General features: G+C 39.0%; 10 protein-coding genes and 1 pseudogene across 16 annotated transcripts; 6 read left to right on the forward strand and 5 right to left on the reverse strand.

Moving 5' to 3' along the window:
* The first annotated feature begins 1,173 nt into the window (after positions 1 to 1,173).
* LOC148910649 (NACHT, LRR and PYD domains-containing protein 1b allele 1-like) lies at positions 1,174 to 16,218 on the forward strand. Of its 3 annotated transcripts, none has more exons than XM_089031101.1 (2): positions 1,174 to 3,548; positions 15,402 to 16,218. In XM_089031101.1, exons 1-2 carry the CDS (start codon positions 1,214 to 1,216, stop codon positions 15,425 to 15,427), a joined length of 2,361 nt encoding a protein of 786 aa, XP_088887227.1. In that variant the 5' UTR covers positions 1,174 to 1,213; the 3' UTR covers positions 15,428 to 16,218. The 3 variants fall into 3 exon arrangements, with proteins under 3 accessions (XP_088887227.1, XP_088887226.1, XP_088887225.1); XM_089031100.1 differs by lacking the exon at positions 15,402 to 16,218 and adding an exon at positions 3,661 to 3,845; XM_089031099.1 differs by lacking the exon at positions 15,402 to 16,218 and having other exon boundaries at positions 1,174 to 7,389.
* LOC116292264 (MAM domain-containing glycosylphosphatidylinositol anchor protein 1-like) lies at positions 9,078 to 18,160 on the reverse strand. Its single transcript, XM_031699544.2, has 5 exons — positions 17,769 to 18,160; positions 15,228 to 15,342; positions 13,432 to 13,581; positions 11,432 to 11,688; positions 9,078 to 10,613 (listed from the first exon to the last, which is right to left on the reverse strand). The coding sequence occupies exons 1-5, from the start codon at positions 18,114 to 18,116 to the stop codon at positions 10,524 to 10,526; spliced, it is 960 nt and encodes a 319-aa protein (XP_031555404.2). The 5' UTR covers positions 18,117 to 18,160; the 3' UTR covers positions 9,078 to 10,523.
* Positions 18,161 to 20,180: 2,020 nt separating this feature from the next.
* LOC116292265 (MAM domain-containing glycosylphosphatidylinositol anchor protein 2) lies at positions 20,181 to 28,598 on the forward strand. The gene is made up of 6 exons (XM_031699547.2): positions 20,181 to 20,320; positions 20,552 to 20,798; positions 21,992 to 22,106; positions 23,948 to 24,097; positions 24,493 to 24,746; positions 25,237 to 28,598. The coding sequence occupies exons 2-6, from the start codon at positions 20,631 to 20,633 to the stop codon at positions 25,324 to 25,326; spliced, it is 777 nt and encodes a 258-aa protein (XP_031555407.1). The 5' UTR covers positions 20,181 to 20,320; positions 20,552 to 20,630; the 3' UTR covers positions 25,327 to 28,598.
* A 4,397-nt stretch (positions 28,599 to 32,995) lies between these two features.
* Positions 32,996 to 45,244, forward strand: LOC116292262 (uncharacterized). 5 transcript variants are annotated; one of them, XM_031699541.2, is made up of 4 exons: positions 32,996 to 33,516; positions 43,545 to 43,934; positions 44,204 to 44,366; positions 44,934 to 45,244. In XM_031699541.2, exons 1-3 carry the CDS (start codon positions 33,105 to 33,107, stop codon positions 44,353 to 44,355), a joined length of 954 nt encoding a protein of 317 aa, XP_031555401.1. In that variant the 5' UTR covers positions 32,996 to 33,104; the 3' UTR covers positions 44,356 to 44,366; positions 44,934 to 45,244. The 5 variants fall into 5 exon arrangements, with proteins under 5 accessions (XP_031555401.1, XP_031555403.1, XP_088887436.1 ...); XM_031699543.2 differs by lacking the exons at positions 43,545 to 43,934; positions 44,204 to 44,366; positions 44,934 to 45,244 and adding exons at positions 41,276 to 41,638; positions 41,951 to 42,122; positions 42,837 to 42,994; XM_089031310.1 differs by lacking the exons at positions 43,545 to 43,934; positions 44,204 to 44,366; positions 44,934 to 45,244 and adding exons at positions 35,543 to 35,989; positions 38,781 to 39,013; positions 39,218 to 39,660.
* Positions 45,245 to 45,263: 19 nt separating this feature from the next.
* Positions 45,264 to 47,333, forward strand: LOC116292245 (uncharacterized). Its single transcript, XM_031699522.2, has 4 exons — positions 45,264 to 45,282; positions 45,962 to 46,453; positions 46,599 to 46,778; positions 47,065 to 47,333. Exons 1-3 carry the CDS (start codon positions 45,264 to 45,266, stop codon positions 46,760 to 46,762), a joined length of 675 nt encoding a protein of 224 aa, XP_031555382.2. The 3' UTR covers positions 46,763 to 46,778; positions 47,065 to 47,333.
* Positions 47,334 to 50,274: 2,941 nt separating this feature from the next.
* Positions 50,275 to 51,969, reverse strand: LOC148910650 (uncharacterized; annotated as a pseudogene).
* A 97-nt stretch (positions 51,970 to 52,066) lies between these two features.
* On the reverse strand, positions 52,067 to 60,062 carry LOC116292253 (uncharacterized). The gene is made up of 2 exons (XM_031699531.2): positions 59,958 to 60,062; positions 52,067 to 56,015 (listed from the first exon to the last, which is right to left on the reverse strand). The coding sequence occupies exon 2, from the start codon at positions 56,013 to 56,015 to the stop codon at positions 53,154 to 53,156; it is 2,862 nt and encodes a 953-aa protein (XP_031555391.2). The 5' UTR covers positions 59,958 to 60,062; the 3' UTR covers positions 52,067 to 53,153.
* Positions 60,063 to 62,557: 2,495 nt separating this feature from the next.
* LOC116292252 (uncharacterized) lies at positions 62,558 to 67,947 on the reverse strand. The gene is given in 5 exon segments (XM_031699528.2): positions 62,558 to 62,814; positions 63,588 to 63,724; positions 64,223 to 64,699; positions 65,041 to 67,837; positions 67,839 to 67,947. Coding segments are annotated over 4 exon segments (3,420 nt in total). The 5' UTR covers positions 67,878 to 67,947; the 3' UTR covers positions 62,558 to 62,814; positions 63,588 to 63,617.
* Positions 67,948 to 70,053: 2,106 nt separating this feature from the next.
* On the forward strand, positions 70,054 to 89,734 carry LOC116292248 (uncharacterized). Its single transcript, XM_089031052.1, has 6 exons — positions 70,054 to 71,270; positions 71,825 to 75,780; positions 76,670 to 78,427; positions 78,534 to 85,840; positions 86,773 to 87,773; positions 88,908 to 89,734. The coding sequence occupies exons 1-5, from the start codon at positions 70,072 to 70,074 to the stop codon at positions 87,769 to 87,771; spliced, it is 15,219 nt and encodes a 5,072-aa protein (XP_088887178.1). The 5' UTR covers positions 70,054 to 70,071; the 3' UTR covers positions 87,772 to 87,773; positions 88,908 to 89,734.
* Positions 89,735 to 91,660: 1,926 nt separating this feature from the next.
* On the forward strand, positions 91,661 to 94,533 carry LOC148910651 (uncharacterized). Its single transcript, XM_089031480.1, has 2 exons — positions 91,661 to 93,619; positions 94,086 to 94,533. Exon 1 carries the CDS (start codon positions 91,755 to 91,757, stop codon positions 93,603 to 93,605), a length of 1,851 nt encoding a protein of 616 aa, XP_088887606.1. The 5' UTR covers positions 91,661 to 91,754; the 3' UTR covers positions 93,606 to 93,619; positions 94,086 to 94,533.
* A 3,521-nt stretch (positions 94,534 to 98,054) lies between these two features.
* On the reverse strand, positions 98,055 to 107,761 carry LOC148910652 (uncharacterized). The gene is made up of 6 exons (XM_089031053.1): positions 107,741 to 107,761; positions 107,187 to 107,392; positions 106,191 to 106,666; positions 105,850 to 106,020; positions 104,847 to 104,903; positions 98,055 to 100,655 (listed from the first exon to the last, which is right to left on the reverse strand). Exons 1-6 carry the CDS (start codon positions 107,759 to 107,761, stop codon positions 100,417 to 100,419), a joined length of 1,170 nt encoding a protein of 389 aa, XP_088887179.1. The 3' UTR covers positions 98,055 to 100,416.
* Positions 107,762 to 115,997: the final 8,236 nt, after the last annotated feature.

Here is a 115,997-nt window from a genome sequence, read left to right on the forward strand (position 1 = left end):
CGATTACTTCTTTAAAGTTAACAAATGTACCTTCAGTGCCGAAAATACAGTAAAAATATTTTACTAGTACAGAGATAGTGCAGCGGTAAATACTCAGAGCGTACAGCTGATTCAAACCAGAAAGACCGTTGGTTGGAAAGAAGGTTTACTTCTAAAATAAGTGAGCCGTAATTAGTATCTATTCAGAAACAAACATACTGATCAGTGAATTATTTTAGTATCTACGAATAAGTGAAACAAAAAACACACCGATATATAACCCAATCCCGTCTATCCTAGCGCCCTTGGTTATTTTATGGTGAAATCATACGGATTTTGTCTTCAAATATATCAGAAACTATAGTACAAATGAATGTACTGTTGTAAAAACCTTGGCACGAGCCAGTACACATTACCCTACGCCTGGTTTCTGCATGTTGTTGCTATGCAGAGAAGGAAAAGTAAAACTTATTTTTCACCAAGGACTTGTAGACTATTTTACTATAAGTGTCTGTTTGCATGTTGATATACAAAGTATCTGTATGCATTTTAATGTTAGATTAAAAAAATATCCAGAGTCTTTCTACCCAACTGATTTGTAGAATATCCCCGCAAATCATATGCACATACTAATGACCATGACTTCTATTGCTATATATGCAGTCGTTCTTCAAAGAGTTCCGACAGCTGTGAATATGCTATACCACCCTGGAAAAGTTGGTAACTAATATAACTTCGTTTTCGCAATAGAAATACCCATCAATCAAATTATTTTACGACGTTTGAAAAACCGTACTTTGCCCACATCATCTAATCTTAAAACTCATTCAATTTTAAGATAGGCTTTTCTTCGTAATGTAATTGCGCGCTTAAAACAGACTTCTTTTAATTATCATTATTATTATATTATTCTGGCTTTACAAAAAACGTGACACTGTTGCGTGAGGAAAATCGACTCACGATTAATTTTAAGTTTTTTGATGTGAAAAACATCTAAGCTTCGAAAATACTTAAAACATTTCATGGAAGACTTTTCTTGGTGATACAAACAAAATATCCAACAAACAGTTTTGTGTGATGCTGCAATTTAGATTTTAGCTTTCTGATGACAAAATGTGAATAGATTTTTTTTTTTTTTTTGGTGTATTGGGCCCCCTGTGGAGAGGGTGTTCCCGCAATAACAAACAGCAGCTGCTTTGCAAGCAGACCGTAAAGGTCTCTTGCATCAGTTCAAATGGAGAGTTTGAAGGGACTTTTATCTCCTACCACATTCAGTTTTTACGGCTATATTGTAGCTGTATTTTGTGCTATTGGCGTAGCAGCATTCTCTACAAGTATAGGAATCTTGAGATCGAGTGAAAGACGAAATTTTCACTGTAATGTTGGGTCAAGGTGTCCTGCCCTTCAAGGTACTTGTTTCGATCAGTACGACCAACAGTACAACATGCCTTTACCTTTGTGGGGATTTGTACCCTCATCCTTCTTAATTCTGACATTGATTAGCATCGTTTATAGCACGTGCTGTGTTAAATCTCGAGTAGAAGAAGTAGAACGAGCCAGCAAGATAGATACGGAGAATCCTCACCCAAGACAAAGAATAACAACTCGAAGAGTCTTCAACTGTTATCTTACTCAGCTACTTGTACGACTCATTTTGGGCATTCTGTTCATTGTATTACAGAAAGTTGTGCTTTATCCTTCTGGTTTTCCTACTAGTTTCGTTTGTGAGAAGAAGTTAACGGAATCAAAAGTTCCAGAGGCCAACATGACGTTTAACAATTCATCTTTTATCGACTGTACGAATTCCGTGGGGTCAGACAAAGATGTCTATGCAATGACAGCGTGCATTGTTAATACGATATTTGCATGTTTTGTTGCTGGAGAAATAGCATATCTAATAAGAAAGGCATGTTTGGATAAGAACTTTATGAATGACGGTGAATTTTGTCAAAGGCATTTGTTTAATAGAAGAATAACTCCAAGCAGAATGAATGAATACACAATGAGACAACGCAGACGAATTATTAAAGATACACAAGTATTAGACCCAATAGTTCCTCCATCACCAGGTGAAAATGAAGGCTGCAAGAACCTAGATGACGTGTATGTGAACCTTATCATTCACACTGGAAGAGCAACTCCTGATTTAGACATGGAAAGAATGGACAAGCTTAGAATAATGGAAGAATATGTCAAATCTCCAAAAAATTCAATTAGACTTAACAAACTGGAGGATTTGTTCGTTCCCAATGAAGACAGCAATGATCCTCGTAAAATTCTTATTGTTGGCTGCCCTGGGATTGGAAAAACTTTGTTGTGCAAGAAACTCTTAAGAGAATTGAGTAAGAGAGAGGAGAAACAAGAAGAACCTAAAAAATTTCGTCTTTTGTTTTTATTTCATTTTAGAAATTTCAATTCTGAAGAAATGAAAAGCATGTCCCTTCAAACATTACTAAGTCATAGTGTTTATTCAGAGGGAGAGCTAGATGCAGAAATATTTCAGTGGATAATTGAACACCCTGACGAGATACTTCTGGTGTTTGATGGCTTGGATGAATTCAAAGACCATGAGAAGTGCATGGATGAGGAGAATAGACATCCTGGGAATGGTGTTACAGATGTTATGCCTTTTGCTGCTCTTTATGTGAAACTAGTTACAGGCAAAATCCTCCTTGGAGCTACAGTGCTCACAACTGCAAGACCTTTTGCAATAAATAGCGTTGGCGGTCTGAAATTTGACAGAGAAGTAGGAATATTGGGGTTTTCTACTGAAAAAGTGAAAGAATATTGTGCAAAGTTTTTCCAGGATGACGAAAGTGTAATAGAAAGAGTCTGGCAGCATGTTCAAAGCAATTTAAACCTGTTAAATTTATGCTACATTCCTGTTAACTGTTTCATAGTTTGTTCTCTTTTGAAAAAGATTATGGAACTTACAACCAGCTATTCACAAGGTGCTGTCTTGACAACCACACTTACAGATATCTATGAAGGAGCATTAAGATTGTTCATTTTCAAACATCACCCTGAATATCAGGGCAAAACTTTGAAACGGAGTGACCTTACATCTAATGGGACATTTTCTAGTTCAGTAGAACAAATGCTGTCAAAACTTGAGAAATTGGCCAAGAAAGGAATTGATGAGAAACGACTGGTATTTGAATTAGAAGAAGTGCAGGGAATGGAAAACTGTGGATTGCTGAACCGCTTGCAAGATGTAGAAAATGCCCCATTTACTTACAAGCCTCAATTTTGCTTTATCCATTTGACAATGCAAGAATTCGTTGCTGCAAGAGGAATTGCAAAAATGGATCCTCAAGATATCCAGCAGTTTATATCTTCAACAGCTAAAGATGAAAAATGGCATCTGGTAATCCAGTTTGTGGCAGGACTACTTAGAGGTAATGAAGCCGTTGTAAATGAAGTGTTTGTAAAGAATCTTCAAGATGGCTTGTTAGTCAATAGTCATGACAGAGACAATAGAAATATGGCTTTACTCATGATGAAATGTTTCTATGAAGCAAATGATATCAGTTCTGCAGAGAGAGCAGCTGCTGAGCTCAAGTCAAACAGTAAGTTCACCAATCAAATTGAATTTGAAAATCTCAGTCTTTCTCCAGTTGATTGCACTGCAATAGTGTATTTTGTCAAACACATTGATAATTTAGAATATCTTAATGTTAGTTGGAATCCATTGGGAGATCGTGGGTGTTCAGAACTCTCAAAGTTGATTAAGGCAGGGGGACCACAAGCATTATATCTCACATGTTGTGACATTAGTGATCAAGGCCTGATTACGATACTTGATGCAATGAAAACAGCTGAGACATGTAATCTGTCCCAGTTACATCTCGATGGAAATCCTGACATATCTCAAAAAGGTTATTCATACCTTTGTGATGCTCTCATGGATGAAAAATGTAAACTTACAGGGTTATCAATTGATGATATACCTGAAGGTGAATTAATGAAACTTATCAATGCATTGAAACACAAAAATTGTAATCTTACTAAGCTCCACTTAGATAAAGGAAGCAATGGAAATCAAGATGAAAGTATAAGTCAAAACTTATATAACGCTCTTGTGGATGACAACTGTAAGCTGACAGACCTGAAATTAAGCTTCTCTTATTCATCTTCATCTATATCACATTTATGTGAAGCAGTTAAACATAAAAATTGTAAACTTACTAATTTAACATTGATACATTCTATTCTGAGAGATGAAGACATATTATGTCTTTGTGAGGCATTGAAAAGTGTGAGTTGCAAATTTGAAGAATTACATATGGTTGGTAATGTTTGTGATATATATTATTTAAGCATAGTTAATGATCATGAAATTATATATGGATTACCTAAAAATACGAATAGTCAGATATTTATATCTGTCTTCAATGAAGGTCTTTGCATCACAGATGCAGATGTACCACACCTTTGTGATGCACTTATACACAAAGACTGTAAACTTACCAAGTTAAGTCTTGTTTGTCCAGCCTCTAATTCCCTAACAAAGCAGGGTATTGAGAATTTGCAAAGTGCCCTTACTCATATAAACTGTAAAATCAGAGAGCTGACTCTGTACTGCGGAGATGGCCCCTGCTTACGATTACACAGCTATACCACTCTTCCAATAACATTCGAATGTATTGATTTTTCGAGTGAGGTTCACGAAGTTACATGCAGTATAATTAGTGTTAATGGCCACCAAGTCTTAGCTAAAAAGGGTGACTCTGACAGTCAGTATGAGGAAATAGCACTTTCAAGTATGGCGTTTGAGGGAAACCCATACAAAATCAAAATAGAAAGATTCCCTGGTGCAAAACCTGACCAAGATCCTACAGGATCCTGTAGGATCCTATAGGATCCTATAGGATCCTGTTTAGGAATAAGATCTTATATAGGATCCTATTTAGGATTAGGATCCTAAATAAGATCCTGAATAAGATCCTGAATAGAAATAGGATCCTATAGAGTATCAAGATCCTAAGTAAGATCCTGGATAGGAAGCAGGATCCTAAGTAGGATCCTGGACAGGTATTGAGATCCTAAGTAGGATCCTGGGTAGGATCTTGAGCAGGATCCTAATAAAGTAATGAGCAGGATCCTAAGTAGGATCCTGGACAGGTATTGAGATCCTGAGTAGGATCCTGGGTAGGATCTTGAGCAGGATCCTAATAATTAATGAGCAGGGTCCTAAGTAGGATCCTGGATAGGAATTAAGATCCTGAGTAGGATCCTGGGTAGGATCTTGAGCAGGATCCTAATAATTAATGAGCAGGGTCCTAAGTAGGATCCTGGATAGGAATTAAGATCCTGAGTAGGATCCTGGGTAGGATCTTGAGCAGGATCCTAATAAAGTAATGAGCAGGATCCTAAGTAGGATCCTGGATAGGAATTAAGATCCTGAGTAGGATCCTGGGTAGGATCTTGAGCAGGATCCTAATAATTAATGAGCAGGGTCCTAAGTAGGATCCTGGATAGGAATTAATTTGCAAAGTGCCCTTACTCATATAAACTGTAAAATCAGAGAGCTGACTCTGTACTGCGGAGATGGCCCCTGCTTACGATTACACAGCTATACCACTCTTCCAATAACATTCGAATGTATTGATTTTTCGAGTGAGGTTCACGAAGTTACATGCAGTATAATTAGTGTTAATGGCCACCAAGTCTTAGCTAAAAAGGGTGACTCTGACAGTCAGTATGAGGAAATAGCACTTTCAAGTATGGCGTTTGATGGAAACCCATACAAAATCAAAATAGAAAGATAATTATAGATTATAGAAGTTATATTTCTAAGAATCAGAAATCCAACCTAACTTTTTAAAGCTTGTAATAGGCCATTTCACGGATCCCGTTACTCAACCTCAGCCTCGTCAGCGTGTAATTATTCTTTAGAATTTGACTACAGTCTGCAGCAATGAAAGGAATTTACACATCAACGAACAATTGAATAGGCAATTTCTAAAGAATATATTAGTTATATGATGCTCTTGTGGATGAAAACTGTAAGCTGACAGACCTGTTGTTGAGACATGAAGTTAGCATATCACATGCATGTTCACAAATTTGTAAAGCACTCAAACATAAAAATTGTAAACTTACCAAACTGACACTCTTACAAAGAGATAAGGGAACAACAAGTATCCTTAAGGACTTGGAAAAGGCTATCCTGCATGAAAACTGTAAAATTGAAGAGCTTACTCTGGAACCTCCAAACAACACAAAATTAACATTTGCTGAAAACGTGCAGTATTTTGAATCATGATAACAACAGGGTCTTGGCTATTAAGGATGAATCTGGCCAGGTTGAGGAAATAAGACTTTCAAGTATGTTACTTTTTAGACAGCCTTCAATAATCAAAATAGAACGATAGCTTTGTTTCTAGGGATAAGAAAATCAACATAACTTTTAAAAGCTTGTAATAGACCTAATCCACTGTTTTCCCATTTCAAACCACATGTCATTCCCTAGAGTATCATCTCTTTGTTTACTGGTTATGCATGACAAGACACATGAATATGATCTGAAATGGAAAAATATTATGCCTAGGTGCATTGGGTTCATTTGAGCACTTGTAAAGTCGATTACCACTTACCATGCGATATTACCACATTGCACTTAAAAATAAAAATTGCAAACTTATGAAGCTCGACGTTCATACAAGATATAGCAGATAAAGAAATATTATGTGTTTGTAAGGTATTGAAGCATGTGAACTGCAAATTAACAGAATAACTTGTTATTCCCATGTCTTAACAATTAAATTCTTTAAGTCATCAGATAAAACTTAAAATACAAATGCAATATTTATACTTCAATTGTATGAAAATGATGAAAACTTTAAGCTTACTGATCTAGGTATATCATACTTCTGTGATGTACTGAAAAACAAGGATTGTAAACTGCAGGCCCGTTGCTAGGATCTTGAAACGGGAGGTTCGTTTTTCTACCTATCTTTGTTATGCCATTTCTTGAATAACTAGGATAGCGCTAAACATTATTTCATACTCCTACAAAGGTGGAGAGGGAGAGGGTGGGGGTTTGTTCATTCGAAACACCGAACTACTCCTAGCGGCTGGCCTGAACTTACTAGATTAAGCGTAGTAATTCCTTAACCTAAAAGCCTTATCAAGAAAGGTATTGAAAATTTGCAAAATGTTATCCTGCATGACAACTATAAACTGCACTAAAGATTAGATTTTGTTAAATTTGCTTGCTGCATACTCAATAATAATGGAGGAAATATCACTTTCAAGTATAGTACATGTACCTGATAAACCCTCAATTAAAATAAAAATAAAAAGATAGTTTTATTTTCAATAGAATCAGAAAACCAACATAACTTTTAAGTTTGTACATGTAATTGTAGCACTTGTCAAGTTCAATAAAATATAAGATAAATGTAATTTGCAGTCTCTATTTTCATGTCATTTGAAGTAATATAATCGAAGTAGGTATTAGCAAGGTATGTTTTATGTAGGTGAAGAGGGAGGGTGGGGGGGGGGGGGGATGAAAACATTTTAATTAAACATTTTTCAGAAAATAGCTGAAAACATGAATGGACATTCAAAAACACAGGATTGATCCTCCACTGAAGGTCAAAGTTTCACTGATGACCCTACTCTCTAAAGCACCTCAGTAAAAATGTACCTTCCTGTCCCTCACTCTATGCAAATAAGCTAGGGACCAATCATTATCATAGCCTGGGTGATTAGAAGATTTAGGGGCCGGGGGAGGGGGCAATGTTTTTAGGCAACTGGAGGGGAGATGTAACATGGTGGTAATAACACAAAAATAATTGCAACCCCTAATAATGAAGGAGGGTCAAAAAATAGTTCCTTATGGGGAATGGGGGGGTGGGGCAGTTAATATTCATGAATGAACATTTAAAATATTGATCTTTTACTGAAGGTCAAACTTTCACTGATGACCCACTCGTCTCTAAAGCACCTCAGTAAAAATGTGCCTTCCTGTCCCTCACTCTATGCAAATAAGCTAGGGACCAATCATTATTACAATATACAATACAATACAATTTTATTTGGCACCTTATACTAATAGTACATGAGTGTTTGATTCCAAATATATTATAGGTATATATATATATACTATGTATTAGATAATTTTCTTAATTCATTTTCACGTATCAGCATACATTGATGAATGTATGCTGATATGGCTCTTTGTAGAGACGCTGATTTTGAATTGATTAAGAACATAAAACGACTGTCAGCGCTCATATTTTTGAAATTAATGCTGGTGTTTTTTTCTATGAACTCTCTTAAGTCGTTTCTATGAGAGTTATATAGTGGACACCAAACTAGAAAGTGTTTTTCGTTTTCTACTTCCGACTTACACACTGGGCAAATCCTTTCATCGTAAATGAGATAAGGCCTCTTATACCTCCCCGTTTCTACTTCAAGCTTATGGTTACTAATTCTTAATTTTGTAAGCGCCACTCTGTGCTTAATATTGGTGACTTGACTTAAATATTCTTCAAAGTTATAATCCGTTTTGAACTGACGAAAGACTCTGAGTTTATTTTTATGTCTGTCGTCTTTCCTTTCATCATTGTGGAGATTACTCCATAAAATTTGCCCTTATAGCCTGGGTGATTAGAAGATTTAGGGGGCGGGGGGGGGGGCAATGTTTTTAGGCAACTGGAGGCTAGGGGAGATGTCACATGGTGGTAATAACGCAAAAATAATTGCAACCCCTAATAATTAAGGAGGGTCAAAAAATAGTTCTTTATGGTGTATGGGGGGGGGGGGGGGGTGGGGCAGTTAATATTCATGAATGGACATTAAAAATATTGATCTTTTACTGAAGGTCAAACTTTCACTGATGACCCACTCGTCTCTGAAGCACCTCAGTAAAAATGTACCTTCCTGTCCCTTACTCTATGCAAATAAGCTAGGGACCAATCATTATTATAGCCTGGGGGATTAGAAGATTGTAGGTCATTGTAGGTCATTGTAGCTCATTGCGCCTTTTAGTAAGTACGGGTTCCCAAAGTGTTTCTTGCTATGTATTAACATGTGTTTTTAAGAGAGAAAGAAAAGATTTGCATAAAAACAATAATAGTAATAATAATGACAATAATTAAGCTTTATTTATTGAAGGTCGTTATCTCAGCTATCTGACCGTAGTTACTAAAACTAAGAATGACCTACAATGACCCACAATGACCTACAATGACCTACAATAATGACCTACAATGACCTACAATGACCCACAATGACCCACAATGACCTACAATGACCTACAATGAACCCTCTGATCAGCCAAGAGACTCTTTCAAAGTACCGATGAATTTGAAGGTTCATTGATGGTGTTCAAAACTAAGGCATCCAGAAATTTGACATTTAACAGAAGTACTGAATGTTGGAAAGAGGAATTGATCTGAGCACTCTTTTATGCTATTTTTAGAATCTGAATATTAATGATTCTATTTTTCCAAAAGGTCTCATTAATAGCAAACTTGCTATAAGTTTAATAGACAACGCTATTCAACCGATACTTCCTACCGCTTTATTTAAACATGTTCCAAGACTGCAATAGACCTATCCCGAATTCGCTTGTCTGGTCACGAAACAATGGTTTCAAGTCGAGGTTGAACTTGATGAATAAAAGAATCAAGTTCAGTCTCAAGTTCAAACCATTGTTTCCTGGTCAGTCAAGCGAATTCGGGATAGGTCTATTCAACTCTCGTCGTCAGCAATACTGATTACAAGCACTGATCTATATACACCTAACAGCAAGAACGTTGTTATACGAAAATACAACATTTGTATTTTAGTGGGACAGGAAGTAATCAAAAGGCAAAGAAAATCACTAAAGCTGAACTCCTCCTTTTGTCTTTTAGTTAATTCCTTTCCCACTAAAGTACAAAGGTTCTTGCAATTAGGTGTAGGTACAATCGTTAAGAATAGGAATAAAAAAGCAAGAAAAGGCTAATGATAAAGTTTAAGACAAAACATTCTATTTTTAGAATCCTTCATTTCATCGGTTTTGTTGACGTTGTTGTTGTTTTTTGCACGCGCATACTGCGCGCAACCAAAAGTCTGCCAAATAATTAATATTAGTGCTCACACTGTACACTATGATTACATTTTAACAAAAACATTATATTTAACCTTTATTAAAGCAATTTTTGATTTGAAAATTACCCATAATGCACCCGATATATCAATATATAGATATTCATTTTATTTTCACTAATAGACTACTAGTTCCTCAGCCAATCAGAGCACAGGATTCTTGATATACCATTAGTAGGTTTAATGATGATAATCACCTTGGCCCAGTTGTACGAAGCCTTGGTAGCGCTATCCGGCGTATAAATCCTTATCCAGTGTATAAGTCGATGCTGTTATGCAATAAATTTATCCACTGAGTAAGATTTATTTATCGGATAGCGCTATCCAGGCTTCGTACAACCGGGCCCTGATGTGAGTAAGATCACGTGTAATACGGTTTATGAAGTAAAGTTGTAGGGCCAGCCGTTCAAGAATGTGCATGCGGTAGTACTCGTTGGGCCTTAGGCAGTGCACCCACCATCTTCAAGTAACATATCATCCAAGGCTACGTCACTAGCATAGTCGCTTCCCTTGATGACTTCGAACACGACCTGTTTGTAAGATGTTAAGAATACATGATGTTGAATCTGGTTAGTGGTTTTGACAAGCAGGACATATCATATACGGGTGGGGCGCAGCAGTAGATGAGTACAGATGAAGGGAAGCGCAATGCTTGAAGCAGACATCCTCTTTATTAAACGCCCTGATCGAGACAACTGTCGTGACGTGAAAATTCGGTAATACACTGCCGTCAATCAAATAAATCATTAGCATACATAAAGGTACATGTGGACCGTGAGAAGGTACATGGAAAACTACGTACTCTGCTAACGATCTATATTTTTTTTGATTAAAGAATCTATTCCGATAATTATACGTTAGCACAGTTGCTTCGAGCGACTAACTAGCAAACACTGAAAATGTCACGGGTTTGAATCCAGCCTGGATTTTTTCCCTAGTATTTGCTTGTTGAAGTATTATTATATAGTTAGGATAGTACGTGCGCGCCGATTGGTCGAAAACTGTGCTTTATTAGTGAACGGAGCACAGTGCTGACGCCATCCGCGCGCGCGAAGTGCTGCTAGATCCTGCGACCGTCTTTCTTTTTGCGCAAATAAATTCAATACCAAAACAAATTTAGTATGTATTTAATAAAACGAATAAAACGGCTTTTTCCGTGCTCCGTTCAGTAATAAAGTGCTTAGGAAGCGCCGCAAGCACTCAAGAAGTTCGAGAAGCATTTCCCTTCGACTCGTGCTTCTCCTTACACTTCTTTTGTGCTTACGTTACTTCCTGCGTGCTTTATCACTGAACGGAGCACGGAAAATGCTGTTTCATTTGTTCAATATACAATTCACATATATGATACCTTATAATCATTAGGGCTTGTAACAGTTACACTTTTCCTATACCACTGCTGTCCCTGGTTACCGCTCTTCGTAAAAATCATATTCTTTGTTCCTGTGTGGATATCTATTACATAGACTTTCAATGACCCCATGGTTGATCCATACATGTGGTATGCAAACTGGAGACATCGTCCAGAATTAGCGGTAAATACCGGACTTCGAAGCTCTGTTGCCTTTCTTGGCGCTGGACCTGAAGCCTCAGCGTAGACGTAAAAACCTTAAACAATAATAAATTTTTGCCTTTCATGAACTGTGTTGGCAAAAAAATGAGTCATACAACAGAAGGTGTGCAGCTTTATAGACCTTTTCGGATTGGGACTAAAGCTCTCATTTAAGACCAAGCGCCGGACATTCTTTAGTGTATTATGCATTTCTAATTTTTTTCATCGGTTGTACATGAGAAGAGACATGAATATGGACACTCAAGCAAAGAAATCTTATTCTACAATGGTCTGAAATGGGAAAACATTACGCCCTAAGGAGCGTGTCTTCTATCGCCAAGAAGCGGAAAACTTGGATCTAATAAAAGTTGAAAACGTACTGGTTTGTTGGTTTATTTAGCGGCCACATTGTTTGAAATACATAATGATGATGTCATCAATATTTCTGCTCTTTCACTCAGTCTCACGGTCTTAGGTACCAGGACACCTAAAGTGGCTGGATCATTCTATCCCCCCTCTTACTATTTGAAATTTTTAAAATAAAATTGAAGACTAGTATACTCAACGTTTCGACGCCCTCCGGCGTCATTTTCAAGAGTAAAAGTAAAGCAAAGTATTAAGTTGAATACATAAAATTCTGTAAATCCTCATGGGAGTCTTCGTACATGTTCAACTAAATGAATACCTTCGCTTTAAGTGAGTCTAATTGGACATTTAAAGAAGGTCTTATTTCTTATATGAAGAGCATTTCATTAACTAGACAATCGAACTTGGCTTTACATTGTTTGAGGACGGTGAATCAAAGAAACGGTCGTTAAGCTTGTTCCGCGTTATTGTTCCTTTGCTGCTAAAATGTTTTTTCCCTCCAGTGGTCAAAAGGTCATTGCACGTACTTATTTCAGAAACGGCCGTTTCGGTGCGTTGTAATGTAGTTCATCAAATTCGCCTTCAGTAACTTAAATGAGGGCCGTTACTGGAATACGTACAAAATAGTTATTTAAACTCTTTGAACTTTGGAGGAAAACATTTTACCCTCTGTTTCATTTAAATTCTCGTAGTTAGCCAAAATCCTTTATTATTTTTTACATCGTTCGAGATGAGAAAATGGCGCATTGCATAACATTGAATTGTTTCCGGTGCGTAGTGCATTTTGGTTAACTAGGATTCTTTAAAGAGATATGGAAGCTTCAGTATTTAACAATTATTGGGTGTGAGGTCGAGTGTGATATCGTAAAGGCAATAAGGCCGTCTTATCTTCCAAAGCCGTCATGTCATGCGAAAACCATATTCAAAAATCAGGGTTTTATCCATACATTTCGTAAACTAAGAATAAATGTTTACTTGACCTATAACATGACGGCACAGCTTGTTTACATGGGCAACAATGATAGGAATTAAGGAGAAATTTTCTTTCGTTCGGGATATTTAGTACAACATTTATCTGTTATCACCTTTCCCCGTCTAATTAACCATTTTTTATTGTGATTTAATTCGTTTTGCTGCTATTTTGCCCTCTCTGGCGACCATGATCCTTAGCGTTAAAACAATAGATTGTTTTGATGTGACGTCATAGTGTTACAGGGCAATTTTGCTTTTAAAGAAATAGCAAACGAATTTTAACGTACTTCCGATGTGAATGTGAATGAACTTGACATGATAAATGTAACTGATATCTGAAGCAAAACCTACAGATATTACATTTATCATGTCCAGTTAACACGATATCTTGAATTGGCTGAGGACTCTCGGCTCTCGGCCAATAAGAAGCGAGTTGGTGAGTAAAATCAAACAGTTCTAACCTGTCTCGCTCAAATCTTTTGTTATATCACCAGAAGGACCAGTTTTTACGCTGGGTGTGGATCCTTTTTTACGTCTCCACCTGTAAGTGTTTTGTGGGTCGGTTGTCCACAGGCATCTGTCGATTTCAAAGTCACAATATGCAGGATTACCTAAAGAGAGAGATAAAAGGGGGAGGCTGTTTATCATTATTTGTCGTTGTTTTTATCAATTGATAAGTGCAAGAACGTTGTTATATAAAATAATAATAAAAACCACATTCAGAAAAATCAGGATTCAAGATTTGAATGAGTCGTTCTTTTAAATCCGATCCCGAGTTTCTGTTTTATAATTTCGTATTCTCAGAACCACAGGTAGCCCAAGCGCAGAATAAGTGAAGATCATAATTATAACGTTACTGAATTTATAATGAGATGACGGTTACACGGCTTCAAAGATCAGGGGCGGATCCAGGGGAGGGTTGCAGGGGGTGCGCACCCCTCCCTGGTTCGACTTTGTCAGATAATCAATATTGTTTTTTCCCTTTGATTCTAAGGGGTGCACCCTTCCCTGGGTTAACTTTGTGCGCAGCACCCCTCCCTGAACAAATTCCTGGATCCGCACCTGAAGATATGCTAACATGTAGATCGTTACGGAGGGAGGAAACCGGAGAACCCGGAGAAAACTCTCGTAGCATAGGAGAGAACAACACATCAAACAAACTCAATTCACATGTGACGACCGTAGGGCTCGAACCAACGACTCGACCCGTTGGATATAAAAATATATAAAAAGAGATGTTGAAAAGGATTGTGGTAGTTTAGTTAATAATAATAATATAACGTTCTTAGAACGTGTTACGCAGAGTCTATATGCGTTTACAGAATAAGAAATGAAATGATTGTAAAATCAACTAAAACTTGTATGATTCATGATTCGTAGGATTTGCAGAAAAAAATATTATGGCATGTCATAGGGCTTTGAGTCTTTTGGAGCTTTCTAATTATTCTAGTGAACATTTTCTGAAGAAGATTTTTTAAGCCTTCAAAATGAACTAACAGTCATCTCATTCTATTAATTCAGTAACCTCATTTCACTAACTCTGCGCTTGCATGGGATACCTGCGCCAGAACATGTCTGAAGGAATAATAAAATGAATACTTGAATAATGAAATAAGTAATATAATGGACAACCGTTTTGATTGTAAAAAATCAAGAAAATTTGATCAAAAATATAACGTTTGCCAATATCAGTTTTTACAAACTAGAATAGCGTAAACATTTCCTATTGGCTCTTATCCACTCCAGCGCTGCAGATCGTTTGTGCCTCAAGTAAAAAAGTTTTCATTCAGGGGTGTTCATTACCATAGAGTTTTAAAAACATACATTTTCTAGTTCATTCTTTTTAGCCAGTTGTCATGAATTGCTTTAGAAATGAGATGAAAACATCAATTTGTACCTCACACTGTGTGAGAACCACACGCTTGGAGCAAATCAGTTCTATTTGTTGCGTTGAATTTTGGCTTAGAAGGTTTTTGAATTGTAACTCATAACACGAGTGTTGGTAATAAAACCGATCAAAGGTCCGATTTTATTCGATGTGCACCCTCCCTGTAAAAGTTCCGGTTACGGCCCTGAGTGCATTCATAAGAAAAATAAGAAAAATTTTGTTAAATTGTTCCAAATGAAGTCTATGATCTTCCAGCGCAAACGAAAAATAGTCGTGTAATATGCAATGTGTATCGGCACTTGATTGTAAAATATTGATCGGAATAATGATTGAATAACAATTTCAAAGTTTTGTTATATTAGGACTCACCATTTAGGCAATTTGTACCGCCGAAGCGTTTCGTACATTGACAGCGATATTCCTGTCTGTTGTTCTGAAGGATACAGGTGCCACCATTATGACAAGATTGTTGCTCACAAGGATTCTATTTTTAAAAAAGTATCCATAAATACTTAATAAATACTTATATTTTTGGTTCTGTAGGAATAAAAAGAGATAAATTCTCCTAGTAAAAGAAGAATGAAGAAAGAAGAAGAAAAGAAAAGGAAAGAAAGAAAGAAATGAGATAAAAAATTCTTCAAAATACGTTGTGATGCTGACCTCAGTGTTATTTAAATCTTCCCCGCTTTGTATAAAAAAATTATTGTCTTATTCATTAAAATTCACAGCAATAAAGATGTTTCCTTTTAAAACGAAAACACTAGCGCAAAAACAATGTAAACTTGTAGTATATATGTAAGGGGATTATGTATCATGTATATTGAGTGGAATGATATACTCTCAAAAAAATTAATTAACCTCTGCTTGGACTATGTTATGTTGTGGATACTAGTCCTCTGTTGAAGGTGATAATATCATCGAACTTCTTAACAATGTTTAGTTCAGTTTGGCATGCAGGGCAAGTCTTGTAGCTGCAGATATTATTGAACATTCAGAATCACCAACCGAAGTTTGAACTTGGTGACATATATCAGCAGTTGCCGAGATATTGGAATCTAATTCTTTTAAACCAAGAAATTTTTGGCGCCAAAACGTGAAGTTGACGAACGTAGTTTTCAAAAATCCAATAAGAGCATGGAGTCATCTGTTTTGGAACGAAATGAAAAGATCATGCCTCTTATATCCATTAAACCCGGACGGAATCTTTAAGTTTTCGATGGTTGTTATAGTAAAATAGGCAATATCTCAGAATGAAAAGCCATTTAAGAAACCTGAGATATAACGTTTTATAATCGTGCAGTGATTTATCAATATACAATGTTACAGTTCGATCGGATGTATTCTGAATAAGCCAGAACGTTTTTTTTTTTTTTTTACTTAAAATCTTCGTAGGAACCTTTTTTGTGTTTGTTCGGAGACAGACATATTCTGAATTGATATTTAAAACGAAGCGCGAAATTCGGCTATCTTGATATATATATCACAAACTATGTAACCAGTTTTCTGGGGAAAAGCATGACATTTCTTAGTGAGGTGAAGATGACAGAAATGTTTAGGAATTTCTGAGTGTTTTCTCGCGACACAATGAGTTGCATGGAGAATTGCAGCGTGTAACCTACAGCGCAGGTTGAAAAAATGTTGCGAGACAAGTTGCAGCTGTCGTTTGCGCCTCCATTGCACTGTGTAAACACTCATGTGCGGTCACTTTTGCCAGGCAAGTTGCAGAGAAAATTGCTCGGTGTTAACGCGCCTTTCGGCACAGAAAAAAACTTTTCTTCGCAGTAAAAAAGGGTAAATGGATTTAGGCTCAGATCAAACGTCGAGCTTCACATAAACCAAACTTATTAACATCAAAGAAGACCGCCTTGTTATCCATTGTTTCAATTTGGTTGGGCTCATGTGAAGTTCGACGTTTGACTTGACACTTAAAGCCTTTGTTCTAATTTGAAATGTTATGCTTCCTAAATGAAGACAAGAGCTCGTTCCCTGATATTATCTAAGTCTAGTTCGTGGATGGAAAGTTTCTTATAAACTATTATAATAAAGCTAATATATTATGTATTATTTATACCTTCATACGAATTAAATCGGGTTTTTTTCTTTTTTTCTTTTACTTTCTTTTTTTTTTTTTCTTTCTTTCTTTTTTTTATATATATATCTACATATTTGAATGAAATAAAGGCACTTCAGACCGACAAATATCTTTATAAACTCTCGGTAGTGCTATTGTGTTGCTTTGAAACATTAACAATAGATTTCAGCGCGAAAAACAACCCAAATATGGTAAAACTCTACTATGTAAAGACTGCTATTATTATTATCATTTTTTCTTATTTATTTACTTTTAGTAACATTGCACAGGCTGGGAAAAGACTCGAAGTTCACGCGAGCTCAGCCTGAGACAAGATACATGTACATACATATAAACTACATTTAGACAAAAAAAGAAAAAAAAAACCCTATCATAAGAGGAGTGATAGTGGTGCCCTAGTAACAAACACGCTGTGGAATAACACATCTGCACTGTACTAAACTACGGGGGGGAAATCAAATTTAAGTAATTTGAAAATGGAAACGTTTTTGGCACTGGAAAAGTAATCATGTATAATAAATAGAAGTTTTGAAAAGAAACTTTTTAGCGCCATTCAACTTCGTAAATACGGCAATAGTGCAGCTCAACTTGCGAAGTTAAACTGAAAGCCAACAGCTAATAAAAATACAGACATTAAAAATTTATATTGATACTAAAGGCAGCGAAAGATTCAGCTCCCCCATAAAGTGGTCTTGATCGTATCCTTATTCTATGAGGACACTTTTCATTGCTTTAAAATTCAATGTAAAATGAAAGCAGAGAGCCTACGTATCTCTTTTTTTATGTCGTCTTTCCGATAACTACAGAAGTGGGCTTACCTTCATGCTGAAATGAGTAAATGCGTTGTTTTGTATCATGTTCTTCGGGTGAGTATATTTATCGGTTGATAACAGCTCACATACGTGAAGTCCATTATTCTGGGCTGTGGTTTGAAAGTTCATCGATAGACACCAAGGAACCTCAAGGCACGTAAAGACACAATCCATTTTATTATGAACTTGAGCGGTTTGTTTCTGGATGTCTTTGTCGTTTATGGAAAAGGACAAAATGGAGCCAGGAAAAGCACTAAACAGGAATTCATCATGTTTGTTCATATGGTCGTTGTGTTCAATACATTTGCTGTGGTATATTGCACATATCAATAGTACTATAGTAATCCAAGTCATGGCAAAAGTGAGATAAGGATCCTTCTTACTCGAAGACAACGATCTAAAATGACTAAAACTGTTATAGGTAACCCGTTTTATCCCTAGTGATGATTAAACATTTATTAGTTATTCAGACATAAGCGGTATTGATCAACTCACCACGCTAATTAGATGCCATCAATTGTTTAAGTTAAAGAAGTAATAGATCAAATACGAGTGCGAGTGTTTCATCAGGGGATCCAAATACCGAGAAACTGATGAAAGCGCAAGGCCGCAGTACTTTCATCTGTTCGAGGTATTTGGAGTCCCCTGATGAAACACGAAGCACGAGTTTTGAATGATGAGTGATGAATGACTACAAAAAAATAACATTAGTTTTAGCTATAATTGATCCGCACAATGAAACATGGAAGTCTGAAAACAATGATTCATTAGACTTATTATGTCGATTTGAAAGTGGTATACCAAACACTTCATTTACTATATAAGCCCCCCGGATTACAGAGCACTACCTCAAGTACCTCTACTATCTCAAGTAGCAACGAAGGAGCAACGTGAAATTACAGAGCAATGACAAAGAATGCATTGACATCGATTTCGAATGAAACACTTTCAATTGCAAAAAACTGTAAAATTAACTTGTACTAAAATGCAAAGTAGTGTTCATTGACTACAAGTAATTGTTTGATCGTTTATTTGACAAATGGATATTTGTTATTGCCAATCTGAGGCCCCGTCCACACGTATCCGGAAATTTTTGTATCCGCAAATTACTTTTTGAGGATACTAAAATGTTTGCGTCCACACGCAGCGTATTCGAATCGTTTTCACCGTCCACACGTATCCGTTTTCGTAAAATTTGCGGATACGGACACAAAAATTTCCGTACACGTGTGGACGCAACCCGTATCCGCAAAAAAACAATTGCGGATACACAAATTTCTGGATACGTGTGGACGGGGCCTGACTAAAGATGATTTGAAAATGTGAAAAAATGAATCATTTATAGGATACTCATGCCGTTGATTGACTAGCTAATTGACTAGACTTAATTGTAGCTGAATTATAGAAAAGAACATTACTTTAACTACAAAAAAAGTAGAAGCCCATTTAGCAATGTTTAGATTTTGAACGTTTTCACAAATAATTATTGATCAAACTATAAGGAAAACACAATAAAATATGAAATCAACCCAAAACTATCGAGTTCATTATTAGCATAGTTGGTAATGCACTAGGTAATGCGCTGTCTGTCATGCATAACAGGCAATACTTAATGAATTGGTAACATCAGGTAAGTCGTTAACAAATAATAAGAATAGCAGCGGTCCAAGGATGGACCCTTGTGGCACTCCTGATGTTACTGGGAGTTCTTGCGAAGTAAAGCCGAGGATGGTACTTAGGTATGATCGGAACCAGTCGTGTAAACTGCCAGCTAATGTTAAGTGGCGTAACTTGTTAAGCAAAAGGGTGTGGTCAACTTTGTTGAACGCCTTACTCATGTCTAGGTAAATCATATCATATCATTGAAAGCTCACAGCAAAGGAACGGCTACCTTTCAAGATGGCGTAGGGAACTGGTGAAAGGGACTATGATTCAAGGCACTCACTACATTTTAAAAACATAACATAAAACGCATCGGACGATTGCGTAACATTCATATTCCATAAATTGAATGAACAAAGTTTATTTTGACATTCATTTTCGTATCTCGAAGCTACTGGAAATTACTCGATAATTCGAAATTATGGTATAGGACATCGACCGATCTCGAGTACAATTCGGAATTTATAGGTACGAGAGATGTTATCTAAGTTTTCAAAATTGGACGAGCTTTTAGGCAAGTTCAATTTGAAAACTTTCAGAAAACATCACGAGTATCTATAAATTCAAATTTGTATGAAAAGATTTTTTGTTTGTGATACACTCAACAAAATTGAGCAACTTAATTGGGACTCTACAGAGTACAATAACGATTTAATTGTACTCCTCTTGTCCAATCAGAATCGAGTAATAATGTCGAGTGTATTATAATAATATCATACATACTCCGCCACAGGAGTCCAACGATAACCCAGGAAACCCAACATGTGCCTGGTACGTCTGTCTAGAGACTTGTATAGCTAGTCGAAACATGGTAAAATCTCAATATTTTAGGGCCTTCGTTGCCACTAGATATTTGTTTCTATAACATGAACAACTGATGGCATCTTACTAGCGTGGTGAGTTGATCAATACCGCTTACGTCTGAATAGCTAATACTGTGCTTAATCATCACTAGGGACAAAACTGGTTACCTATCAGCTTTAGTCATTTTAGATCGTTCCTTCGAGTACGAAGGATTGCTTAGCCATGACATGGCTTACTGTAGTACTGTCGTTGTGTGCAATATACCACAGCAAATGTATTGAACACAACGGCCATATGAACAAACATGATGAATTCTTGTTTAGTGCTTTTCCTGGCTCCATTTTGTCCTTTTCCATAAACGACAAAGACATCCAGAAACAAACCTCTCAAGTTCATAATAAAATGGATTGTGTCTTTACGTGCCTTGAGGTTCCTTGGTGTCTATCGATGAACTTTCAAACCACAGCCCAGAATAATGGACTTCACGTATGTGAGCTGTTATCAACCGATAAATATACTCACCCGCAGAACATGGTACAAAACAACGCATTTACTCATTTCAGCATGAAGGTAAGCCCACTTCTAACCAAACTTACAAGTGAATTCTTCATAGTACGAAAAGATGAGTAATATTTTTGGTGAGGTGAAAATGTCATGCAATTTAGGAATTTCTGCAAGTGTTTTTCATTCTCGAAAACTAACATAACAAGGTACTAAAATACACCCTTTTTCTTCTGTTCACCTAACAACTTGAACTAATTTAGATGTAAGATGAGTTTGAGAACCTTACGGATCTTGTCGGAATGTCACGATTCCCAAATGAGAGGTCGTCATGAAAAGGAAAGCGTTGAAATTATACCTAGATTGTGGGTTCGAATTTTCGTAAAACCTGTTTGAAAGTCTTAGACATTAATATGTATCATTAATGAGAAAGAAAATTGTGAATAGAGAGAAAGTCAAGTCAAGTGAATACTTTATTCAATCTCTGTAAAAAAATATTTATCACAATCTAAATAAGGCAAACGATATTTCAACCAGACGGATCACAGATTCCGCAAGGAACGTTGGCGGTGTAGTTCAAACTCTAAGATTTTTTATTATTATAGCAAAATGTTATTTTCTTTGGTACTGCATAAGTCATCACTATCTTTTATTAACTGCATTATTCCAGTCAATTCTTCTTTTTCACGTTACGTCACCACAGTCATGTTGGTGTCATTTAACAAAATACTTCTCACTAGCTTCCATTGTTAACGGCATCACAATAGACGCCATGTTTCAGTCTTTTGACACTCTTGGGGATGCTTTGCACCATCAAATACAAAGTATAATCCCTTTTTTAAATATGCGACAAATTTTTCGCAACTATCAATGTTTTTCGGTTGAACTGTTTTCTATAGGAAAGGTGAAATCTTTATTGTTTAAAAGAATACAGATTTGAAGAATTAAATGTGATGTCAATGTCAATGTCACTAAAGTTCTTTCTTTCTTTCTTTCTTTCTTTCGTTCGCTCGCTCGCTCGTTCGTTCGTTCGTTCGTTCGTTCGTTCGTTCGTTCGTTCGTTCGTTCGTTCGTTCGTTCGTTCGTTCGTTCGTTCGTTCGTTCGTTCGTTCGTTCGTTCGTTCGTTCGTTCGTTCGTTCGTTCGTTCGTTCGTTCGTTCGTTCGTTCGTTCTTTAACTACAAGCATTTTTATATTTTTCTTCATGCAGAACTAAAAATATAAAATAGTTAAGTTATTTATCGGTAATTCTATTTTTCATAGAGTCCTTGTGAACCACAACCTTGCCTTAATGGAGGCACCTGTATCCTTCAGAACAACAAACAGGAATATCGCTGTCAATGTACGAAAAGCACTCTTGGTAAAAACTGTGAAACTGGTGAGTACTAATCAAATTTGAAATTAGTATTATTATTTTATCATTTAAAAGTCCATGCGTACAAATTACACGACTATTTTTCGTTTGCACATGACGTCATATCCGCCATTTTGGAAGTGAATTTGACTATTGGAAGATTTCTTTTTATGGAAGATTTCATATCATTTAATATGAATCACTCACTTGTGGCTCATGAAATCGAAATCAACACCTTCCGTAACACATGCTATTCTTAAATCAAACCTCATCCAAAACCTGTGTGGCGGAATTTCTCACACAGTGTGAGGTACAAATCGATGTTTTCATCTCATTTCTAAAGCAATTCATAACAACTGGCTAAAAAGAATTAACTAGAAAGATGCATGTTTTTAAAACTCTATGGTAATGAACACCCCTGAATAAAAACTTCTTTACTTGCTGGAAGTTGATAAGTGATTATATATGATAAAGGTTTTAGGCCTAGAGCAAAGGTCGAACTTTCCATGCACCGAACTTAATTACATCAAAGAATGCCGCCTCATTATCACCTGATATCCATTGTTCAATGAGTTCGGTGCATGGAAAGTTCGACGTTTGCCCTAGGCCTTACACATTTGGTAAATTGATCTTGCCATTGACATACAAACGTCAAACGCTATATTGTTTATTCACAGTCAAAACTGCTTTGGCTTACTCGTAATAACTGATTTTATTATTCAAATATCGACTTTATCATTCCTTCGGAAATGTTATGGGAACTCTTCACCTACGTCCTCGAAAATTTTCCCAAGACTTACATTATACTTAAATTTTCCATTCTCGACTTTCACATCCCCATAATCCATAATTGCGTCTTTGGCGGGTAACCAGAGGGTAAAAACCCACTTATTTTGCTGAAGGCTGATCAGACAATGTTGACAATACCTTGTTTGGTATCCAAATATAAAATGAAGAAGTAAAAAACAGAAAAAGATAGACGCCTGAAGACGTTTAAGGTAAATTTTTAAATATTTTTTCGTAAGTCAATACGTTTTCTGTAAGACCAAAACTCTTCATGATCTGTACACGCAAAATAACTTGAAATAGACTGATAATCAGTATTGTACAGATAAAAGCAGGTATAGTATAAATTCAATTAAGAAACCTTTCAATTTGGGACAGTTTTTTGATTGGTTACCCCCCAAAAACGCAAGGCATTATGGGGATGTGAAAGTCGAGAATAGACCGAAAGAGCAATACAAACTACATAACTCTGCCAATTTTCTAGCTAAAAGAAGTTATACTCATAATTTAGATAAAATGTATAGGTTCGCCATCTTTGTGTCCCATTGAGGTCCACAAAGATGGCGGCCAAATCACGAAGGTTGAAAATCATGTTTATGATATGTCCACTTCAAAATTAATAATATAGTCATCGAAATGAATTTACCAATCATCTACTACTAAGTTAAAAACTTATTATTTCAATCAAATTTCCCCGTTTCTAATGCTTTGAAAGTACGTGACAGAATTGCGTGACAGAATTTGACTCGTGATAAATCGAAAACCAAAAATCGATAATACAAAATTATTTTGGTAAAGCTTTCCTTATGTGGGAATAAACAACATATATACCAAAACGTTTCGTGGAGTGAATATTTTGAGTTTTATTTATTTGATGACGTCACGCAAAAGACAAGGATACATTAGACAAAACGAAGGCTAATTATTCAAAAGAACATCTTATCCAATATTCGAATTCTGATTATCCCTTATTATTTCTAATTTTTAGTATCACAACGTTTTTCGTAATTATCATTGAATTGGTAAAAAAACATCGACAAAAAATGATAAATAATCTCTCCCTTTATCTCTCTCTTTAGGTAATCCTGGATATTGTGACTTTGAAACCGATATGTGCATGTGGACAACCGACCCACTAAACGCCTACAAGTGGAACCGTAAGAAAGGATCCACAACCAGCGTAGATACTGGTCCTGATGGTGATACGACAAAAGATTTGAGCAAAGCAGGTTAGAAATGATACTTAAGCTTCCATATCTGTTAAAGAATCCTAGTAAACCAAAATGCACTGCGCGTCGGAGACAATACAACGTTGCTATGCCAGGCAAAATGGCGGTTTAGGAATCCAGTTCCATCGGTCTTGATATTCCAGCTGGATGTTTACGACCATCATGATATAATGATACATGTATTCACTTTATGCTTTCCGTAAGATTTTATAATTTTTGGCAATGAATGAACAGTAGATTCCGTAAAGTCAACGTCATGAAGACAATCTCGAACGTCGTGGTCTGAACTATTAGGCCCAAGCCGAAAAGGTTTATTAAGCTGCACACCTTCTGTTGTATGACTCATTTTTTTGCCAACACAGTTCATGAAAGGCAAATATTAATTATTGTTTAAGGTTTTTACGTCTACGCTGAGGCTACGGGTCCAGCGGCAAATGCGTCAACAGAGCTTCGAAGTCCGGCATTTACCGTTAATTCTGGATGTCTTCAGTTTGCATACCACATGTATGGATCAACCATGGGGTCTTTGAAAGTCTATGTAATAGATAACCACACAGGAACAAAGAATATGATTTTTACGAAGAGCGGTAACCAGGGACAGAAGTGGTATAGAGCAAGTGCAACTGTTACAAGCCCTAATGATTATAAGGTATTTAAGAAATTGTATTTCATCAGGCACATTTTCTCGGAAAGAATTCCGAGCCCCAGGCGGGATTCGAACCCATGTCCAACTGCGCTACCTGAACTCATTTTGGTGAGCGAGGTCTAGATAGCAACCTGGTCACTTAGAACAAACGCTGTTCGATAGCCTAACGTTTACATTGATTGTGAGAAGATAATTCAACAACTGATATGCACGTAAGATTATAAGGCACCATTAGGTATTCATGTTATAATTATAGGAATAGATCCTTCAACCAAATATATCGCTCAATATTAGAGTATTTATTCATATCAAGATTGTTGTTTTGATCAGGGCGCTTTATAAAGAATGCACTGTACTTTTGCTCCAAGCATTGCGCTTCCCTTCATCTGTACTCATCTACTGCTGCGCCCCACCCGTTTGCATACGATATGTCCTGCTCGTCAAAACCACTAACCAGATTCAACATCTTGTATTCTTAACATCTTACAAACAGGTTGTGTTCGAAGTCATCAGGGGAAGCGGCTTTTACAGTGACGTAGCCTTGGATGATATATTCCTTGAAGATGGCGAGTGCACTGCTTAAGGCCCACCACTTTACGCCCCCACCCCACGTGCACTTACTCGCATGAGGTGATTATCATTATTAGATATCTATGTACAGGGGTGTGTATACATGATATACCCTACTACACGTGACCTTACTCACACTACGTGGTTATCCTTATTAGATATCTACACGTGAACTTACTCACACTAGGTGATTATCATTATTAGATATCTATGTACAGGGGTGTGTATACATGATATACCCTACTACACGTGACCTTACTCACACTAGGTGATTATCATTATTAGATATCTATGTACAGGGGTGTATATACATGATATACCCTACTACACGTGACCTTACTCACACTAGGTGATTATCATTATTAGATATCTATGTACAGGGGTGTAAATACATGATATACCCTACTACACGTGACCTTACTCACACCAGTTGATTATCATTATTAGATATCTATACACAGGGGTGTATATACATGATATAATCTACTACACGTGACCTTACTCACACTACGTGATTATCATTATTAGATATCTATATACAGGGGTGTATATACATGATATAACCTACTACACGTGACCTTACTCGCATGAGGTGATTATCATTATTAGATATCTATGTACAGGGGTGTATATACATGATATACCCTACTACACGTGACCTTACTCACACCAGTTGATTATCATTATTAGATACCTATACACAGGGGTGTATATACATGATACAACCTACTACACGTGACCTTACTCACACTACGTGATTATCATTATTAGATATCTATATACAGGGGTGTATATACATGATATACCCTACTACGCGTGACCTTACTCACACTAGGTGATTATCATTATTAGATATCTATGTACAGGGGTGTATATACATGATATACCCTACTACACGTGACCTTACTCGCATGAGGTGATTATCATTATTAGATATCTATGTACAGGGGTGTATATACATGATATACCCTACTACACGTGACCTTACTCGCATGAGGTGATTATCATTATTAGATATCTATGCACAGGGGTGTGTGTACATGATATACCCTACTACACGTGACCTTACTCACACTAGGTGATTATCATTATTAGATATCTATGCACAGGGGTGTATATACATGATATACCCTACTACGCGTGACCTTTCTCACACTAGGTGATTATCATTATTAGATATATATCAACGATCGATGTTATGATATTTTCATATTGTAATGCACATTCTTCACGTGGTTGCCGTGGTTGCTAAAAGGGGCAAAAACAATTCTAATCAGGAGAGTTTAGCTGCTTGATTGCCTCCTATTTCAATATTTATTGCCCCCTGGAAGACCTCGATCATGGCTGATTTGCATTACGATATTTAAATCATTATGGCGCTAATATAGTCATCAGTTACGAGGTTGAGGGAAAAACTGGGTTGTAGTGCATTCTTGGGCTGTTTTATAGGGGACAAAATAAAGGTCATCAAAGAATGCACACCTTCAACAATACGAACCCTTAAAAGTTAGTGCAGTTAGCGGTCAGCGGTAAACGTAATGCTAAAAGTACAAACTTTAGCTTCGCATTCAAGGCATACCGCTGACTTTGAAGACCACAGACTCATTTGCATAGGCTTAGCCTCGTTTATAAGTCAGCTATTTAGAGATACCATCTATGTACTGCTTGAACATTGGTATTGCTCAATCTGCACTTCCTTTAATTTATGGTTGACTTGTGCAAATGATTTGATCTTAAGCGAGGCTATGCTTATGCAAATAGGTCTTTAGTCACAAAACACAGCAGTATTTAAATTACTGAATGAGAAAAGGGGCTTTTAGGTTCAGCACATGAGTAGAGCGACGTATAACCGACTTTCAAAGATGGCCGCCAAACTCGGTTGGGACTAGGGACAATTGAAAGGAAGCGAGGTAAGTAAGGCCTCATTAGTAAACAAAGTCAGTACGATATTTCGTGTCAAAGTCATTCACCCTTACTTCAAAAGACTCTTAAAAGAACTCGAATTGGTGAAATGAATGACCTTGACACAAAATATCGTATTGAGTAGACTTTGTTTACTAATGAGGCCTTACTTACCTCGCTTCCATTCAATTGTCCCTAGTCCCAACCGAGTTTGGCGGCCATTTTTGAAAGTCGTGCATGGAACGGCCCTTTTCTGCACAATACTGGATCTAAGACTTGTTCGCGACTTATTACAGTGCGACTACAAATGTTAATTGAAATTCTCAACTCTTATTTTCACGCTGAATATAATACGATGGTGACAAATTCTGGAGTTTAAACTAGCTCTTGTTCACCCCTGATCATACGCATGCAAAATTTAGAGAAATTTGTGAAAATTTGTGTAGATTCTGTTAATTAAATAGTTCACCATGATTGGTTAATACATGCAAATTTGTTTGGGTGGCCTAGTTGGCATAGTCGCACTGTACGTTGAGTAAAAAGACCAGTGTCAAAAGTACACGAGCTTGAAACTTATTTTAAGGAAAAAACAATGCATAATTGCTGCAACTTTATAATAGTTTGTTAAGTCTCTATATATGAAGTTTTCAATTCTGCCCCTCATAAGTCCTGCGACTAAACCGGGGTGCTTATCATTAAACCAGTCCTTGCGATTGAATTAAAAATTCTATTGCTAATGGTAAACAAGACGCACGTATAGGCGTTCACTGGGCTGCCCGTATCATGCACAGAGGCCTAGTACAGCTGAAGAAGTTTGCAATGTTAGTCAAAAGATAAAGGAATGTTTCATAGATAAGAATGATTTCCTTTAACTCGTCTCAGACGATTTGCTACCTTAAGGCGTTCTCTACATAAAATTAAAATAATTGCAGGTTCTGCCATTGGGCTATGAAATAAACAGTTTTGCGTTATGCATGTCACACTGACTACTTGTGAATTTGATCTTGCGGCATGACGCAGCAAGATCAAATACCCCAATTTTCTCAGTCAGAATTACCTATTAATATTCTTATCTTTTTACCATCCTTTGTTATTATATTATTTACTGGGGTAGCTGTTTATTTTCCTTGTCATAAAATGCAGAAATTGAGCAATAGTACACATAAGTCTTCACGGCACCATCCACTAGTCCTTTGCGGGCATATCCAAGTGCAGTAAATGTTCTTGTCAGCAGACTTTGCCAAGAAAGATAGGAAAGCATTGCTCTACTTTTCGCGGATCGATATTGCTTATATGACTAATAACGTGTGATCGAACTTATACAGGCTTATAACCAACCGACTAGGAATAAATCTTTCTTTTTTCACTAAAAAGATTGCATTAGCTTATTGTTGAAGATTTTAATATAATAAAAAATGGAATTAAAAAAAAAAAAAAAGAAAAATCTTATGTGGATGCGATGGGATTCGAACCACCCAAAAGAAATTCCAAAAATACGACTCCACTTTGCCATACCCCCGAGACATCCGCAGAGCTGGGGCGTCGTATGGACTTCGGACCTGACGGCGATTAAATCCTTCTGCCCTTGGGTGTACGAATTACGCAAGAAAATGTTCTAGCCGAAGCATCAGGGGAGAGACCAGCCGGCCCCCAGACCATATCGGCTAGTCCCTTGCATCTCTGCCACGCACGGAATCGGTTGAAAATAGATTGTTAAAAACTCTAGTCTATTCGGTGCATTGTTTTTAGGCTATTGTTATGCTGATTCACCTGGAACCGTGGTCCAGTGGATAAATCGTTGCGGTTCAAGATGCTGAGTCAAGCTCGTCTGAGGAGGGTTAGCACTTGGATGGGTGACCAAAACATTATACCTACTCACGCTTTTGCTTAATCTTTCCCGTTTTTGTTTTTTTGTTTTTTTTGTTTTTGTTTTTGTTTTTGTTTTTGTTTTTGTTTTTTTTTGTTTTTTGTTTTTTAGATTAATAGACTTTATACAATTTCTGGAAAAAACATTAGACTGCCGGCCATTGCCGTCCGGTGATTCGCAGCCCCACCCCCAATCAATCACTTTGATAAATTAGACATTGATTGGCAACTGTCACTTGAATATAAATTAGACTTCAAACGGGATCTCTGTATCATATGTCCGCAAAGTCTCTTGGGTAGTGCCGTGAAGACCCCTGGGTACTAATTGCGCAATTTTGGCATTTTCTGAACGCAACGCATTTTTAGACTGGGCTGCCACAGGCAACCCAGTAAAAATAGCGTGAAACTTTGATTTGTGACAATTGGTTCACGCGTCTACCTGTAGAACCGATAAGCGCGGGAAAAGTAGATTAGAGCGATTGTTATGGAACTTTTCAATCGGATAACATATAACTGGTTTTCAAACTGGAATTTCGGGTCTTTCGGGGCATAATTGTAAGCACCCTCGTAATACTATATGAACACTATAATGGTATCTATCGGTAATCAAAGAATCGTTGTATTTATGTACTGGATAAGTAGGAGCGGAAGAGAAGACGATGTTCTAAAATATTGAGGACGATTTAGTATCCCAAACGCCTTTGCTGGTGCAATTCTGCAAAGTACCTCTTTAGAAGACGTTCAATTTCGCTCGTATTTAAACGGTGTGATGAATATTCAATAATGAATTTGACTAATAAAACCTCACAAAAAATATGCCGGAATTACTTGTTTGTTTGTTTTTATGTTTACTTTATGTTTATTTGTTTGTCTTTATGAGGTTTGTTATTGTTGTATCTCGTCACAGCAGCGTCATATCACCGACACACGGGATAGTTTCGACAAAAATAAAGTTCATGTATGCAGGTAGCAAGAGAATATTAAGTAAGAGAGCATGTGCCCCATGAAGGTTTTTGAAAATCTATTTTTAGCTCCGCGCGCAAGCCTGAGCTATTTTTAGCATGCGATTCCTGATTGGTCAGAGTTGTAGTGACTTCAATGTAAGAGAAAAATGTTTACTTTCCGAAGAAAAAAATGTCTTCAAAAGGTAGTAAAAAGTTGAAATTAAATTATCATGTATTCTTCATAGACGAATTAAACATTAAACTTAACAATCGATGTAAAAGAACATCCAAAAAGATCAAATCAAGATGGTTTTCAGTATACGAACAAGCTAAAAACTGCGAAGACGCCAGGGAAAAAATGCGATGAAAATAGCAAAGACCCTACAGTGAAGACAGCGAAAAAGCATTTATCGTAGCGTTTTCCATAGTAAATAGAGTTCAAGTTCAAGTGATTATGAAGAGTATCCGGTGACCTAACTTTAGAAACTTCGAATAAACCCCGTTCGAATTACGCTGATTTTTAGCTAAAAAATTACCTTTAAGTTGGTTCCTTCGGCCTCCCAAATCCATGGTCAATGGAGAGTTCCACAGAGAAAGGATTCCGCCATTTCGAAGGAGAAAATGGCCAAATTTTACGAAAATTTCGACCAAAAACAACGAAAATATTCATGGCCTATCTGCCATGTTGTAAACAGACCGGGTATATTTGGTCCCATGCCCTCACAATCAAATTAAACACAGGGTTCTCATTATATTTTAGTACTATAACCCTCTGTAAGTTAACTTCGTTCACTTGAAAATTGATCAAAGTGACTGATGTTTTTACAGAATACGAGCGGAAAATTGTAAACCAAAAGCTCAAAGACGTTGATCCAAAGTTATGCCTTTGAGACCCTTGGGGAGTGAGCAATGGGAGGTACCGCCGCTCAATGTGCGCGGGCTTAAATGTCCCAGATTTCTGGTGACGGGGATGGGCTCTCCTACTTCATATTCTCTTGATGTTAGTTAAAGATATGTAAATGAGCCTAATGCCTGACAACCATGTTCTTTGGTAGTGGAATAAATTGCAGTTGTTTATTGTCACTTTTTGGGCTTACAACACTTACTACGCGTCGTGCTTCTCCTAACTCTTTACCCTTGTTCTGCCAACTCTCGCGTGCTTGAAGTGCACATATCAATCGCACGTGTTTTCTATGTTTTTTTATTATTGCACAAGATTCCACGGCCTTTAAAGACAAAAGACTACTACTTCTGGAGTAATTACTTACTAGCCATTTCAGTAATTCTGTCTCATCTTTTAAATACCTTAGCTTTTGCTCCCATCAATAAATAAATATTCCCTTTCACAGTCCCCTGCGCCATTTTGAAAGGTAGCCGAGACGCGAGGAGAGGATGTAATCATGATTGTTTTGTAGATATAAACACAACACACAAGACACATATATGAGTGACAAAAAGATCAAAATGTTTTTGATTTCAGTCAAGTGAGACTTGAAGTATATTTCTTTTGAAAGATTTACAAAAACAAGGACGTCAACCGGAAGTGTAAGTAACTTCACTTAAGGGTTTCATGTCTTTGAAGTCCGACTGCCTTACCTGTGGGTGAGTCGACTTTACTGACAATGTTTTGAAAGAAGTATCCAATGAACAGAAACCCAAAGAGAAATTATTTACACTTCCGATTGACGTCGCCATCGTAGATTTTACAAATCCTAAAGTTTCTATGGCTATCGAGAACTAAGGTACGGTACGACACACAGTAACAAACGAAGTTCCGACTCAATACCTAGCCAATCACCGTTGCAGCAGTTTTCACAGTTTAATTAAAATCTTGTCCCACAAACAACTGCACAGTATTTGTTTTAAAGAGCACTACAAGGATTACGGGGTAATTTTCTATTCTTTTCGCAGGACAGTAAAATATCGAAACAATTTATAAGCAATTTTCCGTTATCAGAGTTTTAAATTCTGAAAATATTTTAGATAATGTGTTAAGCTTGTGGGACATAGCAACGGTAACTAAGGGGAGTCGGAACTATGGATAGAAATGGTTTCTCGTTGTCTTTCAGTAATTCAACCAATCACAGCGCATAGTTAAGCTACAGTAATATAGGGTACGCCTACAATACGATTACGAATTTGACGTATCGTGCGCGTATCCCACTCATACGAAAAAATCTCTTTAAAATAGTCCTTTTATAGTCACATAATTATTGACGTTTTTTGACATTCATTTACTACCAATGACCGCTAAATAAACTCGTCAACCTATTCATGAATTTTTTAAGAAATAATTTGTGAACTTGAAACCTTAATTCTTTCGATAAATGCAATCTTGATCACCTTAAATAAACTAAATTCTATTTTAGTTAGAAAATAATACTAAAATAAAAGAAACAAAAAGTGCATCAAAAGACATTTCGGAAACTTTGTTTCTTTTCAGTTTGGAAATTGTTTATATGAAAATAAGGAAATAAGTGAATTTTTGAATGGTGGGTGTCAAAATGCATCGCTTGGACTGTCTTCAATTATGAGTTAAGAAAACAGTCACGTGTCACAGCAATGACTGAATCGACCAATTAAATCAACATCTATTCGACCATTGTAAAGTTTTCAAAAATAAATCTCGTCGATTACGTCATATAGTTCTTATACTATATCTCAACTTAGATTTTAAAATACTGTGTCCCACTTTTTTTTAAGAAGTTGGATAGGGTTTTGTTTATTATTCAACATGTTATGGCTAGGGTATTTTTGTTTTGCCTTCATGCAATTTTAATGTCGTATTTTTTAAACGTAAATGGTTGGTTTGTACGGTTGGGTGAGCGTTTTGATGGCAAGGTTCAAGTGGTTGTTGATGGTACCTGTAACAGGACACAAAAGTCACCAGGTTAAGACAATACGATAACATGTAAACTCAAGTTGACGTTGAATAACTGCTTGTTATGTATTCCAATGTCATAGAACTGGAATGCACTTAATGAGAGATCCATCACCGAAGACTAAACAACACTAGTTTCAGTTGTATGTCAAGACAGTAACTTCGTGTCTTTGTTGAGTTAGTCAGGATATAGACAAAATGAGAACTACCGCTTTGTGGGTAGTTTTCACACTATTCGTTGTGCTTTACCAAGTTTCTGCACACCCACTTGCCTCGCATAAACTAGCCGAGGAAAAAGATAAAGAAAACATCGAGAAACAAGAAGACAAAGATGTGAAGCAGGAGGAGAAGGAAGAGAGTGAAGACTCTGAAGAGAAAAAACAAGACGAAGTTAGTGAAGACGAAGATAATGAATCTTCTGCTGAAGAAGAAAAGGGAGAAGACGAAGAAGAAGAAAAAGAAGAAGTAGATTCAGATAATTCCGATAATGAAGCTAGTGGTAGTGCATCTGACGAGAAGAAAGAAAGAAACCGAAGATCGGATGAGGATTCTGGAGAAGAACCCGAAGAAGGATCCGCAGCACCAGAAAAGCGAAGCAAAGCTGTTGCAGGTAAAAATTTAAATATATTTTAACATAATCTCTCATACACCTTTCTTTTTCGTGCAAAGTAAAAGTGCATGCCAAAAAAGTAACTTTGCCATTGCAGGAATTTTACATATGAAGTTTTTAGGTGTCCATTGATATTTTTAATGATAAGATAACTAAACTTTCATGATCATTCATCACATTATGTTTAACAGGACAAAATACGGAAAATATTGAAAATATTTGGGTTTTTAGGTCATTATTTACGAACTCATAGCCAATTTTTTTTGAGTTTGTTTATGTGTTATCTATTAATAATATTAGTTTGTTGAGACTAAAATAGACTTAAACAACCTTTTCAAATAGTATTATTATTCTTTATTCTTTTTGGTGTTTGATATTTTGTTATAACAAAGATTTTTACATTGTTATTCAATGCTTATTTTCAATATCAATGGGTGTTTCAACAAACTCAAATTTCCTCCACAAAACAAAGGAAAAAATTAAAATGGTATTTCTTTTTTTCTTTTTTTTTTAATCTTTATTTTTATTTTTATTTAGATGTTTCCTCTTATGGAATAAGGAGAGTATCTATGGAAAAAACTGTTTTCTTATTTTTGGATTTAAATTTGTAGCAAAAATTTTTGCAGCTCACATAAATAATAAAAGAGCGAGAGAACAAAGAATTTTAACTAAACTTTGAGACTGTATTTGGATGAAAATCAAAAAAAATCAATGTAACAAATTGACTTTTCTGAAGCTGAATTTGCTAAGAGTAAAACATAAGACAATATTTCCATATCAGATTGGAAAATTTTTTGGATTTATATATGTATTTAGATATATATTTCTATAATATTTTTAGACCATAAAAAACCTGTTGTTGCTCAGTCATGGGTGAAGGAGGTGTTAATAATTGAGTTGGTGAAAATCACCTTTCTTAATCGCGAGGGCAAAAGACAGGTAATCACGTGATTGACAACTTCTTCTCAAAACGAAATCCCTAAAGAAACCACAAAAAAGCTAGCCAAGACAGATAATAAATATTGGGGAAATATTTTGCATGAAAAGGATTTAAGAACATTATTTTTAAAATATTTTTTTAAAGGAATTTTTTGACACATTAAATTGATAGTTTTTCGTTATTCTCATTAAAATAAGCAAGAGTGTTTTCCATTTTTATTATTTTATTTTATAACTTTCATCTAATGTTTTTGATTTAATATATACTAATTGCACGCCAGTATGTCAAATTTCTTGATTCATAGTTACTAAACTGTTAGTATTTTAGGCTTTTAAGTTAACAAGACCGTTAACGTTAAAGCACCGTGGAATATCAAATGTTAACTATAGGCCCTTTGCAGGACATAATAACAAGACTGTCACTGGTCGGAAAAAAATATTCGGACTTCCCTCATTTAAAGATTATTTGCTGGAATACTAATGTCATATTCCAAAACCTTTTTCAAAATTCTTTTCTTCCCTTATTATATACTTTCTATTTTAAGATACGAAGCATTTTAAAGTTTGTTTGCCATCCAGCAGAGCCTTCCCCAAGGCACGTGACTGTTTGTTGTAAAGGGCCCATTGTCATCTGTACATGTCATATATCTGTCTACCATTCCGGAACAAAATACCTCTCCAAAATCAGTAAAAGTGTGAGACATAAAATCCATATTAAAGTAAAAGACAATTTTCTTTACCTTAAAAAGAAGTATCCCACGCATTGTCCTGACAGTCGATTGGCTATCTATTTAGGAACGTATCTGCGAAAAGAGGTGTTGGAGATTAAGCAACTCCCCCTCCCCATCCCCTCTACTAGCCTCAACTAACTAATACATCCATTGTTTTTTCATACCCAATGGGTAAGGAAGGGCTAGAGACACACTAGAAGCCCATTTGTCCTTTCATTACGCTCCGATGAAAAAAAAAATAAAAATGCGCAGATAAGACCTTTGACATTCTACGGTGTTTGATATAAATATACTAATAATATCTTGTCATAAAACTAATTGCATGTTTGCATGGAATTCACCTAACATGCATGCAGTCTCTAAACGATGTGGAGGATTCGGTGGATTCGGTGGATTCGGTGGACTCGACGGATACGGGGTAGGCGGATTCGGCGGATATGGAGGATGTGGTGGCGACTGTGGAGGCTGTGAATGGGGAAAGCCTGGTGAGGGTTGCTGCTGTTCCAACTGCTGCGGTGGCTTCGGGTGTCCTCACTCCTGTGGAGGCTGCGGATGTGGTTGCTGCCCCAATCTTAACTTCCCTGTCACATTTGGCGCATGCGTGAACAATCCCTGCTGTGAGTGCTGTAAGAAGAAGCCACCAAAAGGCAAATGCCAATGGCCCTGCTACTGGCCTTGCTGCTGCAAGTGTACTCCACCAAAGTTTGAGTTCAAACCTCTGAAAGCCAAGCCTTTATGTCATTGCCCACACTGCTCCACCAGCCCATGTGGAGGATGCATGGGATGTGGACACAAGAAAGATGGTAAGTGATTCTTAATTACAATTTTTTTACAGGAACATTCAGGAACAAGTCTATAAAATGACCACTAAAAGATGGCCCACTTTAAGTACCAACTTGTGACAACTATGTTAGATTTAGGAAATTAAGTCAACAATTCATCATAGATGCAGTTATATCTCTTTTAACGCCAGGTGTTTCAAAGAGAAGCGATGTTGCAAAGAAATGTGGATTCGGCTTTGGAGGATGGGGTGGATACGGAGGCCTTGGCTTGGGCGGACACGGTCTTGGCTGGGGAGGATATGGCCTTGGATGGGGCGGATATGGTCCTGGATTTGGCTTCGGTTATGGATTCCCACACTTTGGCTTTGGATATGGCTACTAGATACACCTCAAGTAAGTTGACAACTGCAGCTCTTTTTTTCATTGTATTTTTAGGCCATGTTGGTCACAAGCTGAGTTGACTGCCTTTCCCGAAAGGGATTATGGGTCAACTATTTTTGGTTAGCATTTCCCTCGCAGAGGCTAAGTGCAATGTAGAATTCTCGTGTTGAATGAACTAGTTTTATACAATGAATTCCACTAGTAGCATTTATGAAGATAAATGAAAAGAATGAAAAACTCATGTTTCATTCATGGGAAATGCTAATCAAAATATGATGTTGAATCCTCATTCTGAATGGTTGACCTTGATATTATTCTGATGGTCAACTCAGCTGGATTTACGATTCACTTTTACTAAAGATTTACTCGTTGCACGAGGTTTTATTAAGTCATTTGCCTTATAGCGACATTTTTTCAAAAACATTTTGCAGACTCCTTTGAACACTTCAGTTCTTTTGTTTAAATCATTAGAACTAATATGACAACTTGCATTATAGCATCTTATACTACAATTACCATAATCCCTTGCGCAATTTCTTTTTTTCCGTTCATTAGCACGCTTAGAACACTTGCATTAATCTATCATTTACTACGACTTATAGAATCCCTTACACACCTTCTTTTGTTCAGTTAATTAGCACCAATCGTCTAACTGAACAAAATCGTATTAATGCTTGTTAATTAATGTTAGCAATGTCTTCTTATTCTTCAGATACCCACTAAAACCAGCATCGACTTGGACACCATCGTCATAACAAAACAACCGCCATAGCCTTGAATAATGTTATCATATCCACAAAACTCGAATCAAGAGACTTAACATAACCAATTAACCTAATATTACATTAATTTTGATTGTCGTTGTTTTGTTTTTGTGCTTTATTTATTTAAAACCAGAGAAGGTTATTTTTGCTATACCATTTTGGGTACGAAATTCAAGGTAGATCTGAACCGTGAATACATATATATTTATTTATTTAACGTATGTTAGAAATAGACATTTCAGAGACATTGAGAGTCGTTACAACTTTCTGTAAATGTTAGAGGTTGATAGAAATTGACGAATGGAATAAAATTTTTGAATCAATTTTTATCTTGCATGAATTATAGTTTTAATTTAGTATAAAGGCATGCTGCACTAATATGATTATGACATGTATCTATTTAATCACATTACTAGGACAAGAAACTATGATGTTGTTTTCAGGTTGCCGTTTCCCGATCTACCTACTCACGTCTTACAAAATGACTTCACATTTGTCAATGATGACATTAGTCTATGAGTTAGATATTGAACTAATAACCAGCATGAATTGCATGTCACCTAATTGCATGAAACTAATCTTATTTGCATGCAGTTAAGAAGCGATGCGGTGGATTCGGTGGCTGTGGCGGCTTCGGTGGAATCGGGGAATTCGGCGATGGATTCGGTCTCGGAGGCGGCGGTTGCGGAGGCGGCTGCGGCGGTTGCGGCGGTGGATGTGGTGGTGGCGACTGTGGCTGCTGTGAATGGGGAAAGCCCGGTGCTGGTTGCGGCTGTTCCAACTGCTGCGGTGGCTTCGGGTGTCCTCATTCCTGCGGAGGCTGTGGATGTGGCTGCTGCCCCAACCTCAACTTCCCATGCACGTTCGGCGCATGCGTGAACAATCCCTGCTGTGAGTGTTGCTCCAAGAAGCCACCAAAAGGCAAATGCCAATGGCCCTGCTACTGGCCTTGCTGCTGCAAGTGTACTCCACCAAAGTTTGAGTTTAAACCTCTGAAAGCCAAGCCTTTGTGTCACTGCCCACACTGCTCTACCAGCCCATGTGGAGGATGCATGGGATGTGGACACAAGAAAGATGGTAAGTATTTGACTTTATTTTTCTGACCTATTTTACTGGGGATTAATAACAGCACCAGAGAAGATACATTATCAATGAATACAAGCTGAAAGGCAGAGCTAACATATTTTCCCTTGATGAGTTTAATTCTCCAGTGAAAAATAAGATAAAATAAAAAAGAGTTTGTTTCTATCATCCTGTCTTACAAAGCCAAAATAGGGTTTCTATTCATGGACTTGGCACCACACGTGAATAGAGTCTTTTATGTCTTTCCTTTGATTCAGGTATTTTTTCTCCGGTTTCTCCAGTTTTCTTTCGTCCGGCAAACCTAACACACGAAATTGCAATTTCATCTGTGAGTTAGCCATGCCCTACCTCTGATCCGGCAGAGTTTGTTTCAGGGATCGATCTGTGAGTTAGCCGCGCCCTGACTTAGATAAGCCCAGAGTTCGTTTCAGGGTTCTATTTTTGAGTTATATTAGCGGTGCCATGACTCTGATCAGCCCAGACGTTGTTTCAGGGTTCAAAACATTTGAAGATTTGAAAACCTTATTTTGTTGTTAGAGGTAGAGAATGTTTTTCACTAAAAGTTATATTCTCTGTTTTTTAAGGAAAACCCAAGCCAGGCAAGAGAGACACAATACAGAAGCGTTGTGGTTGTGGTGGATTTGGAGGCTATGGAGGCTATGGAGGCTATGGTGGCTTTGGAGGCTATGGAGGTTATGGTGGATATGGTGGATATGGTTTTGGAGGAACTTTCTTCCCTGGTCTTGCACATGGATGGAGTTCTCTTCCTGGATATGGTTATGGATATGGACTCCCATACTTCTAAATAAAATGTTAAGTAAGTATATATAAGTAAGTATAGGGCAAAATCCCGAAGGATATTTCGGAAATTAATTACGATACCGAGTCCGGGAATCGAATCCGGGTCGCCTAGGTGAGATATTTGATTCCCTGAATACCAATAATTTCCAAGTGGAAAAGCCAGTGAAAACTCTTTTTTGTTTCAAATTTTCTAATAGGAAAATTGTTTCTTTGGTTGCAGTTGCTAACGAATGGAATAGAGCTTCAAGGAAGAGCTGGTCGAGTGTCTTACCGATCCCCAACAATTTTATTGTCTTTCCGTTCTTTGGAAACACCTTGCAATATAGTGTCTTTGATTTGATGGAGGCCATCTTGGAAATAGTAACCAGGCCTGTGCATGACAACGAGGTCATCGGTGACCTTAACCCACTAATGATAAAAATATATTTATTATTGAAGATGTAGCAACCAGTGGCTTTGCTTTAGGTAAAGAAAGCCTGTGTGGTAGTCCTTCTAAGTAGCTGCCATTCTCAGCTGTTAACTTTAGCTATTTTTACCTTTTACTAACCCACGATTGACTTATGAATTATTAACAGAACATATACAAATAATGATGATAATATATAGTAACAACGAAGTTTAATGTAGAGATTTGTTAGTAATGAAATAAAGATATTAATCCTTGTTGCATGTGGGGATTACTAATGCATGGGAATAATAAAGATTATTGCATGGAAGGAATGTCTATAAGGACGGGCAATAGACCTCTTCGGCTCTGACGTAATGTTTTCCCATTTCGGACCACATGTCATTCCCTAGAGTATCATTTCTTTGTTTAAGGTTTGCGCTCGGTTGCACATGAGAAGACACATGAATATGGATACAGTTCAAACAAAGAATCTTATTGTCAAGGGAATGACACGTGGTCTGAAATGGGAAAACATTACCCCAAGAGGTCTATTGCAGCACGCTTACAGTTATATTACTTGAAATATACATTTGATAGTGTTGGCAGCAGTTATAGTGGTATGTTTCAATCGAGAGTGTTTATCATAGAGTCGTTAGAATTTCAGTTGTTGCTGGACGGTTCCCGTAGGGGTCTAAAGATCGGATCCAATTGGAAACCGAATTCTTTAAATCGAATTGAGAATTTACATGTTCAGAATAATGCAACTACACATATTGGTTATATTATATGTTTTCGATCTTAAGATGATTGTATTCTTGTTGAAAAACCTGCCAAAAACCGAAGGATTCGCCATCTTTATCAACAACAAACTTCTTCACCATTTACTAAGAACAAGAGGAATGCATCACCGTTTTATGTTCTTCGTTGTCGCATCCGTACTATCCTTTTTATACATGACGATACATCTCAGCTTTTCTTTTAGTTGTCGTTTTTTTTTTCCGCCAAGCATTACGGGGTGTTTTATGTGTAAAAGAAGCTACCCTGTCTCTTACGAAGCGAAGGGACGGTTGCTAACAAGCTTCAAAAACCTTCAAAAAACATCATCAATATCATTTGTCCAAACTCTCTTTTATCGATATTTCGAACATCATTTAAACATGTCCAAGATGACTTTATCAACGCAGAAGAGGTTTTCAGAGGAATTTTTTAAGCAACGCCTCTTGGAGGGGAGGTGAGTACGTTGAGGTTTATCTGCATGCGTTGGTTTTCGCTTTGCTAAGAGCAGGGTAGTCTTCTTGTGCTAGATATTAGCGTCGTTTGTCTGTAATATTCGGTTGCATAAATTAAATAAGCCTAGAAATGAATGCCTTTAGGGTGCATGTTTTTTTTTTTACAGATTTAAGTCCCGTGTAGTTATTAAGGCTTTCTTCTCTTTCTGTTCACTCACACACCTCCATTCCAACCTACCTAATTGCATACCTACCTACCTACCTACCTACCTACCTACCTACCTACCTACCTACCTACCTACCTATCTACCTACCTACCAAACCTACCTACCTACCTACCTACCTACCTACCTACCTACCTACCTACCTACCTACCTTCCTACCTTCCTACCTTCCTACCTCCAACTTTCTACCTTTTTTTCCTTCCTTCCTTCCTTCTTTTTTCTCTTATCTTCCTTTGCTCGTTGCTTGCATTCTATCCTCTTTCCTTCCTACACTCCTAATAAAGCCATTTTTAAAGGTTCTATGAACTTTTAAATTCTTATTCCTAGTACATTTAATATGGCATGTTGTGCAGCTCCTGTATAGTAACTTAATCTTTCCATCTAGATCTTTACTGACATGTACTCAAAATTACTTACTCTATAAAAATCTCTTTCAGCCAAACGCTGTTTAAAAAAGCGTTGCTTAAAGAAACGATGTCTGAAGAAGCGCTGCTCCAAGAACATTCCTAAACGTAGCATGGGTTGCTGTGGTAATTGCTGTGGAGGATTTGGTTGCCCATGCACCAGTTGCTGCTGCAATGGCTGTGGATGTGGCGGCATGACTTTCCCAGTTACCTTCGGCGCATGCGTCAAAAATCCTTGTTGCGAGTGCTGCAAAGGGGAGCCTCCAAAGGGCAAGTGTAAATTCCCTTGTATGTGGCCCTGCTGTTGCGAGTGTACGCCCCCTAAGTTCAAGTTCAAACCTTTGAAGTCCAAGCCTTGTTGCAAGTGTCCTTGTTGTGGATGTGGCAAACGAGGAGGTAAGGAAATGAAATACTAACCTATCAAGACTTCGTTTTCTATAAAATGATTCAAACATTTAGTCCAGCGTTTTTGCTCGGATGTGCGAGTCTGTAAAGCTCTAGCCTCTCACCTCTGGGGTCTCAGGTTTGATTCATGGATTCGACATCACATGTGAATAAGTATCACGTTAGGTTTTATCATTGATTCGGGGCTTTTTCTCCGTGTATGCATCCTTAGTTGTTTTGCAGATTTGTCTTGATTCTCATTGGCTAATAGCTGTTCTCAGTTAAGCTGGATAAGTTCAAATGTTTTTCTGTTCGATTCTTCAGCCAAGAAAAGTGGTTCGTTGAAGAAGCGTTGCAAATGTCGATTCTTCTGTGGCGCAACACCGGTCATGATTATCCCACTGATGTCCCCCATGCCGGGCACCAAAGCAATGATGTCCCACATGCCACATCATAAACCACTGGCCTTTACCGCGCATGCGCCGAAAGAATAAAGGTAAAACAATCAAATTAAAGAGAATTTTATTCAGACTTTTGAGATAAGATTTTAGGTTCAATAGTCTGTTTAATGCTTTTAGGCATGAATGTGTCAGCCACATTGAATAGTAACCAAGCCTCCAAATGAAAGTTTATGAAAGTGAGGTTGAGTTAGACTCAAGAGAATGACACGTGGTTCGAAATGCAAACATTAGTCCCATTCTAGAGCGATTTTCATATGAGTGGGAAACAATACTTTGAATTCTTAACTGTTGACTACTGTACTGTAACGTGTCTTGCCGTAACCGTAACTACGCTTTGCAATTGGATGAATTCACGGGAAGACAATGAGAAGCCTTACCTGTCGTAACGTGCACGTGCCGTAAGTCAGTACTGTATGCTTTCCACTCATACGATAACCATTCTTATGGGAAGCCATTTCAGTGTTAGGGAATATTTCACCGAGTACATGCTGTAAGTCAGTACCGTATGCTTCCCACTCATACAATAACCATTCTTATGGGAAGCCATTTCAATGTTACGGAATATCGTACAGAGTACATGCTGTAAGTCAGTACTGTATGCTTCCCACTTAAACAATAACCATTCTTATGGGAAGCCGCCATTTCAGTGTGTAGCGTCTACGTGCCGTACGTCAGTACCGTGGCTTTCCCATTCACACGAAAACCGCTTTATTGAACATTTACTCATGCGATTTTTTTTCTCTTTTCAGCTTAAAACCCAAGGAATAATAATCGTTGAACAGAATATGAATCTGGCCTTATCGTAATCCTAGACATGACTTTTCTAACTGTCACTAATAGGAACGTTATTAATGTTTTGATATTATTCATGGTCAGCGATATATACAATAAAAATGATAATACCCGAGTATTATTGGTTTTATTTATTAAAATACTTTAATTTATATGTAATTAATTATTAGATATTAATTCTTATTAATAATTTATCTGTCTTACGGTATTTGTATGTACTCTGCATGTGAGCGTCAAAAAAAGGTTTGTTAAACCATTTTTAAAGTTATATTTTATCATTTGTAATATTATAAGATATTCTTTTTGTCTTTATTATTAAGTTATAGTTTTTTAAGTTTTATGGTAGGATATGCTTTTATATCCTCAATACTTTGTTATAGTGGGAATAATAACAAACTTTGAGTTAAGTTTATGTCACCTTTTCCATTTTCATTTTTTTGTTTTATATAGTATTTTGCTGGGTTTCTTTTTTTTTTTTTTTTTTTTTTTTTTTTTTTTTTTTTTTTTTCACTTAGTTTTTATTATATAACATTTGTTTTTCTTGACTTTTCAGCCTTTATTCTATTTTTTGTACGAGATTTTTCGTTCCTGAGCATAAGGTGTATGTCATATGTTGATAATGTTATAATACTATTATTAACACAGTTTATCATTTGCCTTATCAGCCAAACGTCAATGTGGATGTGGATGCGCTCACGGTGGTAGCTGGGGTGTCTGTGACCTATGTCATCACAATTGCCATGACGACGGATGGTGTGGTGCTGGATGTATGTGTGGTAATTGCTGTGGTGGTTTTGGTCACCCACAGACCAATCATGGCTGTAACAGTGGATGCTGCCCTTCCGTTACCTTCCCTTGTACCTTCGGCGCATGCGTCAATAATCCTTGCTGTGAGTGCTGTCGTGAGCCGGCTCCCCCCGGAAAATGCAAGTGGCCTTGCTTGTGGCCGTGTTGCTGTGAATGTACTCCTCCAAAGTTCAAGTTTAAACCTCTGAAGCCCAAGCCTGTTTGTCACTGCCCGCACAACCACTGCGGCTGCGGACACAAGAGATCAGGTATATATTTATACTAATTGATGGCACAAACGTACTATATTCTAGGTAAAGGCTCGCTCCAAAATGCACACGCACACCACCACCAAAACGAAGACTCTTGTTCTGTGTTATCGTATGATTACTTGTAAAAATCAAAAACTTGTATCAAGATCGCAAAAATATTCTGGAAAATACCACAGGACCACCATTACTCATTGCCACGGACAAGATATAAATTATTTTACAGTTCTTTGGTTTTCTTATTTTTAATCTGTTTTATTCTTACCCAGAAATTTGTTCTGGAAAGCGTCGCCAGTTTATTGCTCCTCTCGCTCCAGCCTACGTCCCTGCCGCCGTCCATCCCTATGGATACGCCCCTCATGCATTAGTGCCCGTAGCTCCACCACCTTACGTTTATGGACCCCCTCTTGCTTACTATTAAATACTCAATAGGTAAGTCAAGCATAAAATATAAGCGGTTACTTTGCTTATATTTAAGACGACTGTGGGCACATCTTAATTTAATGTAACATATTCTAAATATATCTGTCCCTAAGAAATGTTTGAAAGGAGAATGGAATGTTTTTTGTTTTTTTCTTTGTTTGCTTGTTTTTTTTTTGTTTTTTTGGTTTTTTTTTTTGTTTGTTTTTTTTTGTTTTTTTTATTTTTTATTCTAAATTCAGTGCCTTAAATAGAAGTCGCAGATATCATAATCAAGAAATGGCATGATTTTGGTGATTTTGATAATCTTCTCCCCGAATTTTCTTTTTGCGGTGCAGTCACTTTAAAAACATCTACATGTAGTCACGCAACAACCGTCACGCAAAACACACACCAACTCAAATCTGTGGGTTATCAATCTATGAGACACAAATGCAAATCCCTCCTCCTTTTCCCAACTTAAGCCCCTCCACCCAATAAACTCAGACACCACTTCCCTTCATCCCTATAAATCCACATAGCCCTAGCCCTTAAATTAAAGACCCTCTCTTACGACTAGTGAAATTCTTGTCATTTCAGTTACTCAATGATTGATCAGCCAAAGACTGCTTTCTTCAATGGACAATTCCATCTAACCTATGACCCGAGAACGAGAGGTCCTAGTTCTTATGTTTTGCAGCGACCAATCAGCAACAAGGGACTAGGAATGACCAAGCAATTAACACAACATTAAGAAAAGCAGCGAAAATTATAAGAATACTAAACAGTTCAATAATATATGTTCTTGTACTTTTTCCACTATTCAAAATTTTGATTAATTAAAGCACTCTATTAACAAATTGTATCTTGTTACGAGCATGAATCGGAAATAAATACATTGGTGATTTCAATCGTTGTCTGTTTTAATTCATGTTTCAATGCCAACAAGGTAAAACAAGGTTGATACAAATCACTCTCATTAGAGCTGACTGCGATCAGTAAATGGGAGTAATGCAGATTCACAGATTAGAAACAAATTCAACCTTTCTTATGCCCAGCGATTCAACTGAGGGCCAAATAATAATGGAAATAATAAATACATTTGTCTTATTTTAATTTTACATCAAAAATTTACCCTTTCGTAGTTGTAAACGATGAGGTGAATATTTGACCTTTGACTTCGTGACCTTTGACTTAAACCTTTGTATCTTTAAACTTTTTATTTAGTTAGATGGTGATTAGAGTAAACATACTGCAGTTGTTTAACTGACCTTTGAACTTATTTTTTCATTTTCCTTTCGATTCTAGTCATTTATAAAGTGCTACATTTTTAAAATTAAATTTTGCATAGCATCTCCTTTTCATTTTGAATTCATAGAGATGTTTACTTTAGATGTTTATCACAAATATATTCCTTACTTATACTCTTTATTCCTTAAGTAACTTGCATGGTCAAATCTTGATATAACTTAGAACTTGATTATTGAATGTTTTAATTAATCTTGGTGTTTTATATCTTCTTATTTACTTTATACTTAAAACAAACTTAAATACTTTTCCCTCTTAAAAATGTTTATGGAACATTACTTTTTCAGTTTTTCTAAAATGTGTATTTTTTATTTTTTCAGCCAAACGTTGTGGCTGTGGATGTGGTGGAGGCTTCCATGGTTATGGTGGAGTGGAGCACATCTATGATGGGGGCTTCGGACACGGTGGCTTTGGCGGTCATGGCGGCTGCGGTTGTGGGGCCAGCAGCCACGGTGGTAGCTGGGGTGTCTGTGATTTGTGTCATCACAACTGCCATGACGACGGATGGTGTGGTGCTGGATGTATGTGTGGTAATTGCTGTGGTGGTTTTGGTCACCCCAAGACCAATCATGGCTGCAACAGTGGATGCTGTCCTTCCGTTACCTTCCCTTGTACCTTCGGCGCATGCGTCAATAATCCTTGCTGTGAATGCTGCCGTGAGCCCGCACCTAAGGGGAAGTGCAAGTGGCCTTGCTTGTGGCCCTGTTGCTGTGAATGTACACCTCCGAAGTTCAAGTTTAAACCTCTGAAACCAAAGCCTGTTTGCCACTGCCCGCACAGCTGTGACTCCAGCCCTGGACACAAGAGATCAGGTACAACTCCAAGTCTTGTAAAGCTACGTCAATGTGTCTATGATAGCAATCATACAATACAAATCTTTGAAAATTGGTCTGCGCTCGCGAGTATTTACAGCAAACATTTTTATCGTGTAACAGGACCTTATTGTTTTTTCCCCAGCAGATGTTGCTTTTGGAATGCACCGCCGCTTTGCTGCTCCTTATGCCCCATCCTTTGTACGTCCTTCTTCCCGTCACCATGGATACCGTCACTATGGATACCGCAGCTTTTTACCAAGGACGCCACACCCATACATGTATGGACATCATCTTCCTTATTACTGAGTAGTTTATAAACTTGGTAAGTAAATCTGCAAAAAAATGTGATGTAGGATTTGATGATGTTGGATCTAGAAATAAAATATTTGGTCTTGCTTTGTTTTAGTATACTTCTCAAGTAGCCTTCTTTATTCCCATGTGAGAGGATGCACTTCAAAAAGCACCCATTTTTCGGGATCTTCGGTAATAAAATACCGTTGGTAGCTTATACCACAAAGATTTTTAAGCCCCGGAAACCTTTATTTTATCTGTCTAATAAAACATGTTCCAAAAGTTAATCATAAATTTTGATTTTTCTCTACCTATAGTTCCTGTGAATTCGACCCATCAACTACCTTCCGTTCCACATTGTAGCTCTTCATGATCATCAATAACAAGATGCGTTAGCATGGATGTAGTATGACATCCAATCAGAAAAGACAGGAGAAGCTCATGAGCCATTGATGTGGTTCAATGCTAAAGCAGTGACCCATGCTGAAATCTTGTGCAGTATGAGGCTTTGAAACGTATTGTTCTCATAATCTTTTAACAAGTTTGTCCATTTTTACGCATGAACCAATAAAAAAATGATTTCAAATATTTAGATGTTTTTTCTACCACCATCCCTGCGCCTCCCTTCTAACTTTTTTCCCTTCTTTTCCTTCCTCACTCTTTTCTTCCTCACTCTTTCCTTCCTCACTCTTTCCTTCCTCACTCTTTCCTTCCTCACTCTTTCCTTCCTCACTCTTTCCTTCCTCACTCTTTCCTTCCTCTTTCTTTCCTTCCTAACTCTTTCCTTCCTTCGTTCTTTCCTTCCTCACTCTTTCTTTCCTTGTTCTTTCCTTCCTCACTCTTTCCTTCCTTCGTTCTTTCCTTCCTCACTCTTTCCTTCCTCACTCTTTCCTTCCTTCGTTCATTCCTTCCTCACCCTTTCCTTCCTCACTCTTTCCTTCCTTCGTTCTTTCCTTCCTTTTTACCAAGATTTTCAATAGAAGATTTGCACCATCCCAATCAAAACAATCCCTTTGCTCTCGGGAATCGAGTTCTTTCTCATGTAAAACGAATATATTGTTCGTGTCGTGTAACATGAATGGCATCACGTGATGGTGCAAAACCTCTATGCTGCTGCACTAGCTGCACTACGTTTTCAACAGCGCATATAAAACGGTCTGTCTGATCAAATTACTTCTACCTGCCCCCCTCCCCTCCCCCCTAGTGTATGACAAGCTTTACAACTAATTTTTTTAAACAATTTCAACCAATCCACTAGAATTGGAAGATTACAGTACAAATCAAACTCTTTTCATAACGAACATCATATCCGAAACTATCTATCATTTTCTCGGAAGACTTTTTCTTTTGCTAAGCTCGAGTTTGTGTATCTCCTTGGTGAGAGGCGAGCGCTTTTACCACTAGGTCACCCGTCAGTTTCCACCCGTATGGTATTCCCAGATCCTCCCGGTCTACTTCTCCTTTCGAAAAAGAAAAAAATGAAAAATATTTTTATAACGTTTATTGTTTTAGTATTTTTAATTGGAATCCGTGGACATTTCCATCAAAATGCAACAAAAGCCTCTACAAAAGCCTTAGGAAGTGTCCTCCACGCCAAACGATCGAAGATTTCATGGAAAGATGTTCAGCGTCAGCTTTCACTTGGTTTATTGCTTTCCAAACGGGATATATCTCCTAATCATCAGTACTTTGGAAAAACAGTTGGTAAAGATACAGCTATAGATGTTAACAAGAAAATTTCCTTCAAAATTTCCTCCAAAGGCATCGAGAAACTCAAGAGTACCGGAGAAAATAAAGATGATAGAAGACAAATGAATGGAATTACCCGTTGTATTAAGTTCAAACGTTCCCGTAAATCGATATCGAGTTCAAGTGATTCAAAATGTCTATGCTTCATCTGCTGCAAGAGGAATCTTACTAAACTAAAGGTGAAGAAAGTCATAGGTCTTCTTAAAGATGCCCTTTTGAACTTACAGTATCCACCACCGAAGAAGAAGATAAAGCCTCAATGTGACATGGGTGTATGTTCCTTGCCCTGCAGCAACTGTGGGTGCTGTGGGTGCTGTGGGTGCTGTGGACCATGTTACCAGAAGGTAAAAGTGAAATATCATCCACCAAAATTTGACTTCAAGGCCATGAAAGGACAGTTAATGTGTGGATGTGGATTTGGGAATCCTTGTGGAGGATGCTTAATGAGAACGTGATGCTCTCTCGTGGAAAGATGTCCTTGCTCCTTTATCATTTTACAATGTAAAGATATTCAGCAATTGATTGCCTTACTAAGACTACAAGTTACAAAAAAACGTGCATGAGTTTAATTTTATAATTGATTTATTTTTTAAATATTTTTAAAAGAATTTTTGACGTAATTCGTTGAATTTTATTGAACGTTCTCCTTTGTTATTTTACATGGCGTTTGTTTTAAATTTTTGACCCATGACTGTGAATTTTAATAAAACTATAATCATGCCTCTCTTTTCTTTTCTTTTCTTTTTTTATATATATTTATTTTATATTTTATGTTTATATTTTTATTGGTAAAATTAATGAAAAAGACGGCATCAATGTTTTATGTCTTCTTTTAAGTACCTGCAACAGATCTTCATGTAAGTAGATCAAAATGTGCTAAACTAGAAAGGTGTGTAGTGAAGCGAAAAATCCACAAGTCAACCATCATTTTTGCTTCTAAATCTAAATATCATGATTGATAAAACTGTCAACTTTAAAAGCAATTGCAACAATCTCGGTTGTTGGAAATTACTGTGATGGCGATGGAAATCGTGATAAATATACGTTGTTCAAGAGGTGAAATATCTGTCATGAAGACATTGTTAGGGACCTCTACGGAATTAATATAGATGTCATAATGGATATCTTCCTCATGACACTCTTTTTGACTTCTTTTTTATCGTGTTTGGCAGCTAAATATCACAATGATAGCGAGTTACATGCTTACCACAAGTTTTATAAATATCTTGATGGAGTTGAGGGCTTCAACGGTGTTGTTCTTCGACAAAAAGACAATTATCATCCTAAGAATACTGTTTTTGTTGTGGAAAAAAATGGAAAGGGTTTTTCCGTGACCAAACGAACAGAAGAAGAAAGACCTGATACTCCTGTTAAAGAAATCTCAAGAGGAAGGTTTGGTAAACTATATAAAATTCTTGAAAAAGCTGTAAAAACATTAGATAGTAGTAAAGATGATGATGATGAAGAGGAAGAAGAGGATGATGAACAAGTGCAAGATGAAGAACGTGATGAAGAAGAAAATGAAGACGAGTCTGCAGCCAAAAAGAAGAAGAAAAAGACCAAAAAAGAGAATGATGATACAGCGGAGGTCAAACTGAAGGACAAAAAGAAAGACAGCAAAAAAGACGATGGTGGTGATTCACAAGACGACGGAGGGGGTGGGGGCTCAGTATGTTTTATGCCATGTGGAGCGAATTTTGGTGGAGGATGCTTTAATCCAGGTCCTTGTGGTTGCAGTGGATGCCGAGGATGTATGTCGTGTGGAGGAAGCTCTTGCCTTAACCTACCTTGTTGTCCATGTTGTTGCGGTTCTGGTAAGAACTTAGAAGATGTTTGGATGTTACCCACGCTTATTGTTAATAAAGCAGGCGGAGCTCCAGTAAGTTCCAACTTATGGCTTCCAAAATGGCTCACTTCGGCATTGGGCTTGCCTCCTGGTGGCGGGGCTTCAGCTGCTGCTGGGGGCGGAGGAAGTGCTGCTGCCGGAGGTGCTGCTGGAGGCGGAGGTGCTGCTGGGGGCGGAGGTGGTGCTGCTGGCGGTGGTGCTGCTGGTGGTGCTGCTGGAGGAGGAGGTGCTGCTGGTGGAGGAGGTGCTGCTGGTGGAGGAGGTGCTGCTGGAGGTGGAGGTGGTGCTGCTGGGGGAGGTGCTGCCGGCGGGGGCGCTGCTGGGGGCGGAGGTGCTGCTGGAGGTGGTGCTGCTGGCGGAGGTGCTGCTGGTGGAGGAGGTGCTGCTGGTGGAGGTGCTGCTGGCGGAGGAGGTGCTGCTGGTGGAGGAGGTGCTGCTGGGGGTGGAGTCGCTGCTGGTGGAGGTGCTGCTGGTGGTGCTGCAGGGGGAGGAGGCGCTGCTGGTGGAGGTGCTGCTGGGGGAGGAGGTGCTGCTGGGGGTGGAGGCGCTGCTGGTGGAGGTGCTGCTGGTGGTGCTGCAGGGGGAGGAGGTTCTGCTGGTGGAGGTGCTGCTGGCGGAGGTGCTGCTGGGGGTGGAGGCGCTGCTGGTGGAGGTGCTGCTGGTGGTGCTGCAGGGGGAGGAGGCGCTGCTGGTGGAGGTGCTGCTGGGGGAGGAGGTGCTGCTGGGGGTGGAGTCGCTGCTGGCGGAGGTGCTGCTGGTGGTGCTGCAGGGGGAGGAGGTTCTGCTGGTGTAGGTGCTGCTGGCGGAGGTGCTGCTGGTGGAGGAGGTGCTGCTGGTGGAGGTGCTGCAGGGGGAGGAGGCGCTGCTGGTGGAGGTGCTGCTGGGGGAGGAGGTGCTGCTGGGGGTGGAGGCGCTGCTGGCGGAGGTGCTGCTGGTGGAGGAGGTGCTGCTGGGGGAGGTGCTGCTGGGGGAGGAGGTGCTGCTGGGGGTGGAGGCGCTGCTGGTGGAGGTGCTGCTGGGGGAGGAGGTGCTGCTGGGGGTGGAGGCGCTGCTGGTGGAGGTGCTGCTGGTGGTGCTGCAGGGGGAGGAGGTTCTGCTGGTGGAGGTGCTGCAGGGGGAGGAGGTTCTGCTGGTGGAGGAGGTGCTGCTGGTGGAGGAGGTGCTGCTGGTGGAGGAGGTGCAGCTGGAGGAGGAGGAGCTGCTGGTGGAGGAGGTGCTGCTGGTGGAGGAGGTGCTGCTGGTGGAGGAGGTGCTGCTGGTGGAGGAGGTGCTGCTGGTGGAGGAGGTGCTGCTGGTGGAGGAGGTGCTGCTGGTGGAGGAGGTGCTGCTGTGCTGGGGGAGGAGGTGCTGCTGGTGGAGGAGGTGCTGCTGGGGGAGGAGGTGGATGGAAACTCAAAGGAGGTGGAGGTGGAAGGGGTGCTGGCGCAGGAGCAGGAGCAGGAGCAGGAGCAGGAGCAGGAGCAGGAGGTGGCGGCGGCGGTGGTGGTGGAGGAGGAGGTAAGGGTGGAGGAGGCTCAAAAAGTAGCAAAGGAGGAAGCTGGAGTTGGAGCTCAAAAAGCAGTAACAAAAGAAAAGACAAAAATGAGGACGAGGAAGACACAGAAGACGAAGATGGTGAGGATATGTTTGTATATGACAGAGCGCAAATCAATCAATTTAGAAAAGCACAATACCGAGGTAACACTGGTGAAATTGCAGGAATAATAAACACAGAATACCATTCATCAAAAAAGGAAAAATATTTATCGGGACAAAAATTGTCAAGCTTACCGAGTAGAAATACAACATATAAAATGGAATCCAAAGTCTCTGCCTTAGATGAACACTTAGCATCTTACAATGGACGAAATTTAATAAACAATAGCAGTTTAACTAAAGACCTTTTGGAGGCCCTTGAGGAAACAGGACATGAATATAGAAATAATGACTCCCATGAGAATGCATTAAGAAACTCCGCAGCAAAAATCCTAAACAATTTACTTAGTGAAAGAAACAATTCTAAAACCATAATTTCAAAAGTTAAGTCTTCACAAGAAACAATACCTAGGAAAACGGTTGTCAAATCAATCAAATCAAGTCATTATTTGAACAAACATCCCAGGAAATTGCTTGATATTTTTCTTACTAAGAACAAAGCTCGTTTAAAAGAAGCGGTTTCAGCTGAAAAGGCCCATGACTTCCCTGACCAAGAGACAGACGATGATGTTGTTACAAAACAGCTGTTAGATGCTCTCGAAAAAACGACAAAATCCAGCCAACCAAAGTCTACATCTTTGAACAATGTTGGTCCATAGACTCCTCCCATTGACATTCCTGTGGCTACGAACATGTTGGATAATTCTAAAAATTCTAGAACTCGCGTTCTAAAAAAAACCTTGATGTGATTGATCAAAAAATGATCAATGTGGTTAAATTTGTGTTTATTTAGCGTCAAGAAAATAAATATTTTTATAGACATTAGATGACTAGTTATTGCACAATATTGTTTTTAGTGAACATCGGTCGTGATGGTTCCCTGGTACCTTTATCTAAGCAAAGGGCTGAATTAAGAGCAACGGTGGGATAAAACTTGTTGTAGTGTAAAACTCTTTTTCATAGTTAGCTCGAAGCGTTCGCAATTATTGGTGCCAAAGAAGCCGTTTATCGTGGCCCCAGTTTTCTCTTCTCAGTGATGATAAACGGTTACCTTTTGAGCCATTCAACGGATGGATCGATCAAGAAATGAGTTGCTAAAGCTTTTAATTTGATTTAAAATGGGTCGCTAACACGTAGATCCCAGCCTTAATTAAAATATCTATATATGTAATATTATTACAAGATTGAACAAGATGTTGCTCTACTCAAGTACATGTTTGCAAAGATTTCTTGCGTAGTAGCCAGTTGTGGATCATTTTCATTGTCTCCTTTCTCACGAATGGGCAGTGCTCTCTCATAGTACGCTTTAGCCTTGTCGTATTGTTCTAGTTCCTTATGGCAGAGACTAAGGTTATCTAGCGTATTAGCCAGTAGTGGATCATTTTCGTGGCCTTCTTTCTCACGAATGGACAGCGCTCTCTCCAAGGAAGCTATTGCCTGTTCGAATTGTCTTAATTGGAGCAAACAAACTCCAATGTTTCGTAGGGGAATAGCAAGGAATGGATGATTTGCGTGATATACACTTTCACTTATTTTTAGTGCTTTTTCAAAATAAGTTCTTGCTTTTTGTATGTTTTGAAATCGTGAAAAGCATGCCCCAAGGTCATTCATCGTGACAGCTAGTTGTGGATCTTCATCATTGTCATGGAGATTTTGCACGATTTCCACAGCTCTTTCACAATAGGTCTTGGCGTTTTTTAATTTTCCCTGACTTTGAAGTACCAAAACTAGATTAACTAGTATACCAGCCAATAGAGGATCGTTTTTACTACAACCTTTGTCTTGGATCGCCAGAGCCCTCTGTAAATGTGTTTCTGCATTTTTGTGTTGCCCAAGTTGCTTGAGGCAGAAGCCTAGCTTTTTCAAGGTAATAACCAAATCCGGATCATCTGCTTCCTGCAATCTCTCTTTGATTACAAGTGCTGCCTTCAGATGCGTATGTGCTTTATTGAAATCCCTTAGATTAATATATAAGTGACCAAGACTTTTGAGAGTAGTGGCCAAGCCAACACTTAGATTTCCACTGCAAGTCCATTTTCGCCCTTGAGCCATTTCTGGACCACTATGGTATGCTCGTTGTTGGATTGACAAACATGTTTCTAGGAATACCTCAGCGGCCTCATAACTTCCGTGCACTAGACAGATACTTCCTGCTTTGAATAAATAGTCGGCCGTAACCGATTCAAGGGTGAGGCTGGAATTATGCAATAAGTGTTTGAGTTTTCTTGATATAACCACAAAATGTGGCGTGAACGATCGTGTGGCAATGATTTCTGCCTTCGTCACATTGTAAACGTTCTTAAATGAAATAAGGTCTGAAAATCCTGACATCACGACTTTCAAAATATTCGTTTCGTCATTCTCGAACAATTTCTGCAGGCCATGGTAAACCACTTGATGAACACAAACTACTTTTGAAATTTCTAAATCTTCAGATAAAATGACAAGCGAACTCAAACTAATATGAGCAGCTACAACGTCTTGGTCTTCATCAGGCATACAGCTCATTACATATTGCACAACATATTTCAATGGTATTGGTTCATTAGCTATGACTGACAGGAACTGAAAAGCATGCATCATAATCTTGTCTTCAATTACTACCCTCTCAAGAGCAAGCCTGACAGCAGCTGTCATTGATAATTGATACGTCGAACTTGTCTGTTTGTAAGAGTCTTCGGTTGCCTCACGCTTTCCTTTTTGTAGCTCGAGCAAATAGTTCTCCCATTTGGTTTTACATTGGTCAGTAGAGTTGAGTATTCGCTGCACGTATACAGCTGCACAAGCCAAAGCAAGCGGTTGGAAATCAAGAGCACTGGCAATGTTAAGTAAAGTGTCTCGATCACTCGTAGTACCAGAGATTTGGGAAAGTAACGCAATGGTGTCTTCTTCTCGCATCCCAACCTTAAGAGATGAATAATGATATGTATAGGGGTCAAGTGGAATGGATTGACTGTCTTGAGTGGTGACGAGGATTTGACCATCACCACTTGTCTTTTCTCCTGCTTTAGGCAAGTACTTTGAAATTAATTTCAGATTGTTCACGTTGTCCACAATGATCAGCCACGATGAATAAATCTGCAGTTTTGGATAGATCAAACCTTTCATTCTTTTGACTATTTCTTCGGGGAAGAGGTCTTTTGATGTCGCAATTCTGGTAACAGATTCTTCGTCACAGTTGAGTCTGGCAGCAAAATCCACGTACGATCCCAGAAGCGTGTCGATGCTGGATGCATCGAAGGTGAATACAAACTTAAGTTGCTCTATTTCTCCAGGAACTTTGTTAAAGTAGCTATTTCCAATCTGCCTGGCAATCTCACTCTTTCCACATCCGGGGTTACCAGACAAGTAGATGACCGTCGTCTCATTTTTCTTTGTGCTTCTCAACTTTTCCATCTCGTAGTTTATTGTCGTGACTTCATCTGCGCGATCAGTGGTATGATGGGAAGGTTTGGGTGGTAAGTCACAGAAGGAATGAAATTTGACATAAAGTTTCCTCTCATTATTTAGCTGTTGTTTAATACTACTTAGTTCCTCTGTCGGAAAGCTTTTCTGGGTTTTCACTTCATCCACTTCCGTCGTATCCAGCCCTAACGCCTTAAAGGCAGTCAAGACTTTCCGCATGGCGTCTTCAAAATCCACGTCTGTAAACCTTCCATCAGCAGTGTGGGCAAAAGCTTTATTGCGGATTTTTCTCAGTTCGTCAACGTTTGTCTGTACAGTGGTATTTAGAAATGGCCCGAGACAATCTGAGAAAAGAAGAGCATAAAAGAGACAAGTGCAGTCCCAATCTTTAGTGTTACCGTTTGCCATGACAGCGAGAAGCTTTTTATTACGTTTTTGATTTTTAGACGATTCCATGTTGCAGAAATCAGTTGCATTTTTGGGTTCATCAAGCCAATCGCCGAGTGTAGCCTGGTAACGCGCGTTCCATTGTTGCTTGAAAACTGTTCGTAATCCCTCAGGTACATTATGAGTGAAGACGTAGCATAGACGGAAGTAGTTGAGCTCCTCGTCTGTATATTCCTTGGTCGCCATCTAAAATATGCAAAAACATCAAATTGCGATTGCATGCTAAATTTTGCTTATATTGGTTATGAATGAAGCAATTACAGGCGTACACAGGATCCAAGTATCCCTAGCCTGTCATCTAATTATTATTGTCTCCCCGATTAGTAGGGCACTTGTGCCCGGCTAGAAGATATAGAGACATTAATAAAGTTATTATTATTATTATTATTATTATTATTATTATTATTATCATAACTAAGCATGTGTATATTTTAAGGTTACTGCTACACTACGAGCAGAGATCACTTTTCGTATTTGCATTTGATGAGTGTTTACGGTCGTTAAGAAAACAACATCTATTTTGACTCGGCACTCTTCCATGCCGAGCATGTGTCGAACTAGTGATCCATAAATGTTGATAATAATGCAAAAACAACAAAAACGTCCTCTTTAGAAAAATGAGTGCGCCTAACTAATCGACCTCTGATTATTATTATCATTATCATTATCATTATCATTATATTATCACTATCACTATCACTATCACTATCACTATCACTATCACTATCACTATCATTATCATTATATTATTATTATTATTATTATTATTATTATTATTATTATCATAACTAAGCATGTGTATATTTTAAGGTTACTGCTACACTACGAGCAGAGATCACTTTTCGTATTTGCATTTGATGAGTGTTTACAGTCGTTAAGAAAACAACATCTATTTTGACTCGGCACTCTTCCATGCCGAGCATGTGTCGAACTAGTGATCCATAAATGTTGATAATAATGCAAAAACAACAAAAACGTCCTCTTTAGAAAAATGAGTGCGCCTAACTAATCGACCTCTGATTATTATTATCATTATCATTATCATTATCATTATCATTATATTATCACTATCACTATCACTATCACTATCACTATCACTATCACTATCACTATCACTATCACTATCACTATCACTATCACTATCACTATCACTATCACTATCATTATCATTATCATTACCATTATCATTATCATTATCACTGTCATTACCATTACCATTATCATTACCATTATCATCATCATCATCATCATCATCATCATCATCATTAGCATTATCATTATCATTTTCATTATATTATCATTATCACTATCACTATCACTATCGTTATCATTATCATTACCATTACCATGATCATTATCATTATCATTATCATTACCATTACCATTATCATCATCATCATCATCATCATTATCATTAGCATTGTGTATCATTATCATTATCATCATCATCATCATCATTATCATCATCATCATCATTAGCATTGTGTATCATTATCATTATCATCATCATCATCATCATCATCATCATCATCATCATCATCATTATTATCATTAGCATTATCATTATCATCATCATTATCATCATCATCATCATCATCATTATTATCATTAGCATTATCATCATCATCATCATCATCATCATCATCATCATCATTATTATCATTAGCATCATCATCATCATCATCATCATCATTATCATTATTGTTACTATTATTACTATTATTTAATATAATAATTATTAATTACTAACTATCAGGATTAGTTTTTACTAAATAGATTTTATGGTTATACATTAGTAGATATAGTATTGTTATAGTATATTTTATTATAGTTTCTCTTTTTTTATTATAAATAGATATATTTTTTATTGTAGAATATATAAAGAGATAATTTATACGTCGTATATATCTATATAGATACAAAATACTTATTAATTATTATTACTGATTGTATATTGAAGAATTATTATTGTCAATAAAGTTTATTTTTAATTATTACTATTATCATTATTATTTATTTATTTTTAGAGTTAGATTCATCTTACTTATCTCTATCCCATATCAAACATATCATCATATCTTCAAAAACTCATGAATAATTCATAAGCCTTTGGTCCAATTGGAGCAACCATACACGTCACATGCATGCACCTTTATACCCGATAAAGTTCTCTTCATTAGTATTCTTCATATAAAGAATACTAATGAGGATGGAACTTTATATAAAGACTCATCCTTATTAGTATATTTCTTTATATAAAGAATACTAATGTGGACAACCTTATCAGAATAAAGATGCATCCAAGTTTAGATGAAGACTTAGATCCTCATCAAGGTCAGTCTCACGTACGATCATCGACGACCCATAAATTATCATCGACCAGTGCCAATAAAACCCGATAAAACACTCCTGCTCGTTTATTAAACACTACTTAATTCCACCAGCCAATTGTAAATCACCTGTTTTCAAGATAGATTTACTATTGTATAAGTGGGCGAAATAATAAAATATAGTTTCCATTATCATTATTATTATTATTATTAGAAAATATTCGTTTTTATGCTATTTCTATTCCTATTCCTATTCCTATTCCTATTCCTATTCCTATTCCTATTCCTATTCCTATTCCTATTCCTATTCCTATTCCTATTCCTATTCCTATTCCTATTCCTATTCCTATTCCTATTCCTATTCCTATTCCTATTCCTATATCTATTCCTATTCCTATTCCACATTTTGTTGACTTGCGTAATTTAACAGATGTCAAAGTAACTCGCTTGATTTAAATGCTCAATGGGTAATCGACCTGATATTTTACTTCCAATTTGTGCTTTGTTTAGTTCTTTGTTTTTTTATTGACATTTGAAGCGAATCCTGTGATAAAACAATTTTTTGCAACTTTGCATTTTTCACATTTTCGTAATAGATATAAATAATAATAATTTTCTAACCATGGCCAGAGTTTACACATGAACAGCTAAATATTTTTTCAAAGATTCAGTTTATTATTGAAAGTTTGATTTCAACCCTGCTGTGAATTAGGCTGCATTCATAATGTATAGCAGAGGGGTGGGGGGGGGGGGGGGGGGTAGAGGGGGAGGCGAAAATTTGAAATGTCCAGAATAATTCTTAGCACCCCCATTAAAGTCATGCAAAAAAATATGATCCCCCCTAAGCAAGGCTTGTAGCTTCTTCCAACAATTGTGCATCCCCCCATTTTTCTGATAAACTTTGCCCTTCCCCCCCTTTTTCCTACCAAAATTTTTCCTGATAGACAGACAGACAGACAGACTTTTTTATTCGGTATCGTGTATAATAAAATACATTGACATTTTACCCGAATAAACATTAACGTATGAAAGTTATAATTGATGATTAATAGTAGTTTTTCTTATGTTATCAAAGGTTCACCTATTTAACCTATTTAGTACGATTACTATTTTAGCCTAGTCTGGATCCCCCCCTTAATTTCACCTACCCCCCCACCCCCCCTTTCCCCCGCCCTGCCATACATTATGAATGCATCCTTAATAAAAAGGAAGTTGCGATTTTGAATTCTGGACTTGGATCAAAAGTTTATTATTTAGTTTGTCTTCACAAAGCTCAAATTATTTCAACAGTGATAGCTACCATTTTCAAGCTATTTGTTCGGTGAGATGTTTTGTTCAAAAAATCCTTTCAGAAATGAATATTTTCATGTTTTGAGGTAAAGGACGGGATTGAATTTTACAAGTTTCAAAGCAAGATATAAATCAACTGAACTTGGAATAATGAACTGAATCATTGAACCTTGATAAGAACGCACCATGAGACTTTTTAAGCGAGTGAAACATTTCCGTATTCAGAACTCTCACAATAACTCGTTTACTAGGCCAAATTTGATCTCTACCGTTCAAAAGCTGTGTCTCTATGCTCTAGCTAACTCTAGCTTACATTTGTTGTACGATTTAATGATAATTACGATGGGTGCATTCTACATTAACTTCGCAATAATTATTTTTATAATTTCGCATGATACTGAGATGCAAGATGATCTTGTCATCCACAGAAATACATCGTTAATTCTGCAAGAATTTCCACTTAATACGGACTAACTGACAATAGTCAACGATAAAATGAAAGTGTTACCTTTTCTATCACATATTTGACTTCATCTTCTAGCAGACTGAGACCTTTTCATTGCCGGTGAATGTACTAACATCTAGTCCTATAGCGAGCGACCATTAGTATCACCAAAGCGGAACTAAAAAAATACTTAGTTTATATTCACACAGGTAGCCCAAGCTTGGTTTCTGTGGTGTCATGTTATAAGGAAATGTATGGGGATTCTTCACAAATTTAAATAAAATCATTGAAATGTGAAATAAAGCCTCGAAATTTTACCTGATCATTGAGAAATAGCACTTTTTTCGCTCTGCGTGGTTATCTTTTGAATTTAGTCCGTTTTAAGGATTTTTCGCAAAAGAAGTGCTACATTTCCTCATAACATGACACCACAGAAACCAAGCTTGGGCTGCCTGTGGTTTAACTATACAGTAATTGCTTTTATTGCTCAAACATGACAGGAGTCGCTGAGGGGGAGGAGGTGAAATACGCAACTAAGCAACTTTTTTTCATTGGATGAGTCTAAGAAATTAGATCACGAGTCAAACCACCTCAAGCGTCATTAATGACGCTAACCCGCGTGCTTTATAACTGCACACAGCACCCGCGCGTATTCTATTTCTTCGTTTGAGTTATGATCAAAAACGTACTGGTAAAAGTACCGACCAAAAAACAAAACACCTTTGAAACTAAGATCACATCCAAAGAAAGGACCTTTGAAACTAAGATCACATCCAGTGAAAGGACCTTTGAATCTTAGATCACATCCAGTGAAAGGACCTTTGAAGCTTAGATCACATCCAGTGAAAGGACCTATGAAGCTAAGATCACATCCAGTGAAAGGACCTTTGAATCTAAGATCACATCCAGTGAAAGGACCTTTGAAACTAAGACCACATCTAGTGAAAGGACTATTGAAACTAAGATCACTTCCAGTGAAAGGACCTTTGAAACTAAGATCACATCCAGTGAAAGGACCTTTGAAACTAAGATCACATCCAGTGAAAGGACCTTTGAAACTAAGATCACATCCAGTGAAAGGACCTTTGAATCTTAGATCACATCCAGTGAAAGGACCTTTGAAGCTTAGATCACATCCAGTGAAATGACCTTTGAAACTAAGATCACATCCAGTGAAAGGACCTTTGAAACTAAGATCACATCCAAAGAAAGGACCTTTGAAACTAAGATCACATCCAGTGAAAGGACCTTTGAATCTTAGATCACATCCAGTGAAAGGACCTTTGAAGCTAAGATCACATCCAGTGAAAGGACCTATGAAGCTAAGATCACATCCAGTGAAAGGACCTTTGAAACTAAGATCACATCTAGTGAAAGGACCTTTGAAGCTAAGATCACATCCAGTGAAATGACCTTTGAAACTAAGATCACATCCAGTGAAAGGACCTTTGAAACTAAGATCACATCCAGTGAAAGGACCTTTGAAACTAAGATCACATCCAGTGAAAGGACCTTTGAAACTAAGATCACATCCAGTGAAAGGACCTTTGAATCTTAGATCACATCCAGTGAAAGGACCTTTGAATCTTAGATCACATCCAGTGAAATGACCTTTGAAACTAAGATCACATCCAGTGAAAGGACCTTTGAAACTAAGATTACATCCAGTGAAAGGACCTTTGAAGCTAAGATCACATCTAGTGAAAGGACCTTTGAAACTAAGATCACATCCAGTGAAAGGACCTTTGAAACTAAGATCACTTCCAGTGAAAGGACTTTTGAAACTAAGATCACATCCAGTGAAAGGACCTTTGAAACTAAGATCACATCCAGTGAAAGGACCTTTGAAACTAAGATCACATCCAGTGAAAGGACCTTTGAAACTAAGATAACATCCAGTGAAATGACCTTTGAAACTAAGATCACATCTAGTGAAATGACCTTTGAAACTAAGATTACATCCAGTGAAAGGACCTTTGAAATTAAGATCACACCTAGTGAAAGGACCTTTGAAACTAAGATCACATCTAGTGAAAGGACCTTTGAAACTAAGATAACATCCAGTGAAAGGACCTTTGAAACTAAGATCACTTCCAGTGAAAGGACTTTTGAAACTAAGATCACATCCAGTGAAAGGACCTTTGAAACTAAGATCACATCCAGTGAAAGGACCTTTGAAACTAAGATCACATCCAGTGAAAGGACCTTTGAAACTAAGATCACATCCAGTGAAAGGACCTTTGAAGCTAAGATCACATCCAGTGAAAGGACTTTTGAAGCTAAGATCACATCCAGTGAAAGGACCTTTGAAGCTAAGATCACATCTAGTGAAAGGACCTTTGAAGCTAAGATCACATCCAGTGCAAGGACCTTTGAAACTAAGATCACATCCAGTGAAATGACCTTTGAAACTAAGATCACATCCAGTGAAAGGACCTTTGAAACTAAGATCACATCCAGTGAAAGGACCTTTGAAACTAAGATCACATCCAGTGAAAGGACCTTTGAAACTAAGATCACATCCAGTGAAAGGACCTTTGAAACAAAGATCACATCCAGTGAAAGGACCTTTGAAACTAAGATCACATCCAGTGAAAGGACCTTTGAAGCTACGATCACATCCAGTGAAAGGAACTAGGATTAAAACAATCAGTGTACATGGGTTCCTCAATTATTGATTTTATTGAATTAAGAAGCACCATTTGTTTTTATTATACATCATATTTTGTGTAAATATAGTTTGTGCTCATGGAGCGATTTTGTACTTTTTTGGTCTAACAATGGAATAAAAAGGATTTCCTATTATTCTAAGAATAACCATAATTGTTTCGATTCAATATCATTGTTCATGATTTCTACCAGTCTCCATGCACTAGCTTTCACTTGCAATGTTTCTTAATATGTGCTAGCTCACTACACCCTGCAACATCAAAAATAACAGTTTAGATTCATAACACAACATTATGCTTAGAGAATAATGACATTTATGTCGAAATATTTTACTGTTGTTAGATCCGGTAGTCCAACTAGATAAATCAGCATATCCCAGATCAACAAATAGGATGCTTGAATACTGGTACGTTTATCATACCGCACACAGCTATTTCAAAAAAGGGGCGAACGGCGATAAGTGATAGGAGATAATACTTCCAAGATGCAAGAATAGCTGGAATGAGACCGAAATGGTACATGGAAAGTACGTACTGAATTGGGTGCATAGTGCAGTTCTCGTATGATTGTGAATAGTTAACGGAACGAACACGGTCGTGACACAGCAAGGGATACGCCAGACAAATCACATTGCACGAGAATTTACTCTCAATCCAAACAAATACCTGCGGAACACGGCATAAACACGGCGTGGACACGGTCACGCCAAGATCACGGCAATTTTAGACCAATCATATTGCGCGTGAAAAAAATCAGCCAATTAGAATTCTAGAAAGTATCACGGTCACATCACGCTTACGGCACTGAGCTTTTCACAGTCATACGAAAACTGCACTATTGTGATCACCCGTGGAATGATCACTGCAGACGCCAGTCATTTAGTTATTTTTCAGAATACCTTTAGGCAAAGACTTCTATGCTTCATGTTTTAAACCCAAGAATGAATTGTACAACCTTGTTTTGGAAATGAAATTTTCAGGTTTTACCAAGAGAAGTTTACATTTATTTTCGTCTTGTCCTTACCAAATAGATATCAATTCTTTCTTTGTTCTTTTATTTATGTATTTTAGGAATCTCAGATCTTTTCCTTCCAAAAGCTTGGTTAAGAGGTTGTTGGGGTTGTGCTAAACCAGATCTACCAAGGGCTAGACCATAATGAACTGAAAAGAGAGAAAAAAGGGCACAACATTGTAAGTAAGCTTTGTATTAATCAACCTGATACAAGCGATAATATAAGCTGGTTAGTTTAAAACATGTCATGTATATACATATTTGTGAAGACAGAGGAACAACAGACCCCTTCACCCAATGCACAAAACACAAAACACACTACATCAAGAAAAAACCGATAACTACTAAATTCTTATGAATTCGAGTTTGTTGGTCGGACATTCTGTATTCCATTGGGAAAACTCTTCATTTTTGAGTGGAAACTCAAGCATAGCCGGGATCGGTCGAATGTATAAATCTAAATCTGTGTACACAGATGTTTGACAGACATTTACAATTTTAAGCAATCGGTGTCTATTCCAGGCTGTGTTGTCAAAACGCATTTTAGCTTGTCCGACGTAGCAACAGTAACTAGGTAGGTACAACAAAGAATGCAGGATCTGTGTATTCTGAACAGTTCTGGTAAAAAATAGGATTGAGCTACTTACGTCCTTGTGGTGAAAAGGGAACAGCGGCTGGTACTGCTGCAGGGTAGGAGGGAACAGCCAATGGTGAATGCATGAAAGGGGCAGCATACATAGGTGGGTGCAAGCCTACATAGGGAGAAACGGGTGCTGCTGCAAATCCAGGTAATCCAGCTGGTGCCATGTATTGTGCTGGAATGAGTTGTCGCTTAGATCTTCCTCTTTTGTGGGCAATGGTATTCTTAACATCAGCAGTTGCAAGAGCATGGCCTGGGAAACCAATGGTTGAAAAGCCTGGATGGGTGATTGGGTGTCCGTAAGGAGCTGCGAAACCATGGCCATGGCCATGACCTCCCCATCCTCCATGACCTCCCCATCCTCCATGACCTCCCCATCCTCCATGACCCCAACCTCCAAAGCCCCATCTCTTGGATCCTTGTGCTGTTTTGGATGCACTTCTTGGGATACTGCTTCGGAAAAATGGATGAGCATTTCCCATCACTATAGAAGAAGAAAATACCAAACAAGTATATTAATGCACAATGAATGGAAAATATTTGGAAAAACAGAATTATCAATAAGAACTAAAATGAGCATTTCAAGGCAATTTCCGTATCTTTCACAGGGCAGAACGCAAGTATTCATATATTAAAATGCTGACATTCAATTAGATTATTTTGATATTGTCCAAACTATATATTTAGAACCTATAGTCACATGAATTCTATTTCATTTCAATCTTCTCAAGTATCAAATGCTTGAGGTAGCAAACCGCATTTTATGGCCCACTTCCCTTGTTTCTACTTCTAGAAGTCACATTCAAATGGTAGAGTCACACTTACTTGGGCCATGATATCCACCAAGTCCTCCCATACCACCCATTCCGTAACCCAATCTGTAGTTATCTCCACTGGCATACCCATATCCAAGATGGATAGTCTGTTTCTTTTCCCCATTTTCATTCACCTCAGGAATCTCCCCTCTGGCATTTGCTTTGACGTCTTTGCTCTTTTGCTTTTCAATCTTGGACTTGTAAAATCCACCACAACCACCTAGGAAGCCTGGATATCCTAGAAATCCATGTCCCCATCCAAACCCTGGGCCATAACCGCCGAATCCAGGTCCGAAGCCAGTTCCGAAGCCACCTAATCCATATCCAAATCCTGGTCCATAGCCACATCCTGGACCAAATCCGAAACCACATCTTTTGTTGGCTTTACTGTCCTTATCCTTAGAAGGTTCTGCGTTCTTGCTCACTTTTCCTTTGCGGCAACAACCACCACCCCAGCCCCATCCTCCTGGATGTCCCCATCCATCATATCCATATCCACCCCATCCAAGAGGAGCAAATCCTCCGTATCCTCCGTATCCTCCGTATCCTAGACCACCAAATCCGTGTCCCCAGCCCCCATGACCCCATCCACCGTGTCCCCATCCACCATGGCCAAATCCATCACATCCACCCCAGTTCCATCCTCCGTATCCTCCGCAACCTCCGCAACCTCCACAACCTCCGCATCCTCCACCACAGCGCTTGCCTGCTTTAGGTTTGTTATCTTTCTTTGACCCAGATGCATCGGGAGCTGAACGTGTCGTCTTACTTTCTGTCTTTGCTTGAGCTGCTACTGGTGCTTTTGAATTCTTGCCTATTTTGGACTTGTAGAATCCCCAGCCATCGCCACAACCGCCGCAGCCGTGTCCTCCCCATCCCCCATGTCCTCCCCATCCAATATCTCCATATCCATGTCCCCATCCACCGTGTCCACAATCACCATGGCCCCATCCACCATAGCCCCAACCACCATGGCCTAAATCTCCATGACCCCATCCTTCTCCCCATCCATCACCACATCCACATCCGTGTCCATAATCACCCCATCCAAACCAGTCTCCATGACCGCAGCCATGACCGCAGCCATGTCCACCTCCATGACCCCATCCACCACAGTCTCCTACTCCTCCACATCCACACCCACCACCACATCCCCCACCACATCCACATCCACAACCGCATCCGCATCCACAACGTTTGCCCTTGTCTTTTCCTTTCACTTCAGTACTTCGCTTTTGCTTCTTTGGTGCCTTGGAAACCTTTGACTTGCCGCAGCATCCACCCCCACAATCATCTACAACATGAACAACATCTATTCCTGGACACTCATATCCACATCCACAACCATGACCATAACCTAGATAGCCGGGGAAGCCACCACCATATAAGCCACCGCATCCACCGCATCCCCCGTATCCACCGTATCCCCCGTATCCACCGTATCCCCCGTATCCCCCGTATCCACCGTATCCACCGTATAATCCAAATCCTCCAAGACCAGAATATGGATATCCTAATCCATAGCCAACTACTGGGGATAAAGCGCCATAGCTGTGAGGGGCAAGTCCGTATGCCCCGCAACCTCCGAACCCACACCCACAACCACACTTCTTATGTGAGTTTTCATTTTTATCACTTGATGGTTTACAACCACAGTCTTTATTGTCTTTGCCTTCTTTGTCTTTGTTTTCGCTTTCTTCTTCTTCAGTATCGCGCTTGCTAGCTGAGGAGGAAGGGGCATGATCCTCAGGTTTGGGGGTTTCTTTATTGTCTTTAGATTTAGGGACCTTAGATTTATACCAACCACACCCATAACCTAAGCTTAATGGAGCTAATCCTCCAAACCCATAGCCTGGACCGTAACCTAATCCAAATTGATGCCCACCCCATCCTCCATATCCTCCCCATCCTCCATATCCACCCCATCCGCCGTATCCTCCCCATAATCCCAACCCGCAACATCTCTTATTGGAGTTTTCTGGTACTTCATTCTTAGCTTTAGCATTCTCAGTCTTTGCAACATCTGATCTGTAAAAACCCCCGCCCCCGCAACCACAGCCAATCGGTACTCCTAATCCATACCCAGGCCATGCACCGAAACCTGGGTGACCGTAGTGAGCGTAGCCTGGGTAACCAAATCCCCAAGGTGCACCGCCAATCAACTGCCTTTTGGCCGCATTTTGTAAGGGTCGTTTTGGGATACTAGATTTGTACCAATATCCAGGCCAACCTGCTCCAGCTCCCCATGGATTATGTCCCATTGCGGCACCATATCCGGCTACTGCATGACCATGGCCATATCCATAGCCGGCTCCATGCGGACCATAAGACCCGTGGCTTATCCATTGTTTTTTAGCTACGTTTTGCGTTTGTGGAACCCTAGATCGGTACCAAGCACCAGGCCACGCTGCACCACCCCATATACCACCTATTCCAAATCCTGGATACCCTAAAGGATGGCCAAAACCCCACCCTCCCGATCCTCCATAACCCCAACCTGCATGCCCCAGTCCTCCCCAGCCGAAGCCGTGGTGACCAAACCATCTTTTCTTGGCGGAAATTTCGCTGTCATTCTCATGCTCTTTCTCACCTTCATCTTCCTGCTTTTCGTCTGAATCCTGTTTCTTTTTGTCTTCAGATTCTTGTTCGTTTTTATCGTCTTGTTTTGACTCGGCTGGCGTATCTTCTTTTGTCCTGTCATCTTGTTTCCCTTGTTCTTCTTCATCAGGCTCGGCTCTCTTTAATCTGCTTTTCGTCCCATTCTCTTGAGCCAAGGGTTTGCCTTCGGTTAACACGAGTCCAATAAGTGCTAACAAGCGCCAAACATAACAATGGAGTCCACCTCATTTCGGTAGACTTCCCTGATAACTTGTCTTTGATTCTCGCCTCTGGTGTAGGCTTCAAAGTAATGATTCTTTACCCGACCTATTAATGATTCTGATCTAACAAAAACGACGTGTCCTATTAATATTAAAGCAGTCTAAATATAAGGTTTAAAAAACCCTGGTATATGTGTCATGACTTTCACGTGTAATTTGCGTAAAACTTATTTTAGACTATTTTTATCGTCCATCCTGAATACCAAGCATTTGATATTTTTGTGTCTTAGAATAAATGCTGGAGTAATTAATTTTTCCCGATTAAGTGACTATTTTTTGTCCTTGTGTGATTAATATTTTAAAGCTCTCGCTCGAGTTAGCCGAAACAAAATAAGTCAACTTTGACCCGTTATATGTCAGTGGCACCAGTATTTTACCTGCCTTTTAGTCAATATTCCACTTGAGTCTTAATCGACTCTCCACTCAAGCAGGTAACAATAGATCAAAAGGCCTCTACTAGGCGAGTCACAATGAAATGAAGCGTCAAACTTTATCAACAACTGTCATTTTTCCTTCTTGGTTTAAAAAGTTTATTGATTTTTTCATTGGTTTAAAAAATGAGATGCGAAAAATCACGGACAGGGGAGGGAAGAGGCAGATATTGTGATCCAAGATAACCTACTCTGTTTCAGGGGGAGGAGTGTTGATGACTATCATTGCTATAGCATTACCGGAATAGTGGATCCAAAGTAAACTTTCATTTTTTTCCCTATTACATGCGTTATTTTCTCTTGTGAAATGAAGACACCTAATCTTCAATTAATTTACTTAAAACAACATGAAGCAACGATAACCTATCAACCAGCTGTCGCGTGAATTCAACCAAATTGTTTATTTAAGAGCATTCGAAAGCAAAACAACAATGCTGTCACATTTTCCAGCTACCAAGTCTTCCCCGGGATTTTTGATGAGACAAATGTCTATACATATACAGTCAGTTTGCGTATAAAATATGTCAGAGCTGCAAATATGCTGTGCACGTCCCATTGAGTGACAAAAATGGTATTATTTACTCTATTTTTTACTTCATTGTCCAGGATTATCCTGTTTTTTGGCACCGTTTCCGAGTCCCTTTTTTCCAAGTCTCTTGAAGATTTTTTTTTCTAAAAAGTAAATTCGTTTTGGTCATTTCATAATGATATTTTTATTCAGTTTGTTAATAGTGTTTTTATGCAAAATGCTATTTTAAAGTACTGAACAAACTTAAAAAATATATTATTCAAGACTATATTATATATAGTTGGCCATCAAAAATGTTTTCATATTAATTGAGAAAAAAAATTTTTTAGTAAAAATATTTTCTATAATATTTAAGAAAAAACATTTCAAATAGACTTGATAATTTTTTTTTCATTCTTCCTTCCATTTTTTTCTCTTTCCATCCTTCATTCTTCTTTCCTTCTGTTTTCCTCTCTTCCTCTTCTAGCTTGTTTCCTTTTTCTTGTTTAGACTCAAAATTAAATCAATAGACTAAATAGTCCACAGGTGTTTTAACATGACAGAAAAACTCATAAAAATCTATCAGTTTGTTTATATAATAAAGCAAATTATTTTGAAAACTTGAAAGTGTTAGGAATTTGTACAACAGAAACGTCCAAATCAGCCTTGTTAATTTATGTCTTTTTCCCTAAAACCGTTTTAAACACTAGATCTTGAGAAGTTTCGACTTGTTTGAGCTGAGAAAACAGTCCGAAGCGATTGAACGAATTTTTGACTAAAATTATAGAACCATGAACTGGAGTTTAGCTTTAGCTGTAAGTACGTTAAGCGACCCTCTTTGCTTGACCTTTGCTTTTAGATTTGAAGCGTAGAATGCCTTCATTTATGGGTCGCCATGCGTAGAAAATACTTGTAGGTTCCACCTGTTTGAAGTAAAGTGGTTCAATATCCTCTCCAATCAAAAGACTCTAAGACAGTCGCCTTTAAACACTAGTCAGGTTGTCCTTTTAAGACCAATCAAAAAGTACAGGTAGGATCTATTACACGCTTCACAGCTATCATGAGCTAAGACACCTTAATCTACATTCCTTTTCTCTGATGTCACTACTGAAAAACCAAGATTCACTCTCTCTTGGATTTGAATCTGTGATGTAATTGAGGAACAATGGCCCGGCCATCTCTCTAAGTCTATGGGAATTGCCAATGATCTAAAAAGAATAGCTATGTCTGGGCGTTTTGCGCCAAAACCCTTGGCAACTTTGGCGCTGTTTGTTATTCTTTTACAATGTTTATATAATAAACAAGCGATTGCCAAACCACGTCCAAAACAATATCTTACCAAGGAGCAATGGACAGGTAATGTACGAGAAGGGAACGATAGACACTGGTCGGATGTATCAATCGAAAGGAATATAGATACACGAGATATACGAAGCGCTGTCGACAAAGACGACAGTCTAGAGGGCCAGAAAGGATTCAAAGTTTTAACTGCAAGCAATGATAAAAGACAAGGGATCGAAACTCCTATTGAGGCTTTAAAATCTGGGGATACTTCAGTGGGAAACACTCATGAGCAAAACTCTAGATCAAACGTCAACGAACCCAATGGTGACAGCGGTGGGATCACGAACGCTGTCCGACAAAATTCCGAAAATAATTCTCAACAAAGAAGCACAACTACTTCATCTCAAAATGAAATAAAACCAAGTGATTCAGGAAGAAATAGTGATAGTAATATCGCTGGGGAAAAGCGAGGTGAGGTAACACTTAGTTCAAAGAAACCTGAGGAATCAAAAACACAAAGCAGTACTGTGGTAGATAATTCGGACACTAAGCAGGACAATGCAGCGAGCTCTGCAACCAACAATAATAATAATATTAAAGCTAAAAGCGATAACAACCAATCTACAGCTAGTCCAAAGCTAAGTGACCCACCGTCTTCTGTGACCATACAAGGTAACTCTATTAATGGACAACCTATCAGTTCCAGTTCATCTAGCTCGAATCCCGAGCCTATTAAGGATCCTATTGGAAACAGCGGCTCAGAAGTAGTGACATCACATCCGCTATACGAAAATGAAGGGGAAAATTCTCGGTATCCCTACCGAGATGCTCGTTCGAAGTCCGAAGGATCAAAAGAATCTTCAGAACCGGAAGTGGGGCATTTTCAAGTCGATGATAAATCAGCTGATTTGGAAATCAACGCCAATTCCGCCGGCGTTAAAGTCAAAGCCAAACCAGCTTCGTTGCAGGTTGTGTCCCGTCCAGGGGCTCATCCACCCACGCCTATCGTTCCTATTGGACCGATACACCCGTATTATCATCACCCTCATTACTATCCTTATCCTTATGGTGGTTTTAGAAGAAGCAGAAGACCATATCACAGGAGACTCTATGGTAGCCCCTATCATGCACACTATCGGTAAGAATGATATGGTTACCATGGTAATATACACCCAAATGACTTTCATTAGGTAACCATAGTAATAGAAAGTTGTGTTGTGTTGATTTCTTAATCATGTTGATATTTAGGATATGTAACCTTGTTTATTTTGTCTGTTATCATTATCATTATCATTAGCATTGATATTAGCATTAGCATTAGCATTAGCATTAGCATTAGCATTAGCATTAGCATTAGCATTAGCATTAGCATTAGCATTAGCATTAGCATTAGCATTAGCATTAGCATTAGCATTAGCATTAGCATTAGCATTAGCATTAGCATTAGCATTAGCATTAGCATTAGCATTAGCATTAGCATTAGCATTAGCATTAGCATTATCGTTATCATTATCATCTTGAAGTGTAGTCGATCAAAAATCATTCATCATGATCACGTGATCGGTCATGATCACGTGATCTAGTATTGCATAAACCTAGTGCGAAAAAAGCATAAGCACAAATAAGAAACACAAGGGTTAATAAAAAGCAATGAAAATAAGTTTTCTAAATAATGTGATCGTTGTTTTGCAGAGCATGGATCCCGCCTCCTCGCCATCATTCCCGACACTACTTCGATGATTCCGAAGATGTTCCGTTTTACCGTCGGGCCTTCGATAATCCCTATGGTTACCATCATCGTCGTCATCACCGCCACCACAGGTATCACATACCGGAACTTTACGACCGTTCCGAAGTCGAAGACATGCCTAGCATGTATAACCCGATATACCGGAGACGATTCCGTGGACCGTACCGACGAGGAATGTATGGCAGACGACGATTTGGATTCTACGAAATGCCCGAGTCAAGGTTTCACATTCCTCGAAGACCAAGGCAATTTGTACGACATGATATAGTTACTCCCGTACCTCCCCCGGTAAACGTATACGGGAATCCACCCCCAGGAGTTTTGCAGGGTGAGGCTGCTAACATGTTTGGAATGAATGGAATGAATGCATTTAATGGAATGCCCAGTGTGGGTGGCTTTGGAATGGGAGGATTTGGAATGAATGGACCCTTAGTGTCTGGGATGAACGGACCTGGATTGAACGGACTCGAGATGAATGCACCTGGAATGCTTGAAATGATGGGAATGAATGACCAACTTGGTGGCCAGGAACAATTTAACGGTATGACTGGTTCTCTAGGACCAAGAAATGTCTACTCTGAACCAAGATTTCACGTCAAGAAGGCCGCGATCCAAGGCACCCATAAAAAACACCACGTTAAGGCAAAACTTTCACCTAAGAAGAAAACTAAAGCTACTGCTAAAAAGCGAACGAAGATTCTTAAACACTCCAACCTCCAGAATTCTACAGTGGCACATGCCGGAAATTCCACGATAAACAGTAAACATCGTTCACGTAGATCAGCCGAAACTGAATTAAAAAAGAAAACAGTAAAAAAGTTACGTCCTCAGAAGATTAAAGAACAGAAAGGGAACCGAAAGAATAATATCGTTATTCACAGACCACCTATCATATATCACCCGCCGCCGGAGATTTATCACCGACCGGATATCGTAGTACACCGGGCACCCATCATGCTACATCGACCTTCAATTATCTACCATCAACCTCCCGTAGTTGTACATCGGCCTGCTATAATATATCACCAGCCATCAATTGTCTTCCATCAACCACCGCCCGTGGTCCATCAACCAATCATGCACTCACACGATACCTATGTCAGCAGACCTGTAGTACTGCATTCTAGTTCATCCGTATCTCACGCAACAAGCTATCTAGGAATACCAAATCACGTGTTTTCTGGCTACGATGGTTACCATGGCGATGGCGATTTCCATGGTGATTACCATGAAGGTTTCCATGGCGACGCTTTTCGGAAGCATAGCGTCCCGCGCAATGTTAAAACCGTAAGAGCTAAAATTCAAGGGAAGATCTTCAAGAAGAGTGAAACAAGTCATGAAGAAAACCCTTTAAGACCAAAGCGTGACGTTTACACCAGATATCTAGACAATTTAGACTATTTGAGTCAGTATTGGAAACCCAAAGCAAAACGTCATGTAGAGGATGAGTTTGACATCATTTCATCCAAGAAAGCTTCCTCCGAGGCGTTGACTTACAAAGATTTTGAACCAACTCTGCTTAATAAGCGCAACAAGATACCGCATTACAACAATTTTCTCGATCAAATACTTGACGATAGGACGTCACGCAAGAAGCGTGACTTAGATGATGATGACTCGCGTTATGATGATGGTGTTGTTAATTTTATCAAAAAGAAGAAAAAGAAAGATGTAGTTGTCAACCGCCCGCCAATCATTTATCATCCTCCGCCGGAGGTCTATCATCGTCCTGACATTGTGGTTCACAGACCACCATTAGTTATTCATCGTCCACCCATAATATACCATCAGCCACCGGTGATTGTGCATCGTCCTGCTGTAGTGTACCATCAGCCACCCATCGTGTTCCATCAGCCCCCGCCAGCTGTAAGTCAGCCTTTGTTGTTCTCACATGATTCGTTCACGATACACCCTTCATTCTATGCCACTCATCACGGATCGGTTGTCAGGGACTACGGACACTATATTGGTATTCCAAACATTGTATCTAATTATGGAGCACCACTCTTCCACTCAGGAATGGGCAAAAGATCCAAGATATCAAAACCCTCAAAAAATAAACTTAAATCTTCCAAAAAGTCTTCATCAGAGAAACCAATCAAGAAGAGCAAGTTACACCACAAGAAGGCAAGTACAGAGAACCCGCACAAAAAGAACTCAGTAGTTATTCGCAGACCTCCGATTATTTACCATCCTCCACCAGAGATATACCACCGTCCTGACATAGTGGTCCACAGAGCTCCTATCATGATCCATAGGGCACCAATCGTCTACCATCAGCCTCCTGTAGTAGTGCACAGGCCTGCTATAGTATACCATCAACCATCGTTAGTGTTCCATCAACCACCACCAGCTGTTCATCAACCGTTGATTACGTCACACGATACATGGGTCACACACTCGGTTCCAGTCCCTATTTCAAGTCACGTGACTCATCACACCGCATACGTTGGTATACCCAAACATGCTTATATGAATTTCCATAATCACTGGGGCGGCGATGATAACCAACATGCATACTACAAGTCTGAAGTTCCCAAAAACGTTAAGGGTGCTCAACGGGATGATATATCCAACACCAAGAAAAACACAGTCAAGAAAAGCTTAAAACACAAGCATTTAAAGGAAGAAAAAGCCAAAAGAAAGAATTCTGTGATGGTGAAGCGACCCCCGATTATCTACCATCCGCCACCCGAGATCTTCCATCGACCTGACATCGTAGTACACCGTCCACCTATCCTGGTACATCGTGCGCCTATAGTTTATCACCAGCCTCCGGTCATCGTACATAGACCTGCCATCGTCTACCACCAACCTAATATTTTCTTCCATCAACCAATGCCTATGGTGCATCAACCAATCATGAAGTCACATGACACATGGGTGACTCGCCCTGCTGTCAAACTGTATGGGTCTACAGTGCATAATTTGGGTGCTATAACACAGTATCCGCATGCGTACTACCACGGACACAATCACCTTCATTATATGGCTTATGGAAAATCCAAGGTTCCTAATAAGGAAGAAAAGCCGGCTGCCCGCGATGAAATCAAGCATGATAAAGCATCTGAACATGACGGAGAAGACCTTGAGAGCAGTGGTGATGATGATGATGATGATGATGATGATGATATTAAAATGATTGAAAGTGGCTCGGGTAGTGCATACGGGGAACTAGACATCGAAGTAGTTCCTGAAGACAATACAAAGTCCAAGCTCCACAAAGCAAAACCAAGAACTGAATCAGCATCAAAAAAGGACAAGATATCTAAAATATCAACAGAAAAGCAACAAGAAACTACCGTAAATGGAAGTAAGAAGAACTCTGTTGTTATTCACAGACCGCCTATAATTTATCATCCCCCTCCGGAGATTTATCATCGGCCCGACATCGTGGTGCATCGGGCACCTATCGTACTTTATCGTGCACCAATCATTTATCACCAACCTCCTGTTGTTGTACATCGTCCAGCTATAGTCTACCATCAACCATCTATCGTATTCCATCAACCACCACCAATGGTTCATCAGCCAATCATGCATTCTCATGACAACTATGTCACGCACTCAGTAGCAGTTCCGGTTGGGAGTCACGTCACTCATATGGTGAACTATCATGGTGTCCCTCATGAAGAAATTTATATGGAAGGTATTGGTCACGGTGCATTTGCTAAATCCGTGTTACCATTACATAAAGGTCACAAGCGTGACAAAATCAAAAGCGACAACGTTGCTAAAGCCGAAGATTCCCAAAGAGCTATCAAAAGAAGCAGACGATCCATAGAAGAAGACGATCTTCCTTTTGGAGTTGCAGAAAACCACATTGATGTTAATCAGCCAATCGGAGCGGGAGAACGCATCAGACGTGCGGTCGAACAGTCCTGGATATCCAACTTAGGTGAGGACGTTAATATTGTAATAAAAAGAAGCGAAAGTGATTTAGGGTTGGGGATAAGCAATGGGGATAAAGGACAAAGTAAGAATGGAGTAAAGAAATATATAAATAGAATAAAGAAACGTTCAGCCACCAATAATGTCACAGATACTTCACTGAAGTATAGTAAGAATCCCAGTAAAAAGACAGTCATTATCATACGCCGACCTCCAATCCTCTTTCATCCACCAAGTCACGTGATTCACAGACCAAATATCATGGTTCATAGACCACCATTCATAGTCCATCGACATCCATTAATCATTCACAGACCACCAATACTGGTTCATCGGATGCCGATTATCATTCATCGTCCGCCTGTCTTAATACATAGGATGCCTTTGATTGTTCATAGGCCCGATCTCATGTTTCATCGTCCACCCATACTCATCCATCGAATGCCATACGTAATACATCATCACCCATGGCTCATCCATCGCCCACCTATAGTCATCCATAAAGGACCTCATATGATGATCCACCACTCGTCCTATATTCATCATTTTCCATCTCACATCATCCATATGCATCAGTGTCATGGGTGCGGGTGCCACGGAGGGTGGTGTGGGAAGAGTAAGGTTCCGAAAATCCAAACCAACAAACGTCGTTCATATCGTGAAGTTGAAAAGAGTGATTCAACAAAAATCCTTAGCGATAAGTTTGCTTCTGACCTTATGGTGAATAGTCAAGGAATAAGTGATTCTAGCGGGAAATACAAGTTCTCTTCGGGACCCTGATTCTGATCCCGCGGGACCAAGTTCATATGATTTTAAGGTTTCTGAAAACCTACTTAAGGAATCTGAAGGATTCTATTCGGCAAGTTATACTAATCGGCCCAAACGCTCTGTTGCAGATTCCAGTAGCATGCATGCCAAAGAACTGAATAAAAGAAACAAGAAATCGTTAAAGAAAAGAAAGGCGAATAAGAAGAAAAAGAAAGATGTTGTCGTAAGCCGTCCTCCAATTATTTACCATCCTCCGCCGGAAGTGTATCACAGACCTGAAATCATTGTACATCGTGCTCCGATTCTAATCCATAGGCCCCCTATTGTGTACCATCAGCCCCCAGTAGTTGTACATCGCCCTGCAGTCGTTTATCATCAACCACCTATTGTATTCCATCAGCCACCACCATCAGTCAACCAGCCACTGCTGTATTCACATGATCAATTTATATTACATCCTACATCCGTAGCACAGCATATTAACTCTGTTGTCAATGAAGGTGGGCACTACATTGGCATCCCTCAAGGTGGAGTAGAGAACTACCCAGGACCTTTGCTAGATCATCAATTCGGGCATATAATACCACCTTTAGCAGGATATCATTTTAAAAGAGGTAAAGTGCAAAGACCAAATGATAAGGACTCCAAAAAGGACACCAGATCAAGTGAGGAAGACCAAAACCAAGACGAAGCCAGTGGTGAAATTTCAGGAGAGGATGAAATTCCTTCAAGACAAGTCAAAACGCACAAATCTAAGCCGTCAAAAGGTGAACGCAAAAACAACGTACTTGTTTACAGACCGCCTATGATCTACCATCCACCTCCTGAAATCTACGATCGACCAGACATTGTCGTCCATCGTCCAGATCTTGTTATTCACAGGCCATCCGTTGTTTTTCACCAACCATCAGTGGTAATTCACAGACCTCCTATCGTATATCGACAACCTCCCGTAGTGTTCCATCAACCACCGCCTTTAAACCACCAACCAATTATCAAATCACACGACGCGTACGTGGCTCATCAGTATTTAGAACCTCACAGTAGTTTCATACAGCATGCAGGCTCGTATGTGGGTGCACCTCATTTTTATCCCGGCACTAATGCTTATGGCTGGGGTATGCAGGGATTCCATGGCCCACTTGGTGCTGGTCCGGGGTTCGGCCTACCATTTGGTCCTGCTTTCGGTAGATCAGTGGTGCAAAAAGCTTCCAAGAAGAATTCCAAAGAACACAAAAAGAAGAAGGCGCATGAAGAAAATGCCAGCAAAAAGTCAAAACACGGAAAGATTCGTCATAAGAGATCAAACAAGCATCATCATCATCATCATCATCGGCATCATAAAGACCTGAAACGTCATGCTTATCACGGTTTAGACCCTGCATATACACTAATGGAACAGCATGAGTCGTTTATAACCGATCCCTTATCACAAATCTACCTTGGTGAAAACACCCCTGCAGTTGGTGAGCCCGCGTACACCAAGTCAAGAGTGGCTGCCAAGGGAAAGAGCAAAAGAAGTATCAAACAAAATGCTAAAAGAAAAGCTGTAAAGAAACAAAAGAAAGGTGAAAGAAAAAATATGATTGTAGTTCACCGTCCACCGATGATCTATCACCCACCTCCTGAGATCTATGACCGTCCTGACGTTGTGGTTCATCGTCCAGATTTAGTCATCCATAGACCATCAATCGTATACCACCAACCATCAGTTGTACTCCACAGACCTCCAGTAATATATCACGAACCACCGGTTGTTTTTCATCAGCCAGCACCCATGGTACATCACCCTATAATACACTCTCATGATACCTATGTTGGACATCCGTTTTACGAGCCATATGCGTCTCATGTTGAGCACGCAGGGAGCTATGTTGGTGCACCCTCACTTCTTTGGCGGAGGATTTGGGTATGGATATGGTGGCTTTGGACATGACTTTGGACATGACTTTGGACCCGGCTTTGGACCCGGCTTTGGACCCGGCTTTGGACCTGGCTTTGGACCCGGCTTTGGTCCTGCATTTGGCAAATCAAAGATTGAAAAGATCAACAAACCTCAAAAGAAATCAAAAAATAAAAGTCGGCGTTCAACAGAAACCCAGAAAAAATCATCTAAAACTGGTAGCAAGAAAAACATGGTTCTTATACATCGACCTCCTATGATATATCATCCCCCTCCAGAAATCTATGACCAACCGGATGTCGTGGTCCATCGTCCAGACTTGGTAATCCATCGACCATCCATTGTGTATCATCAACCGTCAGTGGTTATTCATAGACCTCCTGTAATATACCAACAACCTCCAGTTGTATTTCATCAGCCTCCACCATTAAACACTCAGCCAGTACTACATGCGCATGACTCTTATGTTGCCCACACATATCACGAACCTATTGCTTCTAGTATACAACATGCTGGAACATATGTTGGGTCGCCACACTATTACCCTGGTGGCTTGGGAGTCGCTCCACATGCTTGGGGTCCTGCATTCGGTAAATCAAAAGTCCCAAAGGCTAAGAGCAAAGGAAAGAAAGTCAAACGATCAACAGTGACAAAAAATATATCGAATAAAGAACACGCAGGCTTCAGGAAATCAAGCGGAAAAGGTGATAAGAAGAATATTGTAATTGCACACCGTCCACCCATGATTTATCACCCGCCGCCTGAGATTTATCACCGCCCGGATTTAGTAGTGCACAGACCTGACATAGTCATCCATAGACCGTCCGTCGTTTACCATCAGCCATCAGTTGTACTCCACAGACCTCCAGTAATATATCACGAACCACCTGTTGTCTTTCATCAGCCAGCACCCATGGTACATCACCCTATAATACACTCTCATGATACCTATGTTGGACATCCGTTTTACGAGCCATATGCGTCTCATGTTGAGCACGCAGGGAGCTATGTTGGTGCACCTCACTTTTTTGGCGGAGGATTTGGGTATGGATATGGTGGCTTTGGGACCGGCTTTGGACCTGCATTCGTAAAATCAAAAGTTACCAAAAGTCCTAAAAAATTGAGTAATGTAAAGAAAAACGCAAAACCTGCCAAGCAACGGTCGAGGCGAGATCTCGAAGACAAAAGTAAAAAGATCGAGAAGAAAACTAAGACCTCAAAATCATCTAAGGGTGAGGCACCTGGACATAAGAAAAATCTGGTCATAATGAGGCGACCTCCCGTCATATATCATCCACCACCGGAAGTATACCACCGTCCTGATGTAATACTCCATAGACCAGACATCGTTATCCACAGACCATCCGTGGTATTCCATCAATCTGCAGTTGTTGTCCATCGTCCACCAGTGGTGTACCATCAGCCACCCATCGTGTTCCATCAGCCAACTCCAATGGTACACCAACCAATCCTGCACTCTCATGAAACCTATCTTCCTCACCATTATTATGAACCAGCTGGGGCACATGTTACTCATGCTGGAACGTATGTTGGTGCTCCACACTTCTACCATGGAGGATGGGGTTGGGGTTATGGATATCATGCTGGGCACGCCTTTGGAAAATCTAAGGTTGAGGATACTGCCAATGGAAAAACTGCTAAGAAAACAAAATCTTCTAAAAAGACAAACAAAAAAGACAAAAATGAGAATGAAAATGATGACGAAGAGGACGATGACGATGATGACGATGATGACGATGACAATGAAAATGAAAGCAAAACAAAATCGAAAGTTAAAAATAGGCGAAGCTTAAGTACCAAGAGTCATAAAAATGGACACAAAAAGAATATAGTGATAATGCGTCGGCCTCCAGTTGTCTACCATCCACCTCCAGAGATCTATCATCGCCCAGACGTCGTTCTCCATAGACCAGACATAGTCATTCATAGACCATCTGTAGTATTCCATCAGTCTCCTGTTGTCCTTCATCGACCATCTGTGGTGTATCATCAGCCTCCAATAGTATTCCATCAACCAACACCAATGGTACATCAGCCTATAGTTCACACCCATGATACGTATCTAGCTCATCATTTTTACGAACCTTTCCATGCTCATGTGGTCCATGGGGGTACATATGTTGGTGCACCGCATTTCTTCGGAGGCGGATGGGGCTGGGGCTATGGACATGGACATGGGCATGCCTTTGGGAAATCCAAGGTTGAAAAGACAAAGAAATCTCATCACAACAAAACAAAGAGAGACACTACTGAAGACAAGAAAAAGAAACACTCAATATTTCAAATGTTTCACAAGGTTCTTCAGAGGAGGTCTGTGAAAGGATCAAAGAAGAATCTCCATGGCCATCCCTCTAAAGATTCTAAAAATACAGTTAAAGGCGCAAAGAAAAACCTGGTTCTCATTCAGCGACCCCCAATGATATACCACCCACCACCAGAAATATATGACCGGCCAAATATTGTTGTCCACAGACCAGATCTAGTGTACCACCAGCCCTCTATAGTCTACCACCAATCATCTGTTGTCGTCCATCGTGCCCCTGTAATTTATCACCCACCGCCAGTTGTTTTCCATCAACCGCCACCTCTGGTGCATCAGAATGTTCTACATTCTCATGACAGTTATATTGCGCATAGATTTTATGAGCCATTTGCGTCTCATATTCAACATGGTCAAACCTATGTTGGTGCTCCGCACTTCTTTGGCGGTGGATGGGGATATGGATATGGGCTTGGACCCATGATGCACCCAAGTGGACCATGGAATGGTTTTGGGCCAGGAGCAGGAATGTTTCATGGTCCATTTACATATAATGGACCCGGATTCCATGGTCCCGTGCCATTTAATGCAAATGGGATTGCAGGTGCTCAAGGTTATACACCACAAGCTGTAGGTCCTTTTGGACCAGCGTTTGCTAAATCGGACGTGGAAAGAGCTCCTAAGGGAAAAGTAACAAAGAAGGTTCACAAAGCTGTTGCTAGTAAAGGCGCCAAACGTACCCGCAAATCTCGTAGTTTGTCATCAAAAAACAAATATTCAAATCGTGTCAAATCTCATAGCCGTCATCACAAGGGACTTAAAAAGAATGTAGTAGTGATGAATAGAGCTCCTATCATGTTCCATCCCCCACCCGAGGTCTATCACCGACCGGATGTAGTTATTCATCGACCGAATGTAGTGATCCACAGACCACCTATAGTGGTTCATCAAGCTCCTGTAGTTGTGCATAAGCCTGCCGTGTTGTATCATCAATCTCCAGTAGTGCTTCACCAGCCTCCCCCATTTGTGCACCAACCAGTTCTGTACTTTCATGATACATATGTCCCGCACACGAACTACGAGCCTTTTGCTAGTGACGTGACGCATGCAGGTACCTATGTTGGGGCGCCTCATGGTTTTGATGGAGGCTGGGGATACGGCTATGGACATGTAGTTGCTGGATATGGGAAATCGAAAGTAGAGAAAACCAAGTCTTCCAAGAATAAAAAAGCTCACAAGGGAACAAAAAATAGTAAAACAGGAAGACAGGAAAACGCTTCAAAAAAGGTTAACATTTTACACCCTGAAGTTGAAAAGGACGTCAAGGCGGACAAGAAAAATGACATCGTAGTGAACCGTCCTCCCATCATCTATCATCCTCCGCCCGAAGTATACCACAGACCTGACATTGTTGTACACCGTGCTCCTATCGTCGTTCACAGACCTCCAATTATCTACCACCAACCCCCAGTCGTAGTCCACAGACCTGCTGTCGTGTATCATCAACCTTCTATTGTATTCCATCAGCCTCCACCAGCCGTTCATCAACCAATCATACACTCGCATGACACGTTTGTCGTTCATCATAGCGCGATGTACGAGCCCCGTGGTTCGACTGTATCCCACCAGACAAGTTATATTGGAATACCATCACATGTTGAACACTTTGACGATGGTTATGATTATCATGGTGGTCATGAAGGTTACCAGGATGATTACCTAGGTTACCATGGTGAGTTCCATGGTGGCTATCACGGTGGTTACCACGGCTACCGCATGCTCCACAGATCAAATATCGAGCATGCCAAAAAGTCCGACAAAGAAACTGAATTTACCAGTAAAGATTCAACTTCTACAAAGTCGACAATAACTAAGACAGAAACGCCAATCAAAAAGGAAAACACGCATACAGTCATCACAGACGAAGATCAGCGTAGCAAAACAATCACTAAAAGACAGCTTTTAGGCTCTCATTCTCTGTTTCTGCCCGTGTCTCCATTAAATATTGCTCATCCAAAAGGCCCTATTGTAGAACGTCTGCAGAAAATGTCTACCATACCGGGTGTACCGAGTACTGATTATGAACACTATGTTGCTAAAAGAGACCTGGATTCCCAATCCCAAAAGAAGAAGAGACAGTTGTTGATTAATCCTGGGGCTCAAGCTCCCATGAACTACGCGAATCCCAATGCCTTAGCACTTCAAAGGTCTATTCAGCCATATGGACATGCAGCTGCTCCAATGATAGCATCTCCTTCAGCTATATATCCAAGACTACCATTTTTTCAGCCCCTGCAACAAGCTCCTTTATTTCCTGGTTACCCAGCGGTCAAGCCTCCAGGGGTCAATGTTCATGTTGAAACAGAGAGATCTACTATTCCTGATAAAAAGAAAAAGAAAGGGAGCCGTCATAGACGTCAAGTCCTTCCCATGATGCAACCTGATATGTTCGGCGCTGCGACCCATCTTTTTTACAATCAAGCGCCAGTTGCACCAGTCCTTCACGAGGCGCCTCCACAGTTACCCCAACAGATACTCCCACAGTACCTTGGTTATCATCCAATGATGTTACCTTCGTATCCTTTGATGAACTTTCCACCACAACAACGACCACACGTCAATATTAATGTTCAATCCATGCGATCCAGTATTCCAAAATCCAAAAGAAAAAAGAAGAGCGTGACTAAGAGGCGAAGCAAGCGACAACTACTACCACAAATGATAAACCCTTATGCTTTAGCACTCAACTATCTTGCTCGTGGTTATGGAGCTTATAACCCCTATTGGAATATGAACCCCTTGTTCTTCCGTCGAAATCAGGAAAACGAAAATATGAAGATGGAAGATGAAGACGAAAGCGACCCTGAATCTCAAAACACAGAACTAATAAAACAGTACTTAACCAATCTTTACGAGTACTACACAGGTGAAACCTTCAATCACAAGCGTCCAAAAGTCGATGTTGAAGTTCATGCTTCGAAATCCAACATTCCTGGGTCATCGCCTCGTGACATAATCGTACGAAGCAAGAGACAGATGTTGAATTATCTTCCTCAGTCACCCCTTACAACTGGACGATATGATATACCGATATCTGGGCCTCTGTCTTCTTTTTTACCCCTAAAGAGAAGTAAAGTTAGTAAACCCAAACGATCCACGAAAAATGGTGCTGATAAAAAGATGAAAAGGAAAGAAATTAAAGGAAGCAACAGCAAACGGGACGAATTCGCACCTCAATCTGTAGGAGTTAGAAACGAACAATCTAACTTGATTCAAATGAATCCTGATAATCCGGATGCTTCGCTATTTGAAAATGGACAGAGCAATCAGTTTTCTACGGTTAATGGTGGTGCTGAGGGATTAAATGAGATTGGTCCAGGAGGACTCAACGGAGCAATAGCCGAACAACAAGATCAGCAATCCCCAAGCAAGGCGTTTTTTCAAGGGAACACTCCTCAAGAACCGCAGAATCAAGAAGGACTGCAACAAGAATTCATGCAGGAAAAGCAACAAGATCTTCCAGTCGCAAGTTTACAACCTAACAATGTAGAACAGGTTCCTAACTTTGCTCAATTTCAAGAGATGCAAGGACAGAACAGAATGGAAATGCCGGTGAATGAAGAACAAATGCTTCGCCTTCGAGGACAAGTACCATTCTTCCCTCCTGGCCCACAAATACCACTAGAACGGGAACCACTGTTGGCACCAGGGCCTTCAAGACCCTTTTTCTTTACACCACCTGTGGTAGCTCCACATCCAGTACCTTTGCTGAGACCTTTTGCACCTTTGCCATTCGTTCCGTTTCCAGCACAGCAAATACCGCTGACTTTCCCCCAGCAGTCTCCAATGGCATCTTTCTTCCCAGAACAACCACCACAACAACAAGGAACCATTAATGTAAATGTGAATACTGCAAAATCCAAACTCCCGAGGGTAAAGGTTCAGAAGAAAAAGACTGAAGAGCCAAGCAACACTGAAAAACAAGTAGTGCCAGGTGAAAATATACTCAAAAATGGAGACAAGCGTCAAAAGATTTCACTTTTTGAAAGAGTACCAGCCATGCAAGTGTTGCCTCAACGATTTCTTCAGAATGGGGTAGCAGTGCCTTCATTTGCCGGCAGCGAACCGCGAAAAGAAAGTCAAATTCATGGCGTAAACGGTATGATCATCAATGAACTTCAAATGCAGAGGAAGCATGCTATTCCAAGCAAGGTCAACATCAAAAACATACAATCTGGCACCAAGAAGTCAGGCGTCTCGTCCAATGATGCTGAAAAAAGCAAAAAAACTGATGTCAAAACAAAGAAAGTTAAAAGGCAAATCTACGGTATGAACGAATTGCCGCAAGAGATAAAGTTTCCAAAAGACCAAAACAATTCCAAGGAATATAAAATAACAGAGGATAAAGAACAAGGCAAGAAAGATCAAAAACGATACATTCAAATTGTAAAAAGAGCTTTGAATGGAAAGACTAGTGGTAGTTCTAAAACTTCATCTAAGATGCCCGAGAAAGCCGTTGAAATGCCAAAGAAAAAGTCGTCGCTTTCAAAGATGAAAAATTTGGTGCCTCGTAAGCGACAGTTTGTAATGCCTTTTGCTGTCGAAAGAGCACAAGCTGGGATTCCAAGCTTGGGGTTAATTACAGAACAAGGAGCTCAAGAACAAGTTCCTCGGGTTATAAACCAGTATCAACAAGGTCCTGAACAGGTTGTTTCACAGCAACAGACTCAAGTTATTCAAGACCCAGAAGCTGCTTATGTTGAGCCCCAGCAACATGTCACCCAGATTGAAGAACCACTGAATCACGTTCAGTCCGAAGCCAATGAATTCAACCAAGCAAGTGAAGCAGGTGTAGCCTATCTTGGTCATCGGCCAAAAGTCCACGTAAGCGTTCAAGTAGCCAAGTCCTCCATTGGCAAAGGTTCAGCAAAGATAACGTCACAAGACAAGAAAGCAGCAAGCAGCAAAAAGGATAAAACTATTACGAAGAGGCAGTTGTTCGGAACTGTGCCACTGTTCAGTCCATTAGGTCGAGCAGACGTTAACAACATTGTCAAAGCATATGATGGCCGATCCAGTGTTCCTGATTCCCAGGCCGTCGCCAACCAAAAGCAGGTAAGAGTATTCTCCATATTTCCACAGTACGTTCTGTTGGACATTTCATTCCAAAGTAACTGAAGGTACACGGACACAACAGCAAGTAATATTATGTAGATTAAAAAATAAATTATAAAAAATATGTTTCTAGGCGAAGATACCTACTATGGGGACAAATTAAAAGGATACCAAAGTAACTCATCACAATGTGAAGTGACATCAAAGGATCCCAATACTAATCAGGAGCAAGCAATATTTATTACACCTTTGACAACAACTTAGACGTTAACAAAGCATTGCGATTAGTTAAGATAAATATTTTATTAATTCTGCACTCTTCTGATTGGCTCTTTTTTTCACTCTACATCGTGATTGTTCAATGGGTAGTAAATCTCCTCAATGGAAAATCCTGAATACGTCATCTGTGGTAAGGTCAAATTTCAAGCTGGAGCTTCGAAAAACTATGTTAAGGAAGCCAAAACATTTGTCTACTTTCGCCTTTCTGAATTTCAAAGGAAGTCTGCTAAAGACCTTGTTGTACATATGGTTGTGGGGCAAGATTAAGTAGGGCTAGGAGGCCATAAGAGTCGTCTTTTCAGCTTCAAAAAGGCGAAAGGATTAATAACCTTATCAACGAGATGATTTCAATTCCTCAGTCGAAAATGATTTTATTTCTCTTTCTCGAAGATGCTTGGCTTCAAGTTATGTTCCCAATATTTTCCATTAATCACGTTGCCTTCTTGTGGCGACATCTATGACGTCACGAGGAGGCGAGCTTTTACTCATGAGTCACTAGCTAGCAAGAAAATATCTGTACTAACAAAATTGATCGAGTACTATTTATTACGCAATTTGCATGACTGTTTGCTGACAGCATGTTCATACGATAGTCAATGCTTTGATGCCTTTCTTAGGAGTTTAAGTTTTATTTCGGACGTTTGTTATTATAGGTTCCTGCCCGGTCCCGAAGATCTCTGACAAACCAAATGCATGAACGACAACACAATTCAAAATCAACGAATAGAAAACAAAAAAGACAATTAGGAGACCTGATCAACAATATTCTAGAGAGGCGCCGTGGACCAAAGCTGCTAGGTGATCTGCTGAAGAGACCCAAAAACCCGCCCGTTATGTTTTCAACCGGCAATGCTAATAACAATGGTGAGAAACCGATCGATGTGTTTCCCGGGAATGCAGGAGGTAACCAGAATCCTGGAGAAGGACAGCCAAGCCTTAATGATGGTGGAGTAGACAACCCTTTTGCAGCGAATTTACCTCCACCCCCTCCACCATTGCAAACCAATCAGAACACATTGTTGAACAATCCAGCTATTCCCGGAAACCAAGCCATGTTCCAAGACGATCAGTCAGCTATTACGGCCGCACAGGCAGCCCAGCAACCACCACCACTTCCGTTGCTAAGGCAGCAAGAACCCGACACTAGACAAAATGTGTTACAGTTTCTTCAAAATGCTGGCCTTCCAAACCCTTTGATTCAACAACGATTGAATCTCCAACCTGAAAGGGGTCCTGCACCATTTCTGCCGCCAATGCTTCCCATGGGAATACCACCTCCAATGATGCCTCAAGCTCCGATGAATGATGCTGCAGCTCCAGGTGAAGGAAGGTCACAAACACCTTTCGTCCAATCACCTTCTGGATTTGACCTTGCACCCCAAGGCGGTCCTCCAGTAGGACCATTTGGAATGGGGGCACCCTCAGTGTTTCCCATAATGCCTTTTTATTCCGCCCAAACACCGTTTTCGCCATACCCATCAGTACCACCGGAGATGGAAACAAACCCTGGGGTCCCCGGTTGGCCTGTTAACCATTTAATTGACAACTTTAACGATCAACGGCCGTCAGTGAACGTTAATGTCCAAACGTCAAAGTCTAAAATTCCAAAAACAGACAAGACCTTGAATAGACACATAAAGAACGCCCCTTAGAGGTGAGTCGGAGACATTCGATTTCATTATAAGACCTACGGAATTTCTCATTCTTAATGATAGGCATCAAAGCATTGACAATCTCTTGACAAAGTTTAAAAATCTAAAAGATGAAAGTGCGAAGAATATCTCTCGCTTACAGTGACGTTCCTAGAAAGTTCCTGTTTGTTGGTTCGATTTCATTTGAAAACTTACGGAGAGCCTCTTATTTTTGATAACAGTCAACAAAGCATTGACAATCTCTTGAGAAGGTTTAAACCTATCTAAAGTAAAAGAGAAAATCGTAGGTGATAGGGATATCTTTTGACCTTAGGGGCGATCCTAGGCATTTCTTGAATGCTTTTCTCCTCATTCATTATAATAGTTTTCATCGACAATTTTTTTGAGTACCGACTATGCTATTGCATTGCACAAGTTAATGAAAAGCAAAGAAGACAAGATACTTTTTCTTGTTTCTGTAACAATTCCTAATGCCGTAACATTCTTCAATATTGGATTTTCCGATGTGGAAAACTGGTAACGAGTAGGTTGCGCGCTGTATCATGGGTCTGTGTTGGGGGACAGCATTTGTCTACTTCGTCTTACAGGTTTTAGTTTTTGAATCGGGTCACTTTGACTTTGGTTTTCGGTCTATATTTCAAGAGAGTTTGCTTTCTGCAATATTGAAACATTACACGTCCCTAGAAAAGCCCCGTGATTTCGCGCGCGTCACAACCTCGGAAAGGCCAGCATACGCATTCATGTCTCTGTCTAAAACTCGATAGACGGCAGGAAAAATATGAGAAATTGTACTTTGTCTCGGTTTGTATCGACCGTAGAATTATAAAAGGCACTACTTTTGTTTTTTCAAATAAACGTTTCTTCAACCAGTATTACTGATTTTCATTACCAAGCTTTTGAGCCGGTGGCCCTTTTCTGATTCTACTAGGAGTCGTTTCGAAGGCATTCTTTTTAACATATGTACAAATTTTTACCGTTGATTATTTATGATCAATCGTAGCCTGATAATGGGCCATTGGCACTAAAAATCAGTAATGAGGAAGAAACGCTTATTTGACAATGTCCAATCTTGTCAACGATAGCAACTTTTTCATTTAATTGTATTTTTACGCTTGTTTGATTTTTTTTTTCCGCAGGAATAAATTTTTTTTACCATAATCTTCACCAAGCTACCAATAAAATGACTGGACACTAACATTTTTACAAGTGTCAACACCATATAAGGAAAAGCAGCATGTCACGTGACCAGCCAAGAAGGCAATCCATTAGGAAGCACTCTGCGATAGTTCGTGGTGAATCGTTTAATGGCATCCAAAGAAAAATTGCACAATGCTCATTTGCTCATTTTGTGCCAGTTAGAAAATATTGAAAATTAATTAGAAATCAGCAGGTTATAATAAGTAGTCCTTTGGGGCTTCTTTTGCATTTGACGTCATTGCCGCCATCTTTGCTGAGATAAAAACCTATTTTTTCCTTGAAACATAAATTAAATCATCCAAAATGGCTGCAGAACATTATATTTGCTCAATTCCTTTACGAATGTTCAATGCAATAATGTGAGTTTACTTGTTTATACCTAGTAATGTATAAAACAATGAGTATCGATGAAATATCAGCTTAGTTGGAACAAATTAGATTAGGAAAAAAGAGGAAAGGACAAATATTGACATATCCAAAACAAACTTTTTCCTTTTGCTAAACGTTCAAAAAACGTCACAACACAAATGTTCATATAAAATTATAATTAGATTCATTTAGGAATAACGTGTTTAGGTAGTATGACGTGGCGGTCTCTCATTGGTCCCTTACCGTCCAATACATAATTATATATCAAGTCGATTAGTAATTTGATGAAATTCATAGTTTTATGTTGATATTGAAAGTGAGTGAAGAGATTTTCTATCAATATGAATACAATCATTATATGCCAAGCGTTATAATAAAAGACAAGATTTTATTTATATCAACCGTTTGCTTTTTGTTTGTTTGTTTTCTGTTTTTTTTCTAGGTTTGTTGTTGTTTTTGTTGTTGTCGTCATCTTTGTTGTTGCTGTTTTGTGTGTGTGTACATGCACTCCTTTGCAGCTCTTCATGTAGCTCTGATAGAAGTATAGAAATATAAGGCAAGAAAATATATCACTTTTAGGAACAAAAGATAATCATTTGCAAACAGTAAAGAAAAGAAATGGACAACCTTAGCAAGATTCCTAATACGCCTTTTCGAGTTCCAATTTTACCGCTGTGTTTCTTGATTACAGATTCATTTACTCAGGGTTAGCCTCGTATCAGTGTCTAAATTTTCACAAATACCAACGATAAAGTAAAGAACGCACACAACTTCAACAATGCAAACACTTTGAAATTCCACTGACCTTGGCTGGAACACATGAATATTTTACAGTAAGTCGAGGCTAACCCTGAGCAACAAAGAAATGGAAACTGGAGTATTAAACGTACAAGATCAACATCCTCCCACTGTCTCATTCTCGTTACCAGACCCTTCTCAGCACATTTCTCGTTACAAAGCAACTGAGAAGGGTTTGGGAACGAGAATGCTACTGTCATAGTTATGGTTGCTAGGTAACGAAACCAAAATTGTAGTTTATTTTCACTTCTGGTGAACAAAGCATTCGCTTATAGATTTATTCACTGGATACTGATTTTTTCCAAAGGATAGCGCTTCAGTATCACCCTTGTACGACCGAGCCCAGTTTAGTATTTGCTATTTTGGGAGACCACGGATTCATTTGCACTGGTTTAGCCTTTGGTATAAGTCATCTATTCACAGATACCATTCCTGAAAAGCCCGTGGGATTTCAAAACATCGCTGTAGTAAACGAGGCTAAACCTGTGCAGATGAGTATTATTAAATCATAAAACACAGGTTTACCGAATGAGAAAAGCAACTAAAGTAGAATAATGAAATCTAAGCTTTCTCATTTGTTCATTCATTCAAATAATTTATTTTTCCTTTTCCTCATGTATTCTTTCTTTCTTTTATTTTTTCATTCTTTTATTCATCTATTCATTCATTTATTAATTCATTCATTTGTCCCTTCTTTCTTTCGTTCTTTCGTTTGTTCGTTCGTTCGTTCGTTCGTTCGTTCGTTCGTTCGTTCGTTCGTTCGTTCGTTCGTTCGTTCGTTCGTTCGTTCGTTCGTCCGTTCGTCCGTTCGTCCGTTCGTCCATTCTTTCGTTCGTTCGTTCGTTTGTTCGTTCGTATATTTTTATGAGTGAACCCCTCCCCTCGCATGTGCCCGTGTTTTCTTTTTTTATTTTTTACTTTTACGAAACAATGTTTGTTGTGTCTAAAAGACCTGTCGGATTTGATTTCTATTGTGTCTGAAAATGGAACGCTGTTATAAAAAAAATTTAATTCTACAATTGCCAAGACAAAACATCTTAATAGATACAAGATTATTAATAAATTAGAAAAAAACAAAACATTGTTTATCTAAAAGTTGACGTTCCCTTATCAAACCTTCAGTCAATCGACACCTTTATGGCCTGCTTAAAAATTGGTAATGATAGCGCATATTTCTGACTTACTTCGACCTGTTAATTTTGTAAAGAAAGAAAGAAAATTGAGAAAAAATTATTTTCTAGGTGAATGATTAAAACTGATCGTGTAGGGAACTCCTGTTGCAATATTGATAAAGTTTAAGGTTTTGACCTCAATCTATCAAGTCAAGCGATCAGAGTGCGAAAGGAAACGATCCAACGGTTTTACCTGTTGGTTCAATTGGTTATTGCAGGTGCAGTTATTGTTCCAGCCGACCAGCATTCAATCGCTCCAATTCAAACACAAATAAGCGCCACGTCTTTCTCAATGACCAAACATTAAATCATTTCTCCACATTCCTTCTGTGTTAGATCATCGAGTTGCAGTTTCGTAGACTGATCTGGCTGTGGATATTGTGACTCTTGAGGTTCTGTTGTTTACAAGAGAGGGAAAGAACAACGTTGTTTATTTTTACAAAAACGATGGGTGCCCTTGGGAGTTTGGGGCTGTTTATGACATTGTTTTTATTGTCAAATGCTGCGAGGATCAGAAGAAATCCCGATGGCTATACTGTCCATGAGAAACCACCCGAACTTGTTGTCAACGCTGACACTGAAGGAGTCAAAGTACAAGCCCGTCCTTCGAAACTACAAGTGATCGCCTATCCTCATTTACAAGGATTTCATCCGTTTGAGCACACTGCCGTTTTAGGACCTCATAGTCCTCCGGTAAATATTGGGCCAAATGCGCCCCCAGTTCATATTGGACCACATGTGCCTGCTGTTCATCTTAGTCCAAGGGTACCAAGTCTTCATTTTGGGACTAATGCCCCTCTCCTTCATGTTAGACCACATTCACCATTTGTTCACATGACTCCACCACTTCCCGCGGTCCACGCCTTAAATGGACCCCCAGTTCATGTTGTATCCCCTTCGACTGTGTATCACCAACCGCCTATTGTCTTTCATCAGCCACACTTTGCCTACCCTGGTTATGGTTACGGCGGAGGGTTCTATGGAAGGTCTGGTATCCCTGGTGGTCAATACCAAAGGTCTTACCACAGATCTAGGCGTGATCTGGGTTCACAAGCAGGACGATTTAAGAGACAATGGTATGGATGGCATCCTTTCCCACACTCCGTCAACGTTGGCCCTCACACGCCACCTATCCACGTTGGACCACACTACCCCCCTGTACACATTGGTCCCCATGTCCCAGCAGTTCATATTGGCCCTCATGTCCCTGTCATTAATGTACCTTCACATGTCCCAGCCATTCATGTCAGACCTCATGTCCCAGCTGTCCATTTAGGACCCCCTGTACCAATCATTAACGCCGGCAACCATTTCCCTGCAGTCCACGTGAGCTCACCACCAACTATCTACCATCGACCACCGATTGTCATTCACCAGCCTCATATTGTACATCCCTATGGCCAATGGAAAAGAGCAAGGATTCCTAAGAAATACAACAAGACCCTGCAGAAGAAGCAAGAGGAACCCGAACCTGAAGAAGAAGAAGAAGAAGATAAACCTCCAAAAGGTAGCAAAGACAATGATGAAACTTCACAGAAGAAACAAGAAAATCCAGAAGAACCAGAAGAACAAGAACAATCGGAAAATCAAGAAGAACCAAAAGAAGAACCAGAAGAAGATAAAACTCCCAAAAATGACAAAAAAAAGAAAGTCAGCCTCAGGGCAATAGTTGAGGGTGCAAAGAAAATCCAAAAACGACAAATGTTCTCGAATGCTAACTCTGGGCCCAATGGCGACTCTGTCATCTTCGTTCATCCAAATCAAAACCATGGCAACGGAGACTCCAATATTGGATTCAATGACATCGGGTTAGGAAACTCGAATCCACTTGAAGGGAACCATGCCAGTGATTTTGGTGACATGTCAAGCAAGGGTTTTGGAGGTGATAACTTCTCGCCTTCATTCAGTGACAACGGTGGAAATAATGGTGATAGCCTTGCCGGCATTGCAGGGGGAAGCCTTGGAGGGCCAGAGGTGGGTGGAACCCAGTCCTTCACGGATAATCCTGGAATGAACCTCGGTGGAATGGGAGGAGGGCAAAGCTCACTGTCGGACCTCGCTGGAACATCACTTGGAGGTGGAAGCATGGGAGGCGGAATGGGAGGTGGAATGAATGGAATGGCGGGATTAGGAGGATCAAGTCAAATGGGAGGTGGAATGGGAGGAGAATCGATGAGATCTGATATACCAAGATCTTATATATCATACCCAGAAAGAGAAGAATACCAAATAGATGACGGCCAGAACTATAAAACTACGAAAAGAGATGAAATCCCTGCTGGGTATATAGAATACTAATCTAATATGCACAGGTGAGTAGACCAACAATTACTGTGTTCTAAGAACGCTATGACTTTTAAATGGCTTTTGCTTATGACCAATAAAAAAACACTAGAGAGATACACTGTCCAATCAGAAAGCTTAAATATGGAAGCCATTATGAAGTAATCATCTAACATCAACATCATCATCATCATCTATTATTATCATCAATCATTATCATCGTCATCATCATCATCATCAATCATCAATCATTTCATCCATTGACCAATCTTATTTCTTCTTATACATATTTTCTTGTATCGACCCATCATATCCTTTCTTACACTAGCCAATCATTATCTTTCTTACATCAGGCAATCATTTCGTTCTTGATTTACCGATCATTTATTACATTGACTAATCATATTCCTTCTCATATTAACTAATCACATCATTTCGTTTATCAACCAATCATATACTTTCTTACATTAACCAATCATATTATTCTCTCTGCAGGCATTACGCTGATTGACATCAACAGAACAAGGGCGGTTCAACTCAGCCTTGTAAAAACTTTACATAATTAACGAAGCAATGCTTCGAGCTCTATCAATAATATTTCAAATTGAAATAGAACAAATGTTATTATCACATTCGCCCTCAAACTCTTATCATCAAAAGCCTTTTTATGACGTCACTCAAAACTTGACCCCAGTTTCTCACGTCCACAACATACTGTAGCATGTTTCGTGGTAAACAAGATTGTTTTTTATATTCCCAAAAGAACAGAAATAATAGATATATATTGATCTTTAGATTGTTTATGTTACAACTGGGGACACACCCAAGAAATAGGAAGAAAATTGCCACACGTTTGAGTTATTTTTCTGATTTTAGAAATGTTTGTTTCATAAATAGTTGTGAGACGTTTCCTAATCAAAAAATAAAGACCCAAAAAAATGAATTGCTACAAATTTCTTTTTTGATTGTATTTTTATTTGTTGCTGGTATAAACTGACGTCATTTCCTGTCTTGCGCAAAATGTTCAACAGCTTAATCTCACATTTCATTTCACATTTCAATCGGACTCTCTCTGGTTGACAGCACATGGTAATTAGGCCCCGTCCACACGTATCCGGAAATTTTTGTATCCGCAAATTATTCCGGCCCAGCTAGTGGGCTTTCCCTCCCAGTCGCATCCCATTTTGCTTGGGTGGCCGTAGAGGGTCAGAACGCATAACTCCATAAACAAACGCAGATGTAAACAATTGACACTTGTGAAAATTGAACGAGGGAAATGTACAAGCTAGCCGAGCCGGACCAGGAACCGTCCGAAGACAGGTTATAGGGGGGGGGGGGGGGGGTTGATTTAGATTGCCCTTCTGGTCCAGCAAGGCAGTAGATGGCCCTCATGAATAGGTTAACGGTCGACACACGACCAGAATACGAATCTGAGTCGACACAGACCCGATCACGGTTTAGTTGGCCTTACGGTCGACACACGACCGACGACCGAACAATAAATTTGACCGAGCTCAGGGTCGCCACACGACCGAACTGCCGAAACACGGTCGAAACACGACCAGACCACAAGTTTAACTAAAGGCCGACACACGACCAGACCAACGAAACATGTAATACATAACATGTTATACATAACCCTTAAAATCTAACTATGCCGAATCTACTAACGTGCAGGTTTAATAAATACATAACAACTAGTAACCGTAATAACTACGGTGCAGCCATGACAAGCGAGTAAAGCGGTGACTGCTTGAAGATATAAAAATTTGAGCTAAACAGGATAAACAGTAAACACAAAGCTTGACTGAACTACTAGGGAAACTAAACCATGCAAACACACGTGTCGGGACCGCGGACATGAAAATATCAAACACAACGAAAAACTAGAGTCCATGGCAAAGTGAATATGAACTCCGAAACCAAAAATGGGGCTGGACTGAACTACGACCAAACACACATGCACGGCCAAATAAATCTTAAAACGATGCCAAGAATCGAGCGAAGCCCGTAAACATGACGTTAAACAGTCAAATAATTACCTCCACGACTGTTGGTACTGGACGGCAATGTTGTATAGGGAAGCTTCGGTGGCGCGTTGGTACGGAAAAACCAAGAAAAAAATCCGTCTAGCACTGACTGGTACAGCGAACCTGAGGCCGAAACCTAGGATTTTTCGCTTGAATAGGCAAATGCCGAAGGGGGCATTCATAATGCTTCTCACCTAGGAATCACACCCAGAAAGTCATGATAACATTCCGCGTGTACTCGTTTCATGGCTGCTTTGGGGGTGAAAATACTTTCATCAAACTGATTGTAACAAAAAGTTGGTGGTTTGGTTATTGGTTTTATTTTTTTCAGGAAAATAAAATAAAAAAGACACGACAGCCAAGTTAGATGCCATGACATAAGCAACTAATTGCAAATGTTTTGTTAAATGATTCAACCAAGGTGGCTTCGATGACAACCAACAGTTCATAGAGCTTGCGCTTTGATTCATGGAAGCGAATGTTCCATATCTGCAAAACTAATACTTCACCTTTCTCCCCTCCATCATCCAACTTCCATTTACAACAAAACATGTACCAGATTTCTCTCCTGTCCCCATGACCTACTTTCATAATTCAGGACAGCCTTATGGTGAACGGTATTTTTTGCCTATTTCCAACCCTCCTCCGATTTGTATTTCCCTATATGATCACTAAAGCTGAATGTTTGAATGTGATTAGATGGCTTTGTTTGATTAACAAATTGACATCAGATTTTTATGTGTCTGTCCTCTTATTGACAATAAATTGCGTCATCACATTGTCAAAGTGGTGTGGATCCACAAGGCGTAGCCGAGTGGATCCGCATACTACTTTGCCAATGTGATGGCGAAATTTATTGTCAATAAGAGGACAGACACATAAAAATCTGATGTCAATTTGTTTTTTACAATAACAAAAACGATAAAAACTTCTCATTTTTACTGATCAAAACAACCAACGGAAAGAGCGCGCGCTCGATCGTTAACGTCAGCTTTATCTGTCTGTCCTCTTATTGATGATAAAAAATAACCAATCAGCGCGCGAGAAATTTGTAAGTTATTGTAAAAAGAAGTATTGCTGTCGTATGTAACGTCTTTATGGAGTGGGTGGGAAGAGGGTAGGCCCAGTTTCAGCTGAAGTTTACGTTCGTGCCAAGCCTCTCCTTATTCAGAGGATCGCAGGCGCACCGAAAGTACCATACCTGAAAATCGAGCCCAGTGGGGGACAAATCTAATTATGCTTGAAATCTCTTTTTTTTTTTTTTCATTAGTTTTATACATTCATTATTTTATGTATTCATTCATTCATTGTTCCAATCCTTCATTCATTTATTCATCCATCGTATTCTAATCTTTCAATTCACTCATTTATTATTTCAATACTTCATTCATTCATTCATTCATTCATTCATTCATTCATTCATTCCTGCCAAACCCCCAAAGTGGGGACTTTGGTCTTTTCCCACAAAGTGGGGAGTATTGGAATCCATTCATTAAACATAATAATACGGTATGCAGTGGTTTGGAGGAAGTTAAAGGTAAGCAATTTCGGCAAAAAAACGTTTGATTTCCTTTTTTTTAAAAGTTGCACATTTCAAACTTATCAAAGTGGGGACCTAATATTTCTAATTAGGACGAACTGGTACTGTTAGTACTATGTGGGGACCTCAGTCGTGCTTTTTTGCAGTTATCATTGAAAGTGACTTGGTACTTGAGAAACCAACCAGTATTCGGGGAATTTCAGTTATTTCGGCTTGGCGCGTGGTACTGAAACTCAACCAAGGAATCGTTTTCCTCCGCGCTTTCTCTGTCCACTATGGAACGAACAAGCCCTCTATTTATTTTAAACGTAAGGCGTAAACGTAACAGAGAGTTTTTAAATAATATTGTGGTCGGAGCCCACAGAATTTGCTGTTGCAGAGACATTATTCAGATTGTTATTCGGTTCTTATGCACTCGAGAATTTGGGTAACCTGATTTTGATGCTTTCAGCAATGCGGGGACCTGGTTTTGTGCACCCGGCAAATTGGGGACCTATTTTTGATGCATTCAGCGATGCGGGGACCTGGTTTTTATTCACTCGTCAATTTGGGAACCTAATTTTGATGCATTACGCAATGTGGGAACCTGGTTTTTATGCACCCGTCAATTTGGGGACTTAATTTTGATGCATTACGCAATGTGGGAACCTGGTTTTTATGCACCCGTCAATTTGGGGACCTAATTTTGATGCATTCAGCAATGCGGGGACCTGTTTCTTATGCACTCGTCGAATGGGGGACCTAATTTTGATGCATTCAGCAATGCCGGAATGGTTATTATGCACCAAACTGACCTTTCTTATAATTTTATAATCTTCTGAATAAGCTTGGATAGGTCAACAATGACAACAGGAATAAACGAACAAATGATATTTTATTTCAAACATACAATAAAGTAGTGACAAATGACATCTTGATAAAGCGCTTTAAATGGTAGCAATGCAATTTTAAAAGAATACGTTACAAATTACTTAAACCTAATATAAGATGCAAATCCAAAAAATTTTTTAGGAGGGGAGGTGTGCGACCAAAGGACTAGCTATAAAAACATATTTGACTCAAAGGTTAAATGACCACCACTACATAACCGATAAAAAAATATATTACTAAAATCATATATTTACAAGAAAAAATCAGTGACCCCCCATTTCCACTCGTAAATAAATTAATGAGCCCCTCCTTAATTCCTGTGCCCCCTCCTAAAAAAGGATTGCTCGGTCGTTCGTTGTTCTCCAATGCAATGATGGCGAAATATTTTAAATCCTCCTGAACAATCAGGGAATTAATGTACTAACAATTATTCACCAATTAAGTAAAGGTGAGGCGCTTATCGGTAAATATCCACCGATGATCACTGAGCTTGAGATGAATAATCGTTTTAGTATCATTTCACAGGTGATTATTCGAAAGCATTGATTTATTTTCTAAAATTAATTTTTTCTCCGAAAGAGGAACACGCAAAAAACGAAGCGAGCGCATTCCTATATAATCACCTGTAGGTGACTAGTAGGTGATTATGGAGAAAAAGTCCAAAGTTCTTGACCAATCAGCGCGATTTTCTATAATTACCCGGGTAATGATACCAATGAAGTATACTGTATCAATGAAGTGAAGAATATATATTAGAAAACGAACACCAACTCTTTTTGCTATAACAATAAATGACGACTTTGTAAAGGCCGTTTTTTATGCACTTTGAAAGTTAGCGCAACTCGTAATAACTACTGTCGTGCAAATTCACTTATCGACTAATAAATGTATAACATTTTCAGTCGTTATCGAATCAGGCGTAAAAATGTAAAGAGAGCGCCTTACCCGAGATTGAGATTAGATTCGCTTTGGGCTCTAGTGACACGCTTAGAAGCCGTTCTAAAAAAAACTAAAAATCCATTTCGTTGTAAGATGGTACGATAATGCAAGGCCGACAAGATAAGACTTTGACAATACAATTACCGATTTCTTTTCTCTCTTACATCATTAAGACCCAGGCTAATACACTAGCAATTAATGATAAAAAGTTGCGTTTCCAAGGGCCAGACGTCGAGTTTCTATGGCACGCCTAACGAGTTTAGATTTTGTCCCGGCCACATTTTATCGCTGATTGGCTAATTTTCATCTGTTTTGACAGGTTATCATATTTTTTTACGGTGGGAACGTCTCGACATGCAGTTGGAAACGCAAAGTTTTTCGAACTCGAACGGCGAAAAGTGATCGCGGTTCACGCTCAAAGGGAAATGGACGCAACCTTATTGTTATTTTACAAACCGACTTTGCATATGCATATACTCTGAAACATAGCCCATCCTATATATGCGAAATAAATAAAGGATATTACATGGGCGCGAGGAGATATGAAATTTATGTTCGAGTGTCGAAAAGATCACTCACGAGTGAGCGCAAAGAAAACCTCCAGGCGCCCATGTAATATTCTGTTTGTTATATAATTATCCATAAAATCAACTTAACAAGCTTTTATTATTATAACTAACTAATAGCTTAAATATACATGGTAACGATGCTTTCACATGTCAAAATAACATTTTGTTTTTACGCCTCGTGGATCCTCACTACTTTGACAATGTGATGGCGAAATTTATCGTCAATAAGAGGACAGACACATAAAAATCTGTTGTCAATTTGTTTTTTACAATAACAAAAACGATAAAAACTTCTCCTTTTTTCTGATCAAAACAACTAACGGAAAGAGCGCAGGCTCGTTGACGTCAGCTTTATCTGTCTGTCCTCTTATTGATGATAAAAAATAACCAATCAGCGCGCGAGAAAATTGTTAAGTTATTGTAAAAATCAGTTTTTCGAAAAGGAGTGATATATAAGGTATTTTATGGATAAGTATATGATAATAAATAATATTAATAAATGTCAACTTCTCTGCCCTGTTACGGGGATCGGATAGTGGATTATGAAAGTATGATGAAGAACCCTAGAGATGGACCATTAGGAATTAGGGAGGGGCCATAGCCAATTATTCTGGAATATATGAAGCAGTCTCATATAGCTATGACAGAGTGCAAACATTATAACCATGAGATAAAACAAAAGCTAACTACAATGACACTAATTTCTGCAAAATCCTTTGTCTTCCATTGGGTTATTTGGTGCCGAATTAGTTATTAATGTTTCACGCTTTTAGCGTTTGCCTCTACCAGTAATCTCAAACTTGTAATTGTTCACCCTTTTGTTTTCATCAAAAACGAGAGGAAAAAATAACGAGCAACTTGTTCGTTCTTACACTTTCTCATCTCCTTGCTCGTTCTTTTTTTCGTTTGTTGACCAAAAACTTTACTTGGTATTTTATTGCCTTCCAGTCCCGGTTTCTCAATGCATTACCAGCTTGTCTGAGGCAGTTTTCGCATGCTAATTTGTTGGGAGCTTTACCTTCATCCCTGATCAATCGATCGAAGTAGGCTATTAAAGCTTGGGTCTCCTCTTTAGACCACGGATTTCTTCCCTTTTCTTTTCGCTTGCATTTTATTTCTGCAAAACGAAAAAAATATATATGATGTGATTATATTATTAAATGATATTATGGATGTAGCATACACTTAACATATGGACCAAAAATAGTTGTAAATAATATAGGAAAAAATGCCGGATGCCAATGCTCGAAAGTTTCACCCGGTTTTGATATAAAACTGATGTTATGTGAAGGGCCCAAATTCGAAACGTCAGGTTATCAATAAATACATTTTTATTGAGTGTACTGATCATTTTCTTGCTTCCGGGAAGGAAGACCTGGCTATTTTTTTCGGTTTCTAAGAAGTTTTAACTTACAACCAGCGAAAAATTCTTCAAAATTAGTAATAATGAATCACCAAAATCTCAAGACGACATATTACCAAAAAGGTATTTGTTTTTGATGAAAAGGTCTGAAAAAGTTTAAGTGGAATTCAGGAAGTTGATAAAAACCTGCTCATGGTTTTCTTGGTTTATCTTCAGTGTAATAAAATTTATGCAGCACAGCTGACGTCACATTACCAAATTGAAAAAATAATAACCAGCTTTAGGCCCTGGCTAAACAAGGAAACCTGTTTCCCTAAATGTTTCCTAAGGTGGCAAAACTGCCAGGAAACATTGGGAAACAATGTTTCCATGCGTCTTGGAAACATAAAATGTTTCTGCCGCACAGCAATACATTTTTTGCGTCTTGGAAGCAAAATGTGTTGCACGCAGTAACTTTCGCATGTGGCTAAACTTAGAAACATCGATGAAACATGCATGCGGTTTCACCCCTTCTCATCTTTTCTTTCCTCTTACTCCGACGAAGGACTAACGTCCGAAACGTCAGTTTCACAAAGCTTAATAATAATAATAATAATAATAATATCAAAATAAAAATTAAAAAATAATAATAATAATAATAATAATTATTATTATTATTATTATCTCAATGCCATTATATATATATATATATATATTTATTTATTTAATAATAGAATTCAATTAACTATTAATAATAATAATAACAATAATAAAATTTATGATAACGTTAATAAAGAGATTATGAATATAAAATAACAAATATATGTACAAATTACTTATTTATCGATAAAAACATATTTGTAAAATATAATAATAATGATAATAATAATAATAATAAACTTTATTAATGTGTCAATAATACCTAGTTTACATGTGAGTAAACTAACTGGGGACACCTATCTAGCACTATATCTAAGTATATAAAAATAACTAAATGAATTTACTATATATTACGAAGTAGCAACATACGAATAAATTTCTCTTTAGTTATGATAATTCTAAATGTATAAAACATATGAAATATATTTATTTATTTATTTATAAAAGAATAAATGAAATATAATGAAAAAAATATATTCTCGTTTAGCCAGGGCTTTATAGTCTATGAAATAAATAGACTCTTTGCCGGACTTGGTCACGTGCCTGGATTAGCAAAGCATCATCTGGTGAGCAAGCAAACTCCCGTCACGCTTTGACAACAGTAGCTCGAGTGAAACGAAGAGTGACCTTTGTCTTAATTTACTGTTAAATACTAAACAAAAAGTGACCTTTAATAGAGAATTATTGGCTTTGTCTGACAAGAAACAAACCTTTGTTGGATTTCGCTTCAATTCTGGCCGATTTTCTGCCGTATGTGGAGTTCGGAAGGACGACATGGGTGCATCGGGAACGAGCGAAGGTTAGTTTACTTTCCTAGTAGGTACATTTTATTGTATTTTAACTTATTTTAAGTCTAAACCCTTCACCCCCCCCCCCCCCCCCCCCCCCCCAGTAAATTTAAGAATTAACAGCTTGTTTAGCCATCTGTGAGCAGAAAAAAAATCGTTCTAGAACGTTATGAATCTAAATTTCTTAACCTGAAATTTAACAACAAACGGCTTTCTCCACGTCGTCCAAGTGTGTTGGCACGATAAATATGGCATTATGAAGTAAAGTATAGGCTTCAAAATAGACTTCTCTCTAACTTATTTAATAATGAATTAAGCTAAAAGATATTTTTATTGTCTTATCATATACCAGTGGCGTATGATAATGCCACGATGCCATATTTATCTTGCCAACACACGTGGAGAACGCCGATTTAAGGTAGTTCCGGACCCTTGCTATTGCGCATCCATTTCGCGTATCTCGTTTTTTACCCTTTTTTTGCGCTGTTTTAAAATTGATTTAAATAATGTCAGAAGTTGAATCCTTTTCTATAACTTAACTTATTTCGCTAATTCATGAAACTTTTGAGGCAAAAATGAATCGTTTTCAAAACACGCTTAGATTTATCATTGCCTGACTTCATCTTTTGATTCAAAACAACAAATTCATAACTTTATAAAAATGGAGTAACAAAAAATGAATTTGACAGGTTATTCTCAAAATCAATTTGAAATACTTCTTAGATTCTCTGTAGATTACAAAGACGATTTGACATGTTTCAGACGGAGGTTAATGTACTAGAACCCAGTCCCGCGCGGACAGGATTTGTGTTTTTTGATCAAAAACTTAGATTTAGTAGCTCATAGCCCCATTTTTTTTCTTTTCATTCGGAGCTAGATATTATATTCTTTGGATTTAGTGCGGAAAGAAAAAAAATCATAGTTAAAATTGTCATGAATTTTCAACATTTTTACAACTACACACGCATATAACTGCGCTGAATTACAAGCAATTTTGCTTCTAGAATTAACTTTTCACACTACTTGCAAAAGATTGGATGGATTATTTATCTAGATATGTTTTCTAGACTCAACACCAATAGTTTAAAGCAGTTTTCTGTTTTTCTTTGTTAAATCAATTCAAGTAATTCGAATTTATAAGAGGAGGCAGATTTTCGGCAAAAATGCGCGGAAAACTGAAAAATCCCTCCTTTTTGAAGCCTTATATCTCGATAACCAATACGGCGACCCCCTTCTCTTTTTTCATTATCTGAATACCCTAACAATGAACTTCAAATGACAGAATTTAAAAAAAAATTCATTGAAGAATTTTGAAGATCCGGTACTACCTTAAATGATTCATATTTTTATGGCTTTCTTATAGTGTCTTTGTCTTAGGCCACGATCACGAAATCAAAAATTTATTACACAGTGAAATATCTATATAAATTTGGCATTATGGCATTATGATATCTCTTATAAGGCTCGCGTGTCAAGCAGAGGACGACAAGGTATCCCAAGATGCCTTGCATCTTAAAGTTATTAAATACGCGCATAGATCGAAAAATGTCTTGAAATGTATGAGATTGTTTCATTAGCTATGTAACTATTATTGTTTGAACAAGTATCACTTAAGGTATGTACATTCTGTTTTTATTCTTTCTTGATTTATCAACATCTTAGAGGCAGTCAGTATTATGTATTGAAAGGACCATAGATTGTGTAGAGAAATTGCCATTATCTAGAGAAATTGTCGTGATCATTTCAAGAAATGTCCAAATTTGCATAAAGCAAACTAGTGATTTAGTGAAGTGACTATAATCATGTGAATACTGCGATTCCCATTCACACTCGACCAACAAGACTTGCATCTGAAAATTTAAAATCGAGTTTTGGTGGATATCAATCGATAATATTTCCCTGACAGCTGGTACATGTACATTTCGGTGCCACGAGAGACAGTTCAAATTACAAAGAGCTTCAGTCTGTTACTATTTGATCCTATAGCATGACCCAACTACTGTATTTCCTTTATACCTCTTTATTCTGTATTCAAGCAGCAATTGCTAACACTCTGTCAACTAGCAGAACATTCCTAAAATCTCATAGGGGAAGCTTCCTCATTTTATTTTAAGCAATCGAGAGATTCAATATTGAAGTTAACTAGAGGTTCAGACTGTGAAAAAAGTAAATCTAAACCTTTAACATTTTGAAATTGTTTACAACAGATAAGATGGAATGTAAGTATTAGTTTAGTTCAGCAGATGCAGTTTTTTCTTGAACAATGGATTAATGACCAAGTCAGAGAACAACTGCTTATATGCACTATCATTATTATTTTCTGAATCGAAGGTCCTTACGAAGAAAATCTCGCATGAAAATTAACTAGTTATCAGGAAACGTCCTTAATTGAAACTAAAACAGTAAAACTAAACTTGCTTTTTAGTGTTCGCGCTTTGTATTTTCAGGGTGCAAGGTCAAATGTTACGTAACTTTTTTTTATATTTCATAAATAATAAAACGATTTTGCAAAGCTTACCTATTTTTCTTGGTTTCTCCTTTTTTCTTGACTTTGTTGGCTTTTCATAACAGTCATCTGTAACACAGAAAAATGATGAACATTTGTATTTCTGCAAGAAATCTAAGTAAAAGTTCAAAGAAAATGTCTTTTTGTTTGCATTCCTACTTTAATTGCATACATTGATAATGATAAAAAGGTAAATTATAGGCTGTGAAAAGACTTTAACTCCGCCCGAAACGTCAGTTTTTTCATCTATTGACAGTGAATAATTTACCTTTATATCATTACTGCTTGAACATTAGAAACACTGACGCAGCTCACACTAGTTTTTAGCTAGTTATCTCTTCTATATAAGCATTATTAACTTACATAATCTCTTCTTTTCATTTGCATAGGTCATTTACTGAGACAATCAAAATATAAATTTTGTGTTTTTTGCAATGTTTTGAAGTTGAATGAAAATGCACTGCTATTATATGTATGTATATTATTATTTGCAACTTCAAACATTTTTATCTGCAAGCTAATTATGTTGTGGTAATTGCTGTTTTTGGTGACTGCTATTTTTGCTAATGGTTGTGGTGTTATTCCTTAAAATGGCACAAGGATGTGTATTGCAGTGTATTTAGATTGAATATTACTGCAATTTTCATAATTATTGGGAGAACGAAGTTCAAAATATCATTATTTTGATACCTTTTATAATTTTACTGGTGGCAGTGGAAAGCCAAATTCCAAATAGGAACTTGCAAGTTCAGTGTTTGTGTAACTATGTTTTGTTTACAAATATGTGTACACAATTTTCTATCCCTTCAAATCATGTTTTGAAAAATAACTAGTGAATTTTCGAACATTTTTTTAATGTTAAAAAGCAAAGATTATAATATAGAAACTTTTGATTCATTTTATTTTAGATAAATTTTACCAGTGAAGACCTACAGTAACCTTAGTTAAATTGTCACCCATATTGCACATGGAATGATCAGTCAATAATAGATTTTTGATTGCACAATAAATTTACCTTGATTTGTATCAATGTCCTCATCAGTGTTGTCTTCAATGTCACCACTAGAGCTGCTATCCTCATTGTTAACATCATTGACATCAACATTGTCTTCATCATCAATGTCATCATTATCATCATCACTGTCATCATCTTCAAAGCCGGTATTTTTTGGTCTTTCTGAAATGTCTGTGGAAAGGGAGTTTGAGGAGGTTTGAGTTAGGAAGGCAAATATCGTTGAGTTGAAGTATCATTGCATGCGTTGAGCAATCACAGGATAGCAGATGCATTTTGAGAGTGAAGAAGCATCAATAGACCATGCAAAGTTATCCAAGTTTTTCACCTACATGTATACTCACCATCAATATTTATGTCAGAAAGAGATTTTCCAACAAGGTTTTCTATATTTCCTGCATCTACAGCCAGCAACAACTTGCTAACCTTGGCCAGCTCCAGAGTGGACTCATGAAGTCGGTAGTACTGGCGGTGAATTGAAATGTCATGCCCTAAGTGCCTTGCTAGCCAATCCATGTCATTTTCTGTCAGGCTTCCTACCTGAGCCACAGTAGCAATATACTTTCTCAATTTTGTGCTTGTAATTAGCTCTGGCCTTTCTAAGTTTCCAACACAACTGAGAGTTTTTTTCATGCTCTCCCATCCTCTAGCATAGGACTGGGAATCCTGGTTTGCTCTTGCAAAGACATATTTGTTTTTTGTCGACACCCCAACTCGTTCTCTCTTTGAAATCAAGACATCAATTGCATTTTTGACATCACTAGTAAGGATGATAGGCACTTTCCGTCCTCTTTTCCCAATCACTTGCACCAAATCCAGACTGAAGAAATAAAGAAAGTTTTTAAAAATCATTAGAGGAATTTAATACTGTATAAGATACAGTGCAGCCCAGAAGCATGTGTACATTTATCGCGATCTTTGCGCACCGAGTGCTCGCGATCTGCTCGCAATTTGTTCACAAATGTGGTTTAGCATGTAATTTAATTAATGCATTAGCCAAAATAACATGTGACTTTTTGGAGTTTACTGGGGGCAAACAAGAGGTTGACTGAGGGGCAACTATCAGATATTAAGTCAAAACATGTCAAAATAAGTGCTCGAAGTATTGACTATTTCTACCACATAAAAGTGGAAAATGAGATGAAGACAACCTCCAAGATTCTAAAAGCCATACAAAATGCAGCTATTACTGGAAGTGACATCTATTGCATGTGATAGCAACCTATTGACAATGTCAAATTCTACCATACTGTAGCTAGATAAGATTTGTATGCTGTCCCACATGATGCAAGTACTAGTAGCAGGCCAGGTAGTTGTATATATTACAGGATTTACTGTACCTTTCACAGAGATGTCTTTCAATAGGATTTAACGTTTTCTTTATTGCCTCACAACCACTTGCTTTCCATGATGGTCTGTTTTTGTAATCACTGATAAGCAGTCTTGATGCTTCCCCTGATCTTCTTTTGTTGAAGATAATGAGCCTAACTTGTGTGTACTGAACAAGCTCTGTCCAGCTTTGTAGCGAAGGCTTTAATGTGTTTACCTAGTAAAAAGTAATAATAATTGCAATTTACAATACTTGAGAATATACTGATAAACAAAGCATGATGAATTGCTTTTTGCCAGAAAAAAGCATGATGTGAATGTAGATCTTGGTTAGAAGCAGGTTTATGGTAGTACTGTATTAGGATAGCATAGGCACTTCAACTTCCTTATTCCAGCAAATTGAAAATTGTACCAAGCATTTTCATTTTACTTAAGAAAATAATCACTCTGCAGCAATTTACATAATTTTATAATACGAATAGTATTCCTTGTACTGTATTTGGATTCTGGAATGCTGTCAATGAAACAATTCTAGTTAACAAGCATTTCAATCTTAAATTCTCACCTCTTTAATCAAGTACTTCATTTTGTTTCTGTCAACTTTCGGACTTTAAGGAGATCGGAAGTGAGGGGAATTAGTTCTTCACTGGATTTTCTGCTCTCTAAAGTTGCCAGTGAGCATGATGACACCTTATCACTCCATTCACATTTCATAAGTTCGAGGAAGTGTTGAGTACTCTTGATTATCTCTTCATTCTTCTCTCGAAGGCCCACACCTTTGTAGATTTGGGCACATTTGTTGAGGCTGTGCCCAAGTTTAAGGCCAAGTGAGGGGGTTTCAGCTCGGGTTTCATTTTCACTCCTGTGGAACCCACACAATTTCTGACTGACCTGATGACCAGGTCAAAGTTTTGCCGGATCTAAAAAGTCCTCAACATGCCTTCCTCTTCTTCATTAATGACCCTCCTCAGTCTTGCTAACTCTCTCATCTTTGAAGAAATAATCAAGGCTTTTCTTTCGCCAGCTTTCTCGATAAGTGAACTTCCAACATCAAATTAAATCATCTTTCTTGCAGATAAAAGAAATGTCATCATCCTTCATTTGCAAAGGACAAGTTCATTGAGTAGTTTATCTGAATCCTCCCCATTGCCAATCTGTTACTACAACCCCTCATGCTCCCCCCTATCACCCCATACTTATTTTGCAACACATGCCCCACTCCCCTCAAGCACCTCCAATCCTTCTGAACTTCATCTCCCCTTCTCCCTCACTCCCCGCTTCCCATTTTCCTGTTCTTCCCTCCGTACTGCCTTCTTACGTACTCCGCACGATTACCTCATACATGACATCTTCAACCTTTTTTCCCATTACCTCACCGGACCCCCCACTAGTCCCCGTACTCCTCCTATGTAACCTCCCTCCCCTCCAGTTCCAAACCCCCTCCCCCCCCCCCCCCTTCCACCCCCATCATTCATACCCCCCCCAGCCACGCTCCCCCACCCTTCCACCGTTTGCGCCAACTCCCAACTTCACCCTACTCCCCCTAGCTGACTCTAAGCTCAAATTCCCCCTTTCCCATATATTAGGCCCCCCTAATCTATCCTTGCCAACTAGTCTTAACCTCCCCAATGCACCCCACCCCGTCTTATACCTAAAAACTATCCTACTAAATCCATCCTTCTTCCCCCCTTCGCTTCCGTCGACACCCTCCATCCGTTCTTTCGTGCTTCTCTCCTCCCTCTCCTCCCATCACATCCCTTCTTCAACCTTCTCTGCATCTCCCACCGCTCTATCAACCTATCTTGCCCCCCTTCACCCCCCACCCCAACCTACCCTCCCCTTCCACCATATCCTCCAGTCCATCCACCAACCCCAGCCCTTGGTCGTCACTACCACAATCACCCTCACCCCATACACTCCTTATCTATCCTTCCCTTCCCCCCCTCTACTACCCCATCGTCTTCCCACCCCCCCCCCCTCCGTACCTCTCAACCCATTTGAATAACCGTCGATCTACCTCCCCCATCCACCCGCATCTCTACCTCCTACTTTCAATTCCCGCCCAATTCCCATTCTTCCCTATCCGAACATTGTCCGTCTCACCTCCTTTCCCCTCCATCCATGTCTTCAAGCATCTCCGCCCTCTACTTCCCGTTCCCACCCTCCACCCTTTCTCTCACTCTCCATAGTTCCTCTACCCCAACTGTACTTCCCTACCCTACCTACCCTAACTTCACGTTTCCCGCTCTTCCCCTCCCCCCACTCTCCTACCATGTCCTCCCCCTTTCACCTGGCCCATTCACCCACCCTCCCACTTTCTCCTTGTTCACCACGCCCCCTATGTCCTCCCCCACCCCTCCCCCCCAATCCTCAGTCCCGACCCTCCTTCATCAATATACCATTCACCTCTCCCCCCTACCGCCCCCATAATAACCTTCTGAACCACCCCCCCCCCATTTTCCCCATACTATCCTCCAGTACCCTCTACTTATCACTAAGGCAACCTCCTTTCACCCCCAGCCTTCCTATTCCCACGATATCACTCTTTCAGTATACGCCTCCTTCTCCTTTCACTCCGCCTCTTCCCTTCACACATTCACTACGCCTCACCTGTTGTTATCTTTCAACCTATTAATGCCTCCAATCTTCCCTCTGCACCGTTCCCTCCTCCCTCCTTCACTCCCTCCCACCCCACCTACCCCTGCTACCCCCCTTCTCTTCCCCCTCACTTCCACCATCCGCCCTCTCAACCCTATAGTCCTCCTCATCCCAACTATACTTTCCTTACCTACCTCTCACCTCCCACCTTTCAATCCTTTGTCCCCTTCTTTTACCTACCCCAACATTCTCTATTATTCCTTTCCCTTCCCACCCACGTTCACCTTCCCCACCGATATCGCATACATCCCCTGGCCCCCCGTAATCACTCACTCTTCGACTCAGCCCTCACTTTCTCCGTAACCCACCCTTCCCTACACACACCTCTCCCCTCCCCTTTCCATCTATCGATCCTTCCACCCCCCCGCATTGTCTAAACAGCCTCCCCACCACCTCACCTCCCCCCCCGATATCTACTTCCACCCACACCCTTGCCTTTCCTCCCCCCCCCCGCCCCCCCCAAGCCAACGACCAAGGTCCCCCCCTATACACTCACTCCATCCCTCCTTTACCCGCCGTAATCGTCTCCTCCCCCTTCCCCTCCCTCTTCCCCCCACCTATCCACCCACCTAATCCATTCTATTCCCTTCCCTCCTCGCCTCTCGCCCCTCTCCCCGATACTGAAACTCCATCCCACTTTCCCTTTCCCTACCCTCAACACCTTCCCTACATCCCCTCTCTTTTTTCTGCTCGTGGCTTCCGCCCCCCCATATCTTCACCCGGCCAACCACCCCCCCTCCTCTTTCTACTACCCCAATCCCAGTCCCCCATGCCCCCTCCTCTTCCCCCAATTTCTCCCACCCCCTTTCCGCGCCTTACTCAATCCTTATCTGTCCCCTCATTTGTTTCGCCCTATCCCCCCTTCCTCTCATGTCCCCCCCCCTCTCACCTCCCCTCCCTCTCTTATTTTCCCATGCCACCTCATTTCCCATCTCTCACTACTCCCCTCACCTCTCATAAACGCCTCCCTCCCTGCAGCGCCTATCCACGCTTTCTATTTCTTTTCGTTCAATCACTTCACTCTCTTCCCCTTCCCCTTTCCATACCCCCTTTATCAATCCTTCCCTTCTCATTTCCCCCCCACCCCCCGTTTCCACCCTCTACCACAACCCCACCCCTCCACTCCCCTTCACCCTCTATCCAGACCTATGCACTCCTTTTCTTCTCCCCCCACCCTTCCAATCAAACTCATTTCCCACCCCCTCCTGAGTCCCACCCTACCAAGCCGACCGCCGAACCTTTCTCCCCCACTCTTTCCCTCTCCAACTACTCACTGCATCCCTAACACCCTACCCCCCCCCCGCCCATATGTGTTTCCCTCATCACACTTTCTCCGGCTCCCCAGACAACTTCACCCCTAACCACCTCCTCTCAAACTTCCCAACCCTACACCCACTCCGGTTCTCCACTCCCCCTTCCTCCCTCTTCCTAATCTATCCCTACCTCTCACTCCCCATTGCTTCACATTCCTCCTGCTCCTTCTCCCTCCCCCTCGCTCCTCTCAACTTTGTGGTGACGGAAAATGGCAACAAAAGCAGATTGGATTTCCATATTTTCAGCTTCTGGCATTGGTTTTATCATTCTGGATGTTTTCCATTGTCTTCGTATCTTGAAATGGGCGGTTGTTCTATGCAGGCCAGAGGTATGCTTTTTCGTAGAAAAGCAAAGCCAATATGCGGCATGGGGAGAAAAGGAAAAGGGAGAATAGAAAATCCTTTGGGGTCCATGTTTGTATTGTCGGTTGCGTCTTTTCTGGACAATCAGCCGCCTTCACCCAAGGTAGTACCTTGGCATTTGTGATGATAGTTTGCCTTTAAGTTGGATTTTTATCCAATTGCCTACCTCCGTTGTTGTGAGAATCTTTTGTCAAATGCCAAAGGCACTGCAACTTCACGTTCATGAAATGTGCTGATCTTCGAGGTGTCTTGCTATCTTTGCATACAAAACTTTTACAATTAGTAGGCAAGCGTGTTTTGTCATATATTCTAGTTGGAGTTTGCTGAATGCTTGGCACTTTTCCCACTATCACTGTAAAAGAATGATAAACATAGGAAAATATTTAATTTACCATGGATAATATTTTGAACGGAATCCCTAGCTAGCACCTTTCATAGTTTAACTTAACGAAACTGTATTGTATTATAATAAGCAAATTTTGTATTAGAATTCTTTGGTGCTGTGCTTTACCTTGTCATAATTAGAGGAGCTCTGATTATTGTAAATGCTGATCATCCCCATAATTGTGGAGCTCAAAAAAGGTTTTTTTTTTAAGGATGGTGTATTCAGGATAAGATAGTATCACTACTACAAAGGAGGCAAATATGCTGATAAATATAAAAACCTCCTATCGGCCATGGAAGCTAATTTCAATTCCAGTGAAGGAAATATGCCAGAGCCTAATTGTTGATTTGCACAGAAAAATTAGTAAAAGTGAGGGGACCCAAGTTGCTAGGTGAGGGACTATATGGCCCCCAAAAAAAACAGAGAAAAACTAGGACTTAATGGATATAAGTTAAGACAAATTGTTTTTTTTTTTCTAAATTCGATCCTTGACCTTGACTAAGCTTATGTTGAAACAACAAAATTAAGTGACAATCTAGCGTGATGTGGTTAAAGTAGATTTAGGTGAAAAACATTTTAATTTTTGTTATTTCACCTAAGGTGTAAATAGGACAGGTGTACTAGGGCACGTTTTTGCAGCCACCTAGTAGATGACTTAATTATGTTACTGCCTCCAGTGATTTTGACTCATCATCATCATTGTGTCCTTCAATTTGGGCTTTTTTCTCATATAAAAATTAAGTAAAGAAAAAAAGGAAAATGAAAAGAAAATTTAAACCTTTAATCTACATTCAAACTTAAGATATTATAAATGGATGCGCGGGTCTATAAATTACTGTGATATAACACCGCTGGGAGTGGAGTTTGTGGAGCAAGAGAGGCGTCGTTAGAGATAGAGAAACACAAGGCGTTAGCCGAGGTTCTTAGGACTTCTCGAGTAATCATAATTTCTAGCAAGCTGGTCTTGGGCCTAGAACTTATTTTCGAATTAGGGGCTAGGACCGGCTTGTGCATAGACATCCGTCCCCGTGCATGAAAACAGCTTTTCAAATGGTTACTTCTCTTTTGGTTCAATCTTTTCGACTTATTATGCAAAAAAAAAAAAATCAAAGTCAGTTTTCTAGGGTTCTGTGACTGTAATCAACATGAAATGACGTCAAAACCATGATCCAAAACTGGTTCCCACTTGAGTTTGGTTCAAGTTGTGAAGTCATTCATGTTTGATTGAAGCTACAGACCCATAGAAAACTGACTTTGGGTTTCAATCTTTTTTCACTCACTAACCTGTTAATGCAGTGTTAAAAAACACATGGTGGCTTGTGTGTAAGGGGATAGGGGATTGTTACTTGGGCACAAACGGTCTGGGTATCAGGCAAAAAAACTTGATTATCCCAACTCATGGTTCTAAAAAAAATGCGTGCGCAATATACACGTTGTAATGTCCTGCATACTGTAATTAAAAAATGGACACGCCAGGTGTTGGTACTCTGAAATTATTTTGTCATTAGTTCAGTCCCTGGAGGGAGGCTTCATAGGTAAGAGGACCAGGTTGTGGTTACTCTGAAAAGCTTCTATCAGACAACGAGCTAGTTAATGAATTTATATACTTGCCTTCAGTGATTTTAACAAATTTCATTAGTGTTCTCCGTTAATGTATACAATAGCTTTTTTCTCAAACTAAAAAATTATTAAAAGGAAATGAATATAAAGACATTTTTAAAACGTCTGGCTTCCTATTCTTAGAATTTGCATCGCTAGACAGAATTCCTCTTTCTCAGCTTCCCTATCAGGTACAGCTTTTCTTAACTTTATGTTTAGTGCCAAAGTTTCAGTCATTGCAGGGGAAGAAAAGAAATGTAAAATCTAAACAGTGAGAGGGGAACTGACACCAACTAAATTTTTGTGGGATTTCATAAAAAATAATTTACTGTGCATAAGAGTAATATTAAACTTTCAGTCATGGCTTCACTGAGTATAGTGAAAATGCTTGAATGCATGAATTATAGGTAGGTTCCAAACAAGATTCTTACTAGGATCATTGTAGTGGTCAAAGGAGTTAGTTCATTATACTTTTTAGGACAGCGGATGTCAAAACCAGGGTTTGTATCAAGAAAAGTTTATATAATGGAACGTCAAATACAGTTAATTTTCACATACAATTTGGCTACTGCAGTCCAATGGCCTTTCATCATGCTGGAAAGTAAAGGAGAGTGATTCTTTGTTAGTAGTGCCTGACACACCCGGGGGCGTGTGGGGGGTACTCTGCCTGCTAGGGTTGGGATATGTGCAGCTGAGCCCTCTGAAAAAAACTGACCCTGTTCCACTCAGATGTTAAGGCCTGGGTTATGCACCAAATCTCTATCAGCTACCATTAAAAAAACATGCTCTGGTTTTTTCTGCTTTAAAGTATAACCAGCTCTCTCAAAATTCTTAATGTGGTTTCTGTACAAGTGGTGCCAATAAAACAGGTAAAAATCGGGACACATGACCATGAAATTTACATAATATTTCATAAAATTCATTTCTAATAGTATACTAGGTGCGCTCAATTTAAGTGCTTTGATGAACGTTTTCCACCTTAATTATTTCCTTTTCTAAAATCGTTCAATTGACATTGGAAAATGGTTGGCTACAGTTGGTCGTTAAGGAGATATTTTGACAAAATAGGTCATGTGACCTGTCAAAAAATATCGTTATTGCCCATTTTTCTCCTTTCATAAACAGTTTGGTCAACCATTCCAAACAGTGAAATATTGTATCTTTGGCGCTACTTTCAACAAGCTAAAAAACAAATCTCACAAATAATCTAAAAACCATAACCTAGTTTTTTAGTTTAGCTTTCCCTATTTGAAGGTTTCAAAGTGACACACCTTTAATGCCAAAATTTATCCATCAATCATTGAAATTGCTATTAGTCCTTGTAACATTAAGATGTTGTCTATTATCAAAAAGGAGGTTATGTTAAAAAGGAATGAACCAAAATGCTATTAATATGTGCATGTTAGTCCCAATTTTAATGATTGGCCAATTCAAATTTAACCTCCTTCAAATTATCCAACATATGCATTCACAAAATTAAATTTAGAATATTACACTATATTACTGTCTCAGAGCTTAGGAATAAATTTGCAGTCTTTCTTTTTCCTGGGCAACATTGGCACATTTCATAACATATTTTGTAAAACAGAAGCAAAGTGTTTTTAATACATGAATGTACAGGTAAGGAATAACCAACAAGAAAACGCTCACCCCCCTATAAGAGCTCCACCCTCTTCACTAAATTCTTCGCTATATAGACTCGTCATCCTCCTAGAGTTATAATGTATCATATTTTCAATTAAGCATTATATAGCAGATCAAAAAGAAGATGAATTGAAAGACTCATTAGGATTACTATCTCTTTCCAGGGTTCGTGTTGTTGGATTTCTCCAAACACTGTTCATGGCAAAAAAAAAGGGACTTTAGTGTTTTTTATTATTTAAGGTACGTATTATATTAGCTTAATATTACTCTACCTCTGTTAAAAGTATTTTACCTTCATGTTTGACCCGTTACTCCTGTGGAGAAACTACAGGGAAACATAGAGCAAACTTACAAACTTAGAAGGCACTCAAACAAGGGATTGAAGAAAATTTTCCACTAAAAAATTTATCTAAGTAAGACGAAATGTCTGATATTCGATTAAAACACCACTTGAAACCCTAATAATGATAAGCTTAGGTGACAGAAATGAGGGAAGTCCAGTTACAAAGAGGTCATTCAATAGAAACGTACCATGAACAGTTTCATTAGCTTGGGCAATAAGAGAGTAAACATAACAATTCCTCCTTGTTGCTGTTTCACTAATCTGATCTGTTGATTAGAGTGGAAAAGTCATCGATAGAAAGAAAGGAAATGAAAAAATGAGCTTCATATTATCTCATTTTTGACAGTACCTGTAACTACAGGACCTTAGAGCGTTGTTTGTATGTTTTCCTTGGACCTCTACATTGGTGCCTTGATTTGCGTACATGGGTAAAACCTATTGGAGCTGTGTGCTGTGAGTTTCTACTCATTAGACAATTTGGATCTATTTGCCTGACACCTTACCAACACTTACGGAC

This window comes from Actinia tenebrosa, unplaced genomic scaffold (assembly GCF_029948245.1).
Source record: "Actinia tenebrosa isolate PJP-AT-01 unplaced genomic scaffold, QUT_ActTen_1.0 PGA_scaffold16__25_contigs__length_10494907, whole genome shotgun sequence".
Lineage (NCBI taxonomy): Eukaryota > Metazoa > Cnidaria > Anthozoa > Actiniaria > Actiniidae > Actinia > Actinia tenebrosa.

Excerpts from the sequence above, each read along its gene's own strand:
- LOC116292265 (XM_031699547.2), top strand. The coding sequence starts at position 20,631 with ATGGATTGTGTCTTTACGTGCCTTGAGGTTCCTTGGTGTCTATCGATG. Across the intron at positions 20,799-21,991 it reads TTACTCATTTCAGCATGAAG|AGTCCTTGTGAACCACAACC; the intron begins GTAAGCCCACTT and ends TATTTTTCATAG. Across the intron at positions 24,098-24,492 it reads AAAAGATTTGAGCAAAGCAG|GTTTTTACGTCTACGCTGAG; the intron begins GTTAGAAATGAT and ends TTATTGTTTAAG.
- LOC116292248 (XM_089031052.1), top strand. The coding sequence starts at position 70,072 with ATGTCTGGGCGTTTTGCGCCAAAACCCTTGGCAACTTTGGCGCTGTTT. Across the intron at positions 71,271-71,824 it reads CCCTATCATGCACACTATCG|AGCATGGATCCCGCCTCCTC; the intron begins GTAAGAATGATA and ends GTTGTTTTGCAG. Across the intron at positions 75,781-76,669 it reads GTCCTGGATATCCAACTTAG|ATTCCAGTAGCATGCATGCC; the intron begins GTGAGGACGTTA and ends GCTCTGTTGCAG.
- LOC148910652 (XM_089031053.1), bottom strand. The coding sequence starts at position 107,761 with ATGAAGTACTTGATTAAAGAG. Across the intron at positions 106,667-107,186 it reads GAAAGACATCTCTGTGAAAG|TCTGGATTTGGTGCAAGTGA; the intron begins GTACAGTAAATC and ends TTATTTCTTCAG. Across the intron at positions 106,021-106,190 it reads TTCTGACATAAATATTGATG|ACATTTCAGAAAGACCAAAA; the intron begins GTGAGTATACAT and ends CCCTTTCCACAG.
- LOC116292264 (XM_031699544.2), bottom strand. The coding sequence starts at position 18,116 with ATGACTTGGATTACTATAGTACTATTGATATGTGCAATATACCACAGC. Across the intron at positions 15,343-17,768 it reads TTACTCATTTCAGCATGAAG|AATCCTTGTGAGCAACAATC; the intron begins GTAAGCCCACTT and ends TTTTAAAAATAG. Across the intron at positions 10,614-11,431 it reads CAAGCCCTAATGATTATAAG|GTCGTGTTCGAAGTCATCAA; the intron begins GTATCATATATG and ends TCTTACAAACAG.
- LOC116292262 (XM_031699539.2), top strand. The coding sequence starts at position 33,105 with ATGAGAACTACCGCTTTGTGGGTAGTTTTCACACTATTCGTTGTGCTT. Across the intron at positions 33,517-37,707 it reads GCGAAGCAAAGCTGTTGCAG|TTAAGAAGCGATGCGGTGGA; the intron begins GTAAAAATTTAA and ends ATTTGCATGCAG. Across the intron at positions 38,191-38,780 it reads ATGTGGACACAAGAAAGATG|GAAAACCCAAGCCAGGCAAG; the intron begins GTAAGTATTTGA and ends CTGTTTTTTAAG.
- LOC148910651 (XM_089031480.1), top strand. The coding sequence starts at position 91,755 with ATGGGTGCCCTTGGGAGTTTGGGGCTGTTTATGACATTGTTTTTATTG.
- LOC116292245 (XM_031699522.2), top strand. Across the intron at positions 46,454-46,598 it reads CCCTGGACACAAGAGATCAG|CAGATGTTGCTTTTGGAATG; the intron begins GTACAACTCCAA and ends TTTTTTCCCCAG.
- LOC116292253 (XM_031699531.2), bottom strand. The coding sequence starts at position 56,015 with ATGGCGACCAAGGAATATACAGACGAGGAGCTCAACTACTTCCGTCTA.
- LOC148910649 (XM_089031099.1), top strand. The coding sequence starts at position 1,214 with ATGGAGAGTTTGAAGGGACTTTTATCTCCTACCACATTCAGTTTTTAC.